At 58.5% G+C, this 139,598-nt stretch overlaps 1 protein-coding gene across 1 annotated transcript; it reads left to right on the plus strand.

The window, feature by feature from the left end:
- The first annotated feature begins 10,599 nt into the window (after positions 1–10,599).
- On the plus strand, positions 10,600–101,647 carry RBM19 (RNA binding motif protein 19). Its single transcript, XM_081113466.1, has 25 exons — positions 10,600–10,778; positions 12,707–12,889; positions 13,776–13,901; positions 14,115–14,153; positions 14,392–14,581; positions 15,625–15,908; positions 16,501–16,581; positions 17,318–17,396; positions 19,367–19,438; positions 20,383–20,586; positions 21,534–21,664; positions 22,481–22,602; positions 23,023–23,119; positions 23,455–23,565; positions 25,549–25,749; positions 26,869–26,998; positions 32,276–32,454; positions 32,836–32,896; positions 34,674–34,753; positions 36,089–36,144; positions 38,129–38,245; positions 66,039–66,144; positions 76,402–76,522; positions 91,354–91,466; positions 101,308–101,647. Exons 1-24 carry the CDS (start codon positions 10,743–10,745, stop codon positions 91,449–91,451), a joined length of 2,904 nt encoding a protein of 967 aa, XP_080969592.1. The 5' UTR covers positions 10,600–10,742; the 3' UTR covers positions 91,452–91,466; positions 101,308–101,647.
- The last annotated feature ends 37,951 nt before the right edge of the window (positions 101,648–139,598 follow it).

Here is a 139,598-nt window from a genome sequence, read left to right on the forward strand (position 1 = left end):
AAATAATGGTGGGAATCTTGAGTTTCCAGCAGTTACAGGAAGTGTGTGGGGGGGGGGGGAGGGGGGAGGGGGGGTGCGGGAAGGGCTACACCAGAAACCTACGGTGGTCTTTGTCTTTTATCCTCAGTCATTGATTCAACAAAATGCATGGGCATTGTTCTCCAATAATAGTGCCTAAGGTTTGTTAAGTGCTTGTTGGACTCAGAAACAGCGTGTCTCTATTTGCACTATTAATATACGCAATTTTTATAATAAAGAGATTTTTCAAATGTAAGCAAAATATTAAATGGCGAATATCAATTTTCTAAAAGACATGACATAACTACGTAAGGGATAGATGATAGAGATAGAGACAGATAGATACACCGTCAAGATAGAACGCTAAAAAAAAAAAAAGCGTTGATGGCCCGGTGGGCATGGCTCAATGGTTGAGCGTTGACCTAGGAACCAGGAGGTCACGGAATTCCCCTTCAGGGCATGTGCCTGGGTTTCGGGCTCAATCCCCAGTGGGGGGCGTGCAGGAGGCAGCCGATCAGTGATTCTCTCTCATCACTGATGTTTCTATCTTTCTCTCCCTCTCCCTTCCTCTCTGAAATCAATAAAAAATACATATATTTTAAAAGCGTTGATGTACACAAGAGCCCCAGCACCTGCGACTTGATTGGCAGGTGGCTAATCGCACCCCCGCCCCTTGCCTCAGTTTCCATTTCCTGTGGGAGAAATAGAAATGCCTGGTGTGGGAGAATGGCTCCAGTTCCCACCCCCAAACCCCACGGTTACAAGCTCTAACCGGACCTGGGATGATGGCGGCTCCCTTTTCTGAGTGTGTGGCCCGGGCCAAGCCTTTGAATACATTTTCTCTAACCCTCTCAACACCGACGTAGCAAACACTGTCCTGACTTTACCAGCTGAGGAACCCGAAGGCAGGGGTGCGCAGGCGTGGCTCTTGCCAGCTCTTGGGAGCGGACTGTTCAATTTTCAGGAATTTTGTGCATCATTTGTTAAACAAGGCCATTATTAACAATTAAATTGTGTAAACTTACAATTAGATTATATTAAAAATCAAGGAAATGCTCAAAACTCCGCCCTCTCTCATGATTTTACTGCGCTTTTATCTATGCTCTAGAGCAGCGGTTCTCAACCTGTCGGTCGCGACCCCTTTGGGGGTCAAACGACCTTTTCACAGGGGTCACCTAAGACATTTGGAAAACACATATATAATTACATATTGTTTTTGTGATTAATCACTATGCTTTAATTATGTTCAGTTTGTAACAGTGAAAATACTTCCTGCATAGCAGATATTTACATGACGATTCATAACAGTAGCAAAATTAGTTATGAAGTAGCAACGAAAATAATTTTATGCTTGGGGGTCACCACAACATGAGGAGCTGTATTAAAGGGTCGCGGGATCAGGAAGGTTGAGAACCGCTGCTCTAGAGGTTGCTTCTGGCTGGTGGGATGCTACCGTGTGTTTATAGAAATAAGCCACGGCAGGGGCATTGACACCAGGGAAATGGGCAAATGCCTCAGAGCCAAGGTACCAAGGCTCCCAGGTACGTAAAGAAATAAAATGCTAGTTTCCTTTAAGCGAATCGAACCCTGTCCTGGCGATGTGACGAGCTTTAAACAAGGTGCATCCTCGCTGCACCCCTGCCCGGGAGATGGACGCTGCTTCCCAGACACACAGCTGAGACTCGGTGTTGGTGAGGATTGTGGCTCATTATTGAGCACTTACTGTATGCCAGGGTGCGTGCAGAGCCCTGTAAGAACATTATCTCCTCCATTCCCCACAACACATGTTTGGACATTTAACACGTTTGGGAAGACCCACCCCCTTCATTCTCCCGTTCCCCTAGTCGAGGCCCCAAGGTTACACGTCACCCTTGGGAATAGGAGGTGCCCTGACGCACAGCTAACAGTGCCCCGCCTGCTCCTCCTGGCCTTGCAGAACCCGTCCTCCTCCCCAAACGCTATTTCCTCAGACACAAGAGCAGGCGCAGGACGTCACTGCCCGTCGTGAGGAAGTCCAGCGCCCGTCCTGGTGCCAGCAGCTGACTCCCACGGCCACGGGGTTGGAGGTCAGGTCGACCCCATCCCCAATCGAGATGTGGCAACACAAGGTCAAGGCCCAGCGTGCTCGGACCCACACTTCAGTTCATCCTCGCAGTCCCCGTTTCCTTTATGACCTGGCTCCCCAAGCGTCTCGGCCCCAACATGCCGAGGCCCCACCCTCTGCTCTGCACTCAGGGTGCTCTTCCCCCAATCGTCTCCTCCTTCCAGTGCAACTCTGGGGCCTCCTCACTTCCTCTGGGTTTCTCTCTCCTGACCCACCCGGGCAGGTGAGGGCCTGCTCCCTGGCCCCCAGGCTCCCCGAGAAACCGCAGGAGGGAGCATTTAACATCTCTAGTGAGCAGCAAGCTGGGTAGCAGCCCCTCCAAAGACTTGGACCCAATCAGAGGGAGTATGTCTTGGAGACAACTGGTCTACCCGCACTGCCGAGCACGGCTGAGCATCACCTCTGCTTAGCCCGCTCGCCAGCTGGCCCACACGGTCTCTCTCCAGCTCTACCCGCTTGAAGGTGGGAGCCGTGTCCCTCTGGAGGTAGGAACCATGTCCCACTGTCTCGGTCAATATTTCCTGCATGTCAAAGGGACTCCAGCTTCCCTGGTTACCAGCTGTTCTGGGCTCGTTGGTGAAATGGGTCAATAGACGTATCTGCCTGTGGTTTGGCATCAGAGGGACAAAGAGCTTAGCCTGATCCCCATCAGCCAGGGGAGGTGTTTATTATGACTTTGCGTGGTTCTTTTCCTGGGCTTGTTGGCCGAAAGAAGTCCTTCCCAGGGAAAGAAAGCGGGCGTGAGCGGCTTGGGTGCCAGCGAGGGAGCCCAGGCTCGGCCGAGTGCTCCCGGGCTGGAGTCTCCTCCCCCTTCCGTCCTGCCCCTAAGAGCATGAGACCAACGGGGGGCTGATCAATCACCCGGACTTTAAAGGCCGCTGGGCTCTCATGCCCGTGTCCTCCCAATGTTTCTCTTAGCTGCGTGCTAACACCCGTTTGTTTAGGGCTCACAGCAAATACATCTTGGCGAGGACTTTGATCGCTGGCAGCTGTGTACGTGTGAGTGAGGCGGAGTCCCAGGGGCAGACAGAGCCTGGGAAGGAGGCGGGCTGGCCTTGCCTCTCTTATGCCCTCTGGGTCCGGCCCTTCATCCTCTGCGCCCCACCCCAGCGTGCTGCCCTTGGAGGCAGAATCAAGAGCAAGAGCCCCTGGCTCCAAAGTCACAGAGTCCTGGGTTCCAACCAGAATCTCTTACTTTCCAGCTGTGTGACCTGGGGCAAGTCACTCAACCTCTCTGGGCATCCCTTTCCTCATCTGTTAGAAGGGCATTAGAATAGTTCTGGAAGCCAGTACCTTGCCCAGGAATAAATAAGATCCTGCCCTAAAGCACTTGGAGTGAGGGAGGAACTTACATGTTCGAAGGAGCAAGCATTTTGGTTCTGTTTGCAAGAAAGTCATCACCGCATTGCCATTACAAGCACAGACAGGTGCCGGGTGCCGCCAAGCCCCGAGGGTCCTGCTGTGTGACCTTGGGCACGTCACTTCCCCTCTTGGAGCCTCAGTCTCCTCATCTGTAAAATGGAAAGCATAACAGCACCTCCCTAATGGGGAAGCGAATGGGAACGTGATGAAGGCGGGACTTTAAAGTGCTAGGGCAGCGCTCAGCACATGTGATCTTCACCCCCATGGTGTCTACAGAGTAGCACCGCCCTCACCTCTCTGAGCGGCTCCTATCGGATAATAATAGCCCAGATTTGGGGAGGCACTGGGTGAGACCACGTGGGAAGAGCCCGGCCTTACGGTGCCTCCGTGAAGACAGATGATGTGGTGGGTCATGGGGTCATTTAGTTCAACTTTCCTCAGTTTCTCCAACCCGGGCCGCAGGACGCCGTCCCCCACCGAGGATTCAGACGTGGTGTTGCCTGCGGCCCTCTCCGCGGCCGGTGGAAGCGACATCTTTCCCAGCCTTGCTGAGAAGGCCCCCTCTGGCCGAGTAGGGTGCTCCATCGGGACCACGCAGGAGGGCAGGGGCCTCTGACGGTTTCCTCTCCCTTCAGCGTCAGGGGCGGCGAGTGGGAGAGTCTTCCAGGCTGCCTCAGAGCCGAATGCAAGGAAGGACCCAACTCGTGCCTCTCCATCCCCAGTGCCGCCCTCCTCGTCCAAGCTACCATCCCCTCTCACTGCATAACCATGGAAGCCTCCTCCATGGCCTCCTTGTGCAGAAAGACCCAACACCCATTCTTGTCTGCTCCATTACTAGGACTCTGAGTTGGCCAATGGTGGCAGTGGTGCACCTGCAGAACTACACTTCCCAGCATCCCTTGCAGCTAAAGAGAGACTTGGGTTCTGGCTACTGGCACGTTGTTGGGAGACTTCTGTTGGTTGGACCTTTAAGGGCATCTGACTCACTGGCAAAGATAAAAGAGAGGGAGCAGGAGGAGGCGGGGAGACCCTCCAGGTCAGGATACAGGCCGGGCACTTGGGAAGAAAGCGGGGGTGGGGGGGGGTAGGGGGGGAGGAACAGCAGCAGCACAGCCTGGGGGGGGGGGGCGGGAGCAGGAAGGAGGGGGGGAAATCTCAGCCAGCCCACTAGGTGGCCCAGAGCAGAGAATAGCCTGGCTCTGGGACCCCACGCGCTCAGGGGTGAATGGAGACCAGCCTGGGAGGGAGTGTGGCCTCCACGTGGGCACAGGACCCAAAGGCGTGGCACCTGCGGGCGGTTGGACAGCTGTCCTGCCTGTAACCGGCTTTGGTGGGCGGAGCTGGGTGGCTCTCCACAGCTGCCATGTCACCTTCTCCACTTACCTTCCCACACTCCCAGGAGGGACAGCTCCCCACTGTTGCTAAGGCCCCGGGAGCGCCTGCCCCCCCTCTTTGTTCTCTTGGCCCCCACACGTCTCTGCCTGAGTGAGCTGGACTTAAATAAAAGCAGTCCTGGCCTCTAGGGGGCGGTCCCACTAAGCAAAGCCTTGTCGCCAGGGCGTTCTAGCCACTGTAACATGTTCTTGTGAGGCAGGAAGGGGCAGGGCGTTACTTTGTATCCAGCTTCTAATAAGAACGGGCAGGGCCGCCCGCTGCACATAGTAGGCTTTGTCCACGTAGTAGGCTTTGTCCAGCAAGGCGACCCCTGTGGAGAGGAAATGATTAAGCACCAAGGCCATAGCAACAGCAGGCAGCTGCTATCTCCCCAGGACGCTGAGGCTCTGAGGGGGACTCCTTTAGCTTGGGGGGAGAAAGGGGGGGTGGTTGCCAGCATTCCTGGCTGTGGCTCTGGTGCCCCAGTCTTGAAGGCTGTAGCCTTGAAATCTCTGCTCCGTTTCCCATCGCCGCCTCTGTGAGTGTGTCACCTCACTCCGCCTTCGTCTTCCGAGGACACATGATTGCACTTAGGATCTGGGCTGCGCCAGCACGGCCAGGCTCGGTGAGCCTGAGAGGGGGCGGTGAAGGCTTAGAACAGTGGTTCTCAACCTTGGCTGCACATTAGAATCACCTGGGAGTCTTTTTAAAATCCTGATTTCTGGGCCTCATCCTCTGGACATTCTGTTTCTTTGTTACTAATGTTGTGGCCCGACCCCATAACAAAGAAACAGAATTTCCGGAGGATGAGGCCCAGAAATCAGGATTTTAAAAAGATTCCCAGGTGATTCTAATGGTTGAGAACCACTGATTTAGACAAGAGAAGAAAGCTGGGTCTGGGTAGGACGCTGCCCTCTCTGATGGAAAGACAGCGCAACAGCCTTCGAGCCGAGTCTTTGTTTTATAGCCAGATTTCTCGAGGCAACGTAAGGGTGTGGTCAAAATGTTTACAATGTTCTCTCGGGTTTCCAATCCACTCAATTACATGCACCTGATCAAGCTTTGTTTCCTTGCTGCACCTCCCGCAGCCCATATCACTCAGCCACGTGGGACCACAGGTTTGGACCATAAGGTCAAGCTCACAACCATTGCCTTTGGCTGTCATTGTGCTGGGGCTTGCACGCGGCTTTGCCACGAGAGGACCGTGCCCCCTCATTAGTCCCAGGCTTGAACCTGTCCAAACGCTGTAGCCGCTCTCCACAAGGATCCACCTGGAAAATTCGAGATGCTATCACAAAGCCCTTAACCTGGTCACACGTGCAAAGACACCCATTTCCTTTCTCTGGCCACATAAGTCTCAGGTTGAGGGTTTGGGGTGTGGAGATCCGTCTAGTGGGGCCATTTCTCAGTCTGCTGTGCGCTCCCCCTGTCTTACATCCTGGGTATCTTCCCCTGCCGCAGGCTCTGCAGACCATCCCTTCATTGAAGAACCTGCAAGCCCTCATGGCCTTCTCTCCGCTCCATGCCCTGCCCAGCAGTGTCCTGTCTTTCCTTCCCAGACAGCACTCGCGCTCTTGCTCTCTGCACTTAGGCCCCTCTGGCTTCCTTTAGCTTCCTCCAGGTTCAGTCACTTTATCCAGAAATACGCACGGCCCCACTGTTGGGTTCAGGCTCACACAAGTGGGGTTCCAGGGTCCCGTCTCTGCACGGGTTTATACGCGATCCTCTGGCGCCGCCTTGTGGCCGATCTGTAGATTTGCAGGGAGCCGTTCTACTTGGGCAGCGCAAAGATCAGCTGAAAAATGCTGCTTCTCACTGGATAAGGAAAAGGGGGAAAGGGGGAAAGAGATGGAGGGTTGTGGGACGCGATGGCATTTAGCAAGAGGCCTGGGAGACAGAAATGCAGAAAGGCGCCAAGCTGACCCTGGCCATTCAAGGAGCGGCTTGTACTCTGTACGGAACAGTAGGTGGAACGCAGGCTCTGGATCCTCGCCTGCTACTTCCTGGCAGAGCGAGCTCATCTGCGAGAAAGTGGCCGCCGGTGTGTGCTGGGGTCCAACCCCAGCAGGTCCAGGGGTCCCCAAAGTTGTGGACGGAGTCGGCGAAGAAGGAATGACATGGGGACAGCGTTCAGTTGATCTCTAGCCAGGATCTCTAGCCAAGTTCTGGTTTGGATCTCCAGCGAAGTTCTGGTGTTTATTGTCTTGTTACATCCGTATTTATACCAGTTGATTTTAATCCTGTCAATTTCTATTGCAAAGGTTAGGGCGTTTCTTATCTCCATTCTAGGGAGTAAAGATTATGTAGCTTAAGCGTGATTGTTTGTAGTTAAAGTGATTAACTACCCGCCTGGCACTTAGTTAAGGAGTTTTATCCCCTCCCTGACTTCGGGGAAAAATCCCTACCTGGGGAAACAACCTTTCTCGGAGAGGTGACCTTGGTTAAAACACACAGCGCTAAGGGGAGCAAACATATTAAGAACAGTATGCTATATACGCCAGGTCCCTTGAAACATATGCTGTGCAGATGTTTCTTTCCTGCAGCGACTGTGTCAAGCAGCAAGGATGGACCGGCTTCCGGCAGGTGTGGCCGAGGCTGAGGGATGGGCCGTGGTGGTCAGTTGGCTGCATCTCACAGGAGCTCCAGGCCAAAGTCAGGAAATGGACTTTATTTTCAAACCAGGCCTTGGGGGTCCTCTTGTGCACAGGAGGCATCCGCCGCAGCACAGCTGAAAAAAATGAGAAAATGAAGGACAGTTCTGGTTTTATTCCCAGTTCATCCCCGGATCATCCTGCCCGGCCTCGGGCCAGCAGGCGGCCGGGATTAAACAGGAACGGGAATTTGGAGCCTCCGGAGTCCAGAACACGACCCCCATCCACGTGCCTCCTAGCTTTTCCTGGCCACACTCTGACGGATGAGCGATTTGTGGCGTCGGCTGAGAATGTTTATGGTTCAGCGCCAAGAGCAGGAGGGGCCCCCATTCTCTGATGTTCAGTGCCCAGCAGGGCCTGGGGGGAGGGGCAAGGTTCAGCCACCACCTGCCATAGGTGAGCCGCCGGATATCGTGCAGGTGCGGCGGAGGCCGGTGCACACCTGCCCTCCGAGGGCCTGCTGGGGGCGGGGGGGCTGTGCGATGCTGCGGCCCCATTCAAGGTGGGAGGTGGAGACCCCCCCGGCAGTGGTCCCCAGCACCGTTGTTACCCCCACTTCCTGACCCCTGGGGGTGACCACAGGCAGAGAGGAGCAGCCCCCTTGAACCTGACCTTGGTTTCTACTGTGTGATCTTAAGCACGTGTTTTCTTTCCGGGCCTCCATTTCCCTGTGTATCAACAGCTAGGAAGGCCATGGCCTCAGAACCTGTCTACACCTATGAAAGCTAACATGGTCTCTGAGCCTTTCTGAATACTGACACACTTTCTTACACCCACACGGGACTTGTTAATGACAAAGGGGAAGGTTGTCCGGAGAAGGGACCTGGCCGACAGCTCCTTAACCAGGTGATCAGAGGTACCGCCACCCACTTGGGGGCAAGTTGACATCTTAACCCAAATCTAATCATGCAGAAATATCAGATTAACCCGCAGTGAGAGAGAGAGAGAGAGAGAGAGAGAGAGAGAGAGAGAGAGAGAGGTACTGCTCCGCCCATTTATGCATTCAGTGGTTGATTCCTATAGGTGCCCTGCCCAGGGATCGAACCCCCAACCTTGGTGTATCAGGCTGACGCTCTAACCAACTCAGCTACCCGGCCAGGGCAAACTTGATATTTTTGAAGAGTTCTGATCAGGATCTTCTTTTAGGATGTTCCTCCACTGGGTTTGTCTGATGTTTCCCCGTAATTAAACTTCTCACGTGGGGAATATTGAGTTCCGTATTCTCTCCTCCCTCCCTCCTGCCTCTCCCAACTCCTTCCAGGCTCTCTCCTCACTGCTGGCCTTTCCCTGTGGGCAGTTAATTCCCTCAAGTCCCAACAGGACCTCTCACAGCCCCAGTGGGGAAGGCAGCCGTGGGGCGGGGGGTTGGGGGGGGAGTGCTGGTCAGACCTGGCTGATCTGTTGTGGTGTTTCGGCCGGCCCCACGGGCTCTAGGTGCCCTGGGTGACATTTGCTGGAGAGAAAAGGAGTCAGGAGACCCAACAGGAAGTCAGGAGAGCAGCGAGACTAATAACAACCCTCTCCCGGGCTGTTTATTAAATGCTCGGGTAGACAGCCCGGGACGCCCCTCCGTCCCTGACATGTGGCGACCATATTTCCTCGGCCCAGCGTTGAGACGGGTAGATTGGTCAAGAGCACTTCGTTGCCTTTTAATGCCTCCGGTTTGTGAATTTCCTTAGGGAAGGCTGCGTGTAGGTGCGCATTTTTCAAAGGGCAGTTTGTGAAAATAATGAAATAAAAGAATTGGAAACCAGGACTGGCCGGGCAGCCCACACTTGCCCCCTCCTAAAAGGCCAAGGTCTCGGAGCTGCTCGGGAAAGCCCGCTCCTTCCGTCCTGACCCAGGTCACAGGTTGCACAAAACAACCCCTAATGGCCATTTCAGTAAAGGGCCCTGGCACACGGATCCGTAAATATCTGTTGAATAAACAGGTGACTTGAAGCACAGTGACCCCTGAAGTCATCTGCTCTGGGCCTGAGGGCATTTTTTTCCACGTGTAGGTATGTTTGCCCCGATAGACGGTCAACGTGCCTTTTTTTAAATGAGGCATGCCGCCCGCGGGCCGCGAGTTTGACACGCTTGGTCTAGATTTAAGATGGGCCCTAAACCCGATGGCGCTGTCCGGATAAGAGGACAGAGGACACCAGGAGGGAGGCGCCCACGTGAAGATGGAGGTAGGGAGCGGAGTGGTGTGAGTTACCAGGAGCACCGGAGCCCCCAGGGCCGCCAGCGGCAGGAAGGCCGCCCCTCGAGCCTTCCAGGCTGGCACCTGGACTGTGGGTGTCTGGCCTCCAGAGCTGTGGCAGAGGAGATTCCTGTTGTTTTAAGCCTCTAAATTTCTGGTAATTTGTTACCGCAGCCCAGGGAACCAATACACCCGTAATCCTATCACTTAAAACGACTTGTACTTAATACTGCTTGAGCGCCACATGGCTCTGAGCAAGATGCTGCTTCGCTCCTCTGGTTCCCAGTTTACTCGCCGCCGGCAAACTGGGGACGTTTTCTTTCCAATGTCCGCATTCCAGGATTTACAGGTGATGCTCAGCAATCAGTTCACGGCGCCCCGCAGCCTCTCTGAGCCTCCGTCCCCCATCTCTAAAAGAGAGGCAAGAGCCCTAACCGTTTGGCTCAGTGGATAGAGCGTCGGCCTGCGGACTGAAAGGTCCCAGGTTCGATTCCGGTCCAGGGCATGTACCTTGGTTGCGGGCGCATCCCCAGTAGGGGGCGTGCAGGAGGCAGCTGATCGATGTTTCTACCTCTCTATTCCTCTCCCTTCCTGTCTGTAAAAAAAACAATAAATAAATAAATAAGTAAATAACAAGTACCCCTAACCCTGTCCCCATCCTCAGGCTTAGAACTCGATACTAAGGTGCAGTAGGAAAGGAGGCTGGAACAGTGGGCCGGGCGCCCGTACGCTAAGGGGCCGCCTCAATCCCATCCCCGGCCGAGGGAGCACCACCGCCCCCTGCCGGCTGAGCATTGGTCTCCTCCGGGGCCGCCCGACCGCCTGCGCCTGCGCAGAAGGCAAGCGCTCAGGCCCGCCCCTTGTGGGTGTGACTTCCTCGGGGCGCTCGGTCTGGCCACGCCCATTTCCGGAAGGGGCTGGCCCAGGCCGGGAGCACGTGACTGGGATCCGGCTTGGGAAAGATGGCGGCGCCCAGGGCTGCGGCGTGAAAGTGTCCGTGGGAGACTCTGTGCGCCGTGCTGGGGTCAGAGCCGCGGGGCCGGGCGCCATGTCGCGCCTGATCGTGAAGAACCTCCCGAATGGGGTGAGTGGCAGGGGCCTGGGCCCGGGGGTCTGAAATGAGGGCCGGTCGGGGGCCAAGGGTCGGTAGGAAGGCGACTGCGGGGAATTGAGGGGCTTTCCCTCCGGGGCAGGACCCGCGGCTTTCCCCCCTTTGACAGTGGGAGGAAGGGATCGTAACTGCTCACGGCTCCACAGCCGCCGGTGGGTCCCTGACGCGCAGCCCGACCCTCTCCCAGGGAGGCACCGCCCTGCCCCCCGGCCCCTGGTCCGGTCACATTTCGTTGTTGTTGGCTCGAGGCTGGGTCACACCCGGTACCTGCAGCCCTTTCCACTCGGGGGGCTGATGGGCGGCACGTGGGGAGTAATGGGCTTAGGGCCCCGCGTTCCAGTTCCGGATCCCGTCATCGGGGCAGGCGGGTTCCTTTCAGAACCGATAAGGGGCTCTGAACCATTTATCCAGTACGTGGACTCTGTTTCCCTGGAGTCCCGCGCAGAACCTGCGGTGGGCGCTCAGCTAGCACATGCCCAGGGAGGGAGCGAAGAAACAGACGGATGTGGGGCCAGAAGGCTGGGGCTCTGGGCCATCCTCACCTCCCTCCCTGTCACCTTTCCTGCGTGGGAAACTGCACACGCTGGTGCGGCGGTCAGCTCATCCCGCACACCCAGAATGTGCCATCTTGGTCCGACGTCTTCTGTGCTCTTGCCTCTACTACCCCTTGGGACGGACTCTCTCCCCTTAGGAAGAGGAAGGACCCAAAGCCATTGCTGTTTCATTGCTTTGGTTTTTTAACCTTATCTCCCCCTTGCCCCTCCCCACCACAGATTGGGCATCGGGAGGCTATGACACAATTTTATTTTTTAAAATACATTTTTATTGATTTCAGAGAGGAAGGGAGAGGGGGAGAGAGATAGAAACATCAATAGAAACATCTATGATGAGAGAGAATCATTGATTGGCTGCCTCCTGCACGCCCCCTGCTGGGGATCCAGCCTGCAACCCTGGCATGTGCCCTTGACCGGAATCGAACCCGGGACCCTGTGGATGACGCTCTATCCACTGAGCCGAACCGGCTAGGGCGGCTATGACACAATTTTAAAAATTTGAACAGCACAGTAGTGTATAAGCTGAGAAGCAGGGTTTGTTCCCTCTTCCCCTCCCTCTGTCCAGGAGTAACCATCTTCTCTGGCTTATTTTAGGACTCCCCATAGGTTTCTTCCTTTGCCCAAAGATGTGCCCCATTTCTTGGCCTGTTTACCTGATGACTATCTGTTGACCCCCACTATGAAAGATGAGGAACCTAGGTCACCTATTCCTTCATCGGTTATTTTTTATTTTAAAAAGTGTTTTTCTTGACTTCAGAGGAAGGAAGAGAGAGAGATGGCAACATCACTGATGAGAGCGAATCATCCGTCAGCTGCCGCCTGCACGCCCCACGCTGGGGGTGGAGCCTGAAACTCAGGCGTGTGCCCTGACCGGGAGCTGAGCCTTGACCTCCCCTCCTGGTTCATAGGCCGATGCTCAACACTGAGCCACACTGGCCGGGGGTGCTATTTGTTGTTTTTAATCCATCCATCATTTACCGTAAATGGTATACTTTTAAAATACCTGTTATTGATCTATCCATCATATCCGTCAGCTTTAGGCAGTGCCTTTTTTTTTTAATCCTCGAGGATATATTTGTATTGATTTAGAGAGAGAAAGAAACATTGGTGTGAGAGGGGAACATCAGTCATTTGGGGGCCTTCTGTACGTCCTGACTGGGAAGCGAACCCGAAACCTTTAGTGTATGGGACGACGCTCCAACCAGCTGAGCCGCCTGGCCAGGGCTAGGCCGTGTCTCTTGATGCCTCACTGTGATGGATGAGGGTGGCTCCCCTTCCCCTCCCCGCTTCCATCTGTCCCTGGGCTCTGACCCCCCCGCTCTCCCTCACGGTGCCCCTCTGTCCTAGATGAAAGAGGAGCGGTTCCGGCAGCTGTTCGCCGCCTTTGGCACGCTGACGGACTGCAGCCTCAAGTTCACCAAGGATGGCAAGTTCCGCAAGTTCGGCTTCATCGGCTTCAAGTCTGAGGAAGAGGCCCAAAGGGCACTGAACCATTTCAACAAGAGTTTTGTCGACACGTCCCGGATCACGGTGAGTTGGCGGGAATCTCGCCACTGCCTGCCTGTGGAAAACACTCTTTCCCTCCTACCCCTGTCCCCTTTCAGGCTGTGATGTCCTCAGCGTCTCACTGCTGCTCAGTCTTTTCTGCCTAGAGATCCCCGGAGAGTTTGTTAAACTGGTTTCCTGGGCCCGTTCACGGAGTTTCTCGTTCAGTGTGTGGGGGAGGGGGCCCAGGAATGTGCATGTCTAACAAGCTCACAGGTGATGTGATGCTGCGGTCCCCACATGAGAACCACTGGTCTACGTCATTCATTCACAAACTATTCAGCCAGCACTCGAGCGCTTACGTGATGCAGGGGATTTGGAGCGGATGTGGCCCCCTGGCCCGTCCTCATGGAGCCAGCAGCCCACGGGAGACGTGGTTGCTTTCAGTCACAGTGGTCCATGCTAAGGAACAAAGGAGGTGCCGTCCTTGCTGGGGAGTGGATGGGGAGTCAGGAAAGCTTCCTGGAGGAGGAGGTCCTACTCTGTCACTCACGTGCATTTAATGACTCGGTAAAGACATCGAGTTCCAGTCACCATTCTGACCCTCTCTGACCTGGGTGACCTGGGGCAAGTCACTCACTTCCCTGTGCTTCGGTTCCTGGCCTGAGAAGTGGGGTAGCCATGGCTCCTTCCTCGCACTGGGGGAGGCTCAGTGTATTTCTACTTGCAAAACAGCAAGACTGCTTGGTAAACGTTCACGCCCACAGTGCTGTGAAGAGAGCAAAGCCAGGCGAGGGGAGGATGCGGAATTTGCTTCAGCCAGCTCAGCTAGGCTGTGGCAGCAGCCTTTTTAAAAGCCCAAGCTCCTGGGTGTGAATGTGGCTGGGTGCAGTGGCAGGTCCCCCCTGACCACCCTCCCTCGCCTGTGCAGGTGGAGTTCTGCAAGTCGTTTGGGGACCCGACGAAGCCGCGGGCCTGGAGCAAGCATGCCCAGAAACCAAGCCAGACCAAGCAGCCTCCGAAAAACAAGGACTCGGTGCCCCCAGAAACTAAGAAAGTGCGTACACGGTCACTCCTGCCCTCGAACCCGGGGTCGGCAGGGTGGCCACCGCTGGGGGCTCGGGCAGGGGAGCAGGGGTGACCTGCGACTCCCTCTCGGATGGTTCCTGCAAGAGGGCCCTCCCAAGACAATTCAGTTTCATCTCCCCTTGCCCAAGCCCCCCGCTTCTCAGGCCAGATGGTCCTCACCATCTGCGCCTTCTGTTTGTAGGACAAGAAGAAGAAAAAGGCAGCGAGTGAGCTGGAGGAGGTGAGTCTGTCCTGGTGCCCAAGAAGGTGGGCAGTGGGAGGGGTCCTGGGAGCGCTGGAGCCGAGTCTGGTTTCTTAGGCTTCTTGTCCGGTGAAGCGTCCACTCCGCCCTCCTAGGGCTGACCCGGCTGGCCCCAGGGGACGTGAATGTGGAGGGTGCTCTGACCCACCGGGAGTCAGGAGGGGTGAGCTGAGTCGTCCTGGCCTGTGTTTCCCTCTTCCCGCTGCGGTGCCACCAGCTGAAGGAAAACACCGAGTTCCGGGAGTTCCTGTCGGTTCACCAGAGGCGGACACAGGCAGCCACTTGGGCTAACGATGCCCTGGACACGGAGCCCTCGCAAGGGAAGAGCAAGCAGACCAATGACTACCTGAACTTCGACTCCGATTCGGGCCAGGAGAGTGAGGAGGGAGCCGGGGAGGACTCAGAAGGTAAGGCATGGACACACCCCCTCGGGTCCCTGCACGCCTAGGCCTGTGCTCTCACGGGCTTGCGCAAATGTGGGTCCCTCGGTGCCAGACACTGCCCTCTAGTGGGGTGGCTATCCCAACTGCAAGTACGGCGGCCTTGACTGATCTTGGTCACTTATTCAGCCACTCAATATTGAGTACCTACTGTGTACAGGCACTGCTTTAGGCATTGGGGATACAGCAGTGAGCGAACGACGAAGAATCCTGCCCCCACGGAGCTGTCATCCTGGTGGGGGGGGAAGACACCGTAAAGAAATCACCCACTAGTTAGTGTGTTACGTGAAGACACAGAGAGAAAGCGGGGAGGGGGTAGGAGAGTTCCCGAGAACAAAGGTCGGAAGGAGGTGGGGGCAGCCCCGTCCTCAGGAGGTGCCCACGGTGTAGTGGGGGGACGCGGGTGTGTGAGCAGTTGCAGCCCAGGATGGCACGTGGCGGGTGAGGGTCGGGAATCTATTGTGGCTTAAAGCACAGAATGGGTTCAATGTGGATGTTACATACGGTCAAGTTTCCGTGCAAAGCTGGGGGCCGAAGGACTCGCTGGGAGTTGGTGGGACACGGTCATGGAGGGGACAGGCGGGGGTGCAGGCGGAGGGAACAGCGTTCTGCGAGGCTCAGGATGGCTGCAGCTGTGGGAGCTGGAGGCAGTCAGCCGTCCGAGGGGCAGGAGCTCGGGTTTCTCCCTGCAAGCACCTGGTAGTCACTGGAGGCTTTAGTCCAGGAGTGGCCAAAAGGTCCTCCAGGTCGCAGTTGAAAGAGTGGGTGACGAGGGCAGGGCTGCTGCGGGGAACACGCAGCTCCCGACGTGTGGCACATGGCACCTCAACACGGCAGCGTCTCACCATGTGACTATCAGGACTCACCAGGGCTGCACAGCACAGGGCCCCTGGTGATGGTGGGCTTGGCACCTCGTGCCCCCTGCCGTCCCAGGCCCCTTGCGGGCTGCACAAACACAGTCCCTTGGTGCCAGGGACTGTCCCCGACTCCCAGCCTCCCTGTTTTCCCAGAGGAGGGCGGCCTTGAACCGAAGGCAGCCGTGCGGAAGGAGCTGTCGGACATGGATTACCTGAAATCCAAGGTGGTGCGGGCCGAGTCGCCGTCTTCCTCAGAGGAGGAGGAGGAGGAGGAGGAGGAAAGTGAAGATGAGGCCGTGAACTGTGACGAAGGCAGTGAGGCCGAGGAAGAAGATCCCTGCGCGGCCCCCGCCCGGCAGGGCCAAGAGAGGACAGGGCCAGGCCCAGAGCAAGGCACCCTGTCTGGGACCAAGAAACCCCAGGAGGCCAGTGCCCAGGTGTGTGGATCGGGGTGGGTCTGGGGGTCCGGGAGCCGCTTGGTGGTTCACCATGTCCTCGCCCACGTACCCTGCAGGCCCCAGACCTGGCTACACATCTCAGCTCTGCCACTTGCTCTATGACCTGTGCGTGCACTTCTTTCTGAATCTGTTTCCTGTCACTGGAGAGTGAGCTGCTGATGGATGCAGCCTGTTATACTTTGTATTTAGTGGCAGTGTACTCAGATGTCAGCCCACAGTTGACAACAATGCGTATGATTAAGTGAGCGCTTACTACGTGCTGGGTCCAGTGCCTGTTGTATCCTTTGTCATTGAGTCTTAAGACAGTCTTGAGGGCCAGGCGTTCTTCATGTCCGGTTTCACAGGGGAGGGCGCTGAAGTCCAGGGGAGGGATTGTTTTGACCCAACCAGACAGCACTGCCCGATGGTGCTCTGCACAGTGGACACAGACTGAGCCCCGAGTCGGTGGCAGCGAGCATCACGTGACCTCAGGATGCTCGCAGCATCCCCGGCTCGCCGTCAGCGCGCCTCTGCACACTCAGTGCCACTGGGCCAGGGACTCACTCCCACTCTGTTCTCTGCTGTCACTCAGAAAGAGAAGCCAGCCGTCCAGTGGGAACCCAGCACCCCCCACACCGTGAAGCTGCGGGGAGCCCCATTCAACGTCACAGAGGTGTGTGCCGCTAACTGGGACAAGGGCCAGAGCTGAGGGTGGGGTGCTGGGAACCCCTGCTGCAGGGGGTTCAGGGTCAGCGGAGGACTGGAGCTGGGAAGAATTGGGGCTAAGAGGCCGCTGAGTGCGATCCCAGGCCTTGCCTTTCACGGGACGGTGGCTGACCAGCCGAGAGGAGCAGCTGCCCCCACCCATGGTGCACGCTAGGGCTGCGCATGCTTCTCCTGCTGGAGAAGGGAGAGGGTCACCTGATCAATATTTAAGGCTTTGGGATCCATACTCTGTGTTAGTGCATTTTAAAAAAATGTGTTTGAATCGCCCTCATGTTCAGAAGAGAGAGACTGGAGAGTATTGGGACGGCCTGCAGCAGCACCGTAAGTGACTGCGAGCCATCACCGTGAGGGCAAGGGACAGATAGTCCCGCGCTGATCAGAGGCCAGACTTAACCCCAAATATATAAAAGGTACTTGCAGGGAGGAATGTCAGACACAGTGCCTTAAAATGCCGATGGTAGCATTGCTATTTTATATTTACATCCTTCACCTCCAGCTTCTCTTCAGATTTTTTCCAAGTTTCACTTAATGATGGAGAAAAGATGTGTATATTTAAGGGAAAGAGAGAAACGAGAAAGGACGAAACACTGGCAACCTTTCCGCGTTCTGGACTTCGGCCCAGGTTTCTTTGTTTGGGCTGCGCTTTTATTACCAGTTGATACAGGGGGAACCTTTCCTTGTAGAAAAACGTTACGGAGTTCCTGGCGCCCCTGAAACCGGTGGCCATTCGGATCGTGAGGAATGCTCACGGGAACAAGACAGGTGAGGTCTGGGTGCCAGGGGTCCAGAGGCAGCTGGGGAAGGTGGAAGGTCGGGGCAGTGGAGTTGGGGACACTTGAGGGGCGGCTGTTCTTGTTTCTGCTTGCGGTCCCCGGCTCCGTGGATTGGCTAGACCCGTGGTCGGCAAACCGTGGCTCGCGAGCCACATGCGGCTCTTTGGCCCCTTGACGGTGGCTCTTCCACAAAAAACGACGTGCAGGCGCGCATGTACAGTGCGATTGAAACTTTGTGGCCCATGTGCAGAAGTCGGAATTAAGAGCTGGTATTTTGTGGAAGAGCCACCGTCAAGGGGCCAAAGAGCTGCATGTGGCTCGCGAGCTACGGTTTGCCGAGCTGCAGTTTGCCAACCACTGGGCTAGACTGCTTGGGCCAGGGTCTCCTCTTGTCCCTGCCTGGCAGCCTGGTGCGTGGTTATCACTGTTTCTCTTGTCTCCACTCTTGCCAGTGGGCTCGCCTGTTGCTTTAAACAGATGTCCCGCCCCAGTCCAGGGTTTGCTGTGCCGACAGGCAGCACTCTGAGCTGCTAAGAATGTGTGCTGCTGCCCCTCACTTTCCTCTGCCAGGCTTCCCTGCTGGGCAGCAAACATGCTGGAAGGAAGGGTCTGAGCTTGGAGAGGTGGGCGCCCCCTTACTGCCCCGGCCGGGGCTGCAGGACACGCAGCAGCAGAGCTGTGCTCCCAGGAACCATGCCGAGGCCTGGGCAGCGCTGGGCGTGCAGGCTGCCCTTGGCAAGAAGCTGTGGGCCCAGGCTGAGCAGCAGGAGCTGCTGGGGCCAGAGTCCGGGGAGGAAAGGCCACCTGCTTTAGGGGTGGTTTTGTTGCCTTCAAGTTTCTGTGTCCCCTCCCCGGCCCTCTGAGCACACAGCCCTGCTCTCCAGGCAGGCCCAGTGGCCAGCATCTCTCTCTCCCTGCCCACCTGTTCGGGTACAATCCAGGGCAGGGGAAAGCTTCAGATCCCAGCTCAGCCACCTGCCAGCCCTGGGGCCCTAGACCAGGACGTAGTCAGTTTCCTCATCTGAGCAATGGCGTGGTTGTGTTTCGTTTAGCTGTGAGGACTCAGTGAGTTAGTACGCACAGTGTTTACAACAGCGCTGAGCGCCCATCCAGGCTCCCTGCGAGCCAGCGTTAGGACTGTGGCGGTGCCCCGCTCGCACGGCTCTTCAGAGACCAGCGGGAGGGTCAGGGAGGGGCACACTTGAGGTGTCAGGACGAGGAGCCATATTGGAGGCCTTGGAGCTGGAGAGAGCTGGCCTGTGAGCGTGACGCTTCAGGGAAGTAATCGGATGTCCCCCATCATGGGAGCTGCCGAGGAGGCAGGCTGGTCCCGCACTGAGTGCTCAGTAATTGGACTGCAGCCCCGGGTGCAGGCCGAGGATGGACAAGACCCCCACACTGGCTCTGCGCACCTCGGGCCTCGGGCTCCAGCAGAGTGGCTGTGGAGATGGCCCCTCAGGGTGGGTCACGGCGGGGGCGGGGCTGGAAGGGGACAGAGGCCTCCTGTCTTCTGACTCCGACATCCCAGCATCGTCATCCCAGTGTCGTCAGTGTAGAGCCAGGCCCCAGAGTCTGAACCAGGGGTGGGGAACCTTTTTCCTGCCAAGGGCCTTTTGGGTATTTATAACACCATTCGCGGGCCATACAAAATTACCAACTTAAAAATTAGCCTGTTGTATGTGGTCAGACATTTCATTAACTCACCCCTGATGCCTTGGCAGGGCCAGACCAAATGACGTTGCAGGCCTTGGACGGCCCATGGACTGGACATCCCCTCCCCTCCCCCCGGCCTAAAAATTCTGCGAAGGGAGATTCGGCCACAGTGGGAGGGAATCTTTGCATTTTGGAGAATTGGCAAAAGTGGAAGTTGTTCCCCACTCTCTGCCCAGCTTCTCCTGAACACCTAGCACAGTGTGGGGGACGTCTGCGGACTTGACCTTTGTCATTGTCCTTCCTCAGGGTACGTCTTTGTGGATTTCAGCAGCGAAGAGGAAGTGAAGAGAGCTTTGAAGTGCAACAGAGAATACATGGGTAAGGGCACGGGGACAGGCCCGGCTCCGCGTGGAGGCAGGGTGCGTTCATTCCTTTATTCTTTCCTTTACTCCACGTTTGGTGAGGGTCTGCTCTGTGCCAGGCACTGCTCTGGGCACTGGTGAGACAGCAGCAAGCAGAACAGCTTCAGCAGCTGCTGTAGAGTAAATGGACAAAGGGGAGAGGGGGAGGCATTGATGGGCTGTGCTGGGGGGAAATGCAGAGCAGGAGAGGCAGGATTGGAGGAGGCACGTTTATGAGCAGGAGTGTCCCCTTGGGCCTCCCTGAGAAGGTGAGGAAACCCAGAGGAGCAGAGGGAGCAAGCCCTGGCTTGGGGGGGCAGGCGCTCCAGTGCAGGCAGCATGTGCAGGTCCCTGAATTGGGAGGTCGCCTGAGTGGTCTGCAAGACGTGATCATTGACCTGACCCTGGACAAGTGACTCAGATCCAGCCGCCTGCCCCCAGTGAAGACGCAAGTTCTGTCGGGGAAGGAGAGAAACCAAGCAGTCTTGTCAGCCAGTCAGGCAGTAGGTGTTTATTGAGCACCTGCTGTGTGCACGTGGAGGAGATAGTGGTGGTCACGGTCTAATCAGGCCCCGGGTAATGCATGTAGAGTTCACTAGTGCAAGGCGACGGGCTCCTTGGCGTTGGGTGCACACGTCATGTGTCCTGAGGCAGAGTAGCCGTCGGTGCCAGGACACATGCCCTGAGCTCAGGATGCAGATCTGGACGGAGGCGGCCCAGGCAGGCTCCCCCCGGGTTGACACTGACTTGCAGGATGGATGACATGGGGAAAGGGCCTCGGGTCAGGCCAGCTGCAGCCTGAGCCTGGGCCTTGGCATCTGGAAGGCGGCGGAGGCGGCGGCGACGAGTTGGGAATCGTCAGTTGGGAGTCACTGGCAAGTTCCAGGCCTCCCCCCAGGCCTGACTCCCCTCCTTGTGCAGGTGGCCGCTACATCGAGGTGTTCAGGGAAAAGACTGTCCCCGTGGCCAAGGGGCCCCCGAAGAGCAGCAGCAAACCCTGGCAGGGCCGGACGCTCGGGGAGGACGAGGAGGAGGAGGACCTGGCCGACTCGGGGAGGCTCTTCGTGCGCAACCTGCCCTACACCAGCACCGAGGAGGACCTGGAGAAGATCTTCTCCAAATACGGTGGGCGCGGCTCCCCGGAGCAGGCGGCTGAGGGCAGGCAGGCCTGGTTTCCAGTCCCAGGCTGCCCCTCAGCTCCTGACCTTGGGCTCGTGACGTCCCCTCCCGTCTCAGTTTCCTCATCCATGAAATGGGCTGATGATTCCTGAGCTGATGTGAGAATTCACACACGCTGTGCTTGACAGCGAGGGTGTTTTTGCTGTCATCATTGTTGCTGTTTCACAGGACATGAACTTGAAGACCCGTAGTTTAGCTGGGTCACCCTGGGCAGTATTCGGTTGTAAGGTCACGGCTGTGAAGGGAAGGAAGTTAGGGTTTAAAGTGACGGTGAGGTCTCGATGCCACTGAGATCCCCTGGGGGGTCTCCCACTTTTATTCGGAGGCCGTCTCTGGGTGGTGGGGGTCGGGGCGTGGTTGAGCGCCTTGTGTGGGGACAGGGAGGCCCTGAGCAGGACTCTGCCGTTGGTGTAACCTTCCAGCCTGTGGTTACTGCTGTCCTGAGCACGGATCCTTCCCCCCAGGCCAGCACCCTAGTTGATAGCAGGGCCGGCTGCACACGAGAGGGAGTCAGTAGACTGCAAGCACTTCCGGGGCACTGAGCAGGCGCTGTTAGGACACGTCACGTGTCAGTGCCTTTAACCCTCCCAGCACTCGTGAGTCAGGTGCTCTGATGATGCCACTTTACAGATGAGAAGACGGAGGCACCTGAAGACCACACCTATAGGTGGTGGAGGCAGGACCCCGCCCAGCACCTGTACTGTCAGGAGAGACGCATAAAGAGTGGTGTCAGGGACACCCTTGACCTTTGAGGTGGTCTCACGGCAGCCTCTGGCCATGGGCCGACCCAGAGCGGCAGCCCGATGCTCTCGCCAGTGAAGGCCGTCACCTGCTCAGTGCCGAGCGTGCAGGCCCATCCCGGCCCCAGACACTGACCCCTCTCCTGTCCGCAGGCCCCCTGTCCGAGCTGCATTACCCCATCGACAGCCTGACCAAGAAACCCAAGGGCTTTGCCTTCGTCTCCTTCATGTTCCCCGAGCACGCGGTGAAGGCCTACGCGGAGGTGGACGGGCAGGTGTTCCAGGTGACTGCCCTGGGCCCAGGTGGCCGGGAGAGGCCGTGTGTGTGCGTGCGTGCGTGTGTGTGTGCGTGCGTGCGTGTGTGTGTGCGTGCATGCATGTGCACACCCCCCATTTCTAAGGAAGCACACTAGTGGCCTGGGAAGCTGTCCTTACACCCACCCAGAAGGCAGCACTCTGAGGGCCGGTCGGCTCTGGTTCCACTGATCCGTCAGCACCTGGGACAGCGCCTGGCACCTAGTGGGCACTCCTGGAGCGTTTGCTGAATGAATGAATATGCTCTCCTGGAGAAATGGCACTTGGAAGAGGAAGAAGGAAGGAAGGAGTTGGGCGCGGTCATGTTAAATGGCCACAGTGGAGTGTCAGGCGCTCTTGTCTTTTTTCCCAGCGCCTCCAAGTAAGGTGCTGAGTGCGCACCCCCAGCCCAGGCTCCTGTCCCCCTCTTCCCTTTTTTCCATTCGTGCCTGCATAGTGCAGTGATCTCCCTGTGGCCTCCGGACCAGACCTCCCGTGCAGGCCCTACGTGTGCAGGGGCAGGGTGGGCCCTGGCCTCGGGGTGGGGGGTGGGTGGCACTTACAAGCTGACCAGTCTCCCTCGTGAGGCTGTCACATGGCCTCTGTCCCAGTGTCAGGCCCCCGGGTCCCGTGGCCAGGTCCCCATTCTGGGTCGAGGGTAACCACATGGTCATTTGGCCTGAGGCCGTGTCTGAGAGGGTTTCAGCACCGCGTGCTGCCGCCTGTTCGGAGAGGCCGCTATCCTGGGGAGGATGTGGAGGCACCTGACCCCTCCCCCCTGACTCCCTTCCCCCCACCCCCTCTAGGGCAGGATGCTCCATGTCTTACCATCCACCATCAAGAAGGAAGCCAGCGAGGACGCCAGCGCCCCAGGATCGTCCTCTTACAAGAAGAAGAAAGAGGCTAAAGACAAAGCCAACAGCTCCAGGTTCTTACGCGCGGCCGCGGCCCTGGCCAGGCTCCTGCTCCCTCGCCCCCTCTTCCCCAGCCGCCGCGGGGCTCTGGCTCCTTGGGGGGTCCAGCCTCGCCATAACCTTGCAGAGCCCGTTCTCACCTGCAGAACGGGAGAATCGTAGTGGTGCTTAGCTATGCGGAGCCCTGGGGGTTAAACAGGTTGACAGAGCTTAGTCCCTGGCACAGAGTGGGTGCCTGACACAGTGAGGGTTGTTCATGTCATCATCACCGTCCTCGTCCGCAGGCCCTGGGAGGTGGCCCACACCAGGGAAGCTGGGGGAGAGAGGCTTTGGGGTTCAGAACAGCAGGCCGAGGGCTCATTTCTCAAAGGTTTCGCATCTGAAACAATATTCCCGTCGCTGCTCTGTGGTCTGACGTCCCTCTCCTGCCTCAGCTCTCACAACTGGAACACGCTGTTCATGGGCCCCAATGCAGTGGCCGACGCCATCGCACAGAAGTACAGCGCCACCAAGAGCCAAGTGTTTGACCATGTGAGTGAGCGGCCCCGTCTGATGTACCGGCTGTGGGCCAGATGTGAGGGGCCAAGGGCCAGGAGGGGCCATCGTGCTGGGTCGCCTGGGAGGGGGCCTCTGCTGCATCGTGGTCCGCCTGGGCCCCGGCACGTCCCAGCCGCCCCTTGACCCTGGCTCCTGCGGGGTTGTGTGGAGCCACCCTGAGAGGTGACAGCCAGAGCCAACCGGTCAGTGGGGTCGGGGAGGGCATCGGGGGGTCCTCTCCCTCCAGGCCTTCCTCTCGGGCTGTGGGACACGGGAGGCTGCTCGTCACCTGCCCGACAGCTACCAGGCCTCTTCTTTCCCTCCCACAGGAGACCAAGGGCAGCGTGGCCGTGCGCATGGCCCTCGGGGAGACCCAGCTCGTGCAGGAAGTGCGGCGCTTCCTCCTGGACAACGGGGTCAGCCTGGACTCCTTCAGCCAGGTGGGTGCACACCGGCTCGGTGCGGCCGCCGGCCACGGAGAGCTGGGAGCTGGGCTGGGTTCAGGTTGGCAGCGTGGCAATGGGTTTGAGGACCTGGCCTGTCGAGGGTGATGCCATTAATTTTTAGTCTCCAAAGAGAGGAAGAAAATCACACGGGTTCAGACAAGGCGCCTGACTGGATGGTGTCTCTCAGGGGCCATATGCAAGAGGGCTACCTCGTAACCTTCATGTAGACCAGGGGGCCCCAAACATCCTGTCCCCGTCCCCCCCCCCCCCAGCTCCTTTCTAAGAGCAGCTGCTGTCTATCTGAGTGGTGGGCCTTCCTTGAACCAAGTAGGGGAGCGGTCACCTCCACGTGCTCCCTCCACCAGGTGGGGTTCTCGGGTTATGGCTGATTAAGTCTCGGGGGCCCAGTGAGCACCTAACACACTCATCAAGATCCCCCTTCATTCTACAGACAAGGAAACAGACCCTGAGGGCGGGGGATGGCTTAGAAGTCCATCAAAGAGACTGTGGCAGGAGCCTGCGCTCAGTCTCAGCTTCCGCCTTCCAAACAACAGCTTCCTGAGATTTACCTGCCTTAGACTGACCTGAGAGGGTGGCTAGGATGGAAGGATGGGCGGATAGCTGAGTGGGTGGAAAGTGGGGGCGATGGATGAGGTGGGTAGGGAGGTGGGTGGGTGGATAAGTAACTGTCACTAGCTAGCATCTATTGGGACTTACCAAAGCACCTTTCCAAGTTTCACTTTCCTAACCCTCATGGAAAGCAGCACTGCTGTCCCCGGTCACACAGAAGGGACCGTCACAGGTGCAGTCCCTCGTTCCAGGTCATGCAGCTCTTCATGGTGGAGCCAGATTTGAACGTGGCCCCAGAGTCCACGTCCCTAATCATTACACTTGCAATCTGAGTTGTACCTACAAAGCCCATGGGTGCCCTGCCTTTCCCACCTGCAGATGTGCCCTCCCCTATGAGGAGAGCCGGTGAGGCCCACAGGGAAAGCAGACCAGGGTTTCAGGCCAGGTCAGTGGCTGAGCTGAGATTCATGCTCAGATGATCCCAGACCTGGAACTTTCCCATTGCATGTTTTTGGCTCTCCTGCCCCATCCAACATTGTTTTTCATGAAACAGTTGCTGATGTTCACACAGCGCTTATGCATTCGCCCTTTGCCTGTGTTAGCCCAGCTGTTGCAGCCTCTCCCGGAGCGGTCCTGGAGATCGCCCGTGTCCTTCTGTTAGTGAGGGGCCGAGCGCCGGTCAGTGCGTCTCCAGTGTCTAGTGTTTAGGTCTGAGTTCTTCCAAAGGCAGACTCAGAGTCAAGGACAAGTATGGTTTTGGGCAGCAGACACAGTGAGAAAGGCCAAGGGGAGGGCGGGAGCCCGGTGCCGGGCGTGCTTATGACAGCACCTCGTCCGGCAGGGCCGGGCTGGACCTGGGGCACCGGCAGAGCCCTGCCTGGAACTGTCCCACCCACAGGACCAGGGACGCACCAGCCCCTGGGAGCCCGGGCTGCTCCCACCCAGCCCCTGTCGCCTGCCGTGATTGACAGCAGGCGCCTGCAGTTGCAGGAGAAGGCCGGGGCCTGGGCCGGGGATGCAGATGCTGCCTGGGCTGGAGTGCCCGGATGTCCCGCAGGGCTGCGGCGGGCAGTGGCGGGGCTGCGGCGGGCAGTGGCGGGGGCTGCGGCGGGCAGTGGCGGGGGCTGCGGCGGGCAGTGGCGGGGGCTGCCGCGGCTCCACAGTGGAGGGGCAGGGATTTCACCCAGGGGGTCCACTCTGGTGCCCTCACCCTTATCCACTCCACGGAGCCTCCTCTTATCCAGGGAGCCATGTGCCTGAGACGGTGCCGTCTCCTGGGCCGGCCTTTGAAGTGCCTGGTGACTGAGGTCCCAGGGGGGCACCTGGTCTGGAGTCGACCACAGATCAGTGCTGGTGGCAGGGCCTGCCCTCTTGTTGTCCCTAATGTGTCCATCTCCTCCCTCGCAGCCTGCTGCAGAGCGAAGCAAAACCGTGATTCTGGTGAAGAACCTGCCGGCAGGCACCTTGGCGGCCGAGCTGCAGGAGACCTTCGGCCGCTTCGGCAGCCTGGGCCGCGTGCTGCTGCCCGAGGGCGGCATCACCGCCATCGTGGAGTTCCTGGAGCCACTGGAGGCCCGCAAGGCCTTCCGCCACCTGGCCTATTCCAAGGTAGGGCGCCGGCCTGCGTCCTGGGGATGAAGGGAGCGGACGCAGCAACGGTCTGAGCAGGGGCCTGGCGCGTGGGAGCCCCTCTGAAAGCACCTGCTCTGTGCTCACTGTGAGCATGGTTCCCCCTGAGATCACAGGGGAGAGGCTAGAACCTCCAGAAAGAGGTCCCAGCCTCGGGCTCCTCAGCATTCTGCTCCCTTGGACCTGAACCCCATTCTTCTGCTTGTGGGGTCTTGTACCTACAATAGCGTAGCAGTCAGTTCTGCAGGCGGGCTGTCTCCTGTCCTTGGCAGAAACACACACACACTCACACACAGTAATGAGTGTGATAGTCTCCTGTGGCCGCCATAACAGGTTCCCACCAACTCCGTGGCTTAAAACAGCAATGTGTCCTCTCACAGTTCTGAGGCCGGAGGTGGGAAATGGGGGTGCTGCAGGGCCGTGCTCCCTCTGAGGCTTCAGGGAGGCCCCCCTCGCCCCTGCAGCGCTTGGTGGAGCCAGTGCCCATGGCTGTGGCTGCTGCACTGGCCTCTGCCTCCTCACGTGCCTTCTCCTTCCCTCCATTTCTGGCTGGATCCAGGGCGACCTCACTTCCAGATCCTTCACTCAGTGACATTTGCAGACCCTTTTCCCAAATCGGTCACACAGGTGCTGGGGGTCAGGACGTGGACGGCTCTTCTGGGGCCACCTTACAGCCGCTGCAAGTAGCTTCTCTCTCAGGCACGTTAGCCATGTGCAGCCTCTGTCAGCGTCTGGTTTGTCCTTTCTAAGAGCCGTAGGCACGTACATGCACATGCGTGGCCGAGAGTCTGTTGTGGGGAGAGAAGCGTGGTCTCCAGCGTCCCCACTGCACTTCCTGCACGAGAGCTGCATCTCATCCTGGTCTGTCCCCCACCCCCTGCCCACTCACACCCCGGCCAGAGCAGCCCAGGGGACACGTGCTCGGCCCCTCCCCCAGCCCTGAGCTGCAGCAGGCCCCGGGGTTCTCAGGATCAGGCGGCGGAGGGGTCTGGGCTGTGTGCCCCTCCTGGCTCTTTCAGGGCGAGTCCCTCGTACTCTCTGACCCTCGGGCTCTTCGTCTGTGTAAGACAGTGAGTCCCTCCTCACCTCTGTCTGCAGTTCCACCACGTCCCCCTGTATCTGGAATGGGCTCCCGTGGGCGTCTTCTCCAGCTCAGCCCCACAGAGGGAGGGACCCCAAGACACACCGGTGGAGCCTGCGGAAAAGGATGGGGCGGAGCCAGAACCTGGTGAGAGCTGAGTCCGGGACAGCGGTGAGGGAAACGGGTGGGCGGCACCATTATTAGGTTTAAAGTTCATTATTCGTCCCAGAGACCAGTGGGTCTCAGACTCTTGGATTTCATAGGCGCATTCCCTATAAAAAAAGAGCATAAACGTGATGGGTGCAGCGCAAGGCCGTCAGCTTTTTGGCTTGTCAATTAGAGGTTGCCCGGAAAATAAACTACTTGGGATCTATTCTTAGGGACTCAGAACACGGCCAGTGAAAACAGCCTTACTTCACCCACCCGCCCTGATGCCTCCTGGGCCAGGGTGGCTGGGGGAGGAGTCAGTCTGGAGGGTGGAGGGTCCGGGCGTGGCGCAGCGCCCTCTGGCGTCCAGGGGCTGCAAAGGCAGGGAAGGGAGGTGGGTCCCCATTGGCAGTGGGGACCTCGCAGTTCTCTGTGGAGACTGTCCTGAGGATGGGGAGACACTGCACGTTCTGGACCCACCAGAAGGGTCAGGGGCGCCCCCGTGATGGATCACCTGAACCCCCTGTATTCCCAGTGCCCCCTAGGCCGGTGCAGCCCCCAGTTGAGAACCACTTAGTCTGGAGACGGTATCCGCATCCTAGAATGAAAGGCCTTTAGAAAAGTTTCTAGAAGGGCTGTGATGGTCCTTTAGCCAGGGGCCATGGTCTTGTCCATCAGTAATATTTCTCCCCCTTTCCCTCTACCCCTTTGGGGTTACCAGTCTGCTATCTACCGTATCCATTGTTCCTGTTTTTGAAGTGTTAACATCAAAAAGGAAAAGTGCAGGTTGGGGCCATGTCTGTGCTGGTTGCCAGCCCTGTTGTCAGGCGAATCCCCCAGGGCTCACCCGGGGCCTCTTTGCCCTTTTTGTTCCTTTCTGACACCTGTCACGTACACAGTCCCCTGTCCCCTGCGCTGTTCCTTGTCACCTGCTCCTCCCTGACGGCCGGCCTCTCGCATTGTTCCCGCGGCTTCCCCAGGCCCGGCCGCGCTGCACGGGGCTCAGCAGCCCAGCCCCGCGTGTCCTCGGGCTCCCCAGGGAGGCGGGCAGGAGGGGCGTGGACGCGCCTCTCTGTTCACCCCCCCTGCGCAGCCCTCCGCTCTCTGTACCAGTCCTGAGGGAGGGGGGCTGTGTGTTTTATCTCCCCACAACCAAGACCCTCACCTCCAGATAAAGGCCTCCGAGGGGGAGGGGGCCCCGAAAAGCTGCTCGCCGCTGATAACAGTCTGTGCTGGCGCCCTTCGCCCAGAGCGGAGGGGAGGGGGCGGCTAAACTCTGCGCCTGGTTACAGTGAGGCCCCGCGCGGCCGTGCGTGACTGGGTTTTGTGCTAACCCGGCGGCAGCGCGTCCTCCCAGGCCTCCCCGGCTCCCTCCAGCCCCCTCTGCCCACCCTGGGCCCAGCCCTGCCTCCTTTCTTTCTTCTCCCCTCTCCTGGTTCCTGGTGATTTCGTTGGCAAACATCTGTTTGAGTCTCACAGTTCCTCGTTTATGCTTTCTAGTCTTTCCACTGCCTCTCCACGATCAGAGGGGGTGTGAGTGTGCGTCTAACTCCATTTTCTCGGTCAGGATGCTGCGGCTCCGTGGCTAAGACAGTTGCCCGGGGCCACGCTAGTATCGGCATCACTCTCATTTCCCAGGCCGCGTGCTCTCCCAGCTCTGCGCTGCCTCCTGACTGCAGGCTGGGGCCCCCTTTTCTCAGCAGATCTCAGGGCTCGGTGCCCTTGTCTCCTTGGTTCTTCCCGCAGCCCAGGGGGTGCAGGGGCAGGAGGCGGGCGCTGGGACACCGGTTTAGGGAGACAGCAGCAGCGCTGTGCTGCTGGAGGAAGGCCAGGCCCCTTCGATCGCCTTTGATTTCAGTCGGACGCTCCTCCCAGGTGGGGCCAGGAGTGCTGGTTGGCTCGTTGGAAGGGGGAGGGACCAGATGAGCAGGCGGGTCGCAGGTGCTGGCTGTCCTCACAGTCCCCTCACTCATCCTGGGCCGGGCCCGAGGGCGGCTCACTCGCCAGGGAAGGAGGCTCTGTCTGGTTCTGGGGTGCTGTGCTGCCTCTCGACTCAGCTCTGCCACAGCCCTGACGTCACCCCTTCTGGGCAGGTACCCGGGGCTTTAAACAGACACAGACCAGCCCCTGCCCCTGGCGTGGGGGGACTCTGGCCACGCTCAGAGGTGCTGGGCCCCCGAGCTGTTGGGCTTGTGAGGCTGCGACACCTGGATGCCACACTGGGCCTGGCTGGAGTCCCGACCCCAGGAGAGGCCGAGAGAGGGGCCAGCAGGCTTTGCCAGGAGTCTGCCCAGGCAGGGGGCGCGGAGCACAGAGCCCCGGCTGACCGCCGGCGGCCACGAGCTGACCACTGCCTGGTGCAGAGCTGCGACATGCCTTTGAGCTCATTGCCGAAGCTTAAATGTATATACATTATTGATTTTTTACAGAGAGAAAGAGAAAGGGATAGAGATTTAGAAACATCGATGAGAGAGAAACATCGATCAGCTGCCTCCTGCACCCCCCCCCCCCCCCCACTGGGGATATGCCCACAGCCAAGTTGCATACCCTTGACCGGAATCGAACCTGGGACCCTTCAGTCCGCAGGCCGACGCTCTATCCACTGAGCCAAACCGGTTATGGTTGCCGAGGCTTTTAAACTGTGGGTTTTCCCGTACAAGCGGGACTTTCAGCTTCTTTGGAAACATCTGAACGTCTGACACCCTGGGCTGGCCTTCCTACATGGCAGCCGCTGGCCAGTGTCAAGAGGGGGCTGCCCCTTAAACTGCCGTGAGCCCTCTTGGTCTCCATGATCCCCACTGTTCTTTTTTTAAATCTTTTTTAGTCTTCCATAAACCTCTCTCCAACCTGCAGGCGCCTGAGACTTAAAATTCCGGCAGCCCCAGAATTTTCCCTGGGAATGTGGCTGCTGAGGTCCCTAACGAGACAGCACACTGAGGTCCCTGGAGCCGCGTGCGCGGGGGCCTCAGTCCCTTCCTTTCTCCTCTCCTCTCCGACGCAAATGCGAGGAGAGCCAGGGTGGAGCTGTCCTCCCAGCTGAAGGCCGCGGCCTTCGTTTCCATTGAAGTTCTCATTCGGAACCGAAGTCTTAGCTGCTCTGCATAGCTCCGCTTCCCCACCATCAGTGATACAGAGTGCACCCTGCTTTGCTTTGCTTTGCAAGTGGAGATCGAGTATAAATGGCCACACCGTGGAGTCCCTTGTTGGGTAAATTGTGTAGGAAGGAGCCTTTATGTAGATGATTCTTTTTGTCCTGGAGAGACACTGGGTTCTAGCTTCACCTCAGAGGGAGGGAGGACGCCTGTCCCACTGCTGTTCAGCTGTCACCCATTCCCTTAGGGCAGTGGTCGGCAAACTGCGGCTCGCGAGCCACATGCGGCTCTTTGGCCCCTTGAGTGTGGCTCTTCCACAAAATACCGACTTCTGCTCATGGGCCACGAAGTTTCAATAGCACTGTACATGCGCGCCCGCATGTGCTCAGAGCCCTGAGGCCAAGGGGTGAGGGCCCAGCTGATGGCTGCCTTTGCTGAGATGGTTTATTTCCTAGAGGCTGTGGGAGGGGCATCAGAAGCTTGGATGGGGGGGGGGGGGACTTGTCCCCAACCTCGACCATGTGACTTGGGGGGAAATGGGGGAGGTTGATGGAAACTGAACACGTTTCCGGGGCATCCCTGTGAGGCTCCTGTCGCCTCGGGTGGAATTCACACTCGGCACAAGGGCTGCCGCCTGTGTCGCAGCCACACACCCGCCTGCAAGTTCCCCGTGTCACATCTGCTGTGCCCTCTTCCCGCAACGCTGTTCCTTCGCAGCAGGAGGGGGGGGGGGGCAGATGAAGCCACAGCCTCTGTCACCCCGTCTCCAGAAATAACCAGGAGCACCCTGAGCATTGCTTTCCTGCCGCGTGTGCGTGTGCATGTGCGTGTGCGTGTGCGTGTGAGTGTGAGATAGGATGGAAGTTACTAAACTCCAGAACATTGGGCGTACGTGAAATAAGCCCAGCCTGCACAGTGGGCGAGTAAGTAGAACCTTAAAGTGTCTGCAGTCACAGCTGGTTCACAGGACATACTTCAGGAGGGTTGAGAACGCTTGTTTGAACAACCTGAAGTATGAATGAGGGCACTCAGACACAGAACCGACCGAAACGCTCTTTTTCTTTTCTGAAAGAAAAACTGCCCCACCCTGGCCACTACCTGAACGGTTAGAGCATTGGCCCACACACTGAAGGGTCGCTGGTTCGATTCCGGGTTAAAGGCACATTCTGAATTGCAGATTCGATCCCCAGCCCCGGTTGGGGCTCCAACCGATGTCTCTTTCACCGATGTTTCTCTCTCTCAGCCTCTTCCTCCCTCCCTTCCACTCTCTAAAAATCGATGGAAAAAATATTCTCTGGTGAGGCTTAAAAAAAAACACACAAAACCACACAAAACCTGCTTCCTTCCAGGCCTGTGAGGAAGCTGTGAGCCCCTCAGGACAGTCCCGGGAGCTCTCTCTGTCCCCGGCGCCCAGAATGTGCGGCAATGAGCGACCTTGTATACTGTTTCCTGTCTCACTTTCCTCCTAATTTTTTATCACGAGCATCACGTTCTATTCAGCACCTCCAGCTGCCCGTGAACTTGTCCGTGTGGTCGCACATCCTTCGGAAGCATCGTCAGTGACCACACCCCTTATCCCAGCCTTGGTGGCCCTGTAACTCTCCTCCTCTCCTGTCCGGGAGCGTTTGGTGTGTGTGTCCCGTGTCCTCACATGATGCCTGACTCTGAATCGAACATGTCACATGTGGGTAAAACACTCCTTTGTCAGTGCTCCCTGAAGCTGAATGGAACATCCCTTAGCCTCAGGGCTATTGTTCGCATTCTGTAATTTCTAAAAAGTTTTAAAGTTGAGTTTTAGTTTGAAAGTTCACTAAGTATTTTTTTGTTTTAGAAAAAATAAAACTTGCTGAAGGTTTGGGGGTCAATAAAACTGTTCACAGCAGTTCACACAGCAGTTTACTTGGAAGTTCAAAGGAGTGTGGGGAGTCCGAGCCTTCGAAGGGTCATCGTTTGGGGTCTGTGTTTCATGTTCCTTTCTCTTCAAAACAGAGGAAGGGGCGGGACCGCCTCTCCCTGTCCATCATGCCTTGCTAACCCAGCCCGGCTGGGAGTGGTATCCCTCCTGGCGTCGCCTGCCCAGCAGAACACCCTGGATCCAGCAGGTTCTGCGCCTGAGGCAGAGTAGGCGTCATTTAATGGATTTGGGGTGGCTTTTTTTATTTCTGTTGTTTTGATGGGGATCCAGTGCCAGACAGCGAGACCCGCGAAGGTGAAGAGCCGACAGAGGGAGGAGCAGCCAACTCTTCATTGAAGATGGAGGAAGAGGAGGAGGAGGAGGAGGAGGAGGAGGAAGAGAGCATTCCTGGGTGTACCCTGTTTATTAAAAATCTCAACTTCGACACAACTGAGGAGACGCTGAAGGGGGTGAGTGATGGCTCCGGGGTGCAGGCTGGGAACCCCCCGGCTCACGTGGTCGCTGCCTGGCCTGCCTGTCAGCAGGTGCTCGTGTTGATCTAGTTGAGCAGCCAACGCCCACCGCCTGACATCTCTGCCAGGCCGTCCAGCGGACGTGTCGCCCAAGACCCGAGCAGCAGCCAGACCAGCCTGGGGCTGGGGAGGGAGGGCACCCACAACACCCAAGGGATACGTCGGATGCCTGGGAAGGCGCCCGTCCTGCGAAAGCGCAGTCAGTGTCAACGGCACAGACTTAGGGAACAGCCTGGGCACCCCCGTGTTTAAGGCCCTGCCTGGGGCGGTTGCAGGATCAGCCGGGAACGGCGGCGACACCTGTCAACTCTCTTCCAGGTGTTTTCCAAGGTGGGCGCGGTGAAGAGCTGCTCCATTTCCAGGAAGAAGAACAAAGCAGGTACTGCCTGCGGAGCCTCAGCCGGAACCAAATGGTTCTGGAAGAAACGGGAGCTTTGGGTGGGGGGTAAGGGCGACTCGCACCGGGTTGTTTTGAAGAGTCCTCTTGTTCTGAAATATTGCCACTGCCGAACCCGCTTGGCAGAGCGGCCCTGGTTCCTGTGTCCCGGAGACCCTGGTGCCCAGCGGGGCAGCCGCGCACGTCAGGGTCTGAGAACCTGGACTCCAGCCCCTGGGCTGTCGGACGGTTTGGGAGCAGGCACAGGCTGGTAGGGTGGCGCCGTTCAGTGGCAGAGGCCTCTCCCCCGCCAGCACCTCTTCCTGGGGAACTTGCTAGGGAACAGCAGGAAATGCCGATCCAGGGCTCTCCCCTTCCCCTCCAAGAAGTAGCCTAGACGGAGAACATCTGGAAGGTTCCACCGAGGCATTAGCCACGCACCTCACTGGTTGGTGGGTGCCTAGGCCATGCAGAGGCCGCCGTGGTCTCTCCATTCGGCCTTGGGTGTTGTCCCGAGTTGCTTGGCCTCTGCTGTGTCTCCACTCCAGTCCTGGCCTCCTGTAAGATGCTCTTAGAGATTTTGTTTTGTGTGTCCTGTAAACACCCCTTGTTTCCACAGCCATGCAGTCCCCCTCCCTTCAGTTTGGTGGCATTTGCAGGGATGCCACAAGTCCGCCTACAGCTGTGTCCTGAGGGACACACGAGCTGGTGGCTGCAGCACAGTGGGAGGGGGCCAGGTGGGGCAGCCCAGCACAAGGTTTCACGTCAGCCCGAGGCTGGGAGGTGGAAGCAGCAAGCAGCAGGCAGGGGACAGAGGCTGGAGGAGGGAGCAGCAAGTAGCAGGCAGGGGACAGGGGACAGAGGCTGGAGGTGGAAGCAGCAAGCAGCAGGCAGGGGACAGAGGCTGGAGGTGGAAGCAGCAAGCAGCAGGCAGGGGACAGAGGCTGGAGGTGGGAGCAGCAGGCAGCAGGCAGGGGACAGAGGCTGGAGGTGGGAGCAGCCGAGTGCCGGCGGGAGTGCGCAAGGCAAAGGCAATGGCGGGAGACGGGAGAGACAGGCTGGTTCCAAAAGACAGAGGCCTCCATCAGACCCCATCCAGTCCTGGAGTTCACCTTGGGGGGAAACAGAATAGGCTCAGGAAATGTGTGTGAAATGCTGGGGGAGGCACGCATCACATTTTGTGTCGAAAGGGCAAGATGCAATTGGAGGCCTTACGTTGTGTGTGTGTCCTCCAAACCCCGCCCAGTGCTATTCGTCCGAGGTGGGGAAGCCAGAGCTCGTACAGTTTGAGCTCCCCGTCCTGACGGCCTGAGGCTGCCTCCCTCCCTCTCCCAGCCTCATGCCCGATGGTCAGAAGCACAGCTAAGAGTGAGCCTTGGGCGTGTGGGACTGTCACGCCCACGTCCACCTCAGCATTACGTACAGGAGGGCAGGGGACTGCCAGGGAGAGGCTTTGCTGCTGGTCACTGCCATGGTTGGGACAGTTCCCTCTCCCTCCCAAAGGCGGAATTCTATTACGAAGCTAATTATCATGCCAGTCATCTGTTAATTCACAGGCAGCCTGCCTCGGGTGGTGGCTGTATCGCTTCCCTGGCTGACTCTACGAGATGACTAGTAATGAGTGGCGAGCCAGGAGCTGAAACATTGGGGGAATGAAGGAGGGTGTGAAGAAGAGAATACGAAGCCCCTGGCCCACCGGGCCCTTGGACTTGGCCTTGCGCTCCCTCTTCGTGTTCCTCCCCACCAGCCACGCAGCGTGATTCCCGCCTCTCTCTTCCAGGGGCGCTGCTGTCCATGGGGTTCGGCTTCGTGGAGTACAGGAAGCCGGAGCAGGCCCAGAAGGCGCTCAAGCAGCTCCAGGTAAAGGGTTTCTCGGGGGAGGGCCGAGTCACAGGCAGGCGGGGCGGCGGGTCCCGTCAGCCCTCCATACTGAGTGGGAGTGCGGGTCCAGCCACGCTGTCTCCAGTTCTCCAGGGGGCTGTGGCCCAAGAGCAGCCAGGAGCCTTCCTCAGGGTCTGTAGTCACTGTGGTGCATTCATTCACCCATCCAGCGCTCGTTATCAAGGGCCCGGGTGTGCTCACCACCCAGCTCTCCTTCCTCTCCCAGAGGTGCGCGTGGGCCGGGCACAGTGGAAGGGCGCCCTGCAGGGACACCGCCCTGGGCAGCTCCCCTCATTTGTAGGAACGGTCCAGGTGACTGACTGTCCCAGGAGAGCTCCCTGGTCATGGGAACGGCCTTGTGGGTCATAACTGGGTGCGTGGTCAGTTCTACTAGAACCTGACCTTCCCCTTGCCTCAAGGCAGCTGCAGGGAGGGCTGAGTTGGGTTTGGGTAGGATGATGGGGACGTGATGGCCTGGGGGCCTCCCTCCGCCTTTCGTTTGAAAGGCTCTCCAGCAGGGCTCGCACACACAGGTGCCCCCGGGGGCCAAGCGGTCAGCGAAGGGGCAGGCGTGACCCAGAACAAACCCCGCACTCCCGCCCGCTCCTGGGCCTCAGAGGAAGGTGGGCCCGGCGACCGGGGTCCGTGGTGTTTTGTTCGTGCTGTTTTCTGAGCGGCACTGGGATCAGCTCTGCGCGCTCCGCGGCCCTCCTCCCCGCCCATGTGAACCCGGATCTGCGGGGCTCTGCTGGGCACAGCGTCATCTGTCCTCGTGGTGCATGCACATGTGCAGATTGTGCAGAGAGTCGTTCGCACGGAGCCGTGCGTGCTGTGTCTTATGGGCGATTTAAGGGATTTTTGAGGGTGATTTTCCTAATATGCCGGTGTTGCCTCGAGGGACCGACCTCAGAGCCTTGCTTAGATGCAGCTCCGCTGGGCTTAGACCTTTTTTGGAAGAGCATACGAACCAGACTGAACGCCGCCAGCCGGGCCGAAGGGGCTCGCTGGGCTGAAAACACTTGCAGCCGTGGAAAATCCTGTGCCCTCGCCTGGCAGAATGGCCCAGGTCCCTCGTAGCTCGAGAGGACATTGGAGCGCCAGGTCTCCGACCACCAGCTGCCGGCTCAGCGCGGGCGTTTCCAGGAAAAGCCCTGCTCTGTCCTGGGCTCCAGCTGGTCCCTCCTCCCGGGACCGGTCATTCCTCCCTGAAGCTTCCCGTCCCCTCGCTCAGCTGAAGCCAGGCCTGGGGCAGGGCAGGGGGCGGGCGGGTGTTTCTAAGAGGAAGAGGGACAAGTGTGTCGTCTTACCTCGTAGGGTCACGTCGTGGACGACCACAAGCTGGAAGTGAGGATCTCGGAACGAGCCACTAAGTGAGTCCCCGGGGCCTTCCCTTCCCTTCCCTGCCACCCGGGTCCATCCTTTCGGTGCCCCGAGGGGCGTCTCACGGCCCTTACAGCCTCTCCCCGACCCTTCCTAATTAAGGTGGTGGCACGCTTGCCAGCTCTGTCACCGTTTCCCTGACGGACGGGGGCCGGCCAGTCCTTGGGTAAATGTTTAATACACGCAGCGGAAGGCAGGGGCGCAGGCAGGAGAAACAAGCACATCCCACGACCTTGGCCGGGCCGTAAACCAGGGAAGGCGTGCCATGACTACCACGTGGGCCGAACCAGAAGTGTGAAACCTAGACGCATCCCTTCATGGGGCTTTTTATTATGGAGCCAGGCAACAGTGCCCACACGGCCTCCGTTAACTGGCGATTCAGTAGGTGTTAGAGGTGGTGACCAGCGGCAGACCCATGCCCAGGGCCCAGCTTCCTGAAGCAGTGAGCTTTTTTGAGCTTCAGTTTTGCCCCGACATATCCACTGTCTGTAGGTCTAAATGGGCCAGTATACGTGAGGGGCTTCCCATGGCACCCAGCCCAGAACGCGTGCGCAGTGTACGCCATCGTCACCATTGCCATTGCCACCCACCGGCCTCAGGCGATGAAGCGACCACATCTAACGGCCCTAGGGCCGGTCTCAGATACTTACTTGGTACTTTTCAGCCACTCGGTCCTCGTGTGGTCCTGGAGCAAACTGCTCTCAGTGAGCTCACCTGCTGTCTCCTCCCTTTTCGTCTGCTGATGCTGCCTGACACTCCAGCCCAGGCCGCCGGGCGCTCCCATCCCGGTCTGTGCCACGCAGAGCACCCTTAGCGAGAAGAAGGCTCGGCATAGGAGTCCTCGGAGACCCGACGGGTTCCCGAGCTGCGGTGTGAGCGTGGGATCCAGGCTCCTGAGCCCCACAGCTGTGGGTTCCAGTCCAGGGCCGTGTGACCTTGGGGTGACTGCGCCTGGAATTGAAACGCAATGGCCGGAGGTTGTGCGGAGCATCTAACACGTGCGGGGCACACGAGAACTCGGCCAGGGGTGGAGATCTGGCGACCTTTCTTCAGTCCCTGTTCCTAGGGAGTTGGGCTGTTGGCCAGCACAGCCCTAGACACAGACAGTGAATAGAAACGTGGTTGAATGTCCTTGCTGTGAGACAGCGATTGGCCCCAGGAAGAGAAGTGAAGCTGGGGTTCCTGTTTCAGCGGAGATGGTAGGGAGGGCCTCTGTGGAGGTGGTGTGGGGCGGACTTACAGGAAGTGGCCATAGCAACAGTCATCAGAGGGATGTTTATCACACGTGGGTGCTGCACAGGGTTTGACATGACCTCTCTCGTTAAGTCCTCAGGCATTTTGAGGTTGGCACCATTACTAGACCCTCTATGGTTAAGGAAACTGAGGCCTTAGGGGCCAAGTGACTTGCCCCAGCCACACAGATCCCAAGCGGCCGAGTTGGCATTTGCGCCCGGATGTTAACTCGCAGCGAACCTTGACCCTTCCGTGGCGCGGGAGGTCCCCGGGAGCAGGGGCAGGAAAGGCAGGGCTGTGTTGGCGGAGTTTCTCCCTCCCCCCTGGTCCAGCTCCCTGAGCAGAAGCTGGATGTGCTCTTGGTGAGTGATGAAAGCTCGCCATCAGGACCTTTGGACCAGCTGGGGTCTTCCTGCGTCTGGAATGAGACAGGGAGACTGGCTTTGGGGAGAGATAGGCCTCTCCTCACCGGAGCTCCTGTCTTCAGTCCCAGCGGCCTCTGAGTCTCTTGGATGAAGGGCAGGAGACCCCCAAGGGTAGGATGTGTCGACCCGAGAAGATGATTATGGTCTGTTCCCCAGGGAGGCTGCCACCTGCCCTGTGCCCGCAGCCTCGTGCACACTCACTCCCTAACTCCCTCGTCTGAACGCAAGACCAGCCTTGGTTTGCGGGGAGGGTGGTCGAGTCAGTGTAAGGCAGCAGCTACCTACCCCCAAGTGACCAGCCCCTCCCCCACTCCAGGCCAGCCCTGACATCCGCTCGGAAGAAGCAAGTTCCCAGAAAGCAGACCACCTCCAAGATCCTGGTGCGGAACATCCCCTTCCAGGCCCACAGCCGGGAGATCCGCGAGCTCTTCAGGTGAGCAGCGCCGGCTCGGTCCCGGTTCGGTCCGGGGGACGGCATGTGAACCTGCCGGAGCTTTGGGGAGGCGGCTTTGGGGCCACGGTGGCACCCCTGGGGGCCAGCGCCGTGGTCTCTGAAGGTCGTCTGTGGCTGCCTGTGATTTATCTCCCTGAGTCCCAGCTCTGCTCTCCAGAGCATGGGGCGGAAAGGAGTCGAAAGGGCGGTCTTCTCCCCCATCAGCTCTTCCCTTGGTCTTGCTGACGTTTCTACCGCTCAGGGCCCTCCTTTGGTTTAAGCCAGTGGTTCCTCACCTTGGCAGCCCCTTCGAATCACCTGGCGACTTACAAGCTTGCCTCTGTCAGGCCCAACCCCCAGGGTTGGATTCCCTTGGAAAGTCCAGCCAGGGTGGGGACCCCTGGGCTGCATGGCTGTGTGTGGAGAGCACCTTTTAAAATGAAGGTGCATCCCCTACATAGTAATGCCACCAGCAGAGACCTCTCAGGCCCGGCAGGCGAGGGGACCTGCAGGAGCAGGCCGAGCGGGGACTGGTGTGGTGATGTGCAGACATGCAGGTTTGATCAGCCAGTTCCTCCCACGTTTGGAAAGAGAAACTGGCAATCCGAATTTTTAGGGGAATATGTTGGCAAGTCATTCGCTTTCTAAAATCAAGCACCGTGCAGGACAGCGTCTGTGGACGGGATACAGCGCAGGGGCCACTGGGCTGCAGCCCTGTGCTCGTACCTCACACTGTCAGCTTTCTCAGGTTGGTTAGCTGCCCTCCAGCACCAAGTCCCGGATGCTATGAGAGGGAATAAGGGGGGATGTTTAAGCCCAGGCCTGCCCAGGTGTGTGCTGGGCGGCCCAGAGAGAGGCCTTCTGGCCCTCAGAATGGAAGGGCAGGTGACATTAGCCCCAGCCAGGCTGCTTGTCCAGGCTTGAATGGGACCTAAGAGAGTTCTGGAAACCTACATGGGTGAATAATGAAGGATTCTGCATACCAGGCCTCGACCGTGCAGCCTGTGTGTATCTAGTTCCAGCATGAAGAGCTGGGTGTATTAGAATTGCCAGTTAGCATTTTACAAGGTCAGCGGTGGATGCAAAGTTAAGTTCTGTGTTCCAGAGACTAAAGCGAAGTTTCCTGGTGTGAAATCTACCCCTTTGCTCTCACTCAGTGGTTTAAAGAAAGGGAAGCTGGTTAGAGGATCTGCTTTAAAAATCTCCGTCCTCCCCGCCATGCTAAGTCGCATGCTGGCGCACGATTCCCGCAGGCCTGGGTTCCTGCAGGCGTGGGTTCCTGCAGGCGTGGTTGGCCGGGGTCGAAGCAAAGACACCGGCCCCACTGGGTTCTGAGTAGCAGGGCCTTCGCTGTGGGCCAGGTCCCCTGTGTGGGGGCAGCCTGGTGAGATGGGGTCTCACTCTGGGGGATGTTTTCCTGCAGCCTGGATAGCAGTGGAGAGGAGTGTGCGCGAGGGCGTCGCTACAGTGCGTACGTACGGGTCCTAGCCTATGGTGTCCTCTGGTTTCACGTGCCTCCACTCTTTAAAAAGAATCCAATTGAAGACCTGCCAGCTCCAAACGGAATTGCTTCAAACGGCGCGTGTGGATCAGGAAATGACAGTTTCACTTGGTTCGCAGTCTATTTAGGATGACACTATCCAGGGAACAAAAGACCACACGGCAAGGGAACAGCACTTTGTTTGGTATTGTGTTTTATAATTTATTTTGAGAAGACAGGGAATTAGTGTCCACTGAGCGGAATTACATGCGGTGCCTTCCCCCTGCCATTGTTCTGTTGGGATTTGCATCAACCCCTGGAGACGGGAAGGCCTCTGCCAGGGCTCACCTTGCTTTGTTGTGCCTGTGAGTTTGAGGCTGTTCTGAGGGGCGGCCAGCAGGGGTCGCTGTGAGACTTCTCGGGGAGACCAGCTTGTCCAGAAACCAGAGACCGATTTCAGACAAAGCTAGTGGCCAGCAGGGTTTGGGGGAACCAGTCTGATCCATTTTGCCAGGCACGTTCTGTGGACTTGCCCTACCAGGTGTCATCAAGATCCCAGCTCCGTCCTACGGAGCTCTCACTGCTGTGGCGCCTGGCTGCGCTCCTTCCCAGGCAGTGTCTTCCCCTCTAGCTGCACAGCAGCCTGCAGAAAAGGGGGGCGGATGCTGTTGCCACTTCTGCACCCCGAAGGGAACTGGAGACCGGGACACGAAGCATCCTGCTGAGACCACTCAGCTGAGCCCGGAGTTGAATGTCAGTGTCTAACTCAGAGCCTGGGCTCGGCCCCCTCCTATCTCCCAGGTCTAGAGAGGGCACCGTCGTCTCCCAGAGCACCGACTTATAGCTGCTAAAAGTGAGGCCTTCAGCTCCCCTCCCCCTGGCTCACTCCCAACCCCAGCCAGGGTAGCTGGCCTGGCCTGTTCTCCCGCAGCCCGCATTACTGTCTGCCAGCCCGTCCCACCGCTGCCCTGGGAGTGCTGTCCACATGGTGGTTTAGTGTCCACCTCACCCCTGCCCCAGACTACAATCTCAGACACACTGTCTGCCTCCCTGCTGTGTCCACAGCTCCCTGATACAGAGCCGGTGCTCAGTAAATGTTTGCTGAGCGCACACAGCCACTGTGCAGAGCCTTGATCCATGGAAGCCTGATAAAGACGGAGCTCGTGAGGCACAGAGAGGCTAAGGAGTTGCGCAGGGTCACACAGCTCTGCAGCAGCATGGCCGGGTGACTCTCAGTCTAGAGGCCCTCCCCCAAATGTCCCCAAGGGCCAGCGATGTCAGTGGGAGCTGCTGGCTGGTCAGGTGGCTGCAGGCTGCGGAGGGAGAGCTTTTCATCTGAGCCTCTTTTTTTGTTGTTAGTTTCTTTCTTGGAGGTGTGAACCACCTGCTAGGGGTGTGAATGGGCGAGCTCACAACAGGTGTCTGGAGGCCTTAATTACACGCTTGCATCTCCTGTGCCCGGTGCACCTGTTGTGTCGGCTTTGTGGACAGCGCTGTCCGTCCCTGATCTCTTCTCCTCATTTCCTCTCGCAGTGACCATGACCATGACTGTCCCTGATCGCTTCTCCTCATTTCCTCTCGCAGTGACCATGACCATGACCGTGGAGGGAGGGCTGAGGACAACTTGCCTGCTGAGTCCTCCCTCGCCCAGGTGTGGGGTCATTGCCTGATTAACTCCTGGTTTGTCAGCAATACTTTTCCAAAGCCGTGAGCCGCCAGCACTGTCATCTGCCCTGAGCAGAGGGGGTTACTTCCTGTTTACCAGGCTTCTTAGGGAAGAGGCTCTGCAAAAGAAAGAAAAGAAAAGAAAACAGCCTTGAGCAGCTCCTCAGGGCCTTGCAGAAGGGGTGTGTGGGGGGAGAGGAAACCCTCAGTTGCGTTCTCTGAGGGGTGGGGTGGGGAGGGCGAGGCTTCCCCAGGTGCCCCTCCCCCACCCCTGCTGAGAGACCCAGGGTAGAGGGCATCCCATCCCATCACTCATTTTCGTGTTGTAGGTGGTGTGTCACACCAGTGGCCGCATTGAGTATTAGTGTCGGAGACCAAATGACCCTCAAGCCTATAAATGATTGGCTCTCTGGCCCTTGATGGGGACAGGGCGCTGATACCCAAACAAAGTTAAACATGGCCTCTTGGAGATGGGCACACCCTAGGTAAGGGTTTTGGTTTTGTTTCTAGTTTTAGTTACACAACTAAGGTATTTTTTCTCCCCCTTTTATAAAACGTACAAACATTACAGGCCAGGCTGTAGCCTGTCGGCCCCCGCTAAGGACAAGAGGTGAGGTCCCAGCGCCATCTCTGGTTCCCTCCTCCAGCCACTCCCCACTCTGACCCGTTTCCTCATCGGGGGGCCCCTGCCCCTCCCACTGCTGAGGTTTGTCTTGTTTTAAGACTGTTTTTCAGAGCAGGTTAGGTTTACATTGAGAGGAAGGTGCAGAGAGTTCTCACATGTCCCTTGTCCCCACCCACAGAGCCCCTCCCTCATTATCCACATCCCCCACCGGAGTGGGACATGGGTTACATCAGTGAACCTACACTGACACACAGTAATCACCCAGCGTCCAGGTTACAGATGGTTCCCCCTTGGGGTGTGCATCCTGTGGGTTCGGATAGATAATGACACCATCATTATGGTGTCAGAGTAGTTTCACTGCCCTAAAGTATATGCACTTTGCTGGGAGCATTTGGGCAGTTTGCAGTTCTTTAGCTAGTTCACGAATAAATGTTCCTGTGAACATTCCCGTGTGTGTCTTGGTGACTGTGTGCCTGGTTTCTGTAGGGTATCCATGGAGGATGGGCATTGCTGGTCATGGGGTGTGCACAGCTCAGGTCACTAGATACTGCCAGACTCGTTCCCAGGGCACTTGTATCAGCTGGCACTGCCACCATCAGTTTGGGTGTTCTGGTTGCCCCTCGTCCTTGCCAACACTTGGTATTGTCTCTCTTTCTCTTTTTAGCCATTTTGGTGTATAAACAATGACATCATCATATTGATATATTTATGAGTGTTTGGACACACTGTGTTGTGGAATGCCTGTTTCAAGTCTTTTGCCCATTTGTTAAAAATGGGGTCATTTGGTTTTTTCCTTGCCAATTTTTCTTACTAACTTTCTAGTCACTTTTTGTATTATTTCTTTAAATATTCTGAGTCCTAGTTCTTTGGTGGCTATATGATTGGAGTCCCTCTCCCTCCCATTTTGTCATTAGCTTAATGGTGTCATCTTAATGGTATCTTTTGGAGAATAGAGGCTCTTAATATTGTCAGTTTGTCATTTTTTCCTTCATGGTGAGGATTTCTGTGTCCTGTTTAAGAAACCTTTGCCTCCTCCAGGCTCATGAAGGAAGTCTGCCGAGTTTTCCTCTGCAAGCTTTGACCTTTCACCTTCAGGCATGCAGTCTGTTTGGAATTGATTTTTGTGTATGGCGTGAGGTAGCGATCGAGGGACATTTTCCCCCACATGGATATTCAGTGGGTCCAGCATCATTTATCGCGGAGACCATTCTTTCCTCTGCTCTGCAGTATTGATTTTGTCATAAATCAGGTGACTGTGTGTGAGGGTCCGCTCTGGACGCTGTGATCCGTTCCCCGGGTCTATCTGTCTACCCTGTGCCAATACCTGCGGTCCTAATTACCGTGGCTTTGTTATCGCATGGTGTCTAGTGTCTTTGTTCCTCAAGATCACCTGGGCCCGGTCAGCTCTTTGCATGTCAGGCCTCTGGGCTTTTGTAAAACCACAGCAACTGCAGGTTCTGAGCAGAGGGCAGGCGCGGGGGGCGGGGGGGGTCTCACTTATATTGTCAGAGGTCTTGTGGGGAGCAGAGGGGTCAGCATGGGTTTGAGGAGGCCCCCCGGGAGGTTTTGTGGTCACCTGGGCCAGAGCTGACCGGCTGGACCCAGTGTCGGGTGGAAAGGGGGAGCTGCCGGGTCGATTTGGGGATGCATTTGCAGAGAGCCTGATGGCTTCAGTGAGGACTGGGATGCAGAGAGGACAGCGGCTGGGAGACGGCACATTCGGGTGGAATAGCCTGAGCGAGGCCTCAGCCCCACTCCGCACGCCACCCCTTCCTCGCTGTGATGTGTCACTCACAACCACTGGCCGCAGTGGTGGTGCCCGGTCGCGGCTCTCCGCTGGCCTGTCCATGGGTGCGTGTGTTCGTGGGTTCTGGGAGCACTCCTGTGGGTGTATCGCTGACCTGGGATCGAGGCTGTGTTGATGGTGCCTCCGAGCAGTTGCGCAGCCCTTACTCTCTCTAAGATCAATAAAATAAAATATTTTTAAATGTTTTTTTTAAAAAGTTACTGCCGCTGACCCCCGGGCCAGGACGCAGCAGCGCTTGCTCAGAGAAGGTGTCAGGTTAGCCGGGTTCTCCCTGCTCGTGCCGTCCTCGTCCTCATCGTCAGCAGTTGGCTGTCAGCTTGGAAAGGAGCCTGTGTGATTTTCCAAGTGAGAGAACACGGGCGGGGGGGAGGGGGGGGGCGGTCAGGAGACCTTAATCCTCGCCCAGCTCTGCCCTGTGTGACCTTGGACGTGGCGTGACTTCTCAGAGCTTCTGTTTGTTGAGTGAATCGGTGACGGGTTGGGCGAGGCCAGGCAGGGTGGGTAGCTGCCACCTTGCAAGCCAGCACCCAGCCTTGCTGGCCACGGCGGGCTAGAATTGGGCTGGAGGATGGCGAGGCCGCCCGGGCTCCTGGGAGATGGCATGGCAACTGGTGAGTGATGTCCGCCACGGACCGCCCACAGTAGGTACACCGCCGCCGCAGGCGTTGGCCTAAGAACATGGTGTTCATGGCAGGTGGCGAGGGCTTTTCCGATTCTGTCCGACTGGCAGCGCATCCCAAACCGGGGCCCACGGGAAGCCATGGAGTTTTCCTCTAAAAAACCACAGGCACCTCTGAGGGCTGGAGAGCGTGGGGTTGCGGATTTCTCCCTTCCTTTGCGATTCCAGAGGCTTGGTCTTCCATTGCAGCTGACGTTTTCTTTCTCTCCACAACCAGCCAGTCCAGACCCGGTGACAGAGGCCCAGGGAGCACCCTGGGGAGGGAGGCCTTGCGGGTCCTTGGGGGGCAGGCAGGGTGGCACGGGGCGCCCTGATTCCCTGCAGTCGCACGCCGTCACCGCAGCCTGCGCTCACCTTGCCTTCACACCTCCTCTCTCTCCATTCACTTCCTTGCCAGCTACAAGGTCTCTGCGCTTTGTCTGGGCTTGTGGGGAGGGCGCCGTCGGCTTATTGTTGCGGCTGATGATTGTGCTCCTGTCTCCGCGTCCCGGGTGCTGAGCGGCAGCCGGAGCCCCGGCCGTCTCGGGAGGCTTCCGTTTCCTCCTGTCTCGGAGCTTCCCCTGGTAAACGGAGGTCTCCACACACTGCTTTCTAGTTAAGAAAGAGCTCGTCGGTTTAGCAAATATTTACTAAGCATCTCTAGTGAGGCAGGGATGTGGCAGGTGCTGGGTTACAGAAGCAAACGGGAACTCCGGGAAAGGACTGCCTTGGCCTAGGGGGCCGTGCACCCCAGTTCCACCCCACTGAAGCCCGTCCATAGAGGGCAGATCTTCTACATCGTCGGCCTGGTGACAGTCCCGGACTCAGAGCCCATCCCTACAGAAGGGCCAGGTTTGCTGTAAGGACAAGGTCAGTGATACTGGCAAGGACTTGGCCTTCGGCCCGGCCCAGGGGTAGCTGTCATCTAGTGTGGCTCACACCGACAGCTCCTGCAATGCGCAGGGCGGCCCTGAGAGCCCAGGGACGGGCTCCTACGCCCAGCCCTGCTGCCAGTCAGCTGTGTGCTCTCAGGAACGTTACCTGACCTTTCTGGTCCTCCCGAGGACCCTGGGCGCGGGAACTCAAGCGCATGATCGTCTGTGAAACATTTCATAAAGTCTGGGGCCGTGCCCTGTGTTTCTCAAACCCGAGTAATGTCTAAGGAGTCCTCTTAAAGAAAAGGAAACGTCTCGTGGCCCTTCCCCCACGGCAGTCGTGTAAATATTGTTATTAATATGCGACTTAAGTGTGTACAAATGTAAAACTCCGAACAAACTGACAACTTATGCTCATGGTTCTCTTAGGACTATAAAACCAGAACACATTTTCCAATTAAACACAAACAAAATTTAAAATCAATGAAATTCAAATTAAGAATGTTAGTTTAGTGTGATGGATGGCATTGTTTTGCAGGAACGAGATCCAGAATGTGGGTTTTGGTATTAGGAAGATGTAGCTGCGGGTCCAGATCTCTAGTCTGTCTCGATACTCTTCAGTCAGTAACACCATGCAGAGTGCCTTCTGGTGGCTCTTAGCACCGTCTCTGCCCCTCTCTGTCCATTGTATGCTCTTTAACTCCAAAGCCAACCCTTCTAAAACTTGAATTGCACCCCAGCCGGTTTTTGAGCAAAATACTGAGCGTGGTTAGAGAGTCGGCCCATGGACTGAAGGGTCCCGGTCCAATTCCGGTCAAGAGTACCCCTCGGTTGCAGGCTCGATCCCTGGCCCTGGTTGGGACACATGCCGGAGGCAACCGATTGATCACATCAGTCTCTCACATCAATGTTTCTCTCTCTGTGTCTCTCCCTTCCACTCGCTCTAATTTCTCTCTCTTGTGTCTCTCCCTTCCACACTCTCTTGTTGAAAATCAATGGGATGTTATCCTCAAGTGAGGATTAACAAAAAACAACAGCCTCCAGTTGCATTAAATGAAGATAGGACAGTGCCACTTTGGTGAGGTGTTGTTTTGACCAGCGTTTTATGTCATTTCAAAACTCTTTCATATACAAAACTCTTTGGAATCTTTCTCTGTTATTAGCAAGTCAGACCTTTAGTCCTTTAAAAGTCTTTCTTGCGATGAGAAAAGCAACCCATTGCAGAGAGTTTGGGAAATTGAACAAAAGCCAAAGCCACCCGCCCACATTCCCACCAGATGACAGCGATCGCTTTGAGGGGCTTTCCCGCATCCCTCCTCTTCGCACGCCTTGTAGGCGGGCAGGTCCTAATATCGCCATCTCACGGGTGAGGAGCTGGCGGCCGGAGAGGCTAAGGGCCTCGCCGGAGGTCTCGTAGCTGCTTAAAGGCCGCACCGGCCCGAGCCTGAGTTCCAGTCTCTGCCTCCTTTCCTGGGCCCCGTAGGTGAGGTTTGACGTAAGCCCGGATTGTCACCCCACCTTTTCATGGGGTGCCGAGAGCCTCTTGTCCTTCGAGTGTGGCATGTAAAAGCCCAGCTCAGAGTAAGTGACGGGGCTGGCGCTTCCTGGGAGGGAGTTTATATTTAAAGTGGCCTCCGCTGGCACCGACGGGGTTATTCAGGTCGCACATTGTCACACATGAGCCGGAAAAGCTCCGTGTTTGCCCGACGCGTGGACGGAGGAATAGAGGCGTCTGTGAGGGAAGGCGTGGGCAGAGAGAGAGAGGCTGTGGAGGAGGTTCTAATCCACGCGCCTGGATTAGACAATTAGACTCAGCCTACCTTGAGTTTAAATAAAGATCCTTAATGGCTTGTTCGCAAAGGCGCTTTTTTTTTTTTTTTTAACCTCAGCCTGAGCCTTCGCCTCCGCTTCTCTTAATATAGCCAAGCTTAACCCAGAACAGCAAAAGAACAAAAAATAATAAAAAATTCAGCGGGTTTTCTAAGGGCCCCTGAACCTCTTGGGTGAATGTGGAATTTTCCCAGACATTCTGAACCTCGAGTAAGTGAATGTTAACAGCCCTGCCCACCTGGACAGCCCAGACCCTGCCTGGCCCGGCGAGAGAGACCCAGCCAGGCCCACCCCAGGCAAGTGCCGAGGCGCTCAGATCCGCTGCCTCTCCCCGCCAGAGCCCCTCCGTCCTGGGAGCCGGGAAGTGCTGGCCACACGGTTCGCCCTCCCTGGGGCTGGTTTGTGCTTTTCTGAACACGCCGTGTGTGCTGGCCTCCCGTCCCCAGGGAGAAGCAGCCCACGTTCTAGGGAAAGAGTCGGCTTGATGAATAAAAACAGAAAAACAGCCCAGCGGCCTGCTGTGGACTGCGGGAGGGGGGCCAGGCCCACGTGGTGTGGCCTGGGAGGGAGCTGCCTGATTGATGGACAGAAAACTCCCCACGGGTTATTCCCACTCAGGTTCCGTCCGCACATCCAGTGCAGCTCCGCGTGTGCTGCATCCTCCCGGGGAAGATTCCGGACCCGCTCCGCGGCCCTGGGAGCCGAGGGGATCAGGACAGCCTTCCACATCTAGCTGGTTTGGTTGGGTTTTTTGTGGTTTTTTGTTTTTTTTTAACTGATCTCTCCACGGTGGCCTGAGCTTATCTCCAGCATCCCCACGCATTGCCCACCACGCTCGGGAGCCAGGGGTGGGGAGAATGTGGCCGGTCCCACTCACGAAGAGTCCCTCATTTGTATCTCATTTTCGAGTTATTATCGAGCCGCTGGTTGTGAGAGTATTTTGACAGCAGCTGTCAGCAAGGTGCAAGCGGCTGCCATCACCTCCGATTGGCTGAAGACACCTATGGCAGCTGAGGAATACCCAAGCCTACCCAGCCCTGCCCGAAACGGGAGCAGGAGGCCTGGGCGGGGAGCCCAGGGAGGAAGAGCAAAGGCAGGGTGACCCTGGCCACTGCAGGCCTAAAGCCGGCTGGGCTCACCGCAGCCTCCGCGTCGTTAGCATTTTTCTGACTCCTGCTGGAGAACTGGCCATAAAAGACTCTGATAGTGTCTCGTGTTTTATTTATTTTAATTGAGGTTTGGGGCAGCGAGGGGAGGGGGGATGAGAGAGGATCCATCCAAACAACCATTTAGTCTTGTCAGAGTTCATTTACTGAATTAGCGAGGTTACTGCTCCCGGCCCCCAGCTGCCAGCCCGGAAAGGGCAGCCGATGGAGAGCGGAGCCCAGGCACTTGGCTCGGGGCAGGCTGCTCCCTCCGCTCAGCTGGAGAGCAGGGAGCGCACGTGTTCCCTCTGCCTCGAAGAGCCTTCTCTCCACAGTATACATCGTTCCGTGTGTGTCCTCCCGGGCGTGGGCACGAAGGCCTGGGATAAATAATGCTTAGTATTCACTGCCTTTTACCCAGCAGTTTAAAATTCATTCCCTTCTTTTCTTTGCTTCTTTTTTAAGTATAAAAAAAATGTTAGCGGCACCAGAAAGCAGATGTTTCGTGGTCAGGAAGCGTGCTTCTACCTTAAATTGAGGGTCTGTGAGGGTAGTCTCAGACATGGGACTGCAGGAGAATGTCAGCTTTGCGTGTCGGACAGGGACAGGGGAGACCACGTGTCATTCCTGTTTGCTACCCCCACACCCACACGGACTTCCACTTCTCTCACTCTGGGTGTCAGCTGCTGCCATCAGACGAGACGCGGGCTGACGGGGTGTTACAGGTGCGCGCTCACTGCATCCCCACGGATCTCCCTTGCCTGCTGGGACCGGAGAGCTGAAAACAGATCGGTTCTCTTCGTGTTCAGCTTGTGCCCATCAGGGGACATTGGGTCGTGTCTGAGGTCATGTAGGGTTGTCACAATGTGGGGGAAGCTACTGGTACCTGGTGGGTGGGAGCTGGGCTGCTGCCAAGCACCCTCCAGGGCACAGGACAGTCGAGGATGAGGAAGCCCACCCCAGGTGTCGGCAGTGCCCAGGTGAGACACCCTGGGCTAGACTGCAGGGCAGGGCCTGTGCAGAGGAGCCAGGGCTGCGAGGGTCCCCCAGGAGGAGTGCTGCAGGCATGGTGGCTGTGCCTGGCCACCCAGCGCTCCCATCGCTGTGACAACCAGAAACAGCCCCACAGCTTCCCAGAGGCCCTCTGGGGGGCAGTGCCCCCGGCGAACCACTGCCGTTCGTTTGCTTTTCGTGGTGACCATGTGCTCAGTGCCAGGCTGAGTTCTCACCCGCTCTTTCCATGTTTAGCCTCCATGCAGTCGCAGGAGGCCGCTGTTCTCACGTGCGTGAGAGGCAGGAAGGGCAGTGAGGTTAGAGAGGCGGCATCCCCTGCCTGCAGCCCAGAAGCAGGCAAGACGGGGTTAAAACCCCTCCTGTCGGGCCACAGTCTTAGCCCCTCTGTTCATCTTTGGTCCTCACAGAGCCTCAGTTTCCTCATCTGCTAAGTGGGAGCAAATGGTACCCGTCCTCCCACCTTGTCTGGTTTTTTTGTGGATCTTTTTTATTTCTTTTTTAATCCTCACCCAGGATATACTTCCATTGATTTTTTTTTAAATCTTTATTGTTCAGATTATTACAGTTGTTCCTTTTCCCCCCCATAGCTCCCTCCACCCAGTTCCCACCCCACCCCCTGCCCTTACCCCCCCCCATGTCCTCGTCCATAGGTGCACGATTTTTGTCCAGTCTCTTCCCACACCCCCCACATCCCCCTTCTCCCCGAGAATTGTCAGTCCACTCCCTTTCTATGCCCCTGATTCTTTTCTATTCACCAGTTCATTCTCTTGGTCAGATTTTTTATTCACTTGATTTTCAGATTCACTTGTTGATACATATGTATTTGTTGTTACTTTGTTGTTCATAATTTTTATCTTTACCTTTTTCTTTTTCTTCCTCTTCTTAAAGAATACCCTTTAGCCATTGATTTTAGAGAGAAGAAGGGAGAGAGAGAGAAACGTCCATTGGTTGCCTCTTGTATGCGCCCCAACCGGGGATCGAACCTGCAACCTAGGGTGCTGTCCAGGTGCACAGTCAGTGACGTGTGGTCCATGGACACGCACCCAGGAGAGGAAGGTGTGTGCACCTTCCTGTCCTTGCTTCCACCCAGCAGAGCTATGGAGCCTCCTAACGAGACACCCACGAGTCGGTGGTCCAGGGAAGCGAGGGTGTTCGCAGAACGAAGGGTCACCGGAGGTCACGGGGCGGACCAGCGCTCCCTTTCTTGTCCACACCCACCGTCCAGACTGCAGAGGAGGCTACTCGCCACCCTGTCCTGCCCTCAGCTTCATCCTCCGCCCTGAAGGAGGGAGGGGGCCAGTCACAGGCTTGGACAAGCGGTCGCTTTAAAGGGAGACGCTCCAGGCTCTGGTTATGGAAGGAATGTAGCTGGTGGCCGGAGGAGGACGCTTGGAGTAGACATCCCTCCGGTTTCTCTGATTCGCTTGTTCCCCCTCTCCCCCCCCAAGGCAGATCGGGAAGGCATTCCCACCTGGGTCCCGTACAGTGTCCTCTCCCTTCCCTCTCTGCAGCTGCGGGCTGCCCTGGCTACAGAACGAGAGTATTTTGGGAGGTGGGGACATCGAGCCCCACGACAGATCGTTAAAGTATTCCAAGGGAGCCAGAGCTCTGAGGCTGAGTCACGCGGCAGCGATGTCATGGCAACTGTACCGTCTCCCGTCCTGTCACTTCTTCTGCAGCCCGAGCCGCCAGGAAACTTGGTCGAGAAAAGTCGTTATGGGGCCAGGTGGGGAATCCAGGACAAGAGGGTCCCAGGGCTCCCTCCCTGCCCCTGCCCCTGCCCCGCTAGAGCAGTGCCCGGGGGGCGAGGGGGTGCAAGCGCCTTGCCTGTGTAAGGAAGCAGATTGGGACGGGGCATTTGTATGTGATATGGGTGCTTGTGTTGACAGGCCCGGACTCTAGGGTGTCCACAGACGAAGTCAACTTCAGTGACGGCCTGTTTTCCAGGAGTGGGGGCGGCAGAGAGGGCCCCTTCTTTCTGCAGACCTCGTTTCCCCTTTGTTCGTTTCTTTCCTGGGTTATCGAGTGCGTGGTAGGGCCATGGGAGTCTGGTCCTGGCAGAGCTGGAAGACACACGTGGGGAGTGGACAGTAAAGGGGTGACGTCAGAGACGACACGCACCGTGCGGACTTGGGGGTGCTGGGGTCGGCGGTGCCTGGGAGTGTAGGTCAGGGAAGGCTTCCCTGAAGAGGTGGCTGTGACCTGAGACCCCGATGATGAGAAAGCTCTAGCCTTCACCCAGCCCTGAGTCAGCACAGCTAACCCAGAGTCCAACGGGGGGGGGGGGGGAGGGGGGGCTGGCAGGGTGGAGGGCGTGTGAGCACTCGAGAGCCTGGCCACCGCAGCCCGCGCCAACCTCCAGCATGGGGGGGGGGGGGGAGGGGGCGCGAGGCCTGACCCCTCGTGCTGCTCCCCACAGGCAGCCCCTGCAGCAGTGTCTTGTGTTTCCGTCCAGAAATTGTTTTCTGTGCACACGTTAACACACCCCTCCCCGTGCCACCCGTTCTTCTTCTTTTTAACTCTTTGGCACTTGGCTTTTGTTTTCTTCCACGTGGTGAGGCTCTGGTTTAGGGAGCAGTTTCCTAACGTGGCCCCCCACATAGGCGGCCTCGGACGGCCTTCCTCCTGCCTCAGGTCTGTGCTGTGCTGTGTTGGTTGAGTGAGGGTGTGTGCCAGGCAGGGAGAGGGACAGGGCGCCCTGTTGCCTCCCGTACTGAGCACTGAGCACTGAGCACTGTGTCTTGTCAGGGTGAGGGGGGTTTCCCTTATCCCTTCCTGCAGGGAGAAGCTGGGCGGGGCAGCGGGGCCTGCCAGGCTCAGCCTCTGTGACGGCAGCTCCCAGGAATCAGTCCCTCGTGAGGGCCCGCAGGTAATGGCACGTCAGGGGGGCGAGGTGAAGAGGCGTAATGACTCTCCAGCCTCCCTCATTACCGCAGACTTGGGTTTCCTCTGGCCTCTAATGAATGCCCCGATCTAATAAGTCCCTGATTGAGGAAAACAAACAGCTCAGGGAGCCGGAGGCAAGGACACCTGGTGTCGGGGTGACGGAGCAGCGTGGTGCAGGGACGAGGCCCGCGCCGGGGGACAGTGAGGGTGGTGCCTCCGTGTGGAGTGGGTTGGGCCAGGGCGTGGGATTGGTGAGATCTGGGGTCGTCGGACTCCTGTAAAGAGCCTGTGCTGGTTAACTTGTGTGCCAGCTTGACAGGCCACCAAGTGCCGACACCTGGGAAGGCATGGTTTCTGGAAGCTGAGGCCCAGCGTGGACGAGCCAGCTCACCCTACACTTGTGCGTACAGCCTCTACATCATCAGTGCCCCCGACTTCCATCTCCCAGTCTGAACACGGGGTGCTAACTCGTCCTTGCTGTGGAGGAGCAGCCCCCACCAGGGTGGGCACACCCCTCGGATCCCGGTGGGCGTTCTGTCCCCCTGGGAGCATGGATCCCTGCAGGGAACCCAGGTCAGGCTTTATTTACTCCCACCTGCCCCGCGAGGGTGGGAAACCTCTTGATTATTTTCCTCCAACGTGAACTCCCACGCTGCCCCTCGGCACACGTCACCCGGGCCTGCTGCCTCCTAACGAGCTGCGGCCACACTTCCTGTCTTCCACGTGGAACGGAGCGGGAGGCACAGCAAGATGCTCACTAACAGCCCCTCTCCTGTGCGAGTGAGCGAGCCCGTGCGTGTGAGCGAGCAGAGATAAAGCACCGCTAGGGCTTTGTGCGTCGCCAGAGACAGATAATTTACCTTCCCTCCTTGCGAACTTTGCAAACGATGCTCTTTAACTGGCTTGTGAGATCAACAGTGCTTGTTGCAAGGCCTGCCTCCCCTCTGTAGATTTCTCCCCTTCTCTCCACCTCTGCTGGGCGCCTTGGGTTTCTTATCGTGGCCAGAGCCCTCCCCACCCACGCACACCCAGATCCCCCTGGTGGGACCCCTGGCTCTCACACGCACACAGCTCCCCGGGAACCCGCCCTCCACAGCCTATTTCTCTCTGCCCCTCCTCCAACCCCCCCTGGGTCTCTGCTTCCGATGGACCATCCGATTCTAAACTTCCTCTTCTCCTTCTGCAACCGAATCACATGTTGTGTTGGTTTATTTGGCCCCAAACAAATGGCCCCCCTCACAGATCCATTTCCACCTCCCACTGCATCTTAAACCTCGCCAGCCATCCTGAGCTCGAGCTGTTTTATTGTTGTTTTCCTTCCCAGACTTTTAAAAATAATACTTGTCCCGGCCGGGTGAGTGTGCCTCCCACCCTCCGCGCTGGCGGGCTCAGCACCATGAATCACCTCCCATCGAAGGCCCGTGCTGTGTTTGCATCTTGCATCCTGCAGCGTGTCTCAGCTGTCGTCCCCCGATGACAATCGTCCTGGCTTTCGGTGATGCTCAAGTGTTGAAACCGCTCAGTTGCCTGAGGCACACCCCAGCCTGAACCCTACGGCACCAGAAAAGGGGTCACCTCTCACTGTGACTTGTTGGTCTGGGGGCCCCCAGGGAGCCAGAGTGACCATATTCTGCCTCTTCCCCACCATAAAGTCAGATGGGTGCAAGGACCTGAGGAGCGAGTTCAAGGGCAGGCGCGGCGACTCTGCCCAGAGCGGGCGGAGCACAGCCAAGTAGGAAGTCTGCCAACTCCACAGTCCTGGGTGAGCGCCCTGTGGCTGAGACAGGCCTCCCCTTGGTGTCACGTGTACCCTGAGATGCTGCCACCTCGGGATTGCTCTAGACCAGGGGTGGGGACCATCTGGCCCACAGGCCATAGAAGGCTGGTGAAGTCATTTGGTCTGGCCCTGCCAAGGCAACTGTAGGCAGGACTCGAAATTCAATAAATCTAGGAGCTTTTCTCATAGCAACATAAATTTATAGTAAGTGAGTTATATTAAGCGAATGATGTTATAAATATCCAAGTGGTCCTTGGCAGGAAAAAGGTTCCCCACCCCTGCTCTAGACCGTGAACATAGAGCATCTGGTGCAGGGTCAGGCACGGGGAGGTGCTCGGCAAACGTGGGCCCCTCCCCACCGTTTCTTGTTTCTGGTTTTGAGAACCTGGGTGCTGAGAGGGCCCAGAACAGAACAGTGAGGAAGAGGCAAGCATCCGCTCCTAACTCACGCACTCAGCAGTCGGCTTGTGCTGAGTGGCCTGTGGGCGCTGTCCAGGGTGCTGGCCGTCAGTGTCCAGCTGGGGGACGGACAGGCGCAAACAGAGGACAGAACACACAGTGGAGTGTGAAGTCTGCCGACCCGGAGGTGGAGGGAGGCAGGGAGCAGCAAGCACACGCCTCTGCAGGTGGCGGGCTGGGTGCGAGAGCCTTCGAGGCGCGTCCTCCTCCCGGCGTTCCTTGCCCGTCTCGCCGCTGAGCGGGGCAGCTGCTAGGTTTATGGTCCCTTACTTTGGTCTCGTGCTGAGTAGGTCTCTGGGCTGCTGGCAAGACGTATGGTTCTTGGCTCTGTGGGACCTGGCACTCGCCGCTAGGTGCAAACACACCGTAACTCAGCCTGTCGCCCGCACGATGCCTGTCACGTCTCCCGTCTCTGAGGAATGAGGGCTTCCCCGGCAGCGCCCGCTGCCTGGCCTCCAAGCACCAGTCCCCTGAAGGCGCTGCCGTGCATGGGCGCCTTTCTGAAGTGCTCGGGGCCTTCCCCGCCTGTGCAAAGGGGGCTGCACCCAGGCTGCCCTGGGGCACCGTCCACCAACGTTGCGTCTTCTGGCCTCAAACCTCCCAGGATGTGTTCCTCTGGACCAGAGTGGAGGTGTTGGTGATCGAGGGCTGCGCTTGGCACTCGGGGGGCCAGGGGGCAGGTCAGCATTGATGGAGAATTTCTAATTCCCCATGACCGGAACGTTCACCTACTCCCACGTGCCCCTTAAAGTCCCTACAAAGCCCTGCAGGCTCTGCAGAAGGTCTTTCCCTGTTCGTAAGACCATGCTTCTCCGCCCGTCTTGCTCCACTCAGCTGCCCCCGTGTTCCCCAGTCAGGAGGGTCCAGATCATGGGGAGACTGGCGGGGAGTTTGGGCAGGCGTGACTCATTCGAGAGCAGAGGAGGCTGATAGCCTGGATTTGTGATGTGTCTTCCTCGTTCAGGGTCTGAGAATTGAAATGAGTCCAAAAGAAATGAAGGCGACAGGGCCCCTTGTGTGGAGGGAGATGGGGCCAGGGAGTGGACAGTGAAGGGAGGTCGTAGGTGCTGGGGAGTGAGTGGCCATCCTTGTCAGGAGGCCTGGCTCTGACCTGGCGGCAGGTGGCAGAGGGGGTATGGGCCAGTGGCCGTGGGTGTCCCCCACCTTAGCACCCAGACCCACCCTGAGGCAGGGTGTCTAGCTGCCTGCTCCGTTTTGCACGGAAGCTCACCCCACCTTCTCCTGCCTCATACAGACTCTGGGTACAGCTGTTTTAACCCATGGTCAGGTGTCTGGATTTCGTAGTTCATGGTGGCCCAGGAGTTCACCTCTTAGTAATCCTCCTCCGAGCGAAGCAAAAAGCATCGAGTAGACACAGTCCCACCACAGCTGCTGACCCCCAGCCCCCACCCCCGGAGTCACTGGAGATGTCGGGCATGACGGAGATAATGGCGATAAGCAAGATTCCTGGCGGATTAATTCTTTAACCAGATTTACGCGAACAAGAAAGAGGCCGGCTTTTTTTTTTCTTTTTAATTTTTTCCTTCCTCCTCTCAACATTTCCTGTACTGCGGATAACAACACCAAAGGGTGTTAAATTGGTTCTGAATGTCCACCTCTGGCTGGCCACATTCTTGCAACGATTTCATTAGCCTGAATTATCCACTTTATTTTCTTGTAATGGGATTAGCTGTACTTGAGGCAGCTGAAGACCAGAGGGGGAGAACGTGAAGGAGAGCGGTGCTGTGTTTCATTAACTCACCCGGCAGAGGCGGGGACTGGCCGGCGTGTCCGCCCCGGGCAGAGGAAGGGGACACGGCTGCTCCAGTGGGCTTGCTCAGCCCGGGAAGGACTTGGTGCCTGGGTCTGGCTGACAAGCCTCCTCGGGGACAGTTGCTCTCAGTTATCTTATAAAAGGAGCAGGACATGTGGATGAGATGGAGAATGGCGTCTGTTCTCAGGGCTCCAGGAATCACAAAGCCACACCTGGCCCTCTTAGGTCGGCTCTTTGCTGGAACCCCTGGGGTCCCCCGGGAGGGGCCTGCCTGGCCCAGCTGCTCCTTCTCCGCTTCCATCCGAAACATCCCAAGGGCTTGGGGGGCGTCCCTTGTTTGGCGCCCGTACAGATCCTTTTAGTGGACATGGACATTGCCAACAACTTCCGCTTCTTCATCCCTGAGAGAGGCCGGAACCGTGGAGTCAGCAGCCATGTGTGGGGGGGAGGGGGCCCACTTTACAGGTGACAAAACTGAGCCTCAGAAAGGTGACATGGGTGCAGGGATGGGTCTGAACCCACGTCTGACTCCAAACTTAGGTTCTTCCAGTGAAGCTGTGACCTGGCCCCTCTCTGTCAAAACCAGGCGTCTTCTGTAGCAGGTCCCCCCGCACAGTCCCCGGAGAATTAGGTTTCGCTGAGTGTTAGGGCAGAGGCCTCCCACCTCACTGTGTGTGCTCAGACCGTCCGCGATGACCACCTCATTCCTTTTTATTTCCCAGGCTGTATTTCCCAGCTGCGTTTCATGGAATACCAGGGTCCTGAGAGATGCTAATAGGTTTTCTTGTTTCGGGGGAGGGTGACTTTGAGAAACAATCTTCTCTCACTCTTCCATGCACCTAATATATATGGATATTAGTTGTTGTTAATCCTCACCTGAGGATATTTTTTCATTGCTTTTCAGAGAGTGTGGAAGGGGAGGGGAGGGGAAGGGAGGGGAGGGGAGGGGAGGGAAGGAGAGAGATATGAGAAGCACATCGGACTGGCTGCCTCCCGAAGTGCCCACAACCCAGGTGCCCTTGACCTGGAATTGAACCCACGACCCTTAGTGTTTGGGGCCCACACTCTAATATCTTTAAGGTACTGACAAGGTCTGCAGTAGAGGAACCTTAACTAGATGTTTCCCAAACTTATTTAATCCCACAAGCCCTTTTATACAAAATACCTATTAACACCACTCAGGGTAAGTTTGAGAAGTACTGTTAAGTTACCTCTGAATTTAAAAACTATTTTGATGACATTTTCTGCCTAAGGACTCTACTCAGGTTCAGCAGACAGCGTCCAATGTTAAGTTGCTTCTTCAATCCTTAAGCCGTGCCAGATGGACCCCTCACGCAGAGCAGGGTTTAAGAACACGGCTTCAACATTTCATTCGGCCTGAGGGAGTCCTAGCTCTGCCATGTACTAGCCTCTCAAGTTTTGGCAAATGCCTAAAAGCAGCCTGAGCCTCGCTTTCTCCATTTGGAAAATGGATGCATAATCCCTGCCTCACAGGGTTGCATAAGGTTATGCATGGGATGTGCTTGCTGCAGGGCCTGGCCTGTGGTGTGCCTTCAAATCGTGGGCCTCCAGAAAGGACCCGGTACCGGCATTTGGGGGAACAGGAGGAAAATGTTAGAGATCCCATTTCTATTTGTTTTCTCTCATTCATTAAATTTTGTCTGATGTTTAAATATCTAACGATGAACATAAAAGAGCAGCACATACAGCCATTGTTCATAAGTTACAAGTGTGCATATACTGGGGATAAACACTCCAAACTGCTTTACTGAAGGTGTGCACCGGCCCTGGGGCGGGGGGACTGAAAACCACCAGCTTACGATCAGCGGGAAAGAGGCGGTGCCCGTGGAGGCCAGAACGTGTCGGGTCCACTGTCCTTCCCAGCACAGAGCCCAGGGCCTCACACAGGACGTGCTTGGTCCACAGGCCTGGATGGCGAGGCATTGACATTCCTACCGAGCCTCCATCTGGGTCTGGGTCCTGGGTCCTGGGGGTCGGGGGTGTGTGGGGGGGCGGGAGGGGGTGCGTTCAGTGCATGTGTGGGGGGTGGGGGGCGGGAGGGGGTGCGTTCAGTGCATGTGTGGGGGGTGGGGGGCGGGAGGGGGTGCGTTCAGTGCATGTGTGGGGGGTGGGGGGCGGGAGGGGGTGCGTTCAGTGCATGTGTGGGGGGTGGGGGGCGGGAGGGGGTGCGTTCAGTGCATGTGTGGGGGGTGGGGGGCGGGAGGGGGTGCGTTCAGTGCATGTGTAGCCACAAATGTGTCCACGCCTTGGGTAGATGCTGGGGGGCAGCCCACAGTGGCAGGAGCCTCTCTGTCCTCCAGCTGCTTAGAATCCCACACGTGAACACAGGCAACCGAGGGGGCGACAGGCTGCAGCGGGCCAGGAGGAGACAGAGAGACCCTCTCGGGAATAAGGGCCTAAGGAGATTCCATGGTTTTCTAAATAGACAAGCCCTCTGACCCCTTAGGGCCAACTCAGAACGGAAGTGGAGTGAGAAGGTGCTGTGCAGGCTGTGTGTGTTGTTCTTGGTGACACTGGCTGGCCCCTGCGCCCTCCGTTAGAGCAGACTTGCTCACCTGGAGGGCTTATTCCAACCTGGATTGTCCCCCCCCCCTCCACCCCACACCCCAGTTTTGGAGTCAGAGAGACCGGTGGACTGAGTCTTTGCATTTCTGATGAGCTCCCGGATGTCCCTGATGCTGCTGGCCGGGGGTCCCACAGAGCTGGGCTCTCCTGGCTCCCTTCCATCATCTGCCTGCCCCGAGGTCCAGGACCTGGTGGTCAGCACCCTCCCCCTTCTGCTGGCCTGGCTCTGGCATGTCTCAAAATGCCTTCACCTCCCTCTCTCCCCTTCTCTCTCTCTCCCTCACCCTCCCTCCCTCCCTCCCTCCCTCCCTCCCTCCCTCCCTCTCTCTTTCCTTCTCCCTCTCCCATCAGTTCAGCCTGGGGCTTTCATCTCCCGGTGGCCTGTCCCCTCTGCCAGGACCTCTCAGGAGAGTCTGGGTTCTGACTGATTCAGAGGCACCATTTACTGCTTGTCCCCGGGATCCCTCATCTAGAAAACGAGAGGGTCACGCTCTCCTGGAAAGGGCCTGTGAAAGGCTATTGAGAGCAGCTAGGCGCCGTCCTCCGCACTTCCTTTCCCACTTTCTTGGAAACCAGGCCATTTTTCAGCCTTCGAGAGGCAGACATGAAAGGGAGCCGTGCGCTGATGGTGATAAGGTAACCTTTCTCCCTCCGGCCCTCACCGTAATGAGCGGCGAGTGATTGGGAAAGTTCCTTCTAAAAGGCCCTCTTTAAAAAGGAGCGAGAGGGAACAAAAGAGGAAGAGACGCCGCGCGAACCGCCTCCATTCCGCGGCTCCCGGTGCCAGCGCCCCTTGCTCAGCGTCGGCTCCACGGGGTTGGCGCATGCTCACCTGCATGACCTTTTGGGGGAGTCGGACCACGCTGAGACCCCTGCCCGTCCCGGGCCAGGGCTGTCTGGAAGGAACCCTGTCTTTTCTCCAATGACAGGACCTGATGGTGGACTCATCCTCCAGCCACAGCCCTCGGTTAACATCTAGTCGCCCGCTGTGCTGACTGGGATTTATTTCCTGCCATTGAAGGAACAATGTGAGCCTGGAAAGGAGCATGGACCACCCTCCCCCCCGCCACACTCTCCTGGGGTAACTTGTGATTGTCGTGCATGCGAGGCTGTCCTCAGGACAGGGCCAGACAGGCGGAGGGTCTGCCCCGGCGTGACGGTGCTGCCACCGTCGCCTGGGCATCGTGTGTGGTGATTCCCGGGAGAGCAGGGCCCGGCACTCGGGCGTTAGCCCTGGCTGTGCGATTGAATGAGCACATAGTGTCGTTCATGTGCCGGGCACCGTCCTAGGTTCTGCGGACACTGGGAGCCTGTCATCTTGGATTGTTCCTCCTGTTTCTAGAACAGGGAGGGAAAGACAAAAAGTAAACACACCGTCTCAGACCAACTCGATGGTGGCCGGGGAGTCGGGCCCAGAGCATCACCGAGCAGAGTGCCCCCTGGAGGTCTCCGAGAGGTGGCGTTGGAGCTGAGACTGTGTGTTTGGGAGTTGGTCATGGGAATACCTAGGGAATGAGGTTTCCAGGTTATGGAAGAGCAAGGTCAAAGGTCCTGAGGCAGCCTCGGGACGGGAGGAAAGCCAGCGAGGCTGGAGGGTTGGGCAAGGCTGCCTTCCTGTGTGTCCGCATCGCAGAAGTGGGGGAGTTGGACAGCGGGTCCTGTCCCCCAGCCTCCCCCACTCACCTGTCACCGAGGGAGGCAGAGGTTTGTCCACTCCACTGGGGCCCTTGGCCACATGGCCACTCTGTAAAGAAAGGGGACCTGGGACAGGACACTGGGCAAAGCCTCTGCCAACCTGCCACGTTCATTCACCCAGTGGGACTACCCCATGCCTGTGGGTTCAGGGGTGGACCCCCCCTGAGGGTGGTGAGCATGGGGTGGGGGGGCAGAAGTGCGCAGAGATCTGAAGCCCCCGGCTGTAGCCGTTCGCAGTTGAGATGAGTGGCTTTATCCCGAAAGTCCTCTTGTGTCTCTGGGGCTGAGGGGGGCCTGCTGCTCTTCCCCGAGGTGAGGGTCGCCTGAGCACAAGGCTGACGTCTGGCACCGTGCAGCCGCTCAGGGACAGACCCTCACTTGGGGCCCCGCTCAGCTCATTATCACCTGTGGAACCTTGGACAAGTCACCCCTGTGGCAGGTGCTGCCTCTCGGGTGACACTGGAGGAAGCACATGCCTGCTTTGGGCCTTGGTTTTATGTTACATGTGTGTGATGTGTGTTAGAAACTCCTAGCATATATGAAAGGCATTTTCATGCCAAGAGATTTGGCTTTTTCTTACCTGGGGAAGGAACAGAAAGGAGCCGTCGTTGATTCTTAGAAAACCTCCCCTTTGCCTTGCGCAGACCACACTGTTATCTGACTCCGGTCCCGGCGGAAGCGGGTGGGAGGAAGTCGTGCCCAGGCTTCCCCACAGGACCCCGCACTCCTGCTGGGACCGGGTGCGCTCACGGATCCCGACGGGAGAGGGATAAGGACGATGTGCCGGGAGCAGCACAGCCTGGGCTCCTCGTGTGCCTGACCCCCACTTGGTGTCAGCTGCGGGCCAGGGGGGTAGGGCGCCTCCCAGCCTGGACTCGGCATCCCCGAGGGTTCTCTCTGCCTCCCTGGCCCCTCCCCCCTCGCTGCCTGCCCCTGACCCGTCATTTCCATCCAGGAGAGAGGACGAGCCATCCCTTGTTTGGTAGCAGAGCCGTTGCCATCCAGGGCTGCAGGCCGGGTCAGGTGCACAGCACACCCGGGGAGGAGGCCCGCCTGCACGCAGGGCTCTCACGCGGACGTGCCTGCACTCGGGCTGTGTGCAAACACGATTTGCACGCCCAGACTTGTTTATGAGGCTGGTGTAATTGGCTTGCCCGGCGCAGCACCTCGGCGCCCCCTCCCACTCCCTCCTGCCCCTCACCCCACCATCTGCACACACCTCGGAAGAAATTAGAAACGTGACCACAAACGCCAGTTGTTGGAAACCCACAAATCCGCCACCAGTCATGCGCGCTCGGCGTGGCGGAGGGGGCGGGCCGCGGCGTGGGGGAGTAATTGGTGAACCCGAGGTGAATGAAATAATTGGAAAAGTGAGGTGTGAGTTCGTTACTGAAGTGTGAGCGTGGTGGGGGAGGGAAGGAGGGCCATGTTTAAAAGCCCGGTGTGTCCCTTTTATTCACAGCTTCTGATACAGTAATTGCTATTTTGTGGTTTCTATTATCTACACAGTGGGGAGTGTGCGGGTCTCGTGTCTCCTTCCCCAAGCGGCGGCGTCTGGGCTCGGGGAGGAGTCCTGGGTGCCTGCGGTGTCCTCCCTCTCCGGGCCCTGCCGGCCTCACCCGTGGCGGCCTCGGCTCCCAGGACACGAAGTCCACACACAACTTCCCCCCAGAGCCACTTAAAATGGCTCCGCGGGCTTGGCTGTCAGATGAGCCTTAATGGTGGCTGGTAGATTTATATATCGCTCATCTCCAAGGAGCTAAAGGTACTTCATCGATTTTTTTGTCTCCCCCAACCCTTTCTTTCTCCCCATTTTAATTCTCTCGCTCTCAGATCACTAGCAGCACCCTAATACCACCCCACACGCTCATACAGGAGCCAACGCCTTCCACGCCGGCCTGGTCCCGGCTCCCGGAGGGAAGCCACGGCAGGTTTGAGCCCGGGGCCTGGCGGGTCACATGGCCTCCCTGGCCCTTGGTTTTCTCGCCTGTAAAACTAGAGGGTCTCACTGCTGCCCCCGTCGCTGGGCCTGGAAACAGACACTGAAAAGCCCCAGCCCCTCGCAGCCCCCGTCACTGGGCCTGGAAACAGACACTGAAAAGCCCCAGCCCCTCGCAGCCCCCGTCACTGGGCCTGGAAACAGACACTGAAAAGCCCCAGCCCCTCGCAGCCCCATCACTGGGCCTGGAAACAGACACTGAAAAGCCCCAGCCCCTCACAGCCCCCATCACTGGGCCTGGAAACAGACACTGAAAAGCCCCAGCCCCTCGCAGCCCCCGTCACTGGGCCTGGAAACAGCACATTGAAAAGCCCTAGCCCCTCGCAGCCCCCAGTCACTGTGCCTGGAAACAGCACATTGAAAAGCCCCAGCCCCTCGCAGCCCCATCACTGGGCCTGGAAACAGACACTGAAAAGCCCCAGCCCCTCACAGCCCCCAGTCACTGTGCCTGGAAACAGCACATTGAAAAGCCCCAGCCCCTTGCAGCCCCATCACTGGGCCCGGGGTGACGGCAGCAGTGGCGGTGTCTGCACATCCCAGCCCTGCATTTCACGGTTTCACAGACTCGGGAAGTCCTTCCGAGATCTAACCCCGATCTCCTGCTGCTCCGTGGGCCCCAGCTCTCTCCTGTCCCTTCCCAGACAGAAGGGGGCAAGCTCCCATCAGCCTCCCTGAGCCCCTGAAGAATAATGGGACACAGCCTTTCGTTTGCCGGGCAGATATCTGCCTGCAAACCCCAGACGGGCTATGATCCTCCCCCACCCGACCCCCTCACTTCTGATCCCTGCCCACCATCCCCCCGGATCCACGGTACCCCTCTGTTACACCCCCTCCCCGAGCTCTCAGTGCCACTTCCCCAGGCCACGTAAGCATGGTTCCTCCAGCCTCTCCTCATCAGCTCTGTTCTCCACCTTTTAATTATTTCCCTCGCCTTTCTCCGGACCCCGAGCTGCTTACCATGCACGGAGCATCCACAGCTTGCCGTGTGCTGCAGAGAGGGAGGAATTAACCTCCCAGTCTCTCTCCCTCTCTCTCCTCCTCTCCCCTCTCCCCCTGTCCCTCTCTCTCTCACATGCACACACACAGGCTGCTCGCCAGCAGTGAGAGGGCTGAGAGGAGATCTGGGCAGAGGCTGTGAGACCACCCAGGGTCAGGGCTATGGCCGTGGGCAGAGGCAGGAGGTTTGTCCACGGTGCGGGTGGGAGGGACTGGGCTTGGTCAGCTTCCCTTGTCCTGGGGTCTCGGACAAGTCACTGGACCCCTCAGAGCGCCCTCAGGGCGTTCCTGGCCTCCCCATTCCTGAAAGGGACCAGTCCCCTCCAGGTAACTGAGGGGTGAAGCGGGCGCAGCAGAAAGGGAGCTCAGCATCAGACACCCCCGAATTCACATGCTGGCCCTGCCTCTTACTAACGAGAACTGCTGCCTCCCTGAGCCTCAGCTTCTTTATCTGTAAAATGGGATGGTAACTCTGATCATTAGCGTTCGTGCTGTTCGAACGTGGCCCGTGGCCTGTTTCAGGTAACCCTCATCACAGCGTTCTGAGTGAGCACAGGCGTAATGTACCAGGGGTCGTGCCTGCCCTTAGGGCTACTGTTCGCATGTTGGTTCATTTCAAAAATACTGCCAGGCGTCCACGCTGATCCAGGCACTGGTCTCCCTGCTGCAGGCCCCGTGAGAAACAAGACGGCATGATTTTTGCTATGGCAGAGCGGGTCCCAGCCCCAGGGGAAGGCAGAGAGCTGCACAGGCGTCCACAGCCCATCAGCACAGGCTGCTCCTGGCGGGCGGGTAGTGAGGAAGCAGGGCCTGAAAGAGCCCGGAGCCTGGGGTGGGGTGGGAAGTGGGTGGAGAGACCAGCACACCCACAGGTTGTCTGGGACGTGCCTATACCGGACCTGGTATGGCCTGGGCACATAGGCGGTCTCTCTGAGGTCTCCCTGTGCCCGTCAGCCTCCTCACACCAGGTGTGAATGCTCGCAGACTCCGCCCTCAAGGCCATCAGACCCTCCGTGCCTGCTTCTCTATGGCTCTCTGAAGAACTGGAGCCCAGGCCCCTCTATCTGAAGGCTCTGATGGAACCTCAGCCACCCCTAGCCCCTGCCCAGGTCAGCCCGGCAGAGGCCTGGAGGCCGGGCTCCACGGAGGAAGAGGCAGCCTGTCTGTCATGGGCCGCGGCTGCCTTTAGGTGGCAGAATAAAGCAGGGTTTGCGGCCTGGCTTCTCAGCTGTCACATCATCTTCTTGCCTGTCCCCACCTGCCTGGCTTCTGAGCCCCAACCCGCCCCCTCCACATGGGCCAGGAAGACTGACAGGGCTCCGCTGCCCGTGCGCACCAGCCCTCCCCTCCTGGGAGGCTGGCCTCGGCACCAGCAGCCCCGGTTCTGGGTTCTGTCGCCTGAATGTTCACAGAGGCGCCAGGCGGGGGGAGCGGCGCGGCCGGCACAGCTCCGCGAGGACGTGCAGATTCATCCCGAGGACTCATCATGCCGCATTTACACAGTGTCCTGACTTGGGAAATTGGGCTGGCAGATGCCTGGTCATGCTGGCAGGGCCGCGGGTTAACGCTCGGATTCAGCTTATATCGTTTCGCCAGAGCAAACGGCCTTTACCGTGTTTTTTACCCGCTCGGTCTTTGGCCCCAAAGCCTCCTCGATCGCCATGTGTCTGTGTGCCCGGGCGCCATCAAGTGTGCAGAGATTTTCAAATACAAAATAATTCTCCTCCGATGCCGGGCACATTAAATATTTACCGGCAGCAGTTTGCACGTGTACATTTGATAAATGGACATTAGGACGGGGCAGGGCATGTGGGAGGGAGAAGGAACAGAGGCCCGATGCTTTTGTCCGGGAATTTCTCAGAGGTTTATGCGGGAGGACAGGCGGGCCGGGGGTGGTCCCAGCCTGTTTACCTGCTTGATCCTCTCTGGGAGCCGAGCCGCCTCCTCGCCCAGAGCGCTGCCTGACCGGCTTAGCAGACATCAGAACGGATGTGCAGAGGGAGGGGACAGGGGCTTAGAGGGAGGGAGTCGCTGTGTGTCATTCCGGCGTCTTGCACTGAGGATACGTCCTAGGCCCGGCCTTGTTCAATGCAGAGCTCCGCCATGGGGTGGGTTCAGGGCGGGAGACGACCCCAACCCCGTGTGGAGCCTCGGCTGGCACACACAAGCAGCCCTCGCCTCCGCATTTGGCCGCATGTGTACCGGGCTGGACACCCTGTGGGCCAGGGGAGGAGGGGTGTGCCGGCCTGTCAGAGCGGAGCCGAGTGTTGTCCGTTAGCTTCTTCAGCCTGCTCGTTCCCCCTGTGCCCAGCGTGGTGGCAGGCCTGGAGGAGAAGGCCGCTGGTGCCCTGAGCTGGCGCGCAGGCCGGTCGGGAGCTGGCACGAGGCGTGTGCGCGTGCTTGTGTGTGTCCGCCCGCGCTTTCCTCTCCTGCAGGGAGGCACCGAGCCTGTGAGCATCAGCCTGCTCCTCCCCCTGGGCAGCCCTCCATTCTGAAACTGCCCTGTGTGCCTTCCTTTCTAGCACCTTCGGGGAGCTGAAGACCGTCCGCTTGCCCAAGAAGATGACCGGGACGGGCGCGCACCGGGGGTTCGGCTTCGTGGACTTCCTCACCAAGCAGGACGCCAAGGTGAGGGGCCCCGCCCACCGCCTCTCCTTTCTGGGCCTTTTGTAGGCGGGGCAGCAGAGTTCTGTGGTTTCTCTCTTTGTTGCTGCCCCCCAACCCTGCTAATTTGCATGGTGTCTGGGGAGAAAAGGCCCCGGGTTTTGTGTTTGGAGAAAGGCACAGTTCTGTGTCCCCTTCCTGCCTCCCCCACGTCTCCATGCAGGGACCTGGGATACAAAGTGGGCCTGGGAGTGGGCCTCCCAGGTCAGACAGAAAGCGCCTGGTCGTGCTCCCCAGTGGGCAGTGCAGAGAGCTGTGCAGAGTGCAGAGGGCCCCAGGGGCAGCTCTTGACAAGGAGACTCCAAGGCACCCTAGTGGGACCTGGGTGCCCTGTCTCTCCCTCCCTCCTCCCTCCTCCCGCCTTTCTCCTTCCTCCTCCCTCCTCCCTTCTTCCTTCTTCCTCCTCCCACTTCCCTCCTCCCTCCTGGTGGCTGGGGCTTCGGCTTTGAGCTGGTTGCAGCCCAGCCTCCCTCCAGGCTCCCTGGAGACACAAAACGCCCTCCGCTCTAAGCAGGGCAGCCTCTGGATTGGGGTGTGGCGCAGCCTCGGGCTTCATTCTCGTGGTGGGAACGGACTGGTGCTGCCTGGCCCAGCAGATGGGGGCAGAGGCTGGGCCTGGGGTTCCAGCTGTGTCAGCGGTCACTGCCCCGGCCAGACCAGGTCAGCGTCCCTGGGAGGCGGCGGTGGCCCTGTCCTCTGTCCTCTCCCGGAGCCTGTGCCTCGGGCGGCATCTCTCCGCTCCCGGCGATAAAGCCTCGTCCGGGTCTCGCTAATGGCTGCGAACCCCCCACCTCCAAGAATAGCCGGGTGTCTGCCGGGATTGCCCCCCGCAGCCTTCAGCAAGTTGGTGTTGCCAGCGGCCCAGTGGGTGGAGCGAAGGTGACGCCTCAGACACAGCTGCGGCCTTTGTGGGCCCTGGGAACACGCACAGGCAGAGAGGGCGCCGCGGGACCTCAGGGCGGCTGCCAGCCACCTTTGTCTCCGTGTCTTGAGCTCAAGTGCCTGTTTTGTCGACACGTGGCCACGTTTGTCCAGACATCTGCTCCTCTTTCTTCTCTGCTGGCAGCCTTTCCCTCGCCTCCCGCAGTGGCCGCAGGGACGGCAGGCAGCACTGCCGCGTGCACCAGCCCGGCCGCGGCGCAGGAGCCGGCACAGCCGTCCAGAGCACCGGCGCTCAGCTTTCCTAGCCCCGCGCCTCAGTTTCCTCATCTGTCAGACAGCAGCGATAACAGGTGCCTCCTCACAGGGTGAAGGCAGACGGTGCCCATGAAACCTGGCACCGGGCCTGGCACACAGGCGCGCTGTTTCCTCCCCGTTTCCGCCAGCCAGGTCCCTTCAGAGCTGGCCGGCCCTTCGTGCGCGGGCCAGCGCCAGGGCCCTGCTGGAGCGCAGACCTTGAAGCCAGGCTGCCCGAGTTGGGATCCTCGTGCTGCCGCTCCCCTGCCCTATGAGCTTGGGCAGGTGGCTTACTTCGCGTGTGCCTCGCTTTCGCCTTCTGAAGCGGTGGTAGGTTTCCTCCTCCAGGTGTCCGGGCCTTTGGGTGAGGTGACTTTCTTGGGACAGGGCTGGCCCCAGCAGCTCTGCCTGTGAGCTGTGAGGAGGAGGGCGCCGGTGCGGACGGTGATGATCTGAAGAGGGGGCGGAGGGAGCCATCCTCCGCACTCGGCCTCTCCGGGATGGGCGCGGCCCCCAGGCCCAGCGGGTTAGACCCCGCACAGGCTCCCCGTCTTGAAATTTCATGGGCCCACGGCCAGGTTGCGTTCGTCATCAGAACAGAAAGTGGGGGGCTCTCAGGTGGGCAGGGTGGCTGCGGATGTGATTGCCAAGGCCCATCCCAGCATCTGGTGCTGTGTGGACAGGCTCCTCCCTCCGTCCTTCCCTGCCACCCACTCTGGGCTCCAGGAGGAAGGGCACCAGGGGAGTGAGGACTCATCCCACAGCCCCTCGCCTCCAGCAGGTGGCAGCCTGGCTGGGAGGCAGTTTCAGGCCCAGCCAGCCCGGCAGCTGCTCTTCCCTGTCACCATTGTGCGGGCACCCATTGTGCCGCCACCGAGCAAGCGGCCTTCCGCAAAGCCTGGCCCACGAAGCGTCTCTCCTGCGAAGCTCCTGGTGCTCTTTTTGCTTCCCGGGAAGCCGCCTGGCTCTCCCCGCCTGCCTGAAGGGCCTGATTGTCTTCCGAGTGGAGCACAAAGCGCTCTCCACTGACCCGGAGGGCGCACTGCCTACTGGTGAATGGAGTTGTGAATATGGTAAATATCTAGTTAGCTCGAGAGTGGGCGCGAGTTACAAGAGGGTGAGCAATGCTGCGAGGAGACGTTGAGCAGAAACCTCGAGGATCTTTTCTGCCTTCGCAGGAGGAATGCTGGGACGCGCGGGGCTGGCAACGGCGGTTCTGTGGGCCGTGGGCCCCGGGTCCTTGGGGTGGCCTTCCTCTCTTGGAAGCACTCTAGGAAAGCGACCTTTAGAAACCTCCCCGGGGTTCGATGCCACCCCTCTCCCCCCAGGCCTCACCCCCATTTCCCATCACGGGAAGATAGGCGATCGGTCACTCTTGGCTTCAGCACCTACTTGAACTTGGAGCTGTGAGCCTCCTGTGGGGGCCTCACGCAGTCCTCAGATGGGAGGGAGGGAGGAGGGGAAGAAAGGACGAGAGGGATGGATGAGCAGATGATCCGGGGGAGACGTAGGGAAGGAGTAAAGCTGATTGTGGAACCTCGAGTCTGGAAAGCAGTGGTTTCTGGGCAGGGCCGGGTCGGAGCCTGAACCCAGATGTGGGCTCTCTCCCTGGCACCTGTCAGTCCCCTGGCCCCACCGCCTCTGCTGGGCCCCAAGCAGGTGTCATCTGCGTGCCCCCTGCCCTCAGGGAGTCTGAGTCTTCTGACCCGGCTCCATGACCCGTGTTCCACCCACACCTCATGGGGAACTCTGTTATCTGGGAAGCCCCTCGGGTCGAGACACACCTGGAAACAGGAAGAGGATTCTAGCACAGGCCCCAAGGGGCTGCTGGGGCCCAGCTCAGAGTAACCAGGCAACTGACTACAATAGCCAGAGGCTCCCACGGCCGAGCGGCTTTATACCCAGCATGGATACCAAACACGCAGTGTCTTGCCCCAGCCAGCAGCAGCCCTGGGCTTGGGCGGGAGGTTTGCAGAAGTCCCTCTGCGATTCTCTGAGCCTTCGCTAAGCTGCATCTGCACCACGCCCTGTGACCTGCCCTGGGCACAGGCTCAGCCCGATGTCCCACACAGTAGGCATCCTCCCCCAGGTGTGATGGTCCAGCATTTTCCAAAGAACCTTCCCCGCATGGTGGAGAGAAGCGGGGGTGGGCAAAGGTGGACGAGGACAGACAGGAAGTCAAGGACTCGAACCTTCCCGGGTGCCCTGGTCTGCGAGGACATGCGTGGCTGCCCGCAGTGTCTAAGGCGCCAGCCACGTGGTCCCTGGGTGCGGATGATGTTTCTGGAAGGGCAGCATCTTGGCTTTGATAAAAGCTATCAACTCCTAAAAGCCCGATCTGCATGTGTAATTTTTAACCCTCCAGGGAGTCTAGGAGATGGGAGGTGGGGAGTCATATGACAGATGGGAAAACCGGGGTTCGAAGGGGTGCAATCACTACCCCAGGGTCCTACAGCCAGAGCCGGGCAGGGCTGAGAAACCATCTACCACCTTCTGACTCCAAGCCCATGAATGCAGGGCCTCCTCCCTCCCTTCATCCATTTATCCACTGAGCTTGTGGACCGGCCCCTCCTCGTTCCAGCAACCCCATCACCTCTCACCCAGCCCCACCCGTTTCCCAAAGAAAAGGACTTGCCGACAGTTTGGAAGAAAACCCAGAATTGTCCCTTAAAACATTTCTTGGGATCAGGCCCAGAGTGGCAGCTCATCCCGGCCTCCAGAGGAGGAGTGGGCATCCCTGCAGCAGAATCCTACCTGGGCAGGTGACCTGGGGTTCCCAGCCCGGTGTGCCCATTCCCATTGGCCGAGAAGCCACCAATAGCCACTGGGATTCCATTTAGAAGCCACCGCCTCCTTTCTTCTCACAGAGCAGGCTGGTCGTGGAGGACAGAGGGAAGGGCAACAGGGAAGGGAAGGAACGCAGAGAGCAGGCTTGCAGCCGGACACCAGAAGATCCCCTCTTCCCATGCACGCGCCTTTAATTCTTCCTCCCCAGCCCACCACGCTGTGTACTTCTGCAGTTGCAGCTGTTTTTATTTGCCGCCGCCGCTGTTGCTTTAAAAGGTCTATTTTCACATGGAATGTTATCCAATTAGCAGAGCAATGTGTTGGCTTAAATAAACACTTGGGGGGAGCCGGCAGTAGGGAGACGTGATGGCGGTCGGCGTTGGCAGCCAGAGCTATTCTCACCGTGGTAAACAACCACAGCTGTAATTGCAGGTCCCACAGTGAATGTCGCCTTCCTCATGCCTCACTTTTGGATGCTGCTAGGGGAGGGTGCGGACCGGGGCCGGGCCCATCCCGGTGGGGGTGATGCTGGGCACCCTAATGGGGCCCCCGTTAGGCTCTCTAGGCCTGTGGCCTTCACCTTGTAGAGTCCACGGACCAGGTGTGATTGGGATAAGCGAGCCAGACATGGCTGCTTAAGCAGGGCTGGCCGCGTAAAGGCGCAGTGAACGGTGATCGCCACCAGATGGTCAGTGGCGAGCGTGCAGCACACGCGTTTGCTTAGTTGACTGCAAGGAGGGAACAGAGCGCAGTCTCCATGGGGCTGTGGGGAGGCGGCTGGGGTCTGACGGGGACACGGCCGGTGGAAATGAGGGGCCTGTGGGGTGTCATCCCTGGGCAGCCGCGCAGTGGTTAGCAGTGTGGCCTATCGAGTCAGCTGCCTCCTTCCAGCTGTGTGACCATGGACGGGACTCCATGTCCCCAGCCCAGGTCATTCATCTGCACAACAGGAAATGGTCGCGCTGCCCCTTGTGGCGATGGAGAAGATAGAAGCAGAGCTGCGTGAAGGGCCTCACGCGGGTCGCGCACCAGCACCAGGGAAGTGGAGGCAGCGGGTGCTGGGCCCCGCGGGTTGGAGGTGGTGGCTGAAGCCTGGGTGTCGGTAGTTCTTTGTTCCCAAAACAGTAACTGGAAGCAAAGTCAGGGTGTGGGGTTTTGTCCCGCTTCTCTGAACGGGTGCTGGGTGTGCGCCTCACCCAGGTTTTGTGCAGGCATCGGAGCCTCGGGGTGAACAGAGAATGTGCTGGAACCTGAGCCTTGGATTTCATGGCAGAGGCTCGGGCTCAGCCAGCACCTCTGGCCGGGAACCCGGATCAGGACAAACCCCCTCCTCAGACGAGCAGGTGGCCCTCCTTCCCCAGCGGGACCTGGGCTCCCTGGGACTGGTCCTCTTTTATCTCCCACAGGTCAGAGGTGATGTCCCCTTCACATCCCCTGTTTTGGTCTTTGGCTCACAGCAGGGCTTCAGGATGTTGAGTTGAATTGATTGAGCTGAGGGGATGGAGGGATAACTGAATGGAAGAGACCGCTGTTTATCTGAAGATTTTAGGCACAACAGCCTGGAAGTGGGGACCTGGGTGTTTCTCTCAGAAGCTTGCCCTCAGCTCCATGGGATCACGCCTTGGAGTGGAACAGGGTGCCAAGTGGGGGTGCACGGTTAGTCACCCAGTATTGTGCAAAGAGCCACACGGGTTCCAGGACCCGCCTCTTCCCAGCTCCAGCCCTGTGGGGCCAGAAACAGCTGCAGGAGGGCCCAGGGCCTGTGTGCAGGAGTGTGGGGGCAGGAGGAGAAGGACGGTCCCTGAGAGCACAGGACCCAGCATCCCGAGGCAGCAGGCTCCTCCCAGCAGTCACAGGCCCCGGTTCTTTGCCCGCTGGGCAGGGAAGGAGCCCAGCAGCTCGTGGGCTCGTGGGCGCACGTGGTCATTGGCGGCTTAGGTCACGTTTCCTCCAGGCGATGAGGGCACAGATGGCTTGGGACAGGTTGGCAGTGTCCGTGTTCAGGTGGCTTTGGCGTCTGCAAGACACAGAGCAGGAGGGGCCGAGAGGGCGCCCTGGACTTGGAAAGACAGAAGGCCCGTCCTCGGCTCTGCCCAGAGCCACGGCCCTGGGATGGGAGTCCTGCCAAGGGCATCCAATGGGCCTTTGTGGCCAGGGAGGAGGTCTGTCTCCAGGGAGAGCTATGGAAAGGTCGGGCCGCACCATGCTGGCAGCCGTCCAGGGCCCTCCCTGTTCTGGAGAGATGCTGCCAGGCTGGGCACAGCCGAGCCCCTGGCAGGTCTCCTCCCGGGGAACGCGGGAAAGGCAGCTGAGGCGAGGGCTCGGGGGGTCCTTAGTTGGTGGCTCAGGTCAGAGATCAAAGAGGTGTGATTCCGGGACCACCGAGCCAGAGAACCGGATGGGCAGCTCGATGCCAGCTGGAAGCGCAGAGCAGTCCCTGCCGGCCTCACACCTCTGAGCGGGGCCGGGGCACGAGACCTGCCATCCGAGGTGGGAGGCCATCTGCCCCGGGCCGAGGCAGACACTTCAGGCCGCCATCTGGGTCAGGAAGCAGAACCTGCCCCCAGATGGCCCAGAGGAAGAGCCCTGAGAAGCCGGGAGATGAGTGCATGGAGCGGGAAGGGGAAGGAGGCAGGAGGCTGACGTGCGCAGACGGGGCCAGTGCCTCAGTTTCTCCTTTGCTGACATGGGGAATCGTGTTAGTCCTCGTGCATAGGGGAGGCCATGTGCGTAGGGGTCTGGAACCCAGGACATCCATGGCCCACAGCCAGCGAAGGCCCTTGGGCTGCAAGGGAGGAAACCAGGCAGCGGAAGCAGGATTTGGAGAGACACCAGGGCCAAGTCGTCTGACTCCACTTCCTCTGTTGGGACACGCAGCCCCGCGCTACCCGCCGAGCCTCCGAGGCGCTGGCCGACTCGGCAGAGGTGCGCTGTGCCGGAGCCGAGGTCAGACCTCTGTCTCCGGGGAGAAGGTGGCGTGGGTCTCAGTGCATCAGGGGTAGCCCAGAGGCCGAGAGGAAGGTGCTGCTGGACCTCAGGCCAGAGGCTGGGGCTGCACTGTGCCTCCGCTGTGCCCAGGACCCCCAGGTACCACAGTGCATCCCCGTGCCTGCCCACGTCTGTGTCTCCTCACACACACACACACACACACACACACACACACACACTCCTCCTCGAATGCCTCAAATAGGACAGACACTCACCAGGCTCTTTTAATAAGATGCGGTGACTTTGATTACCCAATTTTAGCCTGAGCCACTGTGCTCGCCGCCTGTGACACTGTGAGGCCACCACATTCCCGCCACCAGGCAGTGGGCACGTAGGACTGCAGCCTGATTTCGTGTTAACCTGACTCCTGCTAGGAGAGGTAACTCGGCTGTCGGCTGTTCCTAGAGACCCCCGTACTGTGCTCAGACCTCACATACAAAAGGGCTTTTGTGTCCTGCCTGCCATTGTTCCTGCTCCGTAGGTGGTGATGGGAAGTGGCGGGCATGCAGCATAGGAACAATAACAGCCAGCTCAGTGGCTTACCCTGTGCCAGGCGGCCTCGCAGGTGTTAGTGCATCAAATCCTCCCACCCATCCTTCGCTGCCTCCTCTCTTTGGCACATAAGGAAACAGGCTCAGAGAGGGTAAGCAGCTTACCCAGGACCACACAGTTCATAAGTGGTAGGGCCGGGATTTGAACCAAAGTGTCTCAGGTCGCGAGCCCCCAATCGTACCTGCTGTGAAAAGCCCTAACGAAGAAAGGGAGGTGAAAGTTGGAGAGGGGTCCTATCAGAGGGAGGCCAAGAGGGAATTTTCAGCAACTCCTTCAGCGAATGAGACCTCTCCAGGGTCTGTGTGACACGGGAACGGAGACTGGGTTTCCAAGGGAGAGGGGATCAGACGTCTGACGGCTGGGGTCAGAGGTCGCGTCTGGGCATTCGCCGGGCCCTCCCAGGCTCTGCTGTTTTATCCAAGTTCCCTCAGCTCCCACCAGATACACTCGGCCGCCCGCCCGCCTGCGAACCTGGAGCTGCAGCTCCTCAGGGACCCTGGCGCCAGGATGGAGTACCCGCCGCGCCAGCTCCCGACCAATCTCTCCCCCGTCTCAAACCCCAGCTCCCATCAGGCTGTTTCCCTGCCTCGCCAGCTGAGAGCGCATGTGTTGTAAAGCTCTGAATGGGCCATTTCGGCTCGGAGTCCAGATGCACGTTTATATCCTCGTGGAAAGGAGCGCAGAGGCTCTGCTGGCAGTCACAGAGAGTTTTTTAAATTAAAGTTAAAAAAAAAAAGGGAGAGAGAAAGTTTCCTGCACCTGGCCCTTCTCGGAAAAGCATGGCGGAGAACAAAGCATTCCTTCCATCGGCCACATGTCTGGTTTGAGAAAGACGCGGGCCCCACCCGCCTTCCACTCGAGCTTTGCACACGCTGTTACTGAATAGCTGTGTGCCACCATAGCCTGTCTGCGGACGAGGACATGGGCTCAGAGGGCAGCTGGCTTCCCCAGGTCCGTGTCATTGTCGTAGGGGCTGTAACAAAGCCCCACAGCCTGGGTGGCGGAGAGCAACAGAAGTCTGCTCTCCCAGTTCCAGAGGCCAGGGGCCCACAATCAAGGTGTCCTGGGCCGGCTCCCCCTGGAGGCTCTGAGGGAGAGACTGTGCCATGCTCGCTCCGCGCCTCTCGCCAGCCAGCTCCTCAGCGTATAGGCTCAGCATTCCAGCCTCTATATCCTCCTCACAGGCCGGCTCCTAGGAGGACACCAGTCCTTGGATTTGGGGCCCACCCCGTTCCAGTATGTCCTCCTCTTAACTGAAAAAACTGTACCTGCAAAGACCCTGTTTCCAAACAGGCCCACAGCCTGAGGGGTTAGGGTTTCCACGATCTCCCTTTGGGAGACACAGGCCCACCCCTCACGGTCATGCTGCTGTCGAGGGCCAGAACCCTCCTGGTTATACGCTGCCTCCTCGAAGCATCTAAGAAGCAGGAAGGACACACCCACCGCCCTCCTTCCACGGCAGATGCTGCGTCCTGCCGCCCAGCAACTCCCGGCGGCCGCTGTGGTCTCCTGTGCTGAGGAGCCAAGCCGGGGAGCCAGCCTCTCCAGCTCAGCGCCTGCCTGGCCTCTGCAGAGAGTGCGCAGGCCGCACGTCCACACTAGCAACGCCACGGCGAGGACAGCACCTAATGAGCGCCGACTGTTTGCACCCACACTTTCTGGGCCTGTTAAGTCTTTTTCATCTTCCCTAGAACCCTGGGACTGGAGAACCATTAGCATCCCATTTGATAGATGAGGAAATGGAGACAGGAAGATTCATTCTGTTTGTCAGGGTCTAGGGCGCGCAGGGTCCAGGCAGGGTGGCTCCGGACTCCGGGCTCCTGTCCACGAAACACAGTGGCCTCTGTAACCCGGGGTGCTTCAGGGAGAGCCCTGCCCACGCCATTTAGCCTGAAGCGCAGCGATGTTTGACAGAAACTCGCCGGCTCTGTGTGATTCCCTGTGTGTGACGTCCGGAATAGACAAACCGGGGACAGAAAGTAGATTGCTGCTCCGGGGTTGGGGGTGGGGGTGACTGCTGGTGAGCATGGGGCTTCCATGGGGTGGGGGGTGATGATGAAAAGCTCTAAGGTTGGTTGTGGCGCTTGAGGTCATGCAGCTCTGTGACTAGTAGAGACCATTGAATGGCATGTGACCTAGATCTCAAAGCTGCCACAAAACAAAATCCAAAAAGAGGGAAGTGGGCAGAGTGTGGGGGTCCGAAGAGCGAAGACAGTGAGAGGGCAGAGCGCGGGGCTGGACCCAGGCCGCTGAGGTAGGAGCTGGTGGCTGGGAAGGAGGGGGCAGTGAGGAGGTGGAGGGCAGCAGAGAGATGGCCAGAATCGCCAGGGCCAGCGAGGGACAGAGCCCCCATGTGAATGAGGGGCCTGCCTGGTCACCATCGAGTGCGGGCAGCACTCGGCTTTCTTCCCTGGCGCTGCCCCTGGCAGCCGGGTGGAGGGGGCAGGTTAACGGATGTGCCCTGGGAAAGACGCCGCGCCTGGCCAGACCCAACGACAGGCCCGGGCGGCAGCATTGACTGCAGGGCCCTTGCAGCTCGCTCCCTGGGAACGTCACCCACTAAGGAAATAGACGTGCCACGGCTGGCACGCCTCTCCCGGGAGGTGTTATAGGCGCCAGAGGTGGCCTTTGGGTCTGCAGTGCCGGCAGGACAGAAAGCAGTGCTCCAGGTCAGGGCTTAGCTGACGCGCTGTATTTTATTTCTCGTCCTGTCCCCAGAGGGCCTTCACTGCCCTGTGCCACAGCACCCACTTGTACGGCCGGAGGCTGGTGCTGGAGTGGGCGGACTCTGAGGTGACCCTGCAGGCCCTGCGGCGGAAGACGGCCGAGCACTTCCACGGTGAGTGGCGGGGCTGCGGGATAGCTGCCTGACCCATGGGCCTGGGGCCGGCGCCAGGAGGCAGCCCGTGTGGACGGCATCGGTGGCCGCCGTGCCCTTTTGGCTCCTGTCGGGTCACTGGGAGATGTGGCGGGAAGTCGGGGAGAGGAGTGGGTCAGGGTGTGTACCCTGCCTCCCTTCCTGCCGGGCTTGTGGGCTGGCTCCCAACAAAGGCTCCCCTCCAGGGGCCTCTCCACCAGCACTTTCCAGGCTCCGCTGGCGGCCCAGGGGCCTCTCAGGCCAATTTCCCTACACCCTGCCCCTGTGCTGGACCCTCCGCGGTTACCCCATCTTAGGACCATCCGCTTCCTGTGGGGCCTACAGTGACAGCACCGCATTTCACCTCTTACCCACGTGGTGTCACGTGGCCTCGGATTGTTCAGTCCCTCCCCAGAGAGGCTTAGTGGGCACCTGCCCTGTCCTCGGGTTGGGGTGCAGCAGTGACCGTGGGGCTGTGGGTTCGGGTGGAAGAGGCTGGGGTGCAGCAGTGACCGTGGGGCTGTGGGTTCAGGTGGAAGAGGCTGGGGTGCAGCCGTGACCATGGGGCTGTGGGTTCAGGTGGAAGAGGCTGGGGTGCAGCCGTGACCGTGGGGCTGTGGGTTCAGGTGGAAGAGGCTGGGGTGCAGCAGTGACCTCGGGGCTGTGGGCTCAGGTGGAAGAGGCTGGGGTGCAGCAGTGACCTCGGGGCTGTGGGCCCGGGTGGAAGAGGCTGGGCACGTTGTTTGAGCGAGAGGTCCAGAAAGGCCTCCCCACAGGGGATGTTTGTACCCATGAAAGGGCTGCCTGAGCAGGGGGACCCAAGGTGGTGTGAGCCTGACACATGGGGTTGGGGGGGTGGCAGGGAAGGCAGGGGGCTGGCTGTGTGAAGGGGCTGGGTGGTCTGCCTGCAGCTCCCCCCCCCCCCCCCGCATGGTGTTCCCACGTGGCTGCTGCCTTTGTCCCCAGTGAGTTCCAGCACCGACAGTGGTGGCTCATAGTGCTTTTCCTGGACGAGCCATTGCTCCTGCCCCTGCACTGCTCCCCTCAGCTGTCCCATCCCCATCCCCATCCCCATCTCCACCCCCATCGGCAGCTGGGCCACTGTGTCACTGGGGACGTGATGGTTTCCTGTCCCAGCCGTGACACTTGGCCTCCTAGATCAGACAGCTTAGGGGCAGGTTGGGGGAGCTCGCTCCGTGGAGCCGTGAGCTGTCCAGGTGGCCTCACTGGGCCTGGGGGGGCAGCGGGCAGACCTGAGCAGGTCACAGCGATGCAGGACTGCATCCCCACACAAAACCCCTCTGCTGACCCAGCGCCTTTTAGCCTATTGCCTCCCACTACACCTCCCAGAGTTCACTGGGCCCAGCCTGGTAGGACTCAGGGTCTTTGCATATGCTGTTCCCTCTCCTGAGAATGCTTTGCCCTTCAGGATATTTGTTTGTAACCTGGCAAGTGCCTATGCAGCCTTTCAGGCCCACTCGAATGGCACTTCCTCCAGAAAGCCGCCCCTCTCCCCACCCCTCCCAGGTATCAGTGATTGCTCCATCTTCTGCTCTCCCACCTCTGTCCCCGGAGTGGGACTGTCATGCTCATCTCATCACCGATCAGTTCCTCTCTGGGCCCCCGGGCCTGGCATGGTGTCAGGCACAGGCTGGGCCGTCTGTCTGAAGTGAACAAGAAACCAGAGAAATCGGGGTTACGCACACAGTCACTGGCTCACAACCCATAAGCCCCCACGTCCCGCCCCACAGAGCCGTCCTATCGACAGCATTGACAGGCCCAATGCCCCTCGCAAATGTTTGTGTAAGGGCTCTGCCGGCCCGCGCCACCCCTGCAGGCTCAGCACTTCCCCCGCGGCCGAGAGAAGCCCCTTCAATAAATCGAGCTCCACTGCCTCCCCGCTCGGAAGGCTTCTGTGGGATTGGCTGTCTCCACGGCCCCATCACCCGCCGCTGAGACCCGGCCGGGCAGATGCAGTGATACAGGAACAAAGGCCGACGTGTACGTGTGCTCTGCCCACAATCCCCCAGCAGCCCTGTGAGACGACGCGGTCAGCCCCGCTTCATGGGCGTTGGAGTAACCGGTGACAGTGTCGTTCGTGAGCGACTTGCTCTGTGCCAGGGCCACTCTCAGCATGGGGCGCGCTCATCTCATCTCCCCGACAGCTGTGGGCACTGCTGCCTCCCCCCTGGGGCCAGAGACAGAGGCTCAGCAATGTGCCCGCCATGACTCAAGTGGAAAGTGGTGGAGCTGAGATTTGAGGTTCAGACCAATGAGAGCCCCTACCTCTCCCCGTCAGCCCCCCGCCCCCCGAACACCCTGCCTGTGCCAGCCGACGCCATTTCAGAGGTCTTGGCCTTCATTAGATCTGGGGGGATGTGTCTCCTGCGTGGCTTCCTTCCTCCTGACTCACCAGGGCCCTGTGCCTAGAATCTGCAGGCTCCCTCCAGCAATGGAGAGAATGAGTGACAAGTGACAACAGAAAGTGTCGCGTGGCCCTCAGGGTTGACGTGTCCTTGTAGAAGCCCGGCGGTGCATGTGCAGGTGGAGACGGGCTCAGAGTGGGGCCACCCCGAGGTCAGTGCTGAGTGTCGGAGCCATTGCCCTCCTGGGTGCTGGAAGGGCCGCCGGCTCTGAGCCGGCCAACTGTGCCTAAGGCGAGCGCTCCCAGCAGCTCTGAGCCCCTCCCAGAAGCGAGGGAGGACAGCGTCCCCACGGGAATCCCCCGGTGGTGGGTGGTGGCAGGAAGAGCCCTGATGCAGAAGCTGCGTGGGGGGCGTGCGGGGGGAGGTGAGAGTAGTGAGGCGCTGCACCCCAGGCCGTCCCCTCCTCCCCTCCCGCCCTAGGAGGTGGGCGCCCTTAATCTTCCCATCGGACAGAGGAAGGGACAGAGACGCAGTTACTGGCCAGGGTGACCCGGCAAGCAGTGGTGGCCGCAGCTGGCTGTGGTGCCCCACACGCAGGTGACTGTTCCCAGCCGGATGCTGCGGGGAAGGGGTCCAGGTGCTCTGGAAGCAGCCCCCCTCACCACCCACCCCTTCGTCTGTTTGATCTCTTCAGGCAACAGGAGGTGCCTGCAGCGGCCTCGAATGTTCAAAACAGGGCTGCTGGCCTTCTGCCGTCCTGGCTGGACCCTTTCCCCCTGCTCTGCCCCTCCCCTGTGGCGAAAAGTGCCCGGCTCATTTGTGTCGAAATCCACATTGTTCAGAGCTTCCCAGGCCCTGGCAGACTCGGGGCAATGGGAGCTGTGCCCAGTCCCGCCCCGGCCCGAGCTGTGCCAGGAAGGCACTCAGGTCTCGGGTGGGGGCCCTGAGCCCCATTTGCCGGCCTGAGCAGCTCAGCCACACAAAGGGCTCCCTGTGGAATGTGGGCCTTGGAATGAAAGGCCGGCATCTTAGCCATTCGGCAGGGCCGGCAGGAAGCTAGCCAGTGACACCGCAGCCTCCTCGCTGCCCTCTGGGTCAGCGCTGGTCCCCGCCTCAGCCCTCATTGTGGCCACTGTCAGCGTCGTTACCCCAAGTTCACCCTGCGCCTGGGGCTCAGCTTCCCCAGCAGACCAGCCACTAACTGGTGACCTGGGGCCCAGCCCCCATGAGCAGCCTTTCTCCTCCCTGAGGTCCGTGATGAGCCTACGTCACGGTGGGCAGACAGCTCAGTGTGCATCAGGCCAGATAACACATTGTTGTTATCATTATTATTATTGCTATGATAACCTTCATCTGTTAAGCCTTATTCCGTGTGAGATCCTACCTACAGCCTTTCATGGGTCTAAATTCTGCAGAATCCTAGGAGGTAAGTACAGTCCTTACCCTCTGCTTCAAAGATGAGGAAACTGAGGCATAGAGAGGGCAGATAACTCGCCCAAGGCCGGCCAGCCAAGGCGGAAGTCAGACCTGGGCTCTTAGCCATCCTGCTGGACCATGTCTTCATATCAGTGGGTGTGTAGCTGTCCCTTACGTCACTCAGCCTCAGCTCTGTCATCTGTACAATGGGACCAGGTGCCGTCCTCATTAGGGGAATCGTGGGCTGTGAAGGAGACGGGCCTGTGAAGCTCCCGGTGCACGGCCACCCACCTGCCACAGACACTATGCATCCTGCCTCCTCCTCTGGGCTCAAAAACAGTTCCCTCATTCTTGCACTCTGGTTGGTCCAGGCCAAGGAGGAATGCTCTGTTAGTATACGGTAGCATAGCCCTGAGTGTGGCACATAGGAGGCGCTGTTAGTACACAGTAGCATAGCCCTGAGTGTGGCACGTAGGAGGCGCTGTTAGAACACAGTAGCATAGCCCTGAGTGTGGCACGTAGGAGGCGCTGTTAGTACACAGTAGCATAGCCCTGAGTGTGTCACATAGTAGGCTCTGTTAGTACACAGTAGGATAGCCCTGAGTGTGACACGTAGTAGGCGCTGTTAGAACACAGTAGCATAGCCCTGAGTGTGGCACATAGGAGGCGCTGTTAGTACACAGCATAGCCCTGAGTGTGGCACGTAGTAGGCGCTGTTAGTACACAGCATAGCCCTGAGTGTGGCACGTAGGAGGCGCTGTTAGTACACAGTAGCATAGCCCTGAGTGTGTCACATAGTAGGCTCTGTTAGTACACAGTAGGATAGCCCTGAGTGTGACACGTAGTAGGCTCTGTTAGTACACAGCATATCCCTGAGTGTGGCACGTAGTAGGCGCTGTTAGTACACAGTAGCATAGCCCTGAGTGTGGCACGTAGGAGGCGCTGTTAGTACACAGTAGCATAGCCCTGAGTGTGGCACGTAGGAGGCGCTGTTAGTACACAGTAGCATAGCCCTGAGTGTGGCACGTAGTAGGCGCTGTTAGTACACAGTAGCATAGCCCTGAGTGTGGCACGTAGTAGGCGCTGTTAGTACACAGTAGCATAGTCCTGAGTGTGGCACGTAGGAGGCGCTGTTAGTACACAGTAGCATAGCCCTGAGTGTGGCACGTAGTAGGCGCTGTTAGTACACAGTAGCATAGCCCTGAGTGTGGCACGTAGTAGGTGCTGTTAGTACACAGTAGCATAGCCCTGAGTGTGGCACGTAGTAGGTGCTGTTAGTACACAGTAGCATAGCCCTGAGTGTGGCACATAGTTGGCGCTGTTAGTACACAGTAGCATAGCCCTGAGTGTGGCACGTAGTAGGCACTGTTAGTACACAGCATAGCCCTGAGTGTGGCACGTAGTTGGCGCTGTTAGTACACGGTAGCATAGTCCTGAGTGTGGCACGTAGGAGGCGCTGTTAGTGTACAGTAGTGACGAAGAGGAGTGTTCCCAACATCTTGGCTCTCAGCGCAGTTGTGGGAAGTAAACATGCTGGATCTGGTGCTCGCTGTCTCTCTGGGGTCCCCTGCTGCCAGCAGAAAGAAGCTAGTTTGGTTTTAGGCCCCCTGTACTCCCCACACCCTCCAGGTGGACGCCTTCGTTCTATCCATTGTCCCTGGACAAGGGCGGGGTCGTCTTTTCGCTTACCAGTTGATGCTTACAAAATACCCATGAAATTGAACAGCAAAGAGCAGGTCTTTGAAAGTCATTTGAAAAGTTGCCCTGACCAGGCAAAGACCTGGACATCAGGCAGGTGCTTTCGGGAACGGACCAGAATAGTAAGACGGCCGCTCTGCACGGGATCGTCCTCCCTCTCCCGGTCCTGCCCCCTCCTCCCTTCCCAGCCCAGCATCCCAGCATCCGCCTTCTCCTTTCTGGCTCGGCCCGGCAGGTGAAGGTGAAGTGCAGTTCGGAGCCTGGCGTGTGGGAGGGTGGAAAGAGCGAGCAGGGAGGGAAGAAAGGAAAGAGGCGGCTGCTGTGTCCTTTTCTTCCCGAGCGTGTTACGAACCAGCAGGGTCGCAGCATTGAGGGGCTTTCAGGGCCTGGCAGGCCGCGGTACCTGCGCGCGCGCCGAGAATATAATGGCACAGAAGCAGTCCGCCCGCAGAACCCTCTGTTTTCAAACGGGCACAGCCAGGGAGGCGCAGGCAGAGCAGGCTTTTATTTGGCCGGGAGCACGGCTCCGCTCCCGCGTGGTCTTATTCCAGCTGGGAGGGCTGATGGGCTGTGGTTAGCGCGGCACCTTTCACCTCCGGAGCCGCGAGTGCAGACATGACCCGCATGGCAAGTGGCTGGCAGCAGCCCGTCCCCACCCGCCCGAGCCAGGCCCAGCCTAGATGGGGTGCTGTCCCGTCAGTCACTGGCCTCTAGCACACAGCTGCCCTCCCAGCCGGGAGCCCTGTCCCGTCAGCCCGGCCCCCAGCCCCATGCCTTCAGGGCTCAGCCAGAGGGTCAGCTTCTACACGTCCCTGACACCCCTTTTCCTCTCCGCCCCATCACACCTTCACCTCCTCTTCCTGCTGCTCTGTGCTCACATGCATGATTGTCTGGTGTCACTGTTTGTGAGTAAACGAGCATAAATAAGAACCTAGGCATCAGAATGGCCTGTTCTAGTTGAGCATAGAATACGGATGAGGGACAGTGCCACTGCCAGCTCAGCTCAGCTCCGCCATCCCCCACAGGTAGGGGTTCCCGGGGCTCAGAAAGGCTGGACCGTGTGCTCCGGGCCCCATGGTTAGCCAGGTGAGTGCGAGCACTGGAGCCCTGCTGGTCAGAAGCCAGATATGCCTAACCTTGAGCCTGGGAACACCACCTGTCTGCAAAGAGCAATCATGTGACTTCTTATTGAAGATCAAGTCAGGCGAAAGAGAATGGGGGAGAGAGCTTTGTCGGGGACCTACCATGTGCGGGGGGCAGTGCCAAATGGTTTCCTTGTGGCCTCACAGCTCCCTGGAGAGGGTGCTGCTCCCATTTGTCTGAGGTGCACACGGAGGCCCGGAGAGGTCTAGTGAGTTGCCTGCGGGCACACCGCTCTGCACTACAGAACCCATAACCCTCTCTCAGTCCTCCCTCTAGCCCTGGAGTTCCCAGTCCCTAATGGTCCTGGGCTCCCAGTCCAGGTCGGGCAGTGGTTGCAGACCGCAGCTGCAGCCTGTGTTTGTAAGTCAAGTTTTTTGGTGCGCAGCCATGTCCGTGCGCACGCATGTGTCTTTGGCTGCGTTCTCACGCTGCGAGGGCAGAGCAGAGTCATGGCCCCAAAACCTAAAATACTGCCTCACCCTTTCCAGAAAAAATCTACAGCCCCTAAGCCTCATGCAACGGCTGCTTTTATTTTAGCCAAAAGCTGCCAGTGGCTAATTCCTCCACCACTACCTGCCTGTTCCCAGAGAGCCGACAATTCTGAAGGCCCCGTAACCACACCTTTGGCCCCCCCACCATGGATTGCTCTGCTTTCCTGGGAAGGAGGCCCCGTCGCTTGCTTCTCCCTCCATTTCCATTCCTTCCTTCACTCAGTTCTTCCCTGTCACCGATTATCAGGCCCTCCCTGCACGGGGGACAGAACAGTGAACATGGGCTATTTGAGTGGGAGAGACAGATGATAAAAGGGAAAAGTTAATAACAGCACAGTCCTGAGGATAGCAAGCCGTGGGAGGGAGTCAGGAAGGACAGCATACTGTGCCCTCGGTGCGGACTGGGAGGAGCCGTCCAGTACGGTGGTTGGGAAAAGTCTGCCTGAGGGGTCAGCATCCTCACCTGATGTGCAGGAGCCAGCCAGCCAAAGATCTGGGGGAAGATGGCCCAGGCGGCAGTCCTGCAGGTGCAAAGGCCCTGGGGCAGGAGCGTGTTCCTAGCAGGCCCTTGTGGCCAGAGTGGGGAGCGGATGGAACAAGCAGGGCTCCCTTGTGGGGCCTGTGGGTGTGGTAGGGAGCCTGGCTTTTACTAAGATACAGGGGGAGTCTCTCAACGATTGAAGGAGGGGAGTGTGTGCTTGACTTACTGCCGGCCCTCATCCTCACTGCTGCGTGGGGCATGCATTGTGGGGGGACGAGAATGCAGGAAGGGGCCCACGGTAGTCATTCCAGCAAGCGAGGGGGTGGCCTGGGCAGAGACGAGGGTGGAAGGAAACAGGTGGGTTGAGCACTGTGATGGAGGTAGAGCCAGCAGACTTGCTCCTGGAAGTCCGGAGGGAAACTGAGGCAGGGACAGAGCCCTTTGCTCTAAACCGCTCAGAGGATGGTGGTGCCGCGGGAGGCTGGGAGGCTGGGAGGCTGGGAGGCTGGGAAGCGGCGGTATGGAGGCAAGGCCCGGACACTGGGTTTGAGATACCTGTTAGGGCTCCCCGTGAGATGTCAAGCAGATAGATCTACGAGTCCAGAGCTCAGGGGCGAAGTCTGGGCTGGGATATAAACTTGGAAGCCATCGGCACACAGATGATAGTTAAAGCCTCCATCAGTCTCCCCCCCCCCCCCATAACTTAATCCCTCATAAGATGGCATATTTTCAAAAGACTGGGGCCAGGGGAGCCTGTTATCCCCACGCCAGCCCCTGCAAATGCGCCTCCTTGATCTCGGCCGTGAAAGCAATCGTCGGGCTTTGAGTCACAGTCAGGAGAGTTCAAGCACATGGCTGAAGTCACAGGTTGTACCTTCAGAAGGCCCCTTTGCCAGGGTCTTTGCAGCTCCCTGGAGGCAGGCGGGTCCGTAAGCTCCCCTGGCCTCAGCTTCATCCCTCCACTCGGGTGGTTCTGTTCCCTCCTTCAGGCTTCTCGGTGGCAGGTGAGGGGAACTGTCCCAGTTGTCACGGAGGGCCTGGGGGGGGGGGGTTGTTGGGGGGGGAAGAGGCCACTAGGCGGGGTGGGGGCCTGCGGGAGGTGTGGTATCCCTGGTGTGGAGGTGGGTGCCCTTCCCTGTCCAGAGGAGTATGTTTTGTTCTCCCTCGCTCCCCCCCCCCCGCCCCCCTCCCCTCTGTGCTGGGAGGCGGCCCCAAGAGAGAGGTAGAAATTGGCCTGGAGACCCGTTTTTCTCACACGCCCCAGCCACCCCAGCTGGTGGAGGCAGAGTGGAGAGAAGAAAAATGAAGAAGCGGGGATTGTTTTGGTCAAGGCAGCTCCTAGGTAGCAGCTGCTAGCAAGGGTGCGAGCGTCTGGCCGAGGGGCGGGAGCCACGCTCCCAAGGCCGAATGCTCCTCCCTGCAGAGGTGCTGGGAGGCTGAGCAGGCCGGGCAGGTGTCCTCCCGTCTCCCATCCGCCCCCCACGCCCCGAGCCCCTTTGAGTGGTGTTTTGGAAATATTTCCAAGCGCTTGGCAATATCCTGCACACTCCTGGCCCCTTCCCCTGGGAGCGGCTGTCCGTGCGGGAAGGTACTTGCTCCCAATCCAGCTAAATTGTTATTGACTTGTGTTCTCTGCGTTCCGCAAACATTTCACTCAGCCGTCGCCAGCCAGGCCAGGATTCCCTGCTAGGGCTAACGGGGAAGCCAGCTGTGCGGGCCATTTCTCCTGCTCTTCCTCATCCATCACGGAATTAAACTGACAGAAGGAGAATTTCAGAGCGACTTGGGAGGGGCAGGGGCTGGGCTCGGATTGGACGAGGCCCGGGGCCTGGGGACCAGAGCGCTGGGGGCAGGGGCGGGAGGTGGTGGGCTTCCCTCCAGGGTTGGCTGGCAGCAGGGGGCGGCCAGGTTTGTTCTGGACTCGAGGCTGGCCCCGGCCGAGAAACCGCAGGAAAACACACAGGCGAGGAGGTTATTACTGCTCCGTGATCACAGGCAAAGCCAGGGGGGCCCTGCAGGCAGAGGAGAGAGAGAGTCAGGCTGCGTGGGCGAGCCCTCCACTAAGATCAGCCGCAGATCTTTGTCTTGCCTACAAGACATGGAAACAAATGGTGTGTTTTGTTTTTTAAATCACCACTCTTTTGCTATCAGGTTTGGCCTGAAATTTGAGATTCTGGCTTCTCTTGAAAAACGGATCTGACCACCTGGTCCTGCATCCCAGTGAGCAGCGGGGGCCGAGGTGCGCGGCTTTTGCTTTTGCCACAGCCGGCAGCCCTCCCTGTAGTCACCCACCTGGACCACCGACTGCAGCACGTGTCCGCCTGGCCCTTCAGGCCTTTGCACTCACAGGTCCTGGTACAGACATCATCCCACGTCAGGCCTGTGAGGCACCGGTACTGTTCCCTTCCTTTCCCCTCTACCCCAACCCAGGGCCTGTGCCCGGAGAGGGGGACAGGGGGCTCATGCCGACCAAGCCCCTCGGAATTGAAGGATCCCTCCAGGCCTGCGGCAGGGAGTGGGGTGCTTTCCAACCTGGCAGCTCCCTTTTCTCTTTTCCTCTGCAACGACTCACTGTCACCTGGACACTCCCCTGGCTCTCTGCCGGCTGAGGGTTGGGCGAGGGTCGCCACGATGGGGCCGGCAGCTGAGCCTGGGACCATGGGTATCACTGTGGATCCAAGTTCAAGGCCCCTCTTGGGAGTGGTCACGTGCCTTCCCCAAAGCCCCAGAGGGCTGCCTCCACACCTGACCAATGGGACAAGAATATCCCAGCTCAGGGTTTTCTGGAGCCTGAAGAGCTCCGACCCAGGACCCAGGACGCAGGCGCTCGCTCGGCTGGCGCCAGCTCCTCCTGCTCAGCCTGCAGCACCCACTGAGTCTGCAGGGTCCTCAGCTGACTGGGCTCCGCTCCCCTCTGGGTGTCCTTGCTTCTAGCGTTTGCTACCCGGCACCTCTGCGTGCTGTCTCGCCTGATGTCATCGACTCCCCGCAGTGGGCACCGTGCCCTCTGCAGACAGACCCTGGAATTCAGAGGCAAGCGGGGGCTCCGGCTCTGCCCCCCGGGGCCCAGCATGGCTTCCAGGCCGGTGGGTCAGCATACCCGTTGGGGTTTTCTTGGTGCTGTGTCCCCAGCACCAGGCCCGGCAGAGTAGATGCTCAGTGAGTACTTGCTGTGAATGCCGGCCGGCAGGAACCCCACAGCCCCCCGTGAGATCAGGAGAGCAGACTGTACCCACTCGACAGAGAGGAACAGTGAGGTGTGGAGTTTAGCTCCCTTCAGTCTCCAGGCCCATGTGGCCCGTGGCCTGGGACAGCTCCTGGCTCTCAAGGTGGGGACCACTGACGTGCCCAGGGCTGCTTGCTGATGCTGTGGGTGGGTCGCCCCAGGAGGGGGCCCCGAAGCCTCGGCACCGGCCCAAGGTTCACAGAGACGGGGAGTGACAGGAGCAGCTTCCATCAGCGACAGTAAGCAGGCTAGCCTTTATGGAGCGCCTACTGTGTGCTAGCCCTTCTAATGCTCTAAGCACCCTCGGCGCTGGGTGCTGTGCAGTAACTGCAGACTGAGCCCAGAGAGGCGCGGCCCCTGGCACGGGCCGCCCAGCTGGGAGCCGGGAGCAGCAGGCGTACAGCCCGCAGCCCGGCTCCAGCTGGCACGCAGGCCCTCCCCTACCCGCTGTTCCCGCTGCCTGGCCCCCGGTGCCGCTCAGATGCCTTCTCCCCACTTGCCTTTCCTCAACGTGCTGCCTCCGAAACAAAACCCCACGAAGCGCGTTCTCTTGTCCTCCCGACAGCTCCCCGCCCACCCCCTTGCGCCTTTCTCTCTGCCCGCCTGTGCCTTCCATGCAGGGCGCCCGCGCCAGCCAGGGACGGCAGAGAGACACGGGCTGGCATTCTGTCAAGGAATTAATTGAAAAATAAAATCATTAGATGGGAACTCCAGAAATGCAGAATGGTGGTTGGAGGGGGGAGAGGGGGCAGGGCTGGGGGGGCTGTTGGGGGCCGGCTGAGCTTTTTGTCAAGTTAATTTCTCGGGTGTGGATGTTGGGCGACATTCGCGTGTTGTTTATCTTCGGGTGCAGCTGTGATACTGAAAGGAACGCAGCTTGTTGCGTGTATTTATTTTACACCTTTTCCCGGTTCTGCATTGTGTGTGTTTGGTGAAAACCCACTGAGGCTTTGATGGCAGGGAAGTGGGATTTCTGCAGCTGTCCCGGCCAGCAGGTGCTCCGCGCGCGGCAGGGCCCGCGGGGGCTGCTGGGTGGGAATTCAGGGTCTGATGTGTCTTCTGGGGCCACCTGGGCGCCTGACCTGAGCCAGAGATGCCAGGCCCACGAGAGGATGCTGTAAGGATGTGCCTGGCGTGAGCCCAGACCCACGCACTGGCCCTCGCAGCCCCCCTGGGAGGTGGGTCCTGTTTTCACCCCCAGTGCACAGACCCAGGGAGCGGAGGTGACTTGCCCAAGGTCACTGAGCCATGAGGTGACGGGCCTGGACCTCAGCCGGCCTGCCTCCCAAGCCCTTCACCGCACAGCGGTCAGTGGGCACCCCTCGGCCTCCATTTCCCAACTGGGGGAGAGGAGGCAGTGTGGGTCGTGCCTCCTTTGGCCTTGATGTACTAGCCTTCCTATGACAGTCCCCGCTGTCGGCCTGATGGGAGAGAGACATGGAACACCCACGCCTCTCACGGGGATAACAAGTGACAAAGACACTGGTCTCAGCATCATCAGGACCCTCCCAGGTGCCGGCATTTCTCTTTTCACTCCTTTAATCTTCCCAACAACCCATGAGGGGTAGTTATTAATAGTGTGCCCATTTTGCAGATGGGGAAACTGAGGCATGGAAGGGCTGAGTAGGGCTGTGGCATCAGCGCCCGAGCTACTGAGCAGTGCTCTGAGAGGTGTTCGCGGGAAGGAGGACCCCTGGCCTGCACCAGACGGTCAGGGAGGCCTGGGGTCGGCAGAGAGAGGGTGGCCGCCGAGGAGGGCAGGGATGGAGGACTCGCCCTTTCCCCCCTTGTAAACATGAGGGATTGAATCTCGGACAGCGAGCATGCCCTGCCCGAATCACACAACCTGGAAGTGCTAAAGCCACATGCGCCTCATTCTAAAGCCAGGCGTGGCGACCACATGCCCTCTCACGGGGTCCTGTGGGACCTTGGCCCTGCCCCTGCCCTCAGGTGTGGGGTGCAGTTCGGACACCGAGGCTGCCGCGTGGTCGCTGTGGGGCTCGGGGTATGCTGGTGTCTACGCTTCTGTCTTCCCACCTGGGAAACGGGCTGATGGCGCCCACTCCTGAAGCGGGTGCTGGTGGAACTGGGGTGAGATGCTGCTTGTAAAGTGCCCATCCTGTGTGTATTTCCTCTCCGGCTGCGGCCCTCCCTCTGGGCCTCAGTGTCGCCAGCCAGGTGACATCCCTGCCCAGCCGCTGGTTTGTTTTATGGCTATCCCGACATTAGCAGTTTTAATTTTAGCCATTTATTCTTTTATTCAGCAAATGATCACAGAGCACCTACTGTGTGCTGGGCCCATAAGACAGACCCAGCCCACCCCACTGCCACTCCCATTGTCAGTCGCTGTAAGGGGGTGTCCATGACAGGCCGCAGCCCTGTTTTGCGGCCCTTCCATCCCCGGCTCCTATTACCTGCCCACAGATTCCTTTCCAGAGGCCATGGTGCCCCTCCAGAGCCTGGCGATTACAGGAAGCCAGGAGCATTGAGGAGGGAGCAGGAACGGAAGCGGGTGTCTGAGCCGTGGGCTGCCGCCCGCCCAGCCCATTCTGTCCCGTCTCTTCTCATGACTAACAATGATGGATACAGCTGCCAGGCCTTGAGGCTCCCCGGACAGACGGGGGGGGGGGGGTGCAGCCTCCCTCACCTTCCTCACCCTCGCCAAGGGGGCAGCTCGCCTTGTCCCCTCCCTTTGCTCATCCCCTCACTCGTCAAATATTAATGAGCCCTCACGAGGCCAGGCAGTGTGCTAAGGCAGAGGACACAATGGACGGAACAGTGTCCCACACACAGATATGCTGCTGCAGGGAGAAGTACAGACGGGCTGAGGGCAGGGGGTCCTGTCAGAGACAGTGGTCAGGGGAGTCCTCTCTGAGGAGGGGACGTGGCAGGCCCGAGCCCAACTCCCCCCACTCCGTTTCCTTCCTGGAGGGCCAAGGGGACCAGCATGCCTTCTGCCTCCCTTCGTCTCCCTGGTGTCTGCCATCCACGGAGGCTTTCATGAAAAGTGGAAAGATGGCTTTGGTGGGCTTGGGTTCCATTCCTGTCTGTGGCTCAGTTCCCTCGCCTGTGAGAGGCAGTAATAATACCTACCTGCGGGATTGTTGAAAAGAGGAGTCGTAGCACATAGTAGGTACTCAGTCAATAGCATTTGGGGCCCAGAGGGCATATATTTTGCTGAGCCCGCCATGCCTTTCATATGTTCCTGCTGCACATCTGCACCCCCTTCCCCCTCCCCTCAGAGAACTCTTCTGCATCCTTCAAAACCCAGGTCACATCACCCATCCTCTCTAAAGCCTCCACCCCAATGGTTATTCCCTCCGTGCCTCCTCGGGAACCCTTGAGCGTGTGTTTGTTCGGCACCTACCGGATGCTAGCCGCCTGCTGTTCGGTTACGAGCCTGCGGCCTCCAGGGACACCGCAGCTACCACTGTTTCCTCAACCCTTGCCCTGGCTGGGCTGCCTCCCTGAGGGTTTTCAAGGCCCCACACCAGGCAGAGAGGCCTTAACCTCTGACCTGCTGGAGGGGTCGCCTCCCTCCCCTTCAAATGGGACCCTTTCCTCTGTGGGAGGGGTTGGCCCCAGAGTGGAGAGTTTCTGGGCCAGAAAGAGGCAGCTCCCCACGGCGAAGCTGGAGACTAACCCACAATCTCTCTCTCTCTCCCTCTCTCTCTCTCTCTCTCTCTCCCTCTCCCTCTCCCTCTCTCCCTCTCTCCCTCTCTCCCTCTCTCCCTCTCTCCCTCTCTCCCTCTCTCCCTCTCTCCCTCTCTCCCTCTCTCCTCGCTTCCCCCGGACTCCTCTCTCTCATGCCTCCCCTTCCATGCTTTCTCCCGCCTCCCATCTTATTCTGTGTCTCCCCTCTCACCACGTCCCATTTCCCTTGCGTTCCCATTCCTCGTCCCCATCCCCCTCCCTCCCTGCCATCGCCCTCTGCCTGCCTCCAACCCCCTCGGCTGTTCTTTTCTCCTCTCTTGCCATCTGGGCGCCCACAGAGCCCCCGAAGAAAAAGCGGTCTGTGGTGTTGGACGAGATCCTGGAGCAGCTGGAAGACAGTGAGAACGACAGTGAGGAGCGAGCCCTTCAGCTGTGAGCTGGCACCGAGAGGGTACGTGGCTGCAGGGCCCTGAGGACGGGACAGCCGCTCCGCCGCTGCGTCCTGCCACGGGGGCCGGGGGCCTGGTGCGCCGCCCGGGGTGGGAGCAGCAGGCAGCCCCCGCTCCCCTGGTCCAAGGTCAGAGGGGATGACGGCCGCCTGCCGGAGCCCTGGGTCCTGAGCCGCTCTGGGCCTGCAGGAGGGCCGGCCCAGCTGTTGGCTGCGCTCACAGGACTTCTCCGAGGTCCCGAGACGCCGCAGGGTCTCATCCCACCGGCAGGAAGGTCAGGGCACGGAGGGCCCCAGCTCATGGGAGCCAGGACCCAGGCACCCCATGGATCTGGGAACCGGCCGTTACCTCACCTCCTGGCTCAGCCTCCTCACTGACTGGTTCCCACTCGGGGCTTTAGTGAGAAGGAAAGGCTGGGGTAACCCATGGAAGGCGCCAGGCATAGTGCTTCCACCCTCGCTCTCCCTCCAGGGCTGCTGAGCTGCAGTCCTGCCTGCGTCTGTCCGTCTGTCTGTCTGTCCAAGGGGCTGCTCACAGCCTGGGACCGCCTCCGTCCTGCCCCATCCTCGTCACCTGGGACTGCAGGCCCTGCTGACCTCGTGGCCAGTCTCATGGGTTGGGCCCAGCTGGGCCTGTGAAATGCATCCAGGTGCCCAGCCCAGTAAGCAGTGCCCACTGCTCACACCTCCAGCCCAGAGACCAGCCTCCCCCGCGAGGAGGCCTGTGCCCAGCACTTACCAGGACGCAGGATAGTGGAGAGGAAAGAGCTGCAGCCGTGCCACCTGGGTCTGAATCGGCCTGGCCGTCCCCAGCTATGTCACTGCAGACCACCGAGGTCCCTGCTGGCCCTCAGCATCTTTCTCTGTGAAGCGCGGCTGTAGACCCACCTCGGAGATGGCACTGGGACTAAAGCCATCGCTGCTCGAACTATGACTCTTGTTTACTGCATAACGTGGGGCCTGCGGGTGGGGCTCCACGTGAGAGTCTAAGAACCTCCGCCTTTCTGTGCATCGTAGGGGCTTAGTCTTCACCCAGTTCTCAGAGTGGCCTGGGACCCACGCTGCGCTCCCCGGACCCGCTACCCTGCCAGGCTGAGCAGCCCCAGCTTATCACTGCAGAGCCTGGAGCTGGGCCCTGTGAAACGCACCCCGGTGCCCAGCGTGGCCCGTCCCCGCTGGCACAGAGGGGACCACAGCCTTCGGGCGGGAGCTGTGGTGGGGTCGATGATAAACCTCCCCAGGCTAGACGCGTGGTGACCAGACTCCCCAGCCACCGAGGGTCTCGGGTGACAGGCCTGGGGTCTGCCCGTTCTTCCCACTGCTCTGTGCAGGGCCCGTGGGTCCTCCTGGGTAAGCACCCAGGGTTGGCAGTTCCTCTCTGTTAAAGCAGATGTTTTGTCAGAGGGAAGGGACAGGGCTGGGGATTGCCGATCCCTGGTTCAGATTCCAGCTGTCCCCGCACAGCCTGCTGGGGCAGGGAACGGCGTGGGGCGGGGTGGGGCCTGGCTAGCCTCCTCATTATTGTCGTTATTATTATTCTGGAGTGAAGGAAGGTGTAGCTAGCGAGGCCATAATAAAGTAAAACCAGGTCAGTACTGGGCCCGGCCCACAGGAGGTGCCCGTCTCACCGCTTTGGGAAGCGGGGCCGCCTGTTAGGAGAAAAGCATCGTCAGTGCAGGGTGACCTGGGGGAACTCCAGCGACAGACAGTCCCCAGGGAGGTGGGCACCAGAGAGCTTCGGGAAGGGGCTCTGTCGAGTGTGAAGTGATGATGGGACCTCGGTGGTCCCGGCAACCGGAAGGTCTGGGAGAAAGGAAGGCACAGGAAAGGAGTGCCACCCGGGCCCCAATTCCTGTGTAGGCTGGTGTCGGGGCAGGCAGCAGGCTCGTCCCCCTGGCAGAGGGGTGCTGCACCCCCTGGTCGGGACAGAGCTGTGGAGAGAATGCTGGGGGGTGGGGGGAAGAGTGCAGCGGGCTCCCGGGAGAGCAGAGGAGAGGTGAGCCAGGATCACGGGGTTCAGTGGGGTCGCTGACACTGGCAAAGGCCCACGGCCGTAGGGTGGTGTCTGGGTGTACAGGGGAGGCCTTCCTCCTTCCTCCTGGGCAACACAAGCTGGCATCCTCCAGCGGCCTGCACTCGGGGCAGGGCCTGAGGGAAGGAGCAGGAGACCACAGTGAGCCCAGGTTCCCGTGGAAGCACCTCAAATCCGGGAGGGCGCCAGGCACCTGTGGCTTCTCAGAAAGGCGGGGCGGGAAGGGCCACCTGCTGATCCTCACCCCAGGTGTCCATCCATCCACTCTCCACTCGACACTCAGCAGGTGCCCCTGTGTGCGAGGCACTGGTGGGCACCTGGGGTATAGGGTTAGAGACGCTGGCCCGTTCCCCAGGCCTGGAGACCCCCGATCAGGCCGAGGACAGCCTCCAGCGGCCTCCTTTCCTCTCGCCGCCTCCTTGGCCGGTTTGTCTTTCGTGGCCACAGCCTTCGGAGAGGATTAGTGCCCGCCGCGCACGCAGGCTTTGCTGAGCAGAGCCGAGCTCGGTCTCAACATCTAATTCAATTTGTTCTGCCGAGATTGAAATATGAAATGGTTGCCAGTCAAACGTTCAAAGGACGCGAGCGCCTGCTGAAATTTAAATTTTAATGAAAATGACTTTAACCCTTTGGTGCGCCTTGCAGAAGCGGGGCACACTCCTTCCCGGGAAATGCCCCTCGGGTTCTCCACCCGCTTCCCTGCTGAGCGTCACTCATAATAAGGAGGCTTTTCCAGCAGTGTTAGCACTAAAGGATGAGGGGACAGGTGCTGGATGGTCATTTGTCCCCCGTATTGCCCCAGGAGTTGAGATAGACACCTTCCCATAGGTGACCTTTGCGAGCCCTGAGCAGACAAGCCCGGGCCCGTTAGATGCCCTCGGACACCTGGCTCCTCCTCGGCCCCTGTGCCAGCGGGAATGTTGCTCTGTGTTTCATGTCTGTCCTCCCAATTGTGAACCCCAGCCGAGCCCTGCCTGGTGGGAGGGAGGTGCTGGCCAGCGTAGATGAAGGCACGAACCACGTCACCCTCCCAGCAGCTGTGGGCAGGGAGCCGTGGAGCTCAGAGAGGCACATTCCCCAGGGGGCACCACACAGGGGCTGCCACCCGGCTCCATGGGTTCATCTCCTGCTCTCCTGTCTCCGGGCAGGGGCAGTGCAGAGCCTGGCCCCCAGCCGGCGGTTACTTATCAAATGCCGTCAGTCCCTGTCTGGGTGTGCGGCTCAGCATGGGGCGGCCCTGGGACGCAGGGACTCAGAGCTGTGGAGCCCAGTAAGGCCTGGTGCGTGCGTCCCACGGGGTGGCTGAGCCTATTGTGCAGTGGTGTGAAGGAAGTTACTAAGATCCTGATATAAGTGGTAAAGAAGGGACCTGAATGTCCAAACCAGGCATTGGCAAGCTACGGCCCAGCCGCCGCCTGTTCGTGTAAATGACGTTTTATTAGCACAAGCCACGCCCATTGGCCTGGTCCTGTTCAGGGCTGTCTTCCCGCCGCGGCGGCAGCAGCTGTGTGGCCACAAGTCAGAGTATTGACCAGCTGGCCCTTCACATCAAGTTTGCCGGGACCTGAGGTGAACCCCACTGACTTGGCAGCTCAGAGGTCAGACCAGAGAGGGCGAGTGGCTTCGACTAGGTCACGCCGTGGCCGAACTCTCCTCTGTGTGCCCTTCACCCTCCACCTCCAGACCCAGGCCCCTGGGCTTTGATCCCCGCTCTGCCACTTACCAGCAGCGTGACCTTGATCAGCTCCTTGACCTCTGAGAGCCTCAGTGTCCCCACCTGTGAACTGAGCACCAGCAGCCCCAGCTCACGGGATGTGAGGATTAAATGAGTGGGCTGTGAGCACTGTACCAGCGTTCACTGTCTTGCCCCCCCCCCCAACATCAAGGAGTATCCCCCACTCCCATGGGAGGCCACAGTGCTCCAGCCCCGAACCCAAGCCCTGCAGTTCAGTCAGTATCGCCAGAAGCCAGGGCTGCGTCCCTCCAGCTCCCTAATAAACCCGCTTCCCCTAATGGCAGCTTTTATGAAAATGACCCCCTGGGACCGCAGCGCCCCGTCCTTGGGCGAGGCCAGCACAGGCTTTTTTCTGTTGTGCCGATTTCCGGTGGCAGCTGCCCCCACCTTCCCTGGGAACTGTCAGGAGCCCCCCTTCTGGTCCCCAAAAAGATTCCAGGCGATACCGCTGCCCCCATCCCCCACCCCCCCATGTCTGCGCATCACCCTGCTCTTTGCAGAGCCCTCTCCCAGTCATGAGCTCCGCTGTCTCAGCTGAGTCACAGGTGGAGCCAGCCCCCTCGCTGCACAGGTGAGGTGAGGTGAGCGCCAAGGCCGACGTTCCAGGAACACCTCGGAGGAAGGCCCCTTCCCTCCGGGCACCTCCACCGGCCAGAGCACCAGTCAGGCTTCCTCTCCGCCCCTGGGCTTTGCAGGGAGGTGGTGAGCCACGCAGCACACGCTGGACACCCTGGTTCCGGTTGTGGTTCTGACTGCCCCAGAGGAGCTGGGATGGGGGCCAAGTGGGTTGAACCTCAAGCCCTTACCCCCCCCCTTCAGTATTTCTACTCGTGGATTCGGATGCCCAGCTCATAGGATAAGCATCTCACTGCAACAGTTTCAAGCCCCAAGGTGTCTTGTGGACCCCAAAGTGCAAGCCAGCTCCTTCATCTGGTGCCCAGCCGGAGCCCCAGCCACTCCAAAGCCAGGGGCAGCGGCCAGGGGCCTGCGGAGACGCTGTGTTGGTTAGAGCGTTTCAGACCCAGATGTCAGCGGTTAAAATGAGGAGGCTGACTTCTCCTGGGACGGTCGGAAGGTAGGCAGGCCTGCGGCCTAGGGGCGCTGCCTGGCCGTCTGGGTCGCTTTCTAGGTCAGTCTGTGCCGATTTCTGCCTTTAGAGGTAAACGAGAACGGAACCCCGGGGGAGCAGCATCCAAAGGCCCACACAGACGCTTCCACGGATCTTTCTTTGTCTTGGTTTCTGGGGGGAAGGGACCCATCAAGCTCCCGAGGATTCTTAGCCCAAGAAGAGCTTATGGCCCCGGTCTCAGATGGCGGTTGTAGGGAACTCCCCAAAGGAACGGGGGTCATGTTGCGTTCACAGAAACGTGCTCACTACCTGCCCTGTTGGCCAAAGCAAGTCACGTGGCAGAGCCCAAGTTCAGCAGGAGCGGCCGCCCGCAGGCCTGGCTGTGAGTGGACGGGGTGATGAGGGGGCACCGACTGTTTGCTGGAGCCCAGCTTGTCTAGAGACAGGCATTCAGAGACGCTTCATTGCCAAGACCAGGGACGTTCCAGCCGGGCAGGTGGCCCAGGTGGGATGGACCACCAGGCTGATTCCCGCCTGCTGGAAGGTCCTGTGCTCATTGCCTCCCCCCTCCCCCCCCCCCCGCCCCCTTAAAAGCTGCTCAGCTCCTCCGACAGCCGGGCCAAATCATGGCGGCTTCTAAGACTCATCTCCTCAGACCCGTCTTCCCTGGGAAACGTTTGGCTTTAGAAATCAGAGTTTGGGTCCTGGCTGGGTGGCTCGGTGAGCTGGGGCGCCATCCCCTGCAGAAGGTGGGGGTTCGAATCCCAGTCAGGTTGCGGGTTCGGTACGAACTCAGGGCACATAGGGAGGCAACCAATGGGTGTTTCTCTCCTTTCTGTAAAAAGTAAAAGAACTCAGAGTTGGGATTTAGTCGCATTTCTCTGCATCGTGGTTCCTCTCCATCCCTAAGACTTTTCTGCTCTCAGCTGGTGCAGCCGCATTTCTAGGGGGAGGGCGGGGGAAGGTACGTTCTTTCTTCTTTGAGAAACGCAAACTAGTTCTGTTGTCTGAAAGGGAGCCCAGTTTCTCCCTCCCTCCTGTCCAGCGTGTAGGGATCCACCCAGAAGAACACGCACGTGTTCCCAGCCCTCAGCAAAGCCGCCCTCGGAGGGAGGGTGCAGTGGGTGTTCGCATTCTCTGAGTTGCCCGTCAGGTACTTTCCTGTGTCTTGGCCGGGACTCAGCTTCGGACAAGCCACTGGGCCCTCAAGACGGGGCCCTTGTGGGGAGGGAGGGGAAAACCGGGCCCTTGTGGGGAGGGAGGGGGAGCTCTGCCCTCCAGCCCAGCGCACAGGCCTGAGAACCCCCAGCCTGGATGCTGCTTTCCAGGCTCCAGGCTCTGCACCTGCTTCCTCTCGGGGGGTGGGTTCGGAGCCCTGGCGCGCTTTACTGAACGCCGCCCTGTGCCAGGCCCAGGCCCCTGTGGAGTCTGCCCCAAACCCCAGAAACAGGACCGTCACCCACCCAGAGCGGAAGGTCCTGCTGGCACCTCCTGGTCCCGGCCACCGGGGGACGGCAGCTGTCAGCCAGGGGCCGCTCCCCCAAGCTGAGTGTCCCGCCTGGGGGCCGCCGCTGCATGTGGGCGGCTCAGATCTCGTGTCCTCACCGCCTTCTCCCCGAGGCAGGGAGTCACGTGGCCACCGAGTGAGGTTTCAGATGTATCCACTCATGAATATCAATCAGGCCTGGTAATTCACAGTAAGTGTGATCCAGATTGACTAATAAGCAAGGCTTTCACCCCAAACTGGGTCTGGGGACGGGCAGGTGTGGGCACGACGTGACCAGAATTGGAAAACCCCACAGCTGAGCTGCAGACGGCTGAGGTCCTGAGGGGCCGCCGGACAGCCTGGGGAGTGGGGTCCCCTCCCAGGCAGCAGCCAGCTCCCTGGGGTGGGAGCAGGTTCCCTCTACCCGCTGAGAGCCCTCTGGCTCTCATGACCACGGTTGTGGGGTCCAGGCAGACACCCAGGAAAGATGGGTTCCCCGGGGCAGGCCCACCCCAAGAAGGAGGCCAGGTCCTGGGGGTCAGGTGGAGCCCGGCTGCCATGCTCTTCCCCACCACCTCCCCCCCAAGGCGTGTGATCTGAGTTGGGGGCAGCCGGGTGGGGACAAGCCAGGGTGCTGGGCTGCTTGTGAGCTCTGTGACCCGGCAGGTAAGGGAGTCGTCGGCCTCCGTCACAGACAAGCCTGTGTCCAGACGTGACAGCGTCCGGCAGAGAGGAAGGGCTGGCAGGTGGAGCAGGGAGCGGGACCCCTGCTGAGGAAGAGCAGGCAGGCTGCCGTGCCACCGGGTCCCTGTGAGGATCCAGGAGGAAGCAGGCCCGCACCTCCGCACAGTGCCGGGCACGTAGTGAGGGCACATACACGGCAGCCTCTGTGGCTCATCTTTGTTCCCTGAGCTACTCTCTGCGGTCGCAGCGATGCTGAAGCAGACGCCGGGCACCTCCAGACCCCGCAGCTGAACTGCGGAGACGGGCAGTACTCGGGCGGGGCGGGGCCTTGGGGGATGGCCGGGCCCACTTGCAGCTGCTGCTCATTTCTGTTTGCATCTCAAGTGTGTGCCCTGGTGGCTGGCCTCCCAGTCCTCTCTGGCCGCCCCCGGGGTGGCGGGGTGGCGGGGTGGCCTTCAGAGCTCCGAGGCCCAGCCCCCGCCTCCCAGGGGACACTGGGTAGGTTCTCATTTTCCCCTTGAGCAGTTCCGCAGCCCAGTTAAACCTGCAGCGAGGCTCCCCGGGCTGGGGAAGGAGGCGGGTGAGGGAATAAATACACCCAACGCGGGCTGGGCTGGGCGCTGCCCCCAACAACAAAGCTGAACCAGGAAGAGCTCCAGGGAAAGTGACTCAGATACAGCCCTGCCCTCCCCGGCCCAGCGGGAGTTTCGCCAGCTGCAGGAGTACCCCCAGCACGTAGGTCCCGCTCTGCAGCCAACTGTACCGAGACCCAAGACCCGAGACCCCTTCCGCTCCTGTTTTAAAGCAGAGGCCCGCCCCTAAGCCTCGCGGCCCGCCTCCCTGTGGCTCCGCTCTGCGCAGAATGCTTCCGATTGGGACACTCGGTGGCCATCAGAGGGGGTCATGTCACGTTTATCAAGACTGTCTGCTGAGCCTCCCCTGGGCTAAGATCCCGTTGTTAATGCCTGTCCGTAGCCCTGTGTGTGGGACGCCTGTGCCCATTTTCCAGATGCGGCAGCTGAGGCTCAGGGACATGTAGTGGCTGCTCAGGGTTACACAGCTCAGAAACGGCAGGCAGGCTTCAGGCCCCGGGGTCTGTCTGACTCCAAAGCCAGTGCCCTTACAAGAAAATACCCTGACGTGGGAGCAGCGAGGGGAAGAAAGGCCCCTCTGTGCCCACCATCTTGGAGAGCGTCTCCCGCCCACCCAGGTGCTGGGCAGCGCCATCCTGACAGCATCACTACCTCCGGGCCCCTCGTCCCTCGGCAGCTTTCAGGCAGCGGAGCAGCTGGAATGAGAGGCCCTCACAGGGCCTGCCAGGCCCACAGGCGGGCCAGACGCCACAGATGGGCCCTCCAGGTGCTTCCGGTCCCCAGCGGGGCTCTGGGAGCCGCTCCGACCAGGCGCCGTCCAGATGGGGCTGCGGAGTCCAGCTTCAGGGGCCGAGAGCCTCCGTGTCCCGCCCGCCTTTGTCCCCCAGTCTCCGGCCTGGGATAGTGCTCCCAGTGACAATCCGCCACGCTGGCCTGCGCACTGTGCCCTGCAGGCCTGTCCTGTCTAGTTCTCCGCCCTTGTGTCCCGGCCTCCACTCAGATGCGGCCCATCCAGGCGGCCCTCCCTCCCAGCCTGCACTAAGTCCACTCATTGTCTTAGCCGTTGCCACCTTCTGACACGCTTTCTATTTGTTTATTGTTCCTTCCTCCTCCCTCCCCCAACTAGACTGTTCCATGAGGGCAGGTGAGCCCGGAACAACGTCTGGGCAGAGGCAAGTAGAATTGATCCTGATGGGAGAAACCTGTTAGGTAGTTAGAGAGCGGGTCCTGCCTCCTACAGTCAGAACAACCCTGCAAGGTGAATCTTATCCCCACTTCACAGATGAGAAGACTGAGTCCTGGGGCTGGGCATCGAGGCTGTGAAATCAGTCGCCTGCACAAACGCCCCATGTCTCCCTTCAGTGGCGCTGGCAGCAGGAAACTTTCTCATCCAACAAGGAGGGTCATGACTCTTGGCCAGGCACTGCTTTCTTAAAGAATAAAATCAAACAAGAAGTGGGAAACTTCGGTTGGCCCGTGGGGCTCGGAGCCACAGGCCGGGCTCGGCTGCTGTCTGAGCCCGAGCGGAGTGGCCTGGGCCTTGGGGTTTGCTCGCAGACGGCGGGCTGAGGTCTGCGCCTGGACTTACTTAGAATTCAGCCGTTAGATTGCTCCCTTCTCTCTGATGGCTGCGAGTGATTGACACTTACAAATTACCCAGCCGAAAGTGTCGAGTCTTTGACCCCTGAGTAACATCTTTGGCAAGCCTGAGACTTGCCAGCATTTTGTCATCTAATTACTACAAATCCCTTGAAAATTCACTGGCTGGTGAATTTTTAATGCGGGGCAATTTCAATGTGATGCACTGCCCAGATGGGTCCTTGCCTTTCCCATCTCTCTCTTTTCCTCTTCTCTCTCTCTCCATCCCTCTTTGCTTAACTTGAATCATCTCAAACTTCTGAATGGAGCCCCACCCTGAACATCTGGGGGAGCTGTTGGAGGGTGTTGGGTCTTTGCCTCCCAGCCTTTCCGTGCTCCATTCTTCAGAAATGCGTGCACAGGCGGTCACCAGGAGAATGTCCCACTCCTGCCTCCCGGACAGCACGTGGGGCTGCCTGGTCCCCCCACTCCCCCTCTAACCCTAGCCGCATCCCAGCACAACTGACGGGGCAGCACCCACCAACCAGCCTCCTTCACAGCACACCTTGGCTTTCCCTGGGCACGTGGGCCCGTGGCTGTCGGGAAGGTGGGTACTGTCACACTGTGTGTCCCAGATCGTCCTCATTCATTGTCACTTGCTCTTTAGATCCTTGGATAACGGTGCTCAGGGCGAGAGAATGGCTGCCTTTCCGGGAGGGAGAACCAGAGCCTGTGCCTTCCACTCCGTGTGCCTGGACCGCCTCCTGCCTCTTCAGACCCCGGGGGAAGCCGGCTTTCTGCCTCCAAGCACCGCACTGCCCTGCTCCTGCTGCAGAGTGCACTTGGACCCTGGACCCACCGGAAACGTGGGGAGCAGGACCTGTCTCGGGGGGGGGGGATGTGGAAAGGGCTCCCGATCCAGCGTGGTTTTTATATACGTTCCTTCCCTCACCTTTGGTATGTACGTCGGGTTTTTATTTCTAAATACAAAAGCAAGGTGCCTTTTACACGCTGTCCTCACTGCAGCCCTCTGGGGACACGCTCCTCGATGACAACACGGAGGGGGAACCTGGGCCGCCGCGTGCTGACCCGCCAGCCCTCTCCACCCGCCCCTTCCCCCCATCCAGGGAAACGCGGGTCTGCCTTTCAGCCGGGTTCTGTTACATGTGTACATGGCTGATAAAATATTCCACTTCACCCCTTCTCCCGTGGGACCTGCCGTCTTACGGGAAAAGGGTTTGTATGACAGCAACCGCGACAGCCTGCGTGTCGCCTGGAAACCGCTTGGGGGGGGGGGGGGGGTGGCTGTCTCCGGCTCCTCTTTATTCTGATTCCCTCTCTGGTTCCAGTAACTGGCATCGCTGCAGAGAAGCCGGGGCCTCCTCCACGGCCCCCCGAGGCCCAGGTGGTCGCCCTCCCACCCGTGAGGGATGTGAGCAAGGTCCCCAGTGTTGGCTGCCTGGCAGCGCCCCCTCCCGTGGACCTCACTGGGGTCACCAGGGAGGCAGAGGTCGGCTGTGGATGCCGAATGCTTGAGCCCCTGCCCTTGGACACCCTCAGAAGCTGGGGCGGAGCAGGATCTGGGTGGGGGGACGTCTCAGAGAAACATGGGCACAGCCCAGCTGATGGGAGGCAGGGCTGGGCGTGTCCGCGGAGGGGGTGGGGGTGTCACGGCTGCTGAGGTCCTCCTGGAGGAAGGAGACGGCGGTCAGGGGTTCTGCCCAGAGGACCCAGCAATGACTCGGGATCCCTCCCAAGTGACGCCTGCTTCTCTCCTCCCCCTGGTCCTCTGTGCCTCTCTCACTAGTCACTGGAGTTCTTCAAATCCAGAGGCCCCTGGGGTGGGGGAGGGGCTGACACAGCAACAGCGGACTTTGCTCCGAGGCCCCAGAGCAGGGACTTGATGCTCCGCATTGAGCCCTGCCCCCGGGAGCCCCGCGATGGGCCAGGCACAGGGCCGGCTCCGAGGGGCAGCGCCCACACCCTGCACCAGAGGAGCTTCGAGGAGGGTGCGGGGCTAATCAGACAGGAATGGACTGAGGAGGTGTCACGTGGGTGGTGTGCATCTTCTGAAAGATCGGGAGAAGGCGGGGTTCGGGCAGGAAGGCAACGCATTTAATAAGCACCCACTAGGTGCTAGGCACCAGGGTGGCAAAGATGACAGGCCTGGGCTTGGATGGTTAAAGTTTAGTAGATGTGACCTTTGCATGGAGTTGACCTTTTATTTATTTTAAATTTTTTTTTATTGATTTCAGAGAGGGAGGGAGGGGGAGAGAGAAACCTCAATGAGAGAGAATCATTGATCAGCTGCCTCCTGCATGCGCCCTCCTAAGGATCGAGCCTGCAACCCAGGCATGTGCCCTTGGCTGGAATCGAACCCAGGACTCTTCAGTCCACAGGCCCATGCTGTTGCCACTGAGCCAAACCAGCTAGGGCTGGAGGTGACCTTTTAGAAGGAGGGCATCAAGGGGGGCGGGGCGTTGTTGAGTCGAAGAAGGGACAACCACAGTGGCCCTCATGAGCGAGAACCCACATGCCCACCGAGACCCCCTCCAGCCTGGCTGGGCGGCTCGGGGGCCGAGCCTTTTCCAAACAAAGGTGACTTACAGCCCGTCCGTCCTTGGCGTGGAGGTTAGTCTGACCTAGCAACCCTGGGGCCCGCGTGGAAAGAAACACAACAAGAGAACTGAAGATTCATTCCGTCATCTGTCCGCTGTGTGGCCGTCGCCAGCCTTGTGGTCCTCAAGACAGGAATGAAGCAAAAAGGCTGGTGGGAGCTAGGAATGAGTCTTTATTATGCCGCGAAATTTCTCTGCTTTTTTCTTCTGGTTTTGTTTTGGGTTTCTGGGGCGGGGCGGGGGGGGGGGGGTATGCGTGCATGCACACTCCTTTTCCTCTCACGAGTGCTGTTAGAAGCATTTAGAGTCCTGGGCTTGTTTAAGCCGTGGTCCCCACCTCAATATCTGCCAACAGTTCTGAGACGATCGGCATATTTTCATTCATTCGGTAAATACTGGGAGCCTGGCACTGCGCTTTGCACGGGGTCCCATGGCCAGGGCAGCCAGTTTTACCTCCTTGGGTCTCATGGGGAAAGAGACGGTAAACCAGGAACAGATAAACGCATCATTCCAGGTCGGGATGAGGGCTGGAGAAGGCCACTCCCAGGAAGTGACACTTAAGGCAAGACTCGAAGACAGAAGAAGCCACCCGTGGGTGCCGGGCATGGCGGTGGGCGAGCAGCATCTCGGGCAGAGAGACAAGCAGGTTCAAAGGCAGCAGGAGGACACTGACCTCAGGACGTAAAGGTGGCCGGGGTTCCCGGAACACGTGGGTGATGGAAGAAGGGACTTGAGAGAGACTGGTCTCATAGAGGCCGCTGTGGGGGCCTCACCCTGCAAACGGCCATTCAGAAGACACAGGCGGTGCAGCAGCCGAGTGGGTGAGGAGAGGATGTGGCCGATGACCCCTCACCTGTGCTTCCTTCCCACTGCTTTTCCCGCCTCCCTGGCAGCTGGAGGTGCCTGAGTCTGTTAGCCAATCAGACCACAGCAACTATCTGCTAGCAGCTTTCCAGGAAAGTGTTTGTTTTCCTGATTTAAAAAATATATATATAGCACAACTGCAGGCCGTCTTCCTTCCTCCGTTCCTTTTGCCTTTAACTGGGATGTGATGGCTGGAGCTGCGGCAGCCGTTTTGCAGCCTTGAGGGGAAAACTAAGAGAATCGCAGACACAGGAGCCACTTACCACCCGCGCCTATCTCCAGCCTTTTCATTGAAAAGAATGGGCCCCATTCGTTTGAGACACAGCAAGTCGGTTTTACTGTTATTTGTCAAAAGCATTCCTGGCCTGGTACTTGGAGTAAGGGATTGGGGCTGGGGAGAGGCGAATAACAATGTAAATGAGTCTGAGTTCAAAAGCAGCAGCCTATGGTTCTAAAGTGGGGCGCCAGGAGGAGAGGAGCCATCTTTGATGGCAAAACGAACCTGCTGATTTAATTTCTCTACTTCCAGTTCCATGTGTATTAGGCAGGACAGAGGGGAAATGAGTCAAGACAGACTGGGATCCTGATTTTACCTGCGATCCCGGCCTCACCCCAAAGCAAGTTGGGTAAACAGACATCGCCATTGGAGGAAGACATCCTCTGGGTATAGTCACGTGTCCGCTGAACCTAGATGGGGAAGGGGCCAAGGTGAAGGAGAAACGAGCAAGGAGTTTTTGCTGCCAGGGCTCCGAAGAAGCCCTCGCACTATCCCTGGACTCCCAGGGTCTAAGGCACGTTGTGACAATAAATGTGTGTAATAGGAAAGAGAAATTATCAGAATGGGCAAATTATTTACACGACGATAGAAGAAGAAAAAAGAACATTTATTCAGCGTTGCGTGTGCTCTCAGGAGGCCCACATCAATTCTTGTCAAGCGAAGGTGTGCATGAAATAGAAATCGTGCAATAGCCACCAAGCTGGAGTAGAGGCTTCACAGATACGCCTGGTGGAAGGCACGCGTTACAGGGACGGGCTGGGCGTGTGGGCCCTGGTTCCCGGAATCCAGCAGCAGGCCGGTCCCGGTCCTGCCCGGTAGTCTGGTCCCCGCTGAGGGCAAGGTTCCCGGAGGAGGGCCTTGAGGAGCCGCCATGGGCTGAGAGGAATTATCACACCCCCGTCCAGGACACCAATGCAGTCGCTGTCTGCCTGAGCCAGTGGCATGTTGACATTCAATCAACAAACACTTGTTGAAGACCTACTGTGTACACACTGTCCTGGGTGTTGGAGTCATCTAAGACCAAAGGACTATTAACATAAAAGATGGATATCAAGGAAGCTGCCGGAACTTAGAATCAAGAACATCCTAGCCCGGCCTGTGTGGCTCAGTGGTGGGGTGTCAGCCTAGGAACCAAAAGCCACAGTTTGATGCCCCATCAGGGCACATGCCGGGTTGTGGGCTCGATCCCCAGCAGAGGGTGTGCAGGAGGCAGCTGATCAATGATGTTTCGCTCCCATCGATGGTTCTATCTCTCCCTCTCCCTCTCTCTCTCAAACCAATCAAAACATATTTTTAAAAAAAGGAATATCTAGGGCCCTCATAGGTTAAACCAGTGGTTCTCAACCTTCTGGCCCTTAAATACAGTTCCTCATGTTGTGACCCAACCATAAAATTATTTTCGTTGCTACTACATAACTGTCATGTTGCTGCTGTTATGAATCGTCATGTAAATATCTGATATGCAGGATGGACTTAGGCGACGCCTGTGAAAGGGTCGTTCGGCCGCCAAAGGGGTCGCAACCCACAGGTTGAGAACCGCTGGGTTAAACCAAAAAAAAAAAAAAAAAAAAAAAAAGGACATTCCAACTGCCATGTTCTCTGCTGGGAAGTGTCAGCCGTCTCAAGCAGGGCACGGTCAGCCTGTGCCTAGAAGGCGCCAGACGTGGCACAAATGCTAGAGGCCTCACTGCTGTGAGCATCCGCCTCATCTGGATCACTTCAGGAGAGAGCAGCTGCAGGAAGGACCCGAGGCTTTGCCCTCTGCCCTGGAGGTCATTGAAAATCAGTGACCCCCAGGGCGGAAGGTAGGAGATGCGCGGAAACCCCGCGTGACTGGGGCACGGCTCTGCGTTATGCCCCGGTCTGCAGCAAGTCGTCCCTTTCTCCGGCTTCCGGGAGGCGGCCGCATAGCTTTCTAACTGCCTTTTTCTAACTCAAAGCATTGGTATTGACACATTCACCATGGAAAGTTGGATTTGGGGCATAAGGTGAAAGTGGAAAGGAATACAATGTAATTAAGAAAAGAGACAGCAAAAGGTTGGCATGTGCCCCGGCTGGTGTGGCTCAGTTGGTTGGGCCAGTTTGAGTCCCAGTCGGGGCACATGCCTGGGTTTCGGCCTCGATCCCAGGTAGAGGGTGTGCAGGAGGCAGCTGGTCAATGTTCTCTTGCATCAGTATTTCTTTCGCTCCCTCTGTCTTCCTCTCTCTCTAAAAATCAATAAAAGATCTTAACAGGAAAAGGGTCTTTATAAGAATGTTCACAGCAGTTTTGTTTGCAGTAGCTAAAGAAGCAACCCCCGTGTCTGTCGGCAGTAGACTGGGTCGGTGATGGGGATCGTGCTGGGGATGAACTCGGGGAGGCCTGTGTGTGGGTGTGTGATGTGTGTGGGCGTGTACATTTTTATAATCATGGTGTTTGCATGGAAAAGTCTGGAAAAATCGACATCAGACCATTAACTGTGGCGACTTAGAAGGTTAAGGACACAGATGGGCCTTCATTGGCTAGACCTTTACTTGCAATGTTTGAAATTTTAAATCAGACAAATAAAGCAGATTTTTTTCTTTAAGTCAGTAATGCTTATCTTGCCTATCTCTGGAGCAGACCCTGCGTATGTAGCTGTGTGTGTGTGTGTGTGTGTGTGTGTGTGTTTGGAGGCGGGTAGAGAACGTTCCGGAAAGCCACAAGCTGGGTGGATAGTTGCCTGGGTCCTGGGCACCATGAGGCTGGATTGCCAAGCGACGCCGCTGCCCTCAAAGGTGACCCACGGCCGTGCTGTGGTCCCTGAGGCCCTGCAGGTGTGCACCCACGTGGAAAAACTGCAGGTGCCTCAAGCCACTGGAACCTCCTGGGGCCCTGGGCCTGGCCCTGGGGGTGCCCACAGACACCCCGCAGGTGTGAGTGCCCCCCCTGCGAAGTCCCCGCAGTTCACAAGACAGGAGATTCTCATTTTCACCCAGCAGACAGCCTGTCGGAGAGCGAGGAGCCTCCTCTATTTTTTTTCTGAATGATAATTTCTCCCCCCTTTTTTTTGTAGCTAAAAATCACCCAGGCTTGTCCAGACGAGAGGGCAGAAAATTATGCGGTGAAAGAGAAGGGAAGATAATTTCTCTGGGTCACAGACATTCTCGCTTGTCATCCGTCTGCAGGAGACGTGCAGAGGGAGGGAGGGCCTGCTGAGATGCGAGGCCCCGGAATGAAAATGAAGGCTGGCCCAAATCCATCACTGTCCTCCTCGCTCTCCCCGGGGGGTGGGGGGGGCAGCCCCGCGGGGAGACAGGGGGGCTTTGGGCTCTGATCAGGGGCCGGGAAAAGAGGGAAGACTGCAGAGGGTGGGAGGGAGACTGGCCCTGCTGTCACAGCTGGACCGGCCCACTTCCTGCTTCGGGCCTCAGTTTCCCCACTGAGAAAACACGGCTGCGAACTCCCTCCTCCGCGCACCACCTGCACCCCTCCCACACACGGGGGATGCCAGATGGGAACGTTCTGGAGAATCTGGACCGTGAAACAGGTACGGGAGGGAGGCGCCGTGCCCAGCAAGGGCAGACGCAGCCTGCAGGCACGTCCTGAGAGCCCCATCGTGGGAGCTCCTGTGGCCACGGGCTGCGACGTGGGCTCTGGTGGCTTCGTCTGGAAGCCTGGAGCCGATGGAAGAGGCCAGACCTTACAGATCTGGGAGGAGCTTCAGGAATGTGTGGCTAACAGCTAGGACCTGCCCACACCACATCCAGGTCCTCTCCTGTCCAAGGAGGAAGAGTGTGGGCATACACACAGAGGGAGGGGCGACCCTCGGGTGCTTCAGAGGCCTCCTGTGCCTTTAAAAAACATCAAAATCCCCTACTCTGCCTTCTCTTTACTCCCATGTACCAGGATGGGCTGTATCCGTTCGTTCATTCATTCATTCAACAATTGCTGATAGAGACCTGCCATGTGCCAGATTGAATGGTTCGGAGGACCAAAAAGTCGGAGTAAGCAAGCTTCTTACAAGGAAATGAAGGCAAACATGGTCGGAGCAAAGTGAGTGAGGGCGGGGGGCGGTTCGATTTCATACCAAAGGCACAGGGAAGCTGTGTCAGTCAGCCATGGCTAGCATGGAGCTGCAGAACAAGTCGCCCCAGTCACTTAAAACAAGCAGTTTTTATTGCTGCACGTGTCTACCGTCAAGGCCTGGCTTTGGCTGGGCTCTCCAGTGCATCTGTGGTCAGCTGTCCGGCAGGAAGGTGGCTGTGCTGACCGAGGCTGGCCGCTCTGCCATGCTTGAGGTCAGCTGGCCGGCAGTTGCTGCAGAATGGCCTCTGCCGGGAGGACTGGGCTCTCCTCCACGCACGCACTCTCCTCCAGCAGGCCGCCCGGCTCTTCCCCAGGTGCAAGCAGGGAGGCTGCAGGACAGAGAGCGGAGGCTGCAGGACAGAGAGCAGAGGCTGCAGGACACAGAGCAGAGGCTGCAGGACACAGAGCAGAGGCTGCAGGACAGAGGGCAGAGGCTGCAGGACAGAGGGCGGAGGCTGCAGGACAGAGAGCGGAGGCCGCAGGACAGAGGGCAGAGGCCGCAGGACAGAGACTGGAGGCCGCAGGATAGAGCAGAGGCTGCAGGACAGAGAGTGGAGGCTGCAGGACAGAGGGCGGAGGCTGCAGGACAGAGGGTGGAGGCTGCAGGACAGAGAGCGGAGGCTGCAGGACAGAGAGCGGAGGCTGCAGGACAGAGGGCGGAGGCTGCAGGACAGAGTGGAGGCTGCAGGACAGAGAGCGGAGGCTGCAGGACAGAGGGCGGAGGCTGCAGGACAGAGAGCGGAGGCCGCAGAACAGAGGGCAGAGGCCGCAGGACAGAGCAGAGGCTGCAGGACAGAGAGCGGAGGCTGCAGGACAGAGTGGAGGCTGCAGGACAGAGGGCAGAGGCCGCAGGACAGAGCAGAGGCTGCAGGACAGAGGGCGGAGGCTGCAGGACAGAGGGCGGAGGCTGCAGGACAGAGAGCAGAGGCCGCAGAACAGAGGGCAGAGGCCGCAGGACAGAGCAGAGGCTGCAGAACAGAGAGCGGAGGCTGCAGGACAGAGGGCGGAGGCTGCAGGACAGAGAGCGGAGGCTGCAAGACAGAGTGGAGGCTGCAGGACAGAGCAGAGGCTGCAGGACAGAGAGCGGAGGCTGCAGGACAGAGAGCGGAGGCTGCAGGACAGAGTGGAGGCTGCAGGACAGAGGGCAGAGGCCGCAGGACAGAGCAGAGGCTGCAGGACAGAGGGCGGAGGCTGCAGGACAGAGCGCGGAGGCTGCAGGACAGAGGGCGGAGGCTGCAGGACAGTGGGCGGAGGCTGCAGGACAGAGAGCAGAGGCTGCAGGACAGTGGGTGGAGGCTGCAGGACAGTGGGTGGAGGCTGCAGGACAGTGGGTGGGGGCTGCAGGACAGAGAGCGGAGGCTGCAGGACAGAGGGCGGAGGCTGCAGGACAGAGAGCAGAGGCTGCAGGACAGAGCGCGGAGGCTGCAGGACAGAGAGCGGAGGCTGCAGGACAGAGGGCGGAGGCTGCAGGACAGAATCGAAGCTACAGGACAGAGCCGAGGCCAAACCAACCTTGGAAGCCAGTTTGGTCCACCATTTATCTGCCCCCACAATATGGCACGGTGCTGGGCGCAGGTGAGGAGCTCCGTCAGTGTTTGTGGGATGGGGTACAGGTGGAGGGAGGACGGATGGATGTTCTTGGCTTCGGTGGAGCCCGAATTGATGACAAGGGGTTAAATCCCTCAGCCCGGCGGATGGGGAGCCCTGGTGCCCCTTCCCGGGAGCTGCAAGGAGCAGAGAAGACAGCATCTTCCCCCCAAAGTTTAATTAAGTGATCGGCCTCCACAGGCTAATCCTGTTACCGCTGCCCGAGCTGACCGCAGGGGCGGGTGAAATGTCAGCTGTCGGGAGGGCCTGGTGGGGCGCTGAAAGCCCCTGGAATTTGGGGACAGGCAGGGGGCGGGGAGGAAGCCAGAGTCCCCACGGGGACAGGACGTCTGCTCTGCAGACAGAACACAAAAGGGAAGCTCTCTCTCAATCCCAGCCTAGGAGGAGGTGAGGAGGGGGAGGGGGAGGGGGAGGGGGAGGGGGAGGAGCAGCGAGTCTGTCTGCTAAACTTCTGGCTCCGATGAACTCTGCTATGTTGGCTGTGGCTGCTGCCCATCTCGGACGTCACATTCCAGAGGAGAAGCCCCTGGTCCCACATCCCCTCCTCTTCTGAAGCAGCGGACACTGGGCTTGGTTTGTCTATCAGCCATTTCCTGTGTGGCTTGGGGCAGGTTACTTAACCTCTCTGAGCCTCCATTTCCTCATCTGTACCCAGCGAATGCTGTTCCAGCGGCCCTCCCCTCTGATGATTCCATTATTCTCAATGAATGCGGGATTGTCTTGTCTCCCCTAGGACGTGTCTGAGAGCAGGCTGTGTCTTCAACATAAGGCCACCTTCCTGCCGTTGCAGGGGCACCTACCACCTGGTGGCCTGAGACCAGCGCCCCCTGAAGGTGCAGTGGTCAGGCGAAGTGACCTTGCAGGCAGTTTGCTCATTGCCAAGCCCCAGCCCTCAACCCGGTGCCTGGCAGGTGTTGCTTCCACGTTCTACATGTGACTCCATCCCATTCATTCATGAAGAAATGTTTGCCGATGCCATGTCAGGGTTGTGTTAATGTGTACAATGGGCATGGGGTGGGCAGGCCATCGGACAAGACAGTTCTTGCTCTAACATGCAATGGTCGGGGGGAGACTGAGGATCCCCCTTTTTCCTGAAAATGATTCCCTTAGCTGGCACCTGCTCATCCTCCCAAGGGCAGGTCTTGTCAGTCCCCCGCCCCCCATGAGGACCTCAGGACCCCTGCTGAGGTGGGAGAGAGGAGCGAAGCCCCAGGATGTGGGGGAGGCGGACATGGCGCCCGGGGCAGCGGCGACATACACTAGAGCCGCAGGCTGACCCCGGGGTCACCTTTATAACCAGCCTAGGAGGCAGGTACTACGATTACCCCATTGCACAGATGAGGAAACTGAGGCCAAAATGGTGCCCAAAGTCACACGATGGTACGTAGGGAGCTGGGCCACCAACCAGAGTCCAACGTCTTAATGGCCCGTGCTTTTAACCTCTTTGCTGTAAGGCTTCCTGCCTCCGTTTCCCCACCTGTCAAGTGGGGCTCTCAGTACCCTCCCTGCGGACCTGGCGAGGGGGTCGAGAGGAGTGTGGGGCCCTGGAGTCCTGCTCCGGGTGCTGAGGGCCGTCGGGGAGGCGGAGGCAGTGACCCAAAGAGGTCGGGCTCTGGCCCTGACACCAGGCTTCACGGGCAGGAGCAGGGGGGCCACTTACCTCTCAGAACCTCTGTTTCCTCACCTGCAAAATGGGGGTGATTCGGGGTGCCTACTCCCAGGGTGGCGGGGGACCACGGGGCTGTGTGTGTGCCCGAGCGGAAAGTGGGTAAGGGAGGCGCCCCAGCTGTGGTGGCGCTCGGGCCTGAGTCCCCGGGATCGCTGGCCGGGGCTGGGGAAGAGGCGCGCCTGCCTTTGCCACGGCAGCCCCCAGAACTCCATAAAATCCGCACGCTACTTCAGCCGGACTCCGGAGTGAACAGAGGTAATTAGCACACTTCCCACAGAGAGTAAAACCCAAATGTCAGACAACGCCAGGCCATTAAAGCCGGCGCGGGCGCGGCCGCGGCTCCCGCCCTGCTGCCGGCTGGGCCTCCCCTCGCCCGTGACCTTCTCCCAGGCGGCGGACAGCATGGCGGGCAGCACCCAGGCCTGGGGACTGGACTGGGGGACCCTAGGTGAGCTTCCCGTTCTGCTTGGCTCTGGTACCAAAAGAGCCTCATCTTTTTCACCTGTTCAGTGGACTTTCCTGTCTCCTAGGATTGTAGGGAGAATAAGTTCGTTTGTGGATCTAGAATGCTAGGCGCATGGTAGCCACTTTCCAGTGCATCTGTGGTCAGCTGTCCGTCAGGTAGGTGGCTCTGCTGGCCGAGGCTGGCCGCTCTGCCATGCCTGAGGTCAGCTGGAATAAATGAGTCAATAGGGCAGTGATGGCGAACCTATGACACGCGAACTCATTTTTTTGGTTGATTTTTCTTTGTTAAATGGCATTTAAATATATAAAATAAATATCAAAAATGTAAGTCTTTGTTTTACTATGGTTGCAAACATCAAAAAATTTCTATATGTGACACGGCACCAGAGTTAAGTTAGGGTTTTTCAAAATGCTGGCACGCCGAGCTCAAAAGGTTCACCATCACTGGTCTAGGTAGAGGAGATACGCTGGTACCCCACCCCCATCCTCTTTACCCACTGCCCCCGCCCCCCACTATTGGGGTGGCTGCTAAGGCTCCCAGCACCTCCCTTCTCCACCTGCATGCCCTCTGCCAATGGGAGCTGCCACTGAGGGTGGGGGTTGCCACCCCGGGGGCCGCCCACAACCAATGCCTGGTGGATGCGGGGATGCGAAGGCCAGCCACTTGCTCCAGGAGTTGGAACGGCTGTGGCACCCTCTCTCTTCGCTTCCCCCACCACTACCGTGGAGATGGGCAGCCCTGCCTCCCAGCTCTGCGAGGAGGCGGATCGACTGGGTTCACGTCCCTGCCCTCCATTTGGGGTGTCGGACCTGGGCCGCTGACATAACCATTTTGTGCCTCAGTTTCTTTGGCTGTAAGAGGAGGTGGCGACCGAAGCTGAATCATAGGGAGGTTGGGAGGACGACACAGTTTAATGAATGAAGCCACGCCGTGTGTGGCCCCTGCTGCTCTCCTCTCCTGGATTCAGATTATTCATGGGAATATTATTATAACGAACGAGCCGTCGCGTCCTGCACCCCACACAGTGCCTGCGGGGCCGGCCGTCCCGTTCCTTCTGCCGATGCGCGTCCCGGCGTGTCCGCCGGCTGACCCACCCCAATTAGGTGACGCCCATGTTCATATTGACACACAAAGGCACCAGCTGGTGACCTCTGAACTCGCCTCACTTGGGATCACAGGCTGATTTCGGCCGCGGCCCTCAGCCCCGAGAGCAGGACTCCTAATCTTCTTTGACATCGAATGGAGCTGGCCTCACCCGACCTTTGCTCCCGCCTCCCTGATCCCCGTGATGCTGGGCCTGACGGGGAGTCGCCTGCCCATGATGGGCGCGGCCTGGACCTCGGCGGGAGGCGGCCCGGGCCACCGCTTGCTGCTTGGAGAATGGAGGACCTTTGGGTCAAGAAGCTCCGCTGGATTCCAGGTGGAACAGATCCCCAGGGGCAGGTTTCCAGCTGAGACTGCGGGGGTGAAATTGCAGGGCTCACTCACCCAGGGGTCTTGGGAGGGGGTTGCCTGGGAGGGGGGTCGCTTCCCAATGTCCTCACCATGGGTTTTGTCTCATTGCTCCGGGCTCACAGCGAGGGGTCCAGGCGCCTCGCCATTGCCCTGTCCCTGCTGTGGGTGAGTGGCCGGAGCTTGGTGACCGCATTAGAAATGGCCTGTGCCTCTGCCCTGAGTCTCCACCCCAAACCAGTGCCAGCCTGAGCCCCTGACCTCCAACACTGAGCCCAGGAAGGAGACCCAGAACCCGGTGGGCCCGAGGAGTTGCCATGGCAACAGGCAGCTGGCCCAGCAGGATGGGAAGTTTTGTTGAGCCTCCCCAGCTCGCTGGCTGCCCCGAAGAGGGGCGCACGGACCTGCCACTGTCCGTGGGGCTGGCACTGGGGGCCCTGGCTTTGGACGTCCCACCAAAGGAGAGGTTTGCCCGTGGGTGTGAAGCTCGCTGGCCCCTTCCAGCTCTCTCTCGGGGAGCTCACCGTCAGCACCAACGCAGACGTGCCCATTGCGTGGGACTTAAGACACGACAGTGGCGGCAGAGCCCTGGGTTCAAATCCCGGCTCTGCTTGCTCCTGAGCCGGACAACCCCAGGCTGATGACTGGGCCTCTCCAGGCCCCTCACCCAGGAAGTGGGGGGACCAGCAGGGCTCGGAGGTCAGACGGGCTCGCCATCCGGCACGGGGAAAGCGCTTGATAAATATCAGATCTACAACGAATAGGATGGGGTTTCTTACTTTGGAAAAGTGTTGAAAGTTAAAAGCCACGAGCGTGGAGGCCGGAGACAGACCTCCGTGACCGGTGGTGGCTTCTCCTTCCAGCCCCGGAAGCGGCGAACTCAGGCTCCCCCAGCAGAGCCTGCCTCCCGAGCCACCAGGCTGTGGGGCTGTGGGGGGCGGGGCTGGGCAGGACCCGCTCATGTGCTGCAGGGCCCAGTGTGAGAGGAAAACGTGGGCACCCTGTTCCAAGTGATGAGGACTTTCAGGATGCTGACAACAGAGCACTGAACCAAGCACCCACCCTTCTCAGCACAGGCCCCGCGACGGCACGGGCTCCCCCGTGAGGCCGGCCCTCCGCTGCCTCTGTGAGCCTCTCGGTGGGCACCGGCCTCCAGCCACAATCCTGGCAACAGTAGGAAGGGAACCAACCAACGGACCGAAATGGCCTGAGTCTGCACGTCGCCTTGCAGAGGGCAATGATCTCAGCCCATATGACAGGTGAGAGCACAGAGGGACAGAGGGCAGACTACCAGCTGGGCCACCAGAGGGCATGCAGACGTGGCTGAGACCTAGGTCCTTGGGAACCCACACCCCAAGATCTGGAGGCATCTCAGCCCACAAACCCTTTCCTTCTGAAAGATGAATACATGTTCCCCTCCACCCCCGATCCAGCGGCCTCTGATGTATGTGGTTTAACCCAAATACTGGAGGCCACGCAACTGGAGTTTTAATCCCAGCCCGTGGGCACCTCCTTCCCACAGCGCCCGCTCCGCCCCCTGGGGGTGCCTCCCTCCAGCGGGAGGGGGTCTGGCCGCCCCCCAGCACTCCTCCGCGGGCGGGGCCGAGAGTCAGCCACGGAAGCGAGCCTGGAGAGAGAGCGAAAGGACATGTCAAATCAATCATATTTAAACAAAAGCCTCTCCCGCCCAAGGGCCCTTTTAAAAGCTGCTTATTTAATTAAAAGTCCCATTTTCCATATTTATGGCCCTTATTCAGTTAAATATTAACCGCTGGGGCCAGGGCTGGTGTGTGCTTTGCGAGCGGTGTGTGGGGAGGTTCATTACCGAGGACGGATTTATCCGATGGTGACGGGGGCGGAGGATCAATGTGCCTCGCCTTGGACAAACACCTCCCGCAGCCCTCCTCCCTCCTCCCTCCTCCCCTCCTCCCTCCTCCCCACTGGCCTCCTGCATCCTCTCCATCTCTCTCGCTTCCACGTTGTCTCTGCCCAGAGACGGTGAGACAGCCAGACACCCAGAGAGGCAGCGAGACACCCAGAGAGGCAGCCAGACCCCCAGAGAGGCAGCCAGACACCCAGAGAGGCAGCGAGACACCCAGAGAGGCAGCCAGACACCCAGAGAGGCAGCGAGACACCCAGAGAGGCAGCGAGACACCCAGAGAGGCAGCGAGACACCCAGAGAGGCAGCGAGACACCCAGAGAGGCAGCCAGACACCCAGAGAGGCAGCCAGACACCCAGAGAGGCAGCGAGACACCCAGAGAGGCAGCGAGACACCCAGAGAGGCAGCGAGACACCCAGAGAGGCAGCCAGACACCCAGAGAGGCAGCGAGACACCCAGAGAGGCAGCGAGACACCCAGAGAGGCAGCCAGACACCCAGAGAGGCAGCGAGACACCCAGAGAGGCAGCCAGACACCCAGAGAGGCAGCGAGACACCCAGAGAGGCAGCGAGACACCCGGAGAGGCAGCGAGACACCCAGAGAGGCAGCCAGACACCCAGAGAGGCAGCGAGACACCCAGAGAGGCAGCCAGACACCCAGAGAGGCAGCGAGACACCCAGAGAGGCAGCCAGACACCCAGAGAGGCAGCGAGACACCCAGAGAGGCAGCCAGACACCCAGAGAGGCAGCGAGACACCCAGAGAGGCAGCCAGACACCCAGAGAGGCAGCCAGACACCCAGAGAGGCAGCGAGACAATGCATCCTCTTTCTCTGTGTCTAGCTGCCTCGGTCAGGACCAGGTGCTTACTTCTTGGGCCCCAGTGAAAAATGAAAATGGGGGCCCCTTGTTCAAAAATGAGCAGTTTCAAGGTGGCACGTCCCGGTCTGTCACCATCTCTCTCTTGAGACGCGTGTGCTGGGCCCAGAGAGGCAGAGGGGCCCACGCCAGCCCCACTCGCTGCTCTTCCTGGCCCCACGTCACTGGGAGACTGGGAAAAAGAGAAAAGGCCCTGCCGGTGCTCAGTGGTTAGAGCATCAGCCCTTGCACCAAAGGGTCTTGGGTTCGATTCCCGGTCAAGGGCATGTACCGGGATTACAGGTTCAATCCCCGGCCCAGTTAAAGCACGTGCAGAAGGCAACCCATAGATGTGTCTCTCACATAGATGTGTGTGTGTGTCTCCCTCCCCCGCCTCCCTCCCTTCCACTCTCTCTAAAAAGCAATGGAAGAAATATCCTCGGTGAGGATTAACCAAAAAAAGAAGAAGAAAGAAAAAGAGAAAGGGGGGAGGCTGGCATCTCTTAAGGGTTTGATCCCCCAAAAGCTCACGGGCAGGGGCTCCCAGTTTCTGGAATTCCTCGGGGATGACGGTCCCTGAGCAGGAATTAAAAAGGAGGGAATGGGCGGGTCAGGAAGGCGTCTGGGCCTGAGCAGGGGCTCACGTCTCATCGTGACCCACAGCGGAACCTCACCAGTGTTCCCTCGGGCCAGGCACCACTCGGCGCTGTCTGAGTATCAACTCCTCTATTCCTCACGTCCACCCATAGGGTATGGACCGTTCTGATCCCCACTTTACAGGTGGGGAAACTGAGGCTCCGGGAGGTTAGGTACCGAGCCCAGGATGACACAGCCAGTGAGGGGCAGAGCTGGGATCTGACCTGGTCCTCTGGCTCCTAACCACACGGTAGAAATGGCCAGAGTCGCTGAGACAGGCTGAGGGCCACTGTCCTTTACACGCTGGTGCCCTCACGCAAGCTCCCGACCTCCCTGAGCCTCGGTTTTTCCCTCTGGGAAACGACGGAGGGAGAGTCTTGGGGCCATTTCTAATCTAGGGTTTGGCTGCTTCACCCGGGTCCTCTACCCCACGCCGCTGCCCCGGCCACTGCCCTTGGCAGACACCCTCAGCGGGTCCGGGACCCACTGCTCTCTCTTCGCCTCTTCTGAGCCCTGCCTGTGCCCACTCATGCGTCCTGGTGGCCTTTGTCTGGTCCGCTCCCGATCTGCCCCATGATGTGACCCTCGAGATGTCAAGGGCAAAGCCAGACGCCTCCATCCTGGTCTGTTCAGTGCTCAAAGGGGCGGGGCTTGCTCTGCCCCCACCACAGGAAGCAGCCTGGTCAATGGAAAAGGTACGCATCAGGGCCACAGGTCCTAGGTTCGAATCCCACTTCTGCACGTACTGGCTCCGCAAACTTGGGCTGCTTCACATGACCTCTCTGAGCCTCTGTTTCCCCATCTGCAAAATGGGGACACAATTCTCGTAAAGAGCTTAGCAAAGCCCACACCCAGGGACCTGTCTGCCAGCCCTGCAGGACCTGAAGGGACGGCCGGAAATGCGGCTAGTCTCGGCCCCTCCGAAGTGACAGCTCCGAAGGGCGTATTGCCCAGTTCCCGTCCGCTTAGTGACCTGGGAGGGGAAGACTTGGGCTCCATTCCACCTCCGGCTCTTCTGTGACCTCAGTCCTTGTGCACAGCACTGCTCCTCCCGGCCTCAGCTTCCCCATGTCTGGACAAGGGGGTGGCTGGGTTTAGAAAATCTCGCGGCACCATTTTCAGGGCTAATGCATCTCGGCAGCGGAAGGGGTGAAGAATCTGAGATGAGTGTGAAAATCTTGTAAAATGTGCCCATTTCTGTTCAGGAAGGACCGTGTGGTGCAGCTGTCTGTCAGCTGTCAAAAGCCAGGCTGGGGAAAGCATCTTCTACATCACACACGTACGTGCAAACAGACATGCATGGACATACAACGTGCATACGAACATACTCCTATATGCACACACAGCACATACATAAATGAACACCTGCATACGTGCACATATACGCAGGCAGGCACATGCAACATGCACGTGACCACACGCCTGCATGCACACACATGCAGACACACATATAAACATACCTGCATGCACATTCATGCATGCACACACCACAGCACACCTTTTGCCTCGTGTTCTAACCTCCATTTGGATCTTGTTAGGAACTCGGTTTCTGCCACCACCTCCCCCTCCCCCAAGAGAAAAAAAAATTCTGAAAAGCCAGATTAGAACTTCACACACGCATCACCGGGAAAAATCTATGTCTCATTTTCATATCTAGCAAAATAAAATGACACAGAACACTCCAGCAAACCCCCAGAGGGGGAGCGTGTCTGCGGAAGAGAGGGGTGGGGTAGACACCTTTCCCAAAGCAGGGAGGCCCTGGGGCCAGCACAGGAGGGGGCAGACCTGCGGAGAGGCTGGGGATGAAACTGATCAGGTCACATTCTCCTGGGGTGGGAGGAAGGCGGGGGTCCTGGGGGCTGCATGGAGGGTGGGGAGGCAGTGAGGAAGGGAGAGAGAGGAGGAATAAAATCTTGGGGATGGTGGTGTGAGGGAGAGAGAGAGAGAGAGAGAGAGAGAGAGAGAGAGAGAGAGAGAGAGAGAGAGACACTAGGTTATCAGAGAAGTGTGAAGACAATAATACAATCTGACATTTCTGAAACAAGACCCCCTGGTTGCCATGGCAACGCCTCATGTGGGAGCAGCTCCCAGGAGACGGTTCCGAGATGTACTATAAATGATGTTTGATTAGAATTTAAATCATTTAGGCAGAGAGAAGATAGGCCTTTTGTCAGCAAGGGGACCTGGGGGTGGGCGGGGAGGGGGCCGAGGGGGGGTCGTGGGGGAGGGGGCGCAGCCAGCGACCTGGACTCCGCTCCGTCAGGCTGGGCGTGGGGAGCGGGATCGGAGGTCAGGCCGGGGGTTGATTACTTTTGCCCTCGGCTTCATTCCCGTTTACAGTAACCTTTCCACGGTGGCCAGAGGGACTCGGAGGGCAGGAGGGGCCAGGCCTGGGGGGACGGGGCGTGGGCGGGAGTAAGAGTGGCAGAGACAGGGAGAGGCGGAGAGATAGATGGAAAAGCAGAGAGATACAGATGGGGAGACAGACAGACAGACAGAGGGCAGAGCTTATGAGAGACAGAAAGAATATAGACCAAGACACAGACTGAGAGACAGGGAAAGGAGGTGCGGGGAGAGGAGGAAAGCCTGTAGGGAGAGGAACAAAGAGCGACAGAGATGAAGAAATGGGGGAAGAGACACAGGGTGAGACAGGAGTGACAGCTAGAGCACTTGATGCCGAAAGACAGAAAGACAAACAGCCAGAGAGACAGAGGCAGGCTCAGAGAGCAGGAGAGAAAAGGGGACGCGGGGACCCACACACTCGGAATCCCGCCCCGAGCACCGCGGCAGGCACGTGGGAGGCTGTGGTGAGCCCTGCACTTAGAGAGCAATGCCTCCACCTTCACCTCCCACTCGGTCCCCTGCCCCCGGGAACCCCCGGGAGCCCTCGGGGACCCCCGGGGAAGGGGATTTCCAGCTACATGGGGAGCGCCCTCTGGAGCACTGTGCTGAGAAAGGTGCTGTGAGCATATCTGCGCTTCGTGAGCAAGAACGCCACCATCGATTAGTGATGTCTGCCCTGGGCAGGGACACGGTCACCCATTTGCTCCCCTGGGTGAGATCATTTCTGGGTCCTGAGAAAAGAACCATCTTCTTCCGTTTCTAGGTGTTAAACTGATTCTGGACAGTTTTTCCTACTGTGGGGTCAGACTGTGACCGGACGGGGGCACCTGAAGGGCGACTCCTACAAAAGCCGAGGAGGCAGGGAGGGGTCATTCCATCATTTGTGAGTGGGGGGTCGTGCAGCATTGCTGTGCTGAGGAGCTGCACACCAGAGGGGTCCCTCAGACTGGACCCCCCATTAGGAGAGGCCTTTGGGGGCCCGTGGGATTTGCATAAAGAAAGGAGAGGAGCCCCTTTTTAAAAATATACATTTTTATTAATTTCAGAGAGGAAGGGCGAGGGATAAAGAGAGAAAGAAACATTAATGATGAGAGAGAATCATTGATCACACGCCCCACAATGGGGACCGAGCCCACAACTCTAGACATATGCCCTGACCGGCAATCGAACCAGGGCCTTCTGGTTCATAGGTCGACGCTCAACCACTGAGCCACACCGGCTGGGCGAGAAGCCTTTTGAATTGAATGGAGGCATAAACAAGATATTGCGTGTGGCACGCTTAGCACGGTGGCTGGCACAGGGGATGGCTTGTGGCAGTTGCCTCTGGCTCCTCGTGCTCGGCCCAGCTCTCATTACAACTCTGAGCCAGCAGACTGAGTTTCGGGTCTGGACCACCAGCATCCGACCTTTGTCTGGTGCTGGCAAAGCCATGGAAACCCGCTTGGCTGCACGTTTAGGGTTGAGGCTTGGACTCGTTTCCCATGGCTGCTGTGTCCAATGGCCACGAAGTGAGTGGCTGGAAACAACACACTCTTCTAATCTCACTGTTCTGGAGGCCAGGAGTCCTACAAGGGTCTCGCTGGGCTAAAAGCAAGGACCGAGTTCCTTCTGGAGGCTTAAGAGAAAACCACGTTCTTGCCTCTTCCAGCTTCTAGGAGCTGCCCACATTCCTTGGCTTGTGGCCTCTTCCTCCATCCTCATGGTCAGCAATATCGCGCCAGGTCCCGCTCCCATTGCCGTCTCTTCTGCCCCCTCTTCCACCTGGAAGGACTCTTGTGATTTCATTGGACCCACCCAGTTAATCCAGGACCATCTCCCTTTTAAAAATTAATGTGTATATATATTATTTTAGAGAAAGAGAAGAAGGGAGAGGACAGAAAGAGAGAGAGAGAGAAACATCGATGAGAGAGAATCATTGATCAGCTGCCTCCTGCACACTCCTTACTGGGGATGGGTCCCACAACCCAGGCATGTGCCCCCACCAGGAATCGAACCAGCAACCTTCAGTGCATGGGACAATGCTCAACCAACTGAGCCACACTGGCCAGGGCCAATTTCCCTATTTTAAGGTCAGCTGAATAGCAACCTTCATTCCTTTTTGCCACATACCCCAGCATTTCACAGGTGCGGGGGATTAGGACATGGACAGCTTTCGGGGGGTGTTATTTTGCCTACCACACCACCCCTGGGCTCAGCCCTTCTACAAGCGGAGGACGGTAGCCAGTGGATACGGCTCCAGCCTTCTGGTCTCCCACCGGTAATTCCCGAAGGCCTTCGCTACCCTCCGCAGGAGGCCCCGGAGAAACCAAACCTCCGCTGTCTGCAGGCGCAGCCGCAGGGATGCACCCTGGTGCGGGCCTTCCTCCTCCCCTGAGTCACTCTTCCTCGCCCCTCGCTCGCGCTCCGGGAGAGCACCAGCCAAATAAGCGATCCGTACCCACATCCTGTCTCAAGCCCTGGCTTCGGGGAAACCCACGCTAAGACGGCGCCACTGATGCTAGACCGCGTTGTTGGCCAGGGTGTGCTGCCCACCAGGTCATGGCGGGGAGCAGACACACTTTATTTTCACTGAAAAGTTTCTGGTTTTATCTGGGACTTCAGGCACAGCTGGATCCAGGTCCGCAATGGCATCGACTTCGTCTCTTTTTCGATTGGGAAGCTGTGCTTTCCTCCGCGTTGGTTTCATTCCGGCAGCCTCTCCTCACACATGGGCAGATGGCCCCCGGCTGCTCGGGCATCAAACAGCAAAAACGAGAGTGGTTTTTGTACCCAACAGCTCCAGCGAACATCAGGAATCCTTGTTCCTTGGCTGCGACGGACTCATGTGGGGTCATGTGCCTGTGCCTGAGCCAATCACTGTGGAGAGAGGGGATGTGGTGCTCTCACTGGCCTGCCTGGGTTCACTTGCCTATCCCAGCACCTGGGGGTAGGGTCAGCCCCACGAAGGCCCCCTGTCCTGAGAGGGAGTGAGCTGAGGGTCCCCTAAGAAAATTGGGGTGCTTATAACATAAAAGGGGGCACAGGAAAAAGCCCAGACGTCCCCACAAACAAGATCATCACGTGCTGTTAATTTTAGGTAAACCTCTGCCAAGGATGGGAGACAAGATGTGCCCAGCAGGTGGGGGCCTCGAGCTGGGAGGAGGGGAAGCCAGGCACGGTGCCAGTCAGCAGTGCCAGCCCATCCTGGCTGGAGGGAATTCTCAGGATCAGAAATCTGCGGGCTGAGGACTTGTCTATATTTTTGCGATTTCTATTTCCTTTGCTACAAAGCTGAGGGACAGCCAAAAAGAAATAAAGTTCCTTTCAGAAATGCCAGCCTGTCTGTGCCGTATGAAATGGCGTATGAAGAGAGACAGGGCCTTTTGTGGAGGCTTGAGGGGAAGTAAAAGGGGGTCGGGTGGCAAGGGAAATGTATGGGAAGCCCCACACCCTGGCAGGGAGAAGCAAATGGGGGCGGGGCGTTCTTTCTGCACAAGCTGAGTCCAGGAGGATTTATATGTCACTGACTCTTGCAGATCACGCAGACCTGGGTGTGAACCCCAGCCCTGCCGCTTCCTAGTGGTGCGGCCTTGGGCACAGTTTACAGCTTCTCTGAGCCTCAGCTTTCCCATCTGCGAAATGGGAACGATGATCATAGGACCTCATCCTATGCCTTTTGTGAAGATGAGCTGAGATAATCCCTATGAAGCCCTTAGCCTGATGTGCTTGACCTCTGAGGGGTGCTACCCTGACTTGTCCACTGCCATGGTCCCCTGTCACAGGGAAAATGAGGTCCTCGCCCGCGTTCAACCAGAGTGTGGCAAACGCAGCCGGCACAGCGGCGAGCACGCCGCATCCGTGGCCTCCAACTGCTGTAACAGATCACCGCGACGCCATGGCTTCACACAACACACATTTCTTCTCCTCTGGGTCTGGAGGGCAGAAGTCCGGCACCCAGGTGCCAGCGGGCTGCGCTTCTCGGAGGCGCTGGGCGGAAATCTGTTTCCTGGCCTTTTCCGGTTTCTAGGGTCTGCTCGCATTCCTCGGCTCGTGGCCCCTCTGCCATGAGCACCTCCACCCCTGGGTCCATGCCGGACCATCTAGCCAATCCAGGCATGGCCGGATGGCTGAGCAGCACTAGATACAACACTGAGGCTGCTGCCCGGAGGAATGCACCCCTGCCCGCAGGGCACCGCGCCGGGGCCTCCGTCTCAGGGGATGCCGCTGCCCAAACACTGAACTCACCAGCTCTGCCTCACACCCCGACTTGGCCGGCCAGGGCCCGTGACCCGAGGGCTGTGGGCTCCTGGCAGGAGCCCATCTGTGGCTTCCAGTCCAGGTCTACACGGCTTCCCTCCCCCACCTCCTTAGCCAGGGCGTCCCGACCTGTGGGTAGGGGAGGCAGATGGTATGGGTGGGGAAGGTGTGGACTTTAGAAATGAGTGGGGGGAGATGGTAAACGGGGGCCAGAGGGAGCAACATGAGCCACTATGTGGGGGAGGACCAGAGACCTGGGCGTACAGTCTCTCTCGTTCTCGGGTCTTGCCTGGTCTCTGATTCTGGCCCCTGTCCCTCTGCCTGTGACTCTCTTTATCTCTGTTTCAGCTGCCTCTGCCTCAGCCTTCCCTTCTTACCCCTCCCGCCCGCTCCCTTCCTCTCCCTCTCTATTCCTCTCTCACCCCCCACCCCCCACATGGGCATGTACTATAGCTGCTGCCATTGACGGGATGTGCGTTCCATGGGGACACTGTCCTGAACTCTTCCGCCTGTTTGCACGGCTCCATCCTCACTCAGCCGGGAGCTGGCCAGGGAGACGGTGGCCGGACGCTCTAGGCCTTGTTGCACACTTTGCACGGGACATACCTATTCCCCAAACTTGGTTGTCTATCGGGAATTCCCATTTCACTGCCCCCCACACCCCCCCCCTCGGACTTGTATTTGCTGGGTCCGGCAGCCTCCTGCGCAGAGGGTTCCGATGGCCAGCGAGAGGGGGAAGCGCAGGCGTCGGTGTCTCCACTGGGAACACCTGTAACTCCCACTCACGGAAAGCAGACGGCGGGGGGCGGGGGGGTGCTCCGCCCTTCCATGGCTGTGCCAGGGCGCCATGCGCTCAGACACCAGGAGGGGTGGGGGCCCTCCTGCTTCCACACCCGGACGCGGGCCTCTGCGCCTCCATGTCCCCTGGATGCACGTACTTCTGTGTGCTGTCAGCACAGCCGCCCTCGCCACAGTCCGAAAGAGCTGGATTCATTTGCTTTCGGCTGAAACGCTCCCAGGCCGGGAGCAGGCCTGCCTCGTCCTCTACCGGCGCCCGGGAGACGGGTGGCTCCGGACAGGCAGGGGCAGAACATGAGCGGCACAGCCCTGGGGTGGCGGCTCCTCCGTGCCTGGATCGCGTCTCCTGAGCGTGTACGTCGATCGGCCTGTGCTGCCCCCAGTGTGGGCCATGGAGCAGCCCCGGCGCCCGACCTGGCAGCCGCTCAGAAATACAGCGTCTGGCGCCCGCCCGGCCCTCCCGCGTCCACTCCATCCAGCTCCCCACTCGCTGGCGGGTAATTTCATCCAAGTCTCTGAGCCTCCGTTTCCTCGGCTGAGAAATAAAACCTAATAAGATCCTTTACTGCTGTGGCCCATAGCGGGCGAGAGAAGGGACTGGAAGCTACGAGCTGAAGACGCTCTCAGCGAGGTGGCATCGTTCTCGCAGGGGCGGCCCGAGGGTTATCAAACCGCCTCCTGTGCTCTCACTCCCTGCCTGGCTCAGCCCCTTCCTCCCGGTTTCCCTGCTCCTGGTTCCCAGCCCCAAGTAAAACCCAGGCTCCCTCTCCCGCTCTCCCGCCCGGCCCGGCATCGAACAGCGTCCAACCGCCGGCAGAATTGCTCAGCGGCTTGTCCGTGTCCGTGTCTTGAAACAAGCATTGCACGTGTCTGTCTGAGGCAGGTCGGGGTGGGGGCGTCTGGGGGGTGAGTGGGGCCAACTCAGACAGCGCCCCGCCTGGGTTTCGTCTGGCTGCAAACGTGTGGTTTGATGCGGGCCTGAGCAAACAGGGCCCTGTGCGGGCGGGCGAGGTGGGGGCGGGCGGTGAGAGGAACTAACATCTTTCTCTCCGCAGACCCTGCCAGCACCCCGCCCCCTCCTACACTTGGGCCCCATGGGGTTCGCATCCAATTACAGACGGACCTTCCAGGTCCGGCGTCCGCCTTCTCATCCCGGAACCAGCGCGCGAGGTTTTCAAAGGAGGCAGCTGACACCCACTCATGTTTCCCACCGGCCAGGCTGGGTGCCGGGCGCTTCACAAACGCGTTGATGGGCTTCCTGGGGGGACAGAATGAGACGCGGGATAATGCATTTCCTGAAATCAAAAATCCCATCAACTGTGGCTTTGCCCCCTCGATTTAGTAACCACCACGTGAAAAGTGGAAGTCGACCGTTTCCTGGGCCACTCATCCCGGTCACCTGAGCTCTGGGTAGAAATGCGGGGTCTCGGGCCTGCCCCCCAACCTGCTGAATTAGAATCTGGGCTTTCACAAACAAGATGCTCCCACCAGGGCAGCGCACTGCGAAACCTGTCTTGATTTTGGAGTCATTAAAGTATGGGGGGGAAGGGGGAGACATGTTTTAGAATCAAGGACACAGGGAGGTTTCCATTTCAGATGAGGACATTGAGGCTCAGAGAGGCCGAGTTACTGGCCCAAGGTCACACAGCTTGTGGCTGTGGGTGACAGAGCCAGCGTTACAGCCCAGCCTGGTGATCCTCCGGCCACACGGCCCTCCTCCACCCCTGAGAGGGAGATGCCGTTGTCTGTCACCAGCGCTGATGGTTTTTTTATGTCCATGCAAGTTAGTTCCCAAAGACCAGGCGGGTGTCTCCTGTCACTCTGAGAGCCTGACCTTGGCAACTCGATGGGCCTGGCTGTGACTATTTCCCGGTTTGAAAAGAAGTCCTGCCGGGTTTCACATCGGTGATGGTGGTGCCCCATGAGGTCATGGGCACCTACTGGGTGACCCTGCCTGGGAGGGCGTCTGCCTGCCGCCTCGGTCTCGTCTCCACGTGTCCCCCTCAGGGAGGCTATCCTTGATCGCCTGCTCTGGGGCAGCCATCCCTTTCTCGCACCTGGACATGGCTTAATCCTAAGTGTGGCACGTGCCAGGGACCGACATGATCGTGTGCGTGTGTTGACTTGCTTGTGACCTGTCTCTTCCCGCTGGAATATCAGCCCCAAGAGGGCCGAGACCTTGAGCCCCCAGCTGCCCAGTGCACCGCCGAATGCCCACTGCGAGAGCGGGCCTGGCACGTGGTAGGTGCTCCGTGGACATTTACGTCAGTGGATACATGGATGGGTGGATGGGTGGGTGGATGTGTTGGCTGGATAGATGGGTGGATTATCACTTCTTCCAGGGAGGCATGGCCTTGGGCCACCGGATACAATTGGGTGAGGGCCCCTCCCCCAGGCATCTCCTTGACCCCGGACTTGTGTGCAGGGACCAGTCTGCCCAACACTGTCGTGGCCTGGTCTGAACCCCAGGACTGGCTTGTTTCCGTCCCGGAGGCCCCGAGCTGCTGGTGGCCTTGCCACATTTCGCGAGTCCCAACTGATCTCCTTCGGTGATTCGTGGCCGTTTCCTGAGCCTAAGCCCGCAGGCTGCGGGGAGTGTGTCTTTAGTTCCCCCTCCCTCCCTCCTGCCTCTCCCATTTCCCTCTACAATTAATTCTCTCGTCTTCAGCAGTAGCATCCCCAAGCGCCCAGGGCTGTGGGCTCCACCAGGTGCAGTCTCAATGGTGAGATGCAGGCCCTTCCATCCGCTCTGGGTGCAAGTGAGGATGGAGGGGCCCATGGCTCCCTGCTCCCCTGAGGGTGGTTCTGAGGACTCTGTCCGGGACCCAGGCCGTCCAGGGCAGGGCAGAGCCTGTGGCCCTGCAATGAGGTGCCCTCCTGGGCATCAGAAAGAAGGGGATCCAGATGGGCCTCATCTACTCGTTAGATAGAACTTCAGCCAGGCGGCCCGACCTCCTGGGACCTCTGTTGCTTCTTCTGTGAAACGGGTAAAAAGATGTCCGTGTCGCAGGGCTGTGAGGATTCGGGGTAAAGAGCCGGGTTTGCTATTCTGGTGGGGAGGGAGCCAGAGAATGCTAGGAAGGCATGCATGGCGAGATGGGCAGACGGGCCACCCCCCACCCCCCCGGGGCTGGGGCATTTCCCCATCAGCGGACAGTGGTCATCTGAGGTTGGAAGCACCTTGGGCAATGTTTGTCCTGCGCAGCCCCCTGGTTGGAGAGCGCAGGATTATGATAAAGAGCGTGTGTGGTTTAGCCTCAGCGGAGTCACTGCGGCCCTTGGGCTGGTGACTGCAGACTCGCTTTCCTCTACGAGTCTCCTTAAAGAGCGGAGTGAGGATGGAGCTTTCAAAATGTGGGCAAGTCCTCTCTCGGAGGCGAAGTGGTAGCGCTGAGACCTCGGTGGTGGGAGACCCCAGGTCTGGAGGGCAGGGCAAGGCCCCGGCCCAGAGCCGCTGGCTGGAGAGCTCCGGCCCTCACCTGGGGTGCGGCTTGGCCTCATCCCTGGGTCCAAGTGCAGCCTTCTGCTTGAATCTCCCTCCAGGAGGGACCCCTTGTCCCAGATTCACCTGCAGGTTTTTCCATACGGAGATTCCTGACCTTCTGGGGAGCCGGCCGGGACTCTGCATTTTAACGCCACCCCCAGGGCATCTGTATGCACGCGGATGGTGGAGAAGTGAGGTCCCAGATCATCTTGAGGACCAGCAGAGTGCCTTCCTTTTATTCTTCTTATATTCCAGGAGAGCATTTTTTTTTTTTTTTGTCCATTGCAAATGTTAAAGAGGTGGTCAGAGGCTGGTTCCATGTGGCCCGTGTGGACGCTCTCTGGTTCACCGAGGACCAGATCAGCGCATGCGCCTGGACGTGGCCGGCAGCGACCATCCGTGTGGACGTGGTCTTATTATAGGATTCTGCTGAGCACCAGCGTGGGCCATGCATTGCATGGGACACAGATTTGTGAGTCTGCTGGGTGGACTGCCAGGTGCATTGGGGGAGATCAATAAGCAATTATAATTATTACTTGAGGCCCAGTGCACGGATTCATGCACCGGTGGGGTCCCTCGGCCTGGCCTGTGGGGATTGGGCCAAAACCAGCTCTCCAACATCCCCCAAGGAGTCCTGGATTGTGAGAGGGCACAGGCCAGGCCGAGGGACCCCACCAGTACATGATTGGGGCTGGGGAGGGGCCACGGGAGGGCTACAGGGCGTGTTCAGCCCGTCTCACCCTGTCCTGATAGGCCGGCCCCCAGCAGAAAGCTAACCTACCAGTCAGAGCATCTGCCCCCTGGTGGTCAGTGCACATCATAGCAACTGGTCGAACGGTCAAACGAATGGTCAGGCACTCAGCATATTAGGCTTTTATTATATGGAATTACCATTAATAATAGATGCTACACAGTCTGGACGAGGAAGCCACAGTGAGGTGGGCACCTGTCCTGGAGCCCAGGCCTAGCACGTGTCACCAAGCCAGCCCGATGTGCCTCTGCTCTTGGCCCTGTGCACTTGTAAGTGCTTCTCTGCCCGGGGAAGGCCGGGATGGGCTGTTCTCAGGCTCTGCCCTGTGAGAAGGTGGGGAGATCAGGGACCCACCGGGAGGGCAGGTATTTCTGGAGTTGGCTGGAGGTCAGGAGAGATCCCCGGGCGTTGGCTGTTTGTGAGACAACTCCAGGAGAGTCTGTCTGATGGTCTATCTGAATGGACCTCACTTCCACTCTGGCCTGGGCAGAGCGCACTGCTCACTCCCCAACCCATAGTCCTTTGCACACCCCCTCGGAAAGTGCACTCACCTTGAATGCATAGGGTGGCAGTGTGACCCAACGGCTAGGCATACAGGCTCAAGAGCCAGATGCGTGGGTTCCAATCTAGGCTTCAGCACCTGTGAGCTGTGTGTCCTCAGGCAAGTCACTTAACCTTTCTGGTCTCAGTTCACTCGTTTGTACAATGGTGATAATAAGTGCCCATCTCAGGGGGGTTTAGCAAGGATTGAAACAAGGGGTGTATGTGCCCTCCAATGTCCATCATTTCTGTTTACTTTCCTGCACCTCATTCATCACTGAAAGCCGATGTCCAGCACAGAGACGGGCCGTGGTACATTGGGTTAAGTCACTGGCTCTCTGAGTGACCGCAGCCAGTTCACTAACTGTTCGCTCTTGTCAAGCACTATTCCAAGCATCAAGCTGCACCTATGAACTCAAGTCATCTTTGCACCAATTCCTGAAGGTCTATTATTATTTCCATTTTTCAGATGCATGAACCAAGTCAGAAGTTGATTAAGTAGTTCATGTCCTTCAGTTGGCAAGAGATAGTTAGAATTTGAACCCAGCCAGTCTGTATCCAGAGCCCATTCTCCTAACCATTGCACCGGACTGCCTCTTGAATAAATGATGAAGGAAGGGAGGGAGGAAGGAATGGAAGGAGAGAAGGGTAAATGAGATTGTTGGTCAATCAATGAACTCATGGGTAGATGAAAGAGTGACATTGACCTCAGAGAGTTGTTATAAGGATTAAAATGAGTAAAGACACTGGGCCTGGTACATAGTAAATGCTCAGTAAACATTAGCAACGATGAGGATGGTGTGACGATGATGACAATGAAGATAGAATGGCTAAATGGATAAATATCTGCATGAGAGTGAGTGGGACCAGCGGGTTGACATTTGGACAATGTGACCAGCCAGAGCTCTCAAGCAGCCAGGAAGTGAGACGAAGAGACTTGAATTTCCCGCCCCATTCCACAGGGGAGGGCGTTTGAGTGCCTGCGAAGGTCACTGCTGATAGTGGAGGCAGGATTCCATTTCAGAACAACCTCCTGGGCGCAGCCTCTGTCCTGGGTCCTGACCTGGGATGATGAGACTTTGCTAGAGGACTAAGGCAGAGTTAGGTGAAAAATACATATTTTTCAGTTCAACAAGCATTTATGGAGCGCCTGCTGTGTACCTGGAACCGTGTGAGGGGTTTTCTGATGTGCTAATCAATGTCCTGTTCACCTTCCCTCTGGCTTCTGGGGACAAAATCTTGGTGATTAGGAATAGACAGAACCCAGAGTGGCTGCCTTCAGAGGAAAAAAGGTTTCTGGATGTATTCGTCAGGTTATGCTGCAGTAACAAGCAGCCCCACATCCCAGTGCCTTGAAACAACCCAACAGATGTCCATATCGCATTGAAGCTGCATGTCCAGTGGTGGCTGGTGAGGGCTGTGTCAACCCTACTCAGGGTCCCAGCCTGATGGAGACTCCAACCTATGGCGTCACCTGGGCTATGGCATTTTAAGACTTGCACCTGGCAGTGACACACTTCACCCCTGCTCACATCTCATTGGCCAGAGCAAGTCACATGGCCATGCCTAACCATCAAGGGCTGGGGAGGGCCATCCTACCAAGTGGCCAGAGGAAGAGAATCAGAATTTCAGTGGCCCCCACACGTGATCACCACAGAGACCCACGGGGAGCAGGAGGGGCTGGGGCTGGGGCTGTGAGCCGTTCATTTCCTGCTTCTGTGCAGGAGAGAAACTGTGAGACAGCAGGCTGGGCGCACAGCCATGGGAAGCTGGGGTGGGGCTCAGCCTATGGTTGGGGTGAGGGTTCAGTCTGGGACCTGCTCAGTCTGTGTTATGAGCTGAAGTTTAGTCTGGGATTAGGTCAGGGCTCAGTCTTTGGCCAGAGTTGGGACTTATTCTGGGATTAGGGTCAGTGGTCAATCTTTGACTGGGATCAGGGCTCAGGCTGTGGCTGGGATCAGGGCTCAGGCTGTGGCTGGCATCAGGGCTCAGTTTGTGACCAGGATCAGGGCTCAGGCTGTGACTGTGCTCAGGGCTCAGGCTGTGGCTGGGATCAGGGCTCAGGCTGTGGTTGGGATCAGGGCTCAGGCTGTGGCTGGGATCAGGGCTCAGGCTGTGGTTGGGATCAGGGCTCAGGCTGTGACTGGGATTAGGGCTCAGGCTATGGCTGTGCTCAGGGCTCGGGCCGTGGCTGGGCTCAGGGCTCAGGCTGTGAACTGGGGACAGGACTTGGTCTGTAACTGGGATCCAGGCTCAGTCTACACTCAGCGTCAGGACTCAGTCTGATGCAACAATCAGGGCTCACGCTCGGTCCAGGATGAGGACCCAGCCCTTGACCAGGGTCCGAATCCCCCTGTGGCCCCTCAGAACTCACTTACCAGACTTCAGGCCCCACCGACCTGAGCCACATCTCAGTCCCAACCCTCAGACCCCGGGCCCCCTGCCCTGCCTCCTCTCCCCGGGATGAGGGTCCCAGGTGGAGCTTCCCTCCCGCCCTGGCCGGCTGGCCCGAGGCTGCCACGCTCAGTGTGGCCGGCGTGGCCGTGGCCGACGTGGCCGTGGGCACCAGGGGACCCTCCTCCTGCGCCCCGCGCCTGCCTCCCCCTCCCGCTCCGCCAGCTGCCGCTCCGTCTGCCGGCGCTCCCGCCCGCTCTGCCTTGGAGACAGCTATAAGTCTCCCGTGAAATATATACAGTGTAAATATATAAAAAGCTTGTGCCTGCCTGCTGCTTATGTATTCATGAAATAGTAAATAAATTTTATGGGATAATTTGAAGGCTGCCAGGAAGCCGCGAGATGAAAACGGAGACCTAATGAGACGGAGCGCGGGCACACGCGCGATCGATCTGCCGCCGCCGGGCGAGGCCGCGTCTCCCGTGGCCCCGGCGCCGCCGAGACACTTCGGAGGGGCTTCCGGGGCCATAAACCACGGGTCGCTGCCGCGGGGGCGCCCGGCTCGGGGAGGCGGTGATGGGGGCCCGGGGGCAGAGGCATGAGTTCTCTGCGCGGCTCCGCCAGGGCCCGGCTGGGTGGCCCTGACCCAGTCGTGCCCCTCTGTGCCTCAGTTTCTCCACGTGTGTCATGCGCAGCTGGAACACGGGGTCACGGGTTCCAGAGCCCTGCCCCCTCCTGCCCTCATCACAGTGAGGAACCCTGTGTTCCTTCTCCGCTCACCGGGTGAATGTCTGTCTTCACTGAACTTCCGCCCCACCTGGCAGGGGGCTAGGCCTGTTTTTCGTTAGTTTGTTTGTTTGTTTGTTGTTAATCCTCACCCAAGGATATTTGTCCATTGATTTTTAGAGAAAGTGGAAGGGAGGGGGGAGAGAGAGAGAAACATCAACATGAGAGAGACATCGATTGGTTGCCTCCTGCACGCACCCCAAACCAGGGCCCAGGGTCGAGCTGCAACCGAGGTCCGTGCCCTTGACTGGACTTGCACCCAAGACCGGCGCTCTATCCACTGAGCCAGCTGGCCAGGGCTCGGTCTGTCTCGTTTAGTGCTGAGCACCCAAGGGCCTGGCACGGAGGAGGGTCTCAGTGAATAGTTACTGGTAGGATGGATGGTGGAGTTGATGGGTGAGTGGCCGTGTGAGAGAAACATCCAGAACAGAGCCAATCCCGCCCATCACCGCCACCTGCAAGCCCTGTCCCAGCCACCACCTCCGCCGGGACGGGACCGGCGCGGTCCTCTCCCTTCTACCTCCACGTCCACCCCCTCCCGCAGCGCGTTCTCCCCACGGCCACCAGCGGAGGGGAGGGCGTGAGGGTTTCTAACGGGGTGTCTCTTGGCCACCAGGTGGGGTGGGGTCTTTGAGAAGTTTGAGGCTTGATGCTAACGATTATCTCTCAGGTGCACCTGCCTGTTGCCTGTCCTTCCTGGACACGGGTCCACCTTGGACAGCAAACATTTGCCACTGACAGCCTTTCCCCACTGAGCACAAATGTCTCCCCTCGGCCCCTCCTTTTCCCACCCCCCTTCTCTCTCCCCCTCGTTCATCTCTCTCCCCCCTCCCCGCTTCCTCTCCCCTCCTCCCCCCTTCCCCTCCCCTCTCTCCTGCCCCAGTTGGGTTATGTGCACATCCTTTAACCAGTCCTTATAGGTGGATTGTGAAGGGCTCTGATTGGTCAGGACTGGTCTTGTGCCCGCCCTGAGCGGAGGGTTGAGGGGCAGCTTTGCCTGAGCCATGGGGAAGGAGGTTCCCCCTAAGGAAGATGGGCAGGAAGCGGTCAGAGAAGAGGCAGTGCTGGCTCCAGGCCACCCCTGACCAGCGGCGGGGCCGCGGGGACAGCCCGGTGTGCTCCGCTGAGCTTTTGCAATCACTAATTTTCCTGAGTCAGGACCCAGCAGCTCACAAAACACGCTCACGGGTGAGAACTCTTGGGAATCACAGTTATGGTTGTTTGCAAACCAAGTCTGGACCGTCAACAGAAAGCCTTCCCGTGTCTGTGCTCAGCCATCAGCCCAAGGCCATCTGGGCCCCTGCCAAGTCTCAACCCATGGAAATGACATACAAACAATAGCGAGGAGGTGCTCAGCCGGGAAGGAGGCCCCGTGTCCACAAAACCAACCTTGTCTGCCCTGCCAAGAGGGGCTCCAGGGTCACCGCACCCATCCTCCCCCCTAACTCCCCTCCCCACCACCAAGTGAGGCTGAAGACAATCCCCAAATCACCTGAATCGACCACCGACGATGTGGCTTGGAACCTCAGATGGTGCTGCCCTCACTGAACTGGGATTTCGACAACGAAGCCCACTTCTTCCATTTGCTGTAAAGATGCCATAGAGAATACTCAGTGGCTTTACCCTGTGCAAGCCGTCTGCCGCGTGTAGAATTCTTTCCTCTTTGTCAATAACACGTGTCTTCTGCTGGTTGCCCGGAAGCTCAGAGCCTAAAGTTTACACTCAATCAAGCTACGCTATGGGTCTTGGTGCCGGGGCGGTCTTGGATACCTTGGTTCTGATTCTGTTTCATTTTCTATCCTTATTGTCAGGTTGTAAATGTCCTTAAGCTCTTTTCAGAAAGAGGTGGGTGTGTGAATTAAATCTGTGAATTAAATCTGTAAGCGTAAGTAAGACAGCGGAGCCAGTGGGGAATTCACGGGAAGACTAAGCCAGGGCAGCTTCCTCACGAGACATGGGTTTGACCCCTGAGTCCCCCTCCCCCCCCCTCTAATTAATCCATCAATAAAAATTTTAGAAACTCAGTAAATGGTGCACTGAAGAGTAGTGGTCTTCACTCTTCGTACATTTTATTTTTTTAAAACAAGGTACCCTACCCAGATCTTGCGTTGTAATCAATTACCAACACGTTGAAGTGTTTCCTGGGAAAGGTATAGATGTCTGCAATTTTCCTGGAATTGCATCTGAAAACCTGAGCTGGCCTGACGGGTGGAGAGAGGGCTGGCCAGGAAGCCGTCTGCGATAAGGCGGGGCGATGAGAGGATTCAGCGGTGAGCGAGCGGATGGTCACTGGCAAAGCCGTTCACCTTACGGTTGAAATTGTCCACAGCGCGGAGGTGAGTGAGGTTCATGAGACCTGCTTCTCGGGCTGACGCGAGGACCAAGCAGGACGAACTCTGCAGAGTGGCCCGTCCAGAGAGGACACTGGCCGCGGGGTAACAATTATGGTGATAAGTAGGCAGTGCACGGACACCGAGAAGCACTGGGAAAGGGTGTGCGAGGACCCCAGGCCCCGGGGCCAGAGCCTTTCTGCCATCACCATTCTAATGCTCTATCTGTTTGAATGGCTAATACTTGCATGTGCTGTAAAATTCAAAAGCTCCCAGCGTGTCTAAAGAATGAAAACTGCCCCTATGTCCTTTGTCCCCCAGTTGAGGCAAACAATGACGCCAGTTTCTTTTTTTTAAAAAAAATATATTTTTATTGATTTTTTACAGAGAGGAAGGGAGAGAGATAGAGAGTCAGAAATATCGATGAGAGAGAAACATCGACCAGCTGCCTCCTGCACACCTCCCACTGGGGATGTGCCCTCAACCAAGGTACATGCCCTTGACCAGAATCGAACCTGGGACCCTTCAGTCCGCAGGCCGACGCTCTATCCACTGAGCCAAACCGGTCTTGGCAACGCCAGTTTCTTATATTTCTTTTCAGCGATAGTCTGTACTATATACATCATTGTGTATGTATTTTTCGTTTTGTCATAATAGCATGCCATATACACTGTTCGAACATATTTACACCATATACCCTGGTGATTCATCCATGTTAATACGTAAAATCTGTTCTTATTCTTTTGTTTTCTCAACTAAGGATATGTTTGTTTGTTTTATATTGATTTTAGAGAGAGAAGAAGGGGAAGAAAGAGAGAAAGAGAAACATCGATGTGAGAGAGAAACATCGATTGGTTGCCTCCCATATGAGCCCCAAACAGGGATCTAACCCAAAACCTGGGCGTGTGCCCTGACCGGGAATTGAACCCACAACCTCTTGGTGTATGGGATGACACTCCCACCAACTGAGCCACCGGACCAGGGCTATTCTGATTCTTTTATCTGACTGCATAGTATTCCATTGGAGGGAGAGACCACCGTTTCTTTGCTCAATCCCATATTGATGGACTCGAGGGTTGTGTTCATGGAACGGTAAGCGTTTTCAATGGTGCCATTGTTTCCAAAGACTCCGGAACCCGCATCCCTCGATCAATGAGTCGAAGAACAGGGGGTGCCTCTGATCAAAGCCCACAGCGCCTCATTAAGTCCTTGGCTTTCTTCACTCGAGCTTTTATTAAATTATCTCAATTTGTCCTTTCAAATAGATGTCTTTTCTTAAGTAGTGATTTACCACAATTAAGCCCCCCAAAATTAAATTAAACGAATTACATCTCTGAGGTTGGGTGTCTGCGGGAACCGGGGCTGGGCGCAGCGACAGTCCAGATGCTATTAAAAGCAAAGGCAGGAGACGGCGCCGGGTTCGAAGGGGAAATTCATAGCTCCACTGATACGCCATGATAAATAATTATGAGTTATTAATTTTAAATTACATCTTTAATGCGTTGCATGATTTTAATTCCCCCTACAGTATTAATATCGGACTGGCTTTGATTAATTTAAAGCAGAACAGAAAGGTGCCAATTAAGGGAACTCGCTGGGAACTTGGAGGTGTTTAGATCTGTCTCTTCATCGCCCCCACGGCGGGGGGCAAGGTCATTGCTCAAGGGAAGCTGGTGATTAGCCACAGGAGCCCACGGAGGGATGTGTCAAGAAGCCTGGGAGATGGATGTTAACTCTTTTTGTGTCTCTGAGTGCCAGGGAGGAGAGAGACACGGGTGGCAGCGCAGAGGACGTGTTTTTCATGAGCCCGAGGCAGGTCGGAGTAATGCTTCCGAGAGGACTCCCCAGGCTCCGGCAGGCCAGGTCGCTCCACGCAGGAGCACTGAGCTCCCTACGCTTTGATGGACCTCAAAACGTGGAAAAGGGGGGCAACACAGTAAATGTGAGCCCTATGTCAAAGAGGTTCCTAACCAGCTGAGGGGGAAGAGGTGATGCTGGGACATCAGCCCACCGTTGGCACCTGGCACATGGGAGACCCTTTGGGGTGGCCGACGGCAAACACTTTCTTTTATTAGGTAGCTAAGTGTTCACTTTCACGTACGCTGTAGAAATAAGCACATAGCCAGCCATCGAACGTGTGATTTCCTAGACATCGTGGCTTACGTGAAGGTTGAATTTAAGTTTTGTAGTTTTTTTAAGAGCCATTCAAAACAAAATGTTGAGTAATTGTTGCATTTGGCATGTGGCCACTGCAAGAAAATATATATATATATATATATATATATATATATATATATATATATATAATGATTACTATGCTGGTGATACGCAAGTAACTGACGTTAGCATGATCAAATTAATGTCATTATAGCCACATATGACAGCAAGCCCTCAGCTTGGAAAAGGAGATAGTATTTGATAAATATGAGCCAATGAATAAAGGGTTTCTAAATAGCTGAATGGTTAGGAGGGAATGCCTGGTATAGCAGCTCTCTCGGAGGATGGGGGGTGGTTGTTTTTTGCGGGGGAAACAGTTTTTTATTTTACTTCATAGCTAAGTGTGAAGGCGTGCTAGCCCATCCAACTTGGTTTCATGGACCGTAGCACTTAGGTTAAGGTTACATTTAAAAACTGAGTGATTCAAAACAAAATATGAAATAAAGCCCAGCTGAGTGTGTGGCACGTGGCAAATAATAGTGAGTATAATGGTGCTACACAAGCAACTGAGGCTGATGAATATCACATTAATGTCACGACAGCCGCTGATGATAGGAATCCGAGTGGAGGCTCTAAATTAATGGCCCTGGATGAGAGTGAGCGGGAAAAGAGGTCCCCAGCAGCCACAGCGTGAATCTATCACCTCGTCTTTTCCACGACAGATCAGCTTTGCTCTCGCCAAAGCGCGTTCCCATTTGGTGCTTTTGGTTCTTACAATAACCCTGGAGGTGGGCAGTGCCTAGAAAAGTACCTGACTCATGCTGGGTACCCAACACGGGAGGCGGGATGGGAGAACCCGGGAAGGAAAGGAGGGAAAGTTCCAAGCACGCGGCATCTCATCTCATGTGATGCTCACAACAACCCCAGGAGGTAGGCCTTCTCTTTGATCCTGATTCACAAATGAAGACACTGGGGCCCAGAGAGGTCAAGCAACTTGCTTGAGGTCATCCAGCGCTCAGGCATCAGAGCCAGGTATTATTGTCAGTATGTTATGGTCTCAGAGCCTGAGGCACAGAGAGGTTAAGCAACTGGCCCATAGTCACACAGGCATCAAATGACTGGAAGCCAGCAAGTCTCAATCCAGAGCTTCAGCTCATAGCCACTGAACTATACCGCCTTATTAAAGAAATATACACCTTACAGATGGGAAAAGAGACTTAGGGCGTGTCAGCCCTGAGGGCACCAGCTCAGCGTAGGACTGACCTCAGGTATCGGGACTCCCTGCCCATGCTCCTGTCATCACAGCGACTATGGGTTTCTTCGTCATTAACACCAACAAAGGGTTCTTCATGGGTGGCCTCTTGCCAAGCGCGTAGTAGGTGCTCAGTTTGTGGCCTCCTGTTTCTTCCCAGGCTTGGTACCCTGGCCTGCTGGTCTCCCATAAGTGCCCCTCACCCCCCCAAAAGCCAGGCTTCCCAGCAGAGTTGCAGAAGCGAGACAATCGCATTAGGTCCCTGGGGCGGATTTGGCAGCCTCATCCGGCCTTTGAAAGGCAAGGCTTGGCTGGCGGACAGCGGGAGCGGACGGAGCTGGTTCCTGTTCAAAGCTGCTTCCTCCAGCGGCATTAACGACGGATTATAAGTCAGAGGGTTAGAGAAAGGGAGTGACGCCAGCTCCCCTCCCAGGTACGCGGGCGGGATCTCCTGGTCAAGGGGCAGCCAGGGTCCGGCAGCAGCGACAACAGCAGCAGTGATGGAGAGCCCGATGCCTCCTGCCGGCATCTCTGTGGAACTCCCACGCCCCTGCGGGCAGTGCGGCCTCGAACCCCTCGCTCCCACTCCCTGAGCCTTCCTCTCCTCATCTGTGAAATGGGAGTACGATGTGTGTCTCGCATGGGTTGGTTCTGAGGCTTAAACAACATCAGGCCCGCAGAGCGCCTAAAGGTGGTGACTCTAAATACATGCTTTGTATTATTATTGCTGTTGTTGTTGTTGTTGCTGACTCAGGAAGGCACCATTTGCTCTACTGGTTTCCAGGCTCTGGGGTTCTCAAGGGGAAAGGGCTCCCCCCGGCCCCCCCGGTCTGGAACCCGGGAGCCCGCGGACCATCTGCCAGGAAGGATTTCTGTTTGACAAGCTCTTGTCATCTTTGCTGTGATCACGACTCCCTTCCCGACAGGGCTCCCTTCCGGGGCTGCAGCCTCGCAGGCTAAGCCGGGCAGCTCTGAGCACCTGACCCCGCATCCCAATGCGCCCGCCAGTCCCCAGCTGCGCACTTGCTGGCGCTCTGGCCCAGGATGCTACCTGCATCCTTTCTGTCTTTCCAGACTCCCCCTCCCCCCGCTGCCACCAGCACTAGAGATGTTTGCTCACCCACATCTTTTGCTCACCCAGTATTTCTGGGACGCCCTCCTGTATGCCTGGCCCTGGCCTAGACTTCATATCGATTGTCTGTGACATGTGGTCGCTGCTCTGACCCTCCGAGACCTTGCCAGGGCTTCTCGAGAAGAAGCTGAGATGTTTGACCAAAACCTGCCCGGGTGGGGGCGGTGGGCTGCTCTGGATGGAAGCCCGTAGACGCTGACAGGGGATGGTCCAGGGCTGGATGGAGCCTGGGCCTCAAAGCCTCTCCCGCGGGGACACACACCTGCCTTTGGGGATCAGGCCCCAGGGCGAGCAGGGATAGGAGAGGCTGCGGGTGGCAGGGGTGGGGGTGGGGGGGCGCAAAGACAGAGGAGGGAGCTAGAGAAGGCTGTGTTGTCCCTCAG

Source organism: Myotis nattereri (assembly GCF_964212035.1).
Source record: "Myotis nattereri genome assembly, chromosome: 19".
Lineage (NCBI taxonomy): Eukaryota > Metazoa > Chordata > Mammalia > Chiroptera > Vespertilionidae > Myotis > Myotis nattereri.

Bases quoted from the DNA above. Each gene is read 5' to 3' on its own strand.
- RBM19 (XM_081113466.1), top strand. From the start codon at position 10,743: ATGTCGCGCCTGATCGTGAAGAACCTCCCGAATGGG. The intron at 14,582-15,624 runs GTAAGGCATGGA...CTGTTTTCCCAG, and splicing joins AGCCGGGGAGGACTCAGAAG to AGGAGGGCGGCCTTGAACCG. The intron at 21,665-22,480 runs GTGACTGCCCTG...CACCCCCTCTAG, and splicing joins TGGACGGGCAGGTGTTCCAG to GGCAGGATGCTCCATGTCTT.